This window comes from Anas acuta, chromosome 20 (genome assembly GCF_963932015.1).
Source record: "Anas acuta chromosome 20, bAnaAcu1.1, whole genome shotgun sequence".
NCBI classification, from domain to species: Eukaryota; Metazoa; Chordata; class Aves; order Anseriformes; family Anatidae; genus Anas; species Anas acuta.
This window is the reverse complement of record NC_088998.1, coordinates 8,847,101-8,968,996: the sequence shown is the minus strand read 5'-3', so window position 1 is coordinate 8,968,996 and position 121,896 is coordinate 8,847,101. Positions and strand designations below refer to the sequence as shown.

The following is a 121,896-nucleotide window of genomic DNA, read 5'->3' as shown; positions in this document are numbered from 1 at the left end:
TAGCCTTAAACCTCTCTATATGATGGAAATTACTGTTTTATGAATGAGGAAACGAGCTTTTGTTAAGTGATTTGCTGATGGCTGTATGGGGCAGGCTGGGGAAGAATCAGGAAAGAATCCAAGCATAATTCAATCTTGCATTTTTAGCTGCATGCATATTCATTTCCCACATTCTCCTTGGCTTTCTTTCGTGTGGCTTTCAGACTTCATTTTTCTCATTAGCAATCACACTCACACAGACATTATGTACCATAAAAAACACAGAAGACATCAATAGTTTAAGTGAGAAAAATAAAATATCTGTATTTCAACAAATACTCAAGGCTCATTTGATACAAAATTAACCTGCTGCTTATTCAGCAGTATTCAGTCAGCTGTCAAACAACACTGTCACAGCACTAAAACAACCATCTAATGGATCACACACTCTGAATACAGATAAACATTCACATAAATAGGGGCTAACACAAAAAGGAAATAAATAACCATCCTTGCTGGCTACCCCAGGTCTCCAGCAATCCCTCCCCACAGCATTTGTGGCAGGTGCTGAAAGAGAACAGAATCGCTCTGTGCCTCAAAGCCTTCCCTCCAGCATTTTGACTTCATTATTTGCAACTTGTCCAAACAAGAAGACATTGTTAGGCGATGAGGAAACCACTCCAGCAATTTTCCTCTCTTCCCCAGGTCTGTGTGGTCAGTTTGTTGGAAGCATTAAAAGTGAATAGTGCAAAGAGTATCTCCTACTGCCATGGAACAAGGCAGACCCCAGTCAAGTGACTCCTGTAACAGAGCACAAACAACTCCAGTTAGTCACAGGACTTTTTTTTTTTTTTTTAATAGGGAGTTTCTGAAACTTGTTCTAAAGGAGAAGGGAAAAAAAAAAGTCAATCTCAGCCAACAAGCAAGCAAATCAAACACCGTTCACACTCATTTGGTCCTCAACACATTAAAACATCACACACTTGTACCCTACAGGAGCTACTCCAGTATACACAGAGAAAATGGAACTGTATAGGAGGAGAAAGTTTTTCAGCTATGAAGCTTCAAAGATGAATTGCAATGATGAATCCACCAGTCTTAAGCCCTGGCTTCCCACCATCTTTTAATCCTATTCCTCACCTCCTCTTAAAGACTCACAAGCCAGGCAACAGAGAGCACCAAACTGTGCAAAAAGCTGAGGCTGCCTGCCCAGGACCTCCAGGACAGCCTCACAACACAGAGCAAGGACGTCCTGCTCCCAGCCTGCTGCAACCCGCAGCAATGATTTACTTTGGCTTCTACTTCGAGTATTTAGCGCTCCCACACACAAATCCACGCCATCAGCAGCAGCTGCCCAGGCTTTCCTGTCCCACAGGCTGTGACCCTTTATTCTTACACTGGCCTCACCTTAGCAGCCAAGTCTCTGGCCTCATCCGTACCTACTCACCAGGTATAATACTAATAGGCAGCAGCAAGGTCTAAAAGGCTGCCAAATGCTTAAACTTTACAGCATTTATATATAGTTTTATCATGCAGACATCACCTTTTCCCCATGAAAGTCACAGAATATATGTGACTTAATATGTCTTAATATATGATTGCAGAACTCTGTGCTAAGGGAAGGGAAGTCAAACCCATCCGCTCCTAGGGTCATGATTCATTGTCTGAGCTGTGCCACAGACGAAGGTATTTCAGGTTCTCCCTTCGAAGAGAAGAAAGGCAAGATTCACAGAACGATTACTAACCCGTTTCCTTCTCACGTCCTTCTCCTTTTCCTGAGGCGGGAACTCCTCCTGATTTGAGGAGCGCTGGCATCAGTCACATCCGTGTAGGAGCCCGAGACGGATTGTGCAATCTCTTCAGCTCCCATGCCCTGCAAGGTAAGCAGAACAGACTATGTGCACACTAACGCAAGACCCAGCATAATATTCAGCCCCTTCAACCCATCTTTTTATTTTAGGGAGCTCAGCAAGATTTCCAAAATATTCCCTTTACATTCAAAATTAAGCATGGAGCACACTGTTAGGTTACTGTGACCACAGGTGGCAGAAAACATCCAAATGCATGCATTTTTCAGAAAGATGACTGCTGCTTTTTAGGCCCCTTTGTCATCTTTCTGTATAAACAGCTAGTGACCTTGTTTGTTCATCTTCATTAGCATTTCTTTTGTCTGGTTTGGAGCCACAATTTATTGAAATACAAGTTTGAACTACACAGCTTCCTGGCATGTTCTGTAAGAAACAGTGTTGGGCATTAAGAGATTTAATTTAAAAAAAATATAAAATCAGAGTGATTTTTGGTTGGTATCATGGCTGAGATCAATCCATATACTCCAATAATCTTTAGTCACATCAAATAATTTGGGAGGAAAACATTAAACAGCAACAGGAACAAACACGCAAGTTCCCTTATGTTACAGGGGCTTGAAGAATGGAGACAATGAAAATCAAGGGCCTGATTTAAAAAGTACAGGAGCGAGGCCTTTATCTTTGTGAAGACCAAAGGCTCACAGCTGAACAAGAGAGCTGCTGTTACCAGGTGCAGAACTCTGCTTATTCAAGACAACCACATTTCTGCTACACTTAAGATCAGGGGGAGTTTCCCCCTAGATTCCAGTGGGAGCAATGCTCAGCTGGCAGTAACTTTCCACTTTCAGTACCTGGCACCTCTGTTTTACCTCATTCGGAAAATCGGCGTCTTCATCTCCTGGCTCCTCACCACCTGTCCCATCCGACTGCACGCCTGTTAATTCACTGCCAGAACTCTCTTCCTCTGACACTTCGTTCTCACTCTGCCACTCCTCTTCATCACTCTCGTCATCCTGCTTCCTGCTGCCTGACAGAGTTGTCACCACTTTTGGAGGAGACAGAGTGGCGAGCACAGCAGGGAGCGTGAAGGCCGCCAGGAATCTGGCTTTCAGAAGGAGAAAAGCAGGGTCATCGCCCAGTTTCTGATGCACCAGTTCCGTGATGGCACGCAAATCAACCCCAGCGCCCTCATCCCGACTACCATCAGAAGGCAGAAGACACGCTGCTTGCTTCTCCAGAGCCGCCTTCTGCAGAAGCAGTCTTGAGAGGGTTTTTAAGTTGCACAAGAAAGGTGGGAAATAAGGCAACCTGGTTTGCAGTGGCGGTACCTGGACACCCTGCTCCCCGCTCAGCCACTCTTTCACCACCTCCTCGTCCTCAAGGGAAATCAGGCTGAAATCGAGCTGAGTTTTTCCTGCGCTAGAAGTGGTTGGCTGGGGCGGACCCCCAGCAGGCTGCGTAGTGGGTGGTTTGGAGGCGATAGGTCTGGGTTTCAACACTCGGGCAGCAAAACCCTCTGAGTTCTTTGGGACGTCGTTAGGAGGAGCTGGGTCTCTCAGCTGGAGCACAGCCCCTTCTGTAACGATGGCTGGGTTGGAAGATGATGCGTTTGGTGTAGAGGAATCCTGGTTCTTCTCTGAGCTCACAGGACTTGCTGCACAGTGGGAATCAGACCCTGCAGTACTTGCAGGTAGCTGTGTTTGGGGCAGCAGCGCAGCACGCAGGGCTGGTGCATCAGCTGGAAGAGAATGCTGAGCTGCAGAGCAGTCAGAAGTCTTGGAGGAAGCATCAGCAGAAGCAACAGTGGGTGTGCTGCATGCAGGATTGGCTGAGGTGACAGGTAGGAGATTCACAGAATGGTTTACAAGGGTTGTCTTTCCCAGTGGTACCCCTTCAGCTAACTGGGAACTTGGTGCTTTTGTCTCTGCGCTGCTAGGGTGAGGTGTATTTGCTCCCACTGGTACAGGAGCCACTCCTAAAGCACTGCCATCAGACATCACGCTTGCCTGGCTTTGACTTTTCACAGCAGCAGCTGGCAGTCCTTGGGGAACACCCACAACAGCTTGCACAGAGGTGGGGAGCAAAGCCTGCGGCGTTACAACCCAGGTGAAAGGCAGCACGCTGCTGGGAACCAAACGGGAGCCAGCTTGTGGAGCTACAAGAGCAGGCAAGAAGTTGCCTGGCCTCTGCTGTGGTCCGTTACCGTTCGGGTCACAGGGAAGCGGTGCGGGAAGAGACAGTTTGCTGCTGCCAGACTCCACGCCAACAGGCACCACTGCAATTTGACGAGGCACAAAAGCTTGATTTTGCAGCACTACTGGAACTGAGCTACCAGCCAGGACCTGACCATTGCACCCTCCTTGATTTGAGGCCTGCTCTGCTCCAGGTGGATTCAGGCCTGGAAAACCACCTCCTTCAGGGCTACTTTGAGGAGCTTGCTCATTTAGTTCCTTATCGGATTGTACTTTTAGTCCTTCTGAGGAACCAGAGCTCTCCCCGGTTTTGGGTGCTGATGAGGAATGGTTTTCAACCACAGTGGTGGTAGAAGTGGAGCCTACAACAGAAGTAAAAGCTGGAAGCTGAGCTGGTGCAAACTGGACGTCGCTGTTTGCGCAACCAACTGCTCCAGGTGTGCTCCCTGCCTGTGCAGAGGGAACAATTTGCTGTGGTGGCTGCTGGATTATCAAAGGCCCTGGAACCAACACCTGTGGGGCAATAAATACTGTTCTCTGCATAGCTGCCTTGGCCTGGGATTCCCTTAGCCGCTTCTCTTTCAGCAGTTCTGAGACAGTTTTAGGCTTCTGCCTTTGTGCCTGGGCTGGAAGAGCTGCCTGCATGGCAAGAGCAGGAGCGCTGCTCTGAAGACCAGCAGCAGAAGTCTCCCTTGCTTTTAAGGCAACAGGTCTTCTGACAGCACTCCTTGGAACGCCCCTTTGGGAGTTCCTCTGAGTACATGGTTGTGATGAACTGCCTGTAGAGGAGTAAAGAAAGGGGGGGGGGAAACATTTCAGTGTCTTCAAAAAGGAAAAAGGCTTTAGAAGCCATTCCTTAGCTATTAAGCATCAAGTATCCAGCACAGGAAGTAGCAAAGTTTCTGCTTGTGAGAGCTCCCCCAACGCTGTAGTATTTATTTAACCAGCAGACGGGTTAGAAATGTACCTTAACACTGCACAGGAGGAACCGTGCTGGGCAGTGCAACACAAGCACTGCACATCAGCCAGGGTGACGACAATAAATGGGGCTTTTGGTTGGTGCCAGCATGTTTACTCCAGCCCACAGCCAGCATCTTGCTTGAGAAAAGTTTAGCAGTGATAATCTACAGACTGTCAGACAGGCACAAAGCCACTGGTCCCCTGGCCCTTCAGTATTTTTGCCATTCCTTACCAAAAGCAACACATTTAGCCAATAACTGAAATATCCAGGAACTACCAAAAATGAGTAAGACAATGTCGTTTTGTTCCAGAAGTTCCCCTTCAGTTAAATTAGTCATTAACACAGCATCGATGAATTAAGTGAAAGTTCCTGCATATCATAAAAATAAACATTCTGGTACGTACCTGAAGAAGTCTCCACATTTTGGGAAGCCTGCCAAAGAAAACATTAAATTATACTTGAGATACAGTAGCACTTGCCACAGCCATTGAAAAACATCTACTTTAGTCAAGACTCCGGTAGGAAAAGCTTTGAAATGTGATGCACAATACCTGCTGAGGCCCCGCTGCATTAGCCTTCAGCTCTGACTGCTTTAGTCTTCCCTCCCGAATAACTTTCATGCAACCATTGGTGTCAATCTGGAAGAGCTGCAAGACAAGAAATTCATAAAAGTTTGATTCAGAACAAAAATACTCTGGTAGAGCCAGTGCCAATCTAAGATAGATAGGGGAGGCTTTACGTGAAAGATTCTGGGCACATTTTCACAGTTATAGAAAAAATCCTGACAGTATTAGAATGGATGCAGAGTGTAGTACACATCATATGTAAGCCATGAGAGTAGATTAACCCAATAATCAGATGACTAATTTAAGGAGCAAAGATAAACCTTTTATTTAGGTATCAAATACAAAAAAAGATCACCACTGTTTAAAAGTAGATGCTATGAAGACAGTAAAACCTACCTGAATGAAAAGCGTGAACAGGGGAGTGCTCGAGAGACTGATTGACTTCATCTTCTCTTGAATAGCATAAGCTAGAAAAAGAGCCCAAGATGAAAATCAGCTGGGTGCTCACTTAGAAGGTATCAGAAACAAGGTTAGAGAGTAGGAGAGTGCTGTCCCTGATGGGTTACCACTACCTTTTGTCTGATGAAAAGCCATCTTCCCAGTCTGCAAGGTGCAAGGCAGCAGCACGTTGCCCACCCAAGGTGTCACAGCCATCAGAAGCTTTCTGTCAAGGTTTATTCTTTTCAAACGCTCTCTCTTTTGACGATAACTTTTCTTCAGCTGCAGCCCCTGAAGCTTCTGATCAGCAGATGTAGCAGCTCCAGACATTTTTGTTAAACCAGTGGAAAAAGGTTTTACCATCTTTGATTGCTGTGCATGAATAAACACATAATTACAATCCCAATTTGGTAGGTTCTAGCAAAGTTAGTCCCGTAACAAACTATTCACAAGGTAGTTATGAAAAAAAAGACCACAACCTTTTCCCTCTTGGGACTACAGTGAAGTAAGATCTGTGATTCTATGCTTATTTTCCACTAAATACAGCCTGGCAGTGCACACATCACAGGAGCAGACAAGACAGAAGAGGCACTTACAAGTTTCATTTGATAGCACGTGTTATTTCTTAATACTCTTCTCACATCTTCCAGGGTAACCTGTAGCACTTGCTTTCCACATCTGGAAGCCTTTAAAAAAAAAAGAGAGTACAAAAGAAAGAGTGTAATGGAAAGTATCCCACAGAAAATTATTTGTGCCGACGTTACACACAAAATGTACAAAAGTTTTCAACTTTTCTGCTACTGAAAATATTGTAGTATATTAGATCAGCCCCAAAGTGCAGATCTTTACCTTATCTTTTCGTCCTTGTGTGTTACCACAATACCAAATGTCTATTTTGTTTAAGGTTTAGCATGAAGTATCCACAAAAACCCACCCAAAATGTACTGGATTATTCTCTTTCTATTTTTTTGGCCTAACAGTACAAGGGAAGAAATAGGGAGAAGTTTGAAAAAAAGTCAGCAACTCTTCCCTAAATTTCTGGTCAAAAAAATCATGCCTTATCTGCAATCAAAATCAAAAGACTGATTACATCAGACAAGCATTTACAAACCACGCATACCATAACCACTTCTGTAACCAACAAACTTGTCATCAGTGCAATTGTCCCTGCAGCTGAGGGATGCACATGCTATTTAAGTTCACTTAAGCAAAAATATTTTCTCTTGTGTTGTATTTTTCTGCAAAATCGTGCAAGGAGGGTTTATACTGTTTCAGTGTCTGATCTGGGATGAAAACTAAACTCAGAATGAGACAGATGCACAGGTAACTGAGTGCTTACAAACTCTAAGTCTATGCACTCTAGTCTAGGTAGAGAGAGTAACCACAATTCACCGGCCAATTCTGTTTTATGAAAAATATGGAAAAAGTTTTGTTTCTCTAACATTATGGGTAGGAAAGAGCACAGTTGTTTTCTAGATAATACAGGGTCAGGGGAGAGCACTGCTAGAAGTTCCTTTAATCCCACAGCTCAATTTCCAATAGCACCCCCTGATGGTAAAACAAGAAACCAACTAACAGAGGTGCAAGAAAGATTTTATCATCTACTTATCATTCATTACTTGTTCTCTTTACTGCAGCGAAAGTACTTCCTGGCAATTTCTGATCTAAGCTGAAATTCCATCAAAACCAGACTGAGGATCCCAGGATTCACCTTGTTAATTACTTCTACTGGATTTGTCACGGTGATGTCTGTTGAATGTGGGCGTGCAATGCCCCTCAGGATGGTGTTCAGTTCTGCAGATTTATCAGCGACTCCGTCCTTGCCTCCATCACACAGTACACGTGGAACTTCACTGTTACTGGTCCTTGCATTAGTACTCATGGAAGAGAAAAGGGATGAAGTTTGGTATCTTCCTTTGTTCGACTCCTGTGTACTTGACTGCGTTGGAATCCACAGATCAATGCTGGGAAACGCACACTCCTCCTTCTTTGTTATCTCCTCTTCTGAACTGTCTGTTAAGTCCAGTTCTATGTCTTCGCTGCTGCTGTCTGAGCAGCTGGTACTCTCTTCTTCTACATGTCGCCGTTTTGCTGGCCTTGATCTTTTCTACTTAGTCAAAAAGAGCACAGACAAGTTTTAGCCAGTGTTCCTCCCTGACTTGCAAATCTCTCAAATCAGTAAGTTAAAAAGTTTTGTGGGGCAGTATCCTATCAGAAGCATGTGGCTTCCAAATGGAGTGTGCAGCAGCACCTGCTGGTGCTTTGACAATGGAAACATGACAGTGTTTTTAACATGGTCTTAAGCAACCACAATATTTCTAAGAGTGCTTTGTGCCAAACCTGGCAACTCATGATGTACCTATAAGAAAACGTAAGTTTATGCCATCCTTGTGGGAATTTCAAGGCAATAAAATTAATTAAATGATTGATAAAATTGATCATATGAAATCAAAGTCAATTTTGGTATTGATTTCACATACTTTCACTTTTAGTTTAAAGACTCTCAATTAAAAAGATAAATGGGACTGTGACATAACAGGATTTTGTACAGTACCTTAGACCCAATCATGAGTTTCCACTTGCTTAGGCACTGGGAGCCAGTCCGGTGAGGCAACTCAGAAGCAATTTTACTCCAGTGACCTAAAAAGGATGAAGAGCAGAGCACATGGAAGCTTGCAATCACCAGAATGAAGCAGAGCCTGCTTCTGTCAGCCACTTAAAATAAAAAAAGAAATTTAAATGGTCAATTACTAAATAATGCTTGCTTCTCTAAGCTTTTGAAGGTTAATCCACAGCCACACTTACCCAGGCCATGCTTTTGCACCAGATCAATTAGTTGTTCCTCTTCCTCTAAACTCCACCTGCCTTTTTTTACATCACAGTGCAATGCTTTTAAGTACCTTCAAAATAAAAACATTAAAGGAACATTCAACCTTGTTTGTACAGTTCTGATCATTACCGCATAATGTGAGGCTAAAAAACACAGCATCATTATGAGATTTTCTAAGGGGTCCCATTCCTACTCCTTTCATACAGCATGGCTACGATCTCTTTGTTCTCTAAACATCAAACCACACAATTAAAAATTAAAATGAGCAGGTGTAAAACATCGCTGAAATTATGACATGCTGCACTCTTAAGCCTCCTGCAGTTGGGTCCAATGCTGAAGATGGCTCAGCACCTCTTGCAATATTGGTGTCAGTTACAGGAAGTGACTGACTAGGTAATGTTCACAGCTACACAGACAATACATGAATGACCACCTTTCCTCCCTACATGCACTCACTCAGGTTTCAGGATAACTTTGGATTGTTCGGGACAAAAACATTCCCTACTTCTGCTTATCTCTGGATAATAAGCTTGAAAGAACAGTTGTTTCCTTTAGTGTACTTACCGATCTCTGCACTGAGCGTCGCTCCTGCCTGGTACTTCTGTCCGAATTTTGTACCAGTCACGTTCTCCATACTTCTTAACTGCAGCCAACAGCATCTATGTTAATCACACAGAGAATGAGTTGAAACTCTCATCAGTAATAGTCTTATTATCTATTGCAAGTCTCAGAAGTGTTTGGGAGCTCCTAAGCCCTCTGACTTGTAAAGTGCCCATCTTAATCCATTTCAAATTCCATGTGTGCCACTATTAAAGGTCAGGTGTATAAAAATTTCTAACATTCTAACCATTCCATTTTTGTACCCTGCAATTCTAGGAAATCAGAGAACAGAGCTTACAGCATCTTCCTCCGGTGTCCAGGGTCCTTTTTTCAAACTGGGGTCCACACTCTTGGTCCATCGGTAAATCAGCTGGGCAGAATCTCTTCCTTCCATGTAATAAGCAACTAGAAATGCAAAGAAAAGCTAAGCAACCCTAGCTCTCTTAACCACTCCTCATAAAATTTGTTCTCTAGACCCTCCACCATCTTTGTTGCCCTTCTTTGGGCACTCTGTACCTTATTTAGGTAACAGGCTACAAACGTAGGATAAAAACACAGAACTGTGACTATTGTGGAAATGTAAGCACTCATAGGAAATAAAACTTTACTAATTCTTCCAATCAGAGCAGGCTAGGTGCTCTAGCATGCAGAAGTATTAATACACACAAGCCTGGGAAAACAAAAACAACAAACAACAACTAACCCTCACACATGAATGGAAAACGTTTTATTTGTACATCACTTACTTTTCTTGTATGGGATATGACTTCCTACTCTCATCTCTTGAACAAGCTCTAAAAGCATCAGATCTTCTTCTCTGGTCCATTCTTTCCTTTTCAAGTCTTTGTTATAGGCTTGATACTTCTGCAAGCACTGGAAAGCTGTCCTGTTTGTCTTAATGCAATAAAAACAAAAGCTACTTAGAAAAATGGATATTTATGAGGACAAAAAGCAAGAAGAAAAAAAAGCAAGATTTTTCACCTCGTTTCCAGTATCACAGCCTTACCCCCAACTCCTGGGCTATAGTCTGCCAGTCCAAATAACCATGTTCAGCAGCTATCTTCTTCAGCCTCTCTGTTTCCTCCTCTGTCCATTCCTTTTTGTTGATGCTTGGATGCTCGTAGTTTTGCCAAAACTTCCTCAGTTCTTCTGAGCTACGTTGTCCATCAAACTAAGAGAGAGAGCAAAAATCTTCTCTGTTTTGTAGCTGGGACTGAAACAACTGGAAAGACACAAACACTGATACAAAGGATATATTTTCTAATCCTTACATATTTTATTGCTAATTCTTTTCAGAATTAACATATTAAATTTAACCAGTAACAACAAATGTCCAATGCTTCCATGCTTGCCACGTTGAAATCACACAACAGTCAACTTCTAGCAGTGCATAATGGAAACAGGGTGAAAACTACACCAGTTCAGGTGTAGTTTCTCTCAAGATAAGGGACGCATGTCAGAAGTAATAAAATAGCTGATCTCCCAACTTACATGGATGTTTGAAATTTTCTCCCAGTCATGCTCATCAAATCTGTCTCCTAACAAGTCACTTTCTGGAAGCTGGCTGAAGCAAAAGATACAAAGAGAAAGAAAGAGCCCTATTAAAAAGTTAACTGAACAGTCAGTTTCTCTGCCTGACCTTGCTTCATCTTATTCCTCTCACCTATTATCAACTTCCACAAAACCTGACTACCTCAAAGCATCAGGCTCTTTAACATCCATAACTTTTCCCCAAACCAGGTTTCCTTCTTACTGGGTTTACTAAAATAATTTTACTTAAGTATAAGGAATGCACTGTTGAAAAACAGCCCCCTACAAGATCATGTTAGTTTAGCAGGATAAACAGTTAAATGCTGTATCAAAATGAATTCCTCCGGATGCTTTAGAAAGCAAAAGCTCAGAATTATTAGAATTTGCAGAATTCTGTCTCCTTGTTGCTAAAACAAAAACTATTTCAAACTGTGCCTCTACACTGGCTGTACATATTACATTTGTAGATCAACACCCAAAACATGATTCTTAGTGAAGAGCTGTAGAGATGAGAGCTCTGCAGAGTTTGAACGGCATTTGATAGTTTTATTTGTGTTGGCTTATGTGAAGGTTTCTCCAAATGTCATAACCAGAAGTGCTCAAGGAAGGAGGGAACTTTAGGAATTAGCCTCCAAGAACATATTTGCATTTTCACCATGAACATATAAAGGTAACTTCTTACTTAATTGCCTCTATTTCTTGTTCCACTTCTTTGATTTGCTTTTCCAAGATTTGTTTCTCCATTTCAGTCTTGACTTTTTCCAGTTTCTGATTCCAGTAACTCAACCTGTTCAAAGACATTTTCAACATTACTTGAGACTAGATGTGAAGTAGGTCAATGGCATCAGAAGATACATAGCAAAGGTGGTTTCCCCACGAGTATCATTCTTTCCTTCAATTTATTTATGCAGTAAACAAAACTGTTCTTCTAAGTTTTCCCACATGGCAAACTCATCCTACTTTTACTGCTTCAATGCAAACGGTTGACCCAGAACAGGTCTCAGATTAATCATTTTGGTATTTACAGAGATAATCAGCGATGTGAGCAGCCAACAAACAAGACTGTACCAGCTCTAGGCACATAAATCTCTCACTGGACACACTGTTATGGCTCACTTGCAACATATCAAGTTCAGCTTCAAGCCCTGTAGACTATTTTAAGTTATACCACTGTGTCAACAGAAGAAATAGATGGCTATAAAATGCTACAGTATCTTCACAACAAATCCATTCCACCTGCCAGTTACCTGCAACACAGTCATCAACTGTTTACAGTCCAAGCTGAATGCTGTAACCTCTTGCTTATGGTCAGAACTTTACAGTCCAAGACCCTTCAATACCAGGTAACACACAGATAATATAGCTGGCAACAGAGAATGGAGGATGCTGCCATCTACAACAGCATCATCCTCTGCACTGGTGCCCTCAGGACATGGAGTTTGGGTATCACTGCTGCAATTCCCAGGCCCCAAAGTGGTAAAGAATCCCCAAGAATCCCCACTGTGCTTTGTAACCTTACTGAAATTGCAAAGAGTTAACACAGAACTTGCTGAAGGCAGCAGCATGTCCACATATTTTTTCTCCTTATGTCAGATGTTACATTGTCACGGGAAAGGATTTTTGCACAGTACTTACTTCAGTAGCTTTGGCTGAAGCAGGCGCTGCAAGCGATCACTTATGACTGATTTCTGCAATAGTACCTTCTCTCTGCTTTTCCCTTGACAAAATAAAGTAATCAAGCATTCAGTGATTAGTACAAAACCACTGCCAAAAAAGAGAGTGACGCATTGCTTTCAGCATCATTGTTAAAAGTATGCCTCAGGTCTTCAGTAAGAATTCATCCTTCATTTTGTTCAGCAAAGGAACTATCAGAAGCTAGGTAAATTAATTATATTCCCCACCTAAACCACTAACGTCAACGTCTGACCTCGGCAAATTGCAGCCTCTTACTCAGTTTTACTTCCAAGGAGGCATCAATGAAGATCACCAGGCAGGTGGATGTAAGCACCTAGAGCTTTAAGTGTCTCTTGAACTTCTCTCATCTAAACACTACCTTTGCATGGTCTCATTTGCTTTTGGAGTGTTCATGGGAGAGATGGAATGACACATCAAACCAAATGCAAGTGAAAGGAACGAAGTCATTAATAATTCAGCAAATCAATTCCTAAAGCATCCCATTTACTTTTAAGTACTCTTTCTGTGAATTCAAGTATGAAATACCCAAAGTGTTGGTGTTTAACTGCAGATGTGGGGGGAGCAAAGATACAAAGATAGACATTTGTTAGAGCAGAATGCTGAGCAGCACGTACGGTTCCTTACATTTTGTCGAAAGCAGTTGTTCAAAGGATTTTATGCCCTGAGCCGCCTTTTCCTTGGCATCTTCATTGGAAGGAGGGCCCTAGTAAACATTAGAAGGGTTAGATATGCTAGAAGAGTCGGATACACAGAAAATTTACCCATTCTTCTTAGAACTCTAGTATGAGCCACTGCAAAAAAAGAATGCTAACTCAGACTTGCACAGGCTGCCACATTAGAACTGCTTAGTCACCTTTACTAGTACTAGCTTGCAGATATGTCTGAAAACATAATATATAAGCAGACACTTAAGGAAGTTTGCCCACAGTTACACAGCACATTCTCAGCTCAACGCCAGGCCTGCTCACATCAGCTGACCGTTGGTTGAAGAAGCATTCTAAATTAGACTTAACACATGTTGGTACATTTGAAAAATACAACGTTCAATTGCCCCATGGCTGGAATGGCATCGTTCTGAACTCTCAGGTGGCACAACTAGCCATGAGTTGGACAAACATTTCCAAAGGACAGTAAGCAACAAGTGAGGGAAAAAGAGATTGCAAAGTCAGAAATGATACTGATAGTTACAGGTTACAATGTAACACTGTTACAACACAGATACAATTTAAATCTATCACTGCAACCTCGTTATATTTACTTACAATTCCTGTTGTTTTATCCTTAAAGTATGGCTTCATAAAATGGCCCAGAAATATATTTGCTGGTAAATTTCTACCATCTGCTGCTTTTGCTGTTTTTGTGCCATCGAGTTCACACATGATTTCTTTCTGCAATAAAAGAATTAAACCATGTCAGTACCTTTAAATTCCCTGATTTCAGAGAGCAGTGGCTGAGCTGTCACAAACATCCCAGGAAGGGTTCAAATAATTTGCAGCACCAGACTACAGATTAGTGCATGTGTTAACAGTGGGATTTGGAACTTCACGGGTTTATCTCCAGTACAATGGAGATAAAAAGACAAAAAGAAACATGTATATTCTGATTTAATAGCTAAAACATTCTCCAGTGGCAGCATTTCTGATAGTAAGAAGAGATGGAATCTTCAGTAAGCCACTCCAAAGGTCACCATTGAGGTGACACTGGTTTGAATTGCCATGCAGAAAATGAACCCAAGTCTCCTTGTCCCTGTCCACGCAGGCTGGTAACTACACCAGCACATAAACAAGGACCGTGACTGCTGATCCCACTGGTACCTGCGGTACATTAACGTAGTAGAAAGTTTTACTGGGAATGAGGCAGAGGAAGATGACAGCTAGCAACCTAAAAAAAGCACATTTTACTCCTGTTTGCTCACCTGCTGTTCTTTGTTTTGTGCAATCAGAAGCTCAACTTCCTCAATCTTTTCCTGGATAACTTCCTGGTACACGTGGTTCATCTGCAGACATGTTTCTGGATCTTCTGGCAGACTGTTTTCAGTATCATCATCACTAATGTCCTCTTCTTTTTCCACTTCCTTGAGGCATTTTAAAGAGTTAAAAAAGAAAGAGAGGGAAATGCTTGCTCTGAAGAGCAGAAGCAGGTATGCAGCACGATTATTATTCATGTAACTCAATACTTCTATTGTATCACAAAACTGATTCTCAAAAAGAATTGGAAGCACCTGTCTCTCCCTGATAGCTGCTTCAAATGCTCCCAGAGGCAGGGTTACCTGCCTTGCCCAGCTCCCTTTCTTTCTGTCCATTACTTCATCATGCTATCTGGTCCAAAGTTTGACTCTGAACCTTGCCAAGAACTGTTCTTTACCCAGAACAGCGCAAAATTTCCCCTTTCTTTCTATCCCCTTCAGTAGACAGATGGAAAGACATGCTTAAAGAGAAAATGGTTACCATTTCTTCCTGAGAATCTGGGTCATCATCTTCAGTATCTGTCAGACAACAAAAATACAAAAACGCCGACTGCAGTGAAAAACACAGCTTAGCTTCAAAACCAAAGATTTTTCAATTAAAGCACACAGAATAAGGTACTACATAGTGTCTCATGCATGAGCATTAGGGTTTTCAGGTATTGCCAACATCCTCAAGTGAAAGTGTTCAGTTATATGCTGCACATGCACTTTTTTTTTTTGGTGGTTCTGGAGTAGGAAAATTGGCAGCTTCTGCTGGCTACAGCAGCAATCAAGCTGCATCTTGGTCCCGTGCCTCATGGTAAAATAAAGGCCTCAGGACATGCAGACAAGTGAATGTTCCAACCCAACAAACCCCATATTCCATGACCACCTAGCAACCTTTCACCAGTGTTCAGCAGTACTGGTTTTGCCTTCAGTGTGGCTATGGAGTTCTGACATCTTTGGAGAAACATTATGAAAACTGAGGTGAAGGACTTGTGACAGCCACCAGAGGTACTGACACCAGAGCTTTTAATTTGCCCCCTTTATTGCTTTGAAAAAACGATTTTAGGAAGCACAGCCAGGCTGAGCAGTGGAATGATGCAGTGGGGTTCACGTGGTCCGTTCAGAGAGCGGGGAATCAGCCGGTTTAACCGTGCCAGCGGCTGGTGGGTGGCCGCATTTCACAAGGCAGCTCGTGCCCTGCCTGAACGCCTCCGGGAGGGGTCGGGGCCGTTCTCCGAGCCTCCCTCGAGCGTTTGCCGCGGGTTTCGTTACAGAAACGAGCGGAGCGGTGGTGCCCGCGGGCTGCCCTCCGCCGGGACAGCCTGAGGAGCCCGTGCGGGCGGCTCCTCGCACCGACGCCAGCGGGCAAGGCGGGCCCGGAGCGCCCGGAGGCCCGTACCGGAGCCGAGGCTGCAGTCCGACACGTCCAGCCCGGTGCCGGCGGGCTGCAGGCTGCGCTCCAGCTCCTCGATCTCCCTGCGGATCTTCTCCCGCTCCGCCTCCAGCTCCATGGCACCGGGAGGCGGCGCGGGGCGTCCGGACATGGCGGCGGCCGCAGCCCGAATGCACCGGGACCAGGCCGCGGCCGCTCCGAACCCGCCCCTCTCGCCCGTCAGCCAATCGGAGTCAGCGCCGCGGTCAGCTGAGCCCAGGCACGTGACAGCGGGCAGCCAATGGGACGCGAGGCGGGGCAGCCCGGAGCAGCGCTGGGTCCTAGCGCCCGCCCGCTGCGGGAGGGGGGTGAGGGCGGGGGGCAGGAGCCGGTCCCGGTGCCGGTCCCGTTCCCGGTCCCGGTGGGGCCGCAGTGCCGCAGCGAGGCCCCGTTCTCCCCCGGCAGTTTCACTGTCCGTCCTCGGGCACTTCGGAGATGCTGTCTATGGACTTGAGGAGATCGGCCACCAGCTGCAGGGACTCCGCTCCCGACACCAGCTGCCTGCAGCGCGAGATGGGAGAGGAGGGTAAGGCACCAGGGCGGGGGTTTCCGAGCATTTTGCAGAAAAAATTTAAAAAAATCAATCGCAGGTTAGCAAAAAGGACAGGGACTAACTCACTCACCTGGCACAATAACATGAGACCCCAAGAAACCAACCCAACCCCCTGCAGCAGGGGAGAACACCACGTTAGAGGGGGGAGGATAACGCACCCAGGTGGCGTTTTTTGTCATTTTTCAGAAAAAAAATAAAGCACAGGTAACAAAAACAGGGACTAACCAGCTCACCTGGCACACACAAGACCCCAAGCTTCAATCCTAAAACCCAACCCACCAATAAACCCAACCCCGTGAGGTTTCGTGGTGCTCCTGATGCCAGTTTGGGGGTGGGAGGTGTTAGGGGCCGGTTTTGAGCCTCACCTCACTGCAGACCGTGAGTTCGCGATGACCGTGAGAAGGTTCTGGAAGGCAGCCTCGGCGTTCTGCTTCACCGCAGCCAGGCTCGCCGACTGCCCCGACCTCAGCGCTTCGTTCTCTGCCTTGTAGTTCTTCAGCTGAACCTTGGGAGGGAAAAATTAAAAAATATATAAAAAAAAGAAACACTTGATGTGAAAATAACCACAGAACTCGGCTGTGAGCAGGGTGAAGCAAGTATTGAGCGGATTTTTAGCCAGACCGCCTAGAGAGAAAGTCCTCCCAGCTCTGAGAGCCCCTACACGGGACTGTAACCTCTCTCCAATTTCCCTCCCTTCTTCATAAGGCATTTTCCTACAGGTAAATATCTATTTGCCTTGTAGCACTCCAGGCCTTCACCAACCCCAAGTACCAAACTGCGTTTGAGTGTGATGTGAAACTTAAGAAGAACTTTAAGTTCCAAGACAGCACCACAAAACAAGCACCAGATGTCACAAAAATGACATTAACAGTCAGCACAGAGCTTAAGCATTCTAATCCAGTACGTTTTTTATAACATTTGACAGGAAAAATGAGGTGTAGTTAGGAATTCTCAGTTTCCCTTTTGTAGCCTCGATGTCAAGATGCTCCCAAGTCCCAGTACGCTGAGCACGGCCTTAACGATAAACTGCTTCGTACCTGCAGTAAGGCATTTTCCTGTTTCAGTTTTGCAGCACTGTTTTCTGCTTTAAGAGCCCGTTTCTGGAAGAGAATAAAGATGACTGAAACCACAGCAGGCCTTAGGACACAGCAAGCAGCCTGAGGAACATCGGAATTCGCAATTCCAGCACAGAAATTAAAGTAAGTTTGTGTTGCAGCACCTCTTTCTCTAAATGCTTTATGAGGTGGGGATGGTGCACCCGGTCACCTCCCTCCTCTCCTCCCAGTTTTTCCTTTCTCATTATTAAGTGCAGTCCGTTACTTCCAACCATTACTTTTTTTTTTTCTTTGGACTAGAGGAAAATGTACCCAGAATAAGAAAGAAGGAAAAACTGCTCTTAGTTCATAAAGGAGGCATTTGCAGAACTCAGCAAAAAAGCAGCTGAAGGTGCTTATGAATACGAAAAATGGTATTTCTGCAGAGATCTCCCTTACCCCAGGCAATGAAAGGAGTTCTAGACTGGGACCCAGGCTTGCTATAAGCAAAAAACACAGCCCCATGGCAGAGTTGTTTAGTGCTCACGTGGGTGAAGCAATCACTTCAGCTTCCCTTGCTCTCCTGGGAGAGGAAGGAACAGAAGTGGAACTGCAAATTTCCAAGTGTGAACAAGGTTCTGCTGCTACGGGAAACACCACCACTTACTGTCATCAGCTGGAGATTTTGTTCCACGTGCTGCACCATGGCTTCTAAGTCCTGCGTTTCTTTCTCTTCTTTAATTTTGTTTTCCTCAAGCTTTCTTTCGAGTTTCCTCATCCTTAAAAAAAGAGAACATTCAGTAAGCAGTTAGAACATCTAATACCCTTGTAAGAAAATTCTCAGGAAGGAACAAGAAACTCAATTCTTCCACGTTATAAGAAAAGTTAAGTCTTCCCACAGCAGTACAGCTTCAGGCTGTAGCTCAGGGGATTTCTGCATTCAGCATCCACCAGCAGTAATTTAAACTATCCAGCTGAAGGCACAATGGCCATACAGAAAGTTCATCTGGTCACAGTTGGTCTAGCTAAGGTAATTCCCCAACAAACAGCTACCCCATCACCGTGGGATGTAAGCGTGGCTTACGCACTTGTCTGCTTGAGTTTCGGAGAGAATCTGAAGCTTATTGATCCTGCTTCTCAAACTGGCGTTCTCTTCTTTTAGCTAAAAAATAAAAGCTCCTATTAGAAACGAGGGCAGTCGTAAATAGGGTTAGTACGCTGCTAACATTCCAAGGCCAGGACCAGATGAAATAATTCAACTTTCTTATCTTTAGTGCTAAAAAGTGGCATTCGAGGTTACTTTCACACCTAGTTTTTCCCTCTCGATGCCACTTAACTTCACCTAACCCCGTAGGGCACAGAAACGAGGAAGCAAACAACCCGTGTAATTAGCCAACCGCTGTTTGTGTGAAATTATGAACTTGTGCAGTGACGAGGCCGCTCTCACCTCCTCGTAGCCGGGCGGCGGGGGGGGGGCTCCGAGGGGACCCTCACTGAAGGGGCCGGCGGCGAGGTGGGCCCGCTCCACGGCGCAGGGCCGGTAGCTGCCGCCCCATTCTTCTTCCTCGTCCTCCTCCTGCTCCTCTTCGTCGCCGGGGGCCGGGAGCAGCCCCCCCCGGGCACCTCGGGCCTGGCTGCGCACGAATTCGTGAAAGGAGAAGGGGTTGGGGCCGGGGTCGGGGCCGGGCTCCGCCGCCATCGCCTCAGCCCCCCTCAGGCAGCGCCCGGAGAGGGGTGCGGCTTCACCTCAGCGCACGCCCCGCCCACTTCGGCGAGCGAGCCAATCACCAGCCGCTTTCCGAACGTCTCCACCAATCCCTATCGAGAGGGGCGAGGCGCCGGGCGGAAGGGAAGCGCGGAGGGGACGGCAAGATGGCGGCCGCCATGGCCTGGCTGAGGCGCGGAGCGTGGGGCCCGGCCCGGCGGTGAGCGCGGGGCTGTGAGGGGAGAGGGGGGAGAAAATGGCGGGAGGCGGCGCTGAGGGGCCTCGGCCGTCCCCTCACGGCGGCTGCCGCTGTCCCCGCAGGTGCGGCCGGAGTTACAGCGCGGGAGGCGTCTCCCCCGGCGTGCCGCTGAGCTGCCCCCTGCCCGGAGTGCCCAAGGCGGTGTTCGCCGCCACAGAGGGCCGGGAGCGCTTCGAGACGCGGGTGACGGCGCTGGAGAACGGGCTGAGGGTGGCCTCGCAGAGGAAATTCGGGCAGTTCTGCACCGTGGGGCGTGAGTGGGGGGCGGGGGAGGAGGAGGAGGAGGAGGAGGAGGAGGAGGAGGAGGAGGAGGAGGAGGTGGCGGTGAAGGAGGAGGAGGAGAGGGGGGGATGATGGAGGAGGTGGGGATGAAGGAGGAGGAGGAGGAGGTGGGGATGAAGGAGGAGGAGGAGGTGGTGGGGATGAAGGAGGAGGATGCTGTCCTGTTCCACACCAAGGCCCTGTGCTGCCCCTGTGGTGTTCCCGTAGCAGCTGCTGAGGTAAAAGCCCCGCTAACCCCTCGCCTTCTCCCCCGCCAGTGCTCATCAACTCGGGATCGAGGCACGAGGCCAAGTACCTGAGCGGCATCTCGCACTTCTTGGAAAAGCTGGCCTTCTCTGTGAGTACCATGCCTGGTGTGCGCGGGTCCCTGTGTGAAATACCAAAAGCTGCCGGCAGCGTGAGTGACAGGGCAAGGGGAGAAAGAGCAGCTTGTCCTCACCGCGGCAGCATGGGTTTAATTTGTTTAAATGGGTGCTGATGGTATTGAAAGTCTGTCATGCTCTCATCTCTAACGTTAGTGACTCGTTAGTGACTTAAAGAACGTAGGAGGCATCTGTGATGGAGCAGGAGATGTTTGTTCTGAGCTATACCGAAGGGCTGTTAGTTCTCAGTCTGCTAATCCGTAACACCGGTGTCTTCGTTCTTAGTCCACAGCTCAGTTTGGCAGCAAAGATGAAATTCTCCTCACCTTGGAAAAGCATGGGGGCATTTGTGACTGTCAGGCTTCAAGGTATGAGGCTTTTCCTGCATCCTCGGTTACCCTAATGGTTGTAACGCGGTGGTTTGGGGTGGCTGAACCCTTGCTTTTTCTGGTGTGTGAGCGTAGAAGTTGCTTTTTGGTACTCAGTATCAGAAATCTGTTTCTGACAACTGCTAAGAAGTCCCAAAAGTGAACCTGGCAGGGTAATGGAAGGCAGTGCTGTTGCCTTTTCAAAGCACTTGATGCGTCGTGGCCTCTTTATCAATGGTGTCCTGAATTACGTTTACTGAATGCTCTGGGATGTGACTCCCCGGTGCAGAGCCCCTCTTGCCTTGCAGGGACACCATCATGTACGCTGTTTCTGCTGATGCCAAAGGCCTGGACACGGTGGTCAACTTGCTGGCAGACGTGGCACTGCAGCCCCGGTTATCAGGTCTGAGAACACAACATCTGCCTCAAAACGGAGTCCCAGAGCAGGACTCTGAGCGGGCTTGAGAGTACATCAGCTCATGCTTGTCAAGAAACTTCAGAGTTCTCCTGTACCCAGTGAGTACTTTGTGTGGTGGTGGCGATCTCTTGCTTCCTCTCTTATTATAGATGAAGAAATTGAGATGACTCGGATGGCCATACGGTTTGAGCTGGAGGACTTGAATATGAGACCTGATCCAGAGCCTCTCCTCACAGAAATGATCCATGCGGTAAAACACTGAAAAGTCCACGTTTTTATGTTTAGTGTCCTCTGTGAGACATGCTGCATACTTTCTCAGCTTTTCCTTAACTGCAGGGTTTATTTCAGACTATTTAGAAAACAGAGTGCTTCTGTTATTTAGATTTCAGTGAGGGAGAAATTTTGCTTTCCCTCCACTTTGAAATCACACTTATATGCGTAAGATTGTAACATAAATTAAAGCTAACCATAGCTTACTATTGCTAACATGTTGATTTATGCAGACGTTAGTAAAATAACACTCAGCCCATCCTCTCTTACATGTCTCAAACAGGCATAATTCTAAAACAAAGGGAAGGTTTAGGTTGAGGGCCTGAAGCAATATTTGCTGCTTCAATTTATGTTTCCTTTTAGGCAGCCTACAGAGAAAACACAGTTGGGCTGAACAGGTTCTGCCCAGTGGAAAACACTAACAAAATCGACCGGCAAGTGCTGCACTCGTACCTGCGCAACTACTACACGCCCGACAGGATGGTGCTGGCCGGGGTGGGAATCGAGCACGAGCAGTTGGTGGAGTGTGCCAAGAAATACCTGCTGGGCGTGGAGCCGGTGTGGGGCAGCGCGCAGGCCAAGGATGTGGACAGATCGGTGGCTCAGTACACGGGAGGCATCGTCAAGGTAACGGAAGGTGGAGGTGGCCTTTTCCTTCCTGTTGGAGGTTCAGATTTGGATTTGAATTGACTTTTTGTAGGATTTGCTTTTTTAAAAGTATGTACTGGTCATGTAGAAGTAGTCTGTGAATATGCAGTCCAAACAGACCATGGTAGCCATTACCTGGGTGACAGGTTAATTAACATGAATTTATCACGCTGAATAAAACAAACATGAAAATGTCCTAATAATTTGTTTGCTTTTCACACAGGTTGAAAAAGACATGTCAGATGTGAGTCTCGGCCCTACTCCAATCCCGGAGCTTACCCACATTATGATTGGGTTAGAAAGCTGCTCATTTTTAGTAAGTACCTGCCTGAAATGCTCTGTTTCGGTTGCTCTACTTGCAGACTCCCAGGCTACGATCTCTCATTACATAAGTGTTGGCACTCTCGCTGCTGATGGTGCGTGTACAGGCAGCTTTTTCACTGTCAGTATGATAAAGGCACTGACCTTTACACTCTTCTTGTGCCATGTTTCTTTTGGACTCTTTCTCTCTTTACTCATCCCTCACCCTTGAGCCCTGCTTGATTTCTGCTATTGGGTGACTGAATTTCTTGTTGCAATTCAGGAGGAAGACTTCATTCCCTTTGCAGTATTAAATATGATGATGGGAGGTGGTGGCTCCTTTTCAGCTGGCGGGCCTGGCAAAGGCATGTTCACTCGGCTGTACCTCAATGTACTCAACAGGTTTGTTTGTCTTCTTGATTAATGAATAGCAGAAACTGTCTTCTCTAGCAGATTGACATGGAAGGCCTCCTCTTGGGAAAGACAGTTTTACAGTTTATTCTGCCTGAAACATGCAGGGTTGATTTTTTTAGAAGGTATTCTGACAAGGTGATATAAAGGGCAAAAGTGACTAGGAGTCCTATCTTCCTCTGTTAGCCCAACCCATCCTTTCAACCAGGGAATATTAAAAGAATTGGCTCTAGGTACCAGTAGTACTGCTGTATCCTTCACTTTTTGGTCTCAAGGATGCTGATGGCAAGAAGGAAGGAGATAGCACACACAGAGAAATTGTCAGAGAAAGGGACTGACTGTTCCTACTAGCACTGCTGAGAATCTTGAAAATGAGCTAGGAGGGGACTCACTGTCCATGTGTGTCTAACTTTGACATTTAAGTTCTGTTTTCTAAACTTAAAAATTTTGTTTGCATACTTGTAGGCACCACTGGATGTATAATGCAACTTCTTACCACCACAGTTACGAGGATACAGGTCTCCTGTGTATACATGCCAGTGCTGATCCAAAACAGGTATTCAAAACCAGGTATCCTTAGAAAGTGATCGCGTCGCTTATTACCAAACAGTGATGTGAGAACTTTTGTACTTAAACACTGCAAAACTATTGGAATGTAACATCATATTTTCCTGAAATTGAGCTAGATGTTGAGCATGTTACGCTATTTTAATAGAGTAATTAATCATTGTTCTAACCTGTTCAAATACCTGTTTTTCTTAGGTTCGAGAGATGGTGGAAATTATCACGAGAGAATTCATCCTGATGGCAGGAGCAGTCGGAGAGGTCAGCAGCCTGACTTACAGACTACATAGGCAGTCTTTGAGCTGAAATAGTGCATTGTGTTGGCTTTGGCTGGGATGATTTTTCTGTAGATCAGCTACTTCATGTATTACTTTAAAAGAACATAGAAAATTTAGCAGAACATTCACAAAAAATTCTGCAAGCACCTTCCTCCTAGGTGCTCTGTAGGTCTTCACAGCATTATTTTTTAGGGCAAGGGAAAGGCCTTTTGCTCATTCTTAATGCCAAGAGTCTGCCTGTTAAGCAGTCAGCTGCCTTCTGTTTTCCCTTTCCTGAGGCAGCTTGTCTAAGAAAAAGCCCAGCTCCTTCATGGACCAGAATGTGGCACTAACACAGCCATCCCCGTGTTTTTCAGAAACTGATGGTAGCTTGTGTTAGAGAACAGTGGCCAGTCTTCTTTGAACACATTTGTATTTGCTGCTCATTCACAGGTAGAACTTGAGCGAGCAAAGACGCAGCTGAAGTCCATGCTCATGATGAACCTTGAGTCTAGGCCTGTTATCTTTGAAGATGTGGGACGCCAAGTGTTGGCCACAAACACAAGGAAACTACCTCACGAGCTCTGTGCCCTGATCAGTGAGTAAACTGTTTTTCCTTGCCTGGATTGAATTGTAGGTACAATCTGGGGGTGGCAACTTAAAATACATTCCTGTAGCAGTGGTGAATCACCTGAGAAAACATGGGGGCGTAAAGACTGGATACATATTTCAAACCGATCTTCTCAGTTGCTTGCAAGCAATACCATATTTATTTTTTTTCTGTTAGAAGAAAGGAAAAAGCTAAGTATGATAGAGAAGGTCCAGAGCTAGTGATTTGGTCTTCTCAGCTAGGGGGCTGACCCAGCATCATAGTAAAGCTGCTTCGTGCTATTTAACATGTAGTCGTCACAGCTCTGGCTTTCTTTTTTTTCTGCAGGTCAGGTGAAATCTGCTGACATCAAAAGAGTGGTCACTAAGATGCTTCATAAAAAACCAGCTGTGGCTGCACTGGGTGACTTAACGGATCTGCCCACGTATGAACACATCCAAGCAGCACTTTCCAGTAAGGATGGGCGACTTCCTCGGATGTACCGGCTCTTTCGATAAAGCAGCGCATCCTGCATGTATCTGAGAGACTTGCTTTTTTTTTTTTTTAATTTTTTTTGATTTATAATACTGCTGTGACTCCACTCCTTCCCCAGTCTTTCCAGGCATACTGTGCAAACATGGAGCTATGCTACAGCTGAGCAAAGCTGCTTCAGAACACTGGTCTGTGAAGGGCTCGTTACATTGGGCTTCTCAGCCCATCCTGGCTTTGGATGAGCCAGAGGAAGGCTGCTGTTAAAAGGCTTGGCTCACATACCTGAATTCAGAGACAATTTACAGCTGTTACAGAGGGGAACAAGTATTTGGTCAAAGTGAGTTAGGAAAATAGTTGTTATCCATCTGAAATCAGGCAACAAGTTTCCCGCAGTCCAGGTTCTGTTACAAACATCATGGATCACTTCTGTGTAATTTACCCTCTGGAATACTCTAAGACATTGTATGTCTGGGAATAACTTAACTTTGCTAGAACTCAGAGGAAAGTAGACCTATAGCATAACTTCCTGGGGAGTCCATAGATGGAGGTACTATACATAATGCTACATGGACACTCACTCTAGCCTGAAAGTAATTTTCTTGTTACTTGAAAGTGAATTATGCAAAAGAGTAGAAGGTTTTTTATGCCTGAATTGTTATTCAAAGGAGTCGCTGCTGCTGCACCTTAAACTTGTACCCTACTTTTCTTCAAATTGTCATACGATTAACTTAAGGTCTTGCAGAAAGACAGATCTTTCAGTTTTAACAGCAGCAATGGAGCCCAGCTAGCTAGTAGTTAAGATCAACAATGTTGAGGAAGCTTGTGATACCAAAAGTGACTGCCATGGGACTGCCATCATGTTACATAAAGAGAGGACAAATATTTGCCACTTAATTTCAAACTGAAGTATGGAGACCCAGAAGAGAGAAGATAAAATGGTTTGTTTTACATAATCCCTTAATACAGGGGCTTAAAAATGTAGGCAGCTGCATTGCAGCATTTCACGGACTTGGTGTATCTTGTAAGGAACAATGAAATTGGGAGCAGAACACTATGAGGCAGCTATGGTCTGCTTTATCACCGTACCTTTCTTTATGCAATTGGAAGAAAAGGTGTTGCTTCTTACAGAACCCATGGTATGGAAGTCTCATTCAGTTGTTGTGTATGTTTTTAAAGAAAATAAAGAGCCCTTGAAGTCACTGGAGTAAGTAGCAAGAGTTCTGAAATTCATCAGTAAAGGGTGAGGTTTCTTGAACTGGCAGATAAAATGCCCTCTGTTGGTGCTTGGGTTGAGCAAAACCAACCCATCTCTTCCAGCTGAAGAAAAATGCCCTAAGGTCCCCCAAAGGGTTAGCATGCATCAGAGTCACAATGCCCTGCAATAAGACCTGGCTCTCATTGAAGGTACCATAGTAATTTATTTATATTCCTTTAAAAAAGAAAGGAAATCCAAATCTCTGATGGCTACAGACAAGTCAGTGCCATAAATGTTTGTACCGCAGAACAGAAGCTCTGTCTTGGACAGGTTGCATAGTTAGCAGCACTTCCTCCCAATTGTTTGCATGGTGTTATGTACCGAGGTGATTATGATCCAGCCAATCTGTACCTATAAAGACTTTAAGAATTAGCTGTACTTACATTTTACCAGTGCCACACTGGTCCATGGGGTATCTTTAGCCTTAAGACAACACTACTTGGAAAAGAGCAAGTTATTCACAGTTCACTGAATGGGGACAAATAAAGGAAATGTAACTCATCAGAGGTAACAAATTGCACTGATTTCACTTGCTGCAGTTTCTCTGCATCCATCCTTGGTACTCAGTTAACATCTCGAACCATTTTGGTGGAGCATTACGCAGTAGCTGTATTTAAACCCTTGTTTTTACCTCAAGCATCCTGCTGCTGAAGGCAGGTAGTGTTTTATCACCCCTGCAGAGGGGAAACTATTTAAAGACAGGATTGCCTCAAGCAATCTCAACAGCCAAAGATAGGGTGTAAGAGATTGATATTTACCCTCCCTCCCCAACAGAAGGCCTATGGAATAATTATTAAAAAAGGCAAATGTTTACACACCTTGAACGTACAGTGGTACATTCACACAGATCTTGCTGTAGAGGACCAAAAAGCCGAGCGCAGGAGCGCCATCCTGAGACAAACTGCCCAAGTCCCCTGACTGGTCCCCGTTACACATTGACAGAATACTGCACATTTGGCTACAGATAAGGAAAAAAAGAACAACCCCACAACCTGTGTGGGCTTACCAGATCAAATCAAACAGACAAAACAAAACGTTCGCCTTTCTGCGGGTTTTTCTTTGGTCCCCTGCCCCCAGTCATGCCAATTCCAAGAGCTGTACATCCTGCGTGGAGTTACCTTAGAACCAAGAGACTGCATCTGGTTGCTTCCAAAGACAGCATGGTTAAAAATAAATCAGTTGCATCTGTTGGAATGGATGTCCTAAATAACTGACTCCATTTTCTTCAGCAAAAGCACTTGAGCTATATGGATTAGCTCATGCAAATGAATCCAGGATGAGATTTAAGACTTTCTCCACAAGCCACAGCAACTGCCAGAGGTGCTTAGGCAGACAATTCCCTGCAGATTTTGCCATGGCCTGAAATCTTCTTTCCGGGTACCTCTAACACAAGCGTCGCAGTTTTCAGCTCAGGAAATGCTACATATGCTGCTGGATTTTTGGTCCTTTTGCACTCGTCGATTCTGAACGTCCCTTGTAATCCGCCTCTTGATTCCGATTAAGTAGAGTTCTCTGTCAAACTGCCCTGCAGCAAGTGGAATACTACAGTATTCCAGAACATAAACACAAGCAATTAGAAAAGGCACAAATACATCCCCGTTTGCCCAACACTGTTCAACTAGTTCATACAACAAAGTCCAGATTTTTTTTATTATTATTATTATTTTATTTTTACCTTTTTGAGGTATTCAGATATACGGATATTGCTGCTGTGGGAGAAAATAAATGAAACAAAGTTCTTCACTATAAATTTAATTGAAGAACATATTGGTCATAGAAGGCAAATGTACTTTCAACTTAAGCATGAAAATGCCTGCATTCATAAGAGATACAGATAGTGGGCATTGTTTATGTCTCTAAAACAAAAACAATACTTGGTCCAAAGCTAAACTAGCTTATTGTAAACCTGGTGCCCTCACTAGTATGGTTCCTGCAGAACAACAGCTCTGTTCTGCACAAGCCAGAAGGAAATCCTAGCAGCCCACCCTCTGCAATACTTCTATTTAACAGATATTTAATATCTGTAAACAAACAAACAAAAAGAAAATCCAATTCTAACTGCACTACTTATCAAGTGCTCTGAGAAGCCATGATTTTCTAGATACTCGGCTTTTGAAATTCTTAAGCATGCTACTCACAAAAAAGTGGCAAACTAAGTTTCAGTGACTTCACTAAATTTTCTAAGTTCTACTAGCACAGCAGCCAACAGTGGAACATGAATTAAAACGGAGGATCTCAAAATTCTCCACTGGCACATAGCTATGTTGAAATGCAACCACCACTGGGGAGTGCAAACAGCACTGACCCCAAAAAGGGAAAGAGGAATAGAAGAGGAGAGTTATCCGTGCTAATAGGAAAAGCAGAGAACTGCATCTCAGATAAAACGCAGAGTCACAGTCAATTGCAGTAGATTCCAATTATCTCCCTCAGGAGAATTAAGGGACCTGGCAGCAAGGATTTCTGATGTCAGGGCAAGGCTTAAGCACTATTACTGCTCTGAGCACTGACAGTCTGTGTTGGGTAAAAAACCCAAACATGCTACAGGGAGCTGCAGGGGATTAACTCTATTTCAGGAAGAACACCGAATCCCTGAAAGTCCCTGAGGGGACAAACTCTGAAGAGCAGCATGTCCTTGTCACTGCGGTCACGTGCAAAGAACAGCATAAGCAGGTACTTACTTGTCTCTGCCAGGCCTCACTTTCACACGGAACAACGCAAACACAGGCCGATGGTCCGAAGTTTTGATCACAGGACACGATGAGTACTTGACAGCATGGATGTCATCTCTGTACCGACTGCGGAACACTACTCGATCCTGGGGGACAGAAAAGAGAGAGGAAACTGATGGTAACTCCCTTTGCACATCTGTGCTGAAGAGAAGCACTTGTTCAAAAATGCCAGCATGGCTGCATGTCCTGCAGACCAACTGCTGCAGGGAGCATATCCAAGGCAGCTTTTTACTGCATGTGAGAATCCCCTCTGGAGGCAGGTAAGAGCCTGAGCAGCCCCTCCAAGCACACTGCTCCCAAATCATCTCTTACTGTGTAGGAAGGAGTCCGTTGTTTGGAGGTGGTGTCATAGCTGTCTTTTCCTATGTCAAACTTGTAGGAAGGACGGAAACGAATGTCAGCCTCTTGGAATCCTTTGAAAATAGATCCTGTAGGGGAAGGGGAGAACAGCATGAACAACAAAACTCCTTCCTACAACCTGGCACACTTTCTGCACTTCTTTGACACTGTTGAACTAATGCTGGCTGGCAACTGCAGGCATGTACATTCGTGACTATAGAAACCTGGGCCTGGGCTCTGGAAAGGTAGGAGGTTCCAAGTTCTTACACAGTGAGAATGAAGAGCTAGTCTGTTGCTATTTAAACAAACAACACTTGGTGTATGCACTTCCCCTTCCCCTGAAAGCTCCCAATGCTTTGCGTATGCTGCCTTTTCAAATCTAAACGCCCTAGGTGCTGTGAGAGAATGATGTCCAGCATCGGGATGAAACAAAGCAATAAATAGCCCAGGAGATTACACAAGGTACACAGCAAAATGCAGAATTCCCTTTAATAGACTGCCACTGGATTCGACAGCATTTGAGTTCTCTTTTTAGAGATCTTAACAAAAAGCAGTGAAGGTCTTTAGGAAATAGGAACCTGGCTGTAACTATTTCTGTGTGTAGGAATCTTTGTTCCTGGAGACTGGGGAGAAAAACAGTTGTTGCTCACCTCTACTCATTTCACTGGTAAGCTGGTCATATGCCAGGAGTTTGGACACGCCTGTTTCTGGGTTCTGGTTCAAGATGGAATCCACAGTTTCACGATCCTTATTTAGTCGGAAATTGAAGTCACCAAACCAGAACACTTCATCAAACCGAGTTGTGACATCACCTGCAAGTTCAAGGCAGAAGCATCAGCATAAAGGTGAACACTCTGAAAAGTTCCAAAACCAGAAAAAAACAAACACCATCCTCACACAAAAAGACGTGGTCTGTTTTATCTATTGCCTCAAAGAAGCAGTCCCATTCTCTCTTCCCTCGTGCACTCTTTCACTCTACACTAACTCTGTTCATTTGGGCTCATAACACCAGAATGTTTTCACACTTACTAGAGCTGGATCGATACGGATTTGTGTCCGGAACATTCTTGGGAAGTGTAAGTGCTTGAATGGTTTTATTGTAGTCCAGCTTCCTCTCATTCACCTTACTGTCTCCAGCTGAAAAACCAAAAGCCCACTACTGGCAACAATGCATCGTTTTCATTTAATTACCATATCTGATTACAACAGCAGCAACTTTCGATGGAGATCAGACATATTCCACATGTAAAATGGAACACTGACCCAGGGAGCACACAGACTTAAAAAATAACAGCAGAAAGTGTGGAAAAAGGAATACAAATTAACAGAGTTCATTTTTGTTTTTTCTAAATAGTTCCTTTTCAAGTTTGCTACCAAAAAATTCCCCCATCCCTTACTGTTTTCTCAGCAGCTCAGCAGCCCCAAGCTTTAACTTGGTCTGTCTGTTCCTGTATCCCCCTGCAGCTTTTTTACTTTTGTATATCAACCTCCCTCCACCCTCAGTCAGAACACTTCTACCAAGACTGTAAGCATCTCACATGTGAAGTGGGAGGTAATGAAGAGAAAGGAGGTCCCAAAAAACGTGAAGCAGATTCCCAGAGCTCCCTTGGTTTTGATCTGAGATACGATTCGAGTTGTCACCGTGGCATATTCCACTTCTGGAAGGAGAAAGAGAAGCTGCCGTTAGAGAGAAGCCTCCAAAGACAGTGAGCAGGAAAGTCAGGAGGGGGACAGCCCTGGAGAAAAGGCCAAGACACCTGATGGCAGCAGTCCTTTCACCTCCCTATTCTCCAGCTCACACTGGACCACACACCTGAGCAGAACCAGATCAGGTCCCTTCGAATGAAGACTGACATGTAGAGCACTCCGTGCGCAGCAGAGTAGAGCATGACATAGTGGGGGCCCAGTGTCTCTTGCAGGCGGATCTCCCACTCTCTTCTGCAGGAAAGAACAACAGCTGCATCACAAGGACAGCACGAGAGACAATAACCAGGAAAGAAAATCAGCATTTTGAGAACAATGTAATCCCTCTCATGAAAAAAGGCAAGCAAGCATAAGCAAAACCTCCCCTGCCAAAGCAACGCTGCTGGTCAGCCCGATTTGTAACCACGTATGCCATGTGGCAGGGTCTGCGTGTTGGTGAGTTGGCGCTTCCAAATCTGAGGAAAACCAAGTCCAACTGGAAAGATCCTAAAAAAGCAGGGTCTGACACGAAGCTTCAACCTGCTTTTGTAGGGTCTGTCCATCTCAGATGGTCTAGAAAATTTGGAGCAACATACTAGTATTTAGCACAAGGTTGCTAACACTTAAATTCAGCCAGTGAGCTGGGTTACAGCTGGCTCAGAAGCCCACTGAACAGGAGTTTTTCTATTTGCTGCCCTGGAAACAGGGCCAAGTTCTATATTCACAGATTTTGTGCCATTTTCCTCTAAAACCCATTTTCCCTGGTACTCATGCAATAAAGTTCACTGACATTAAATGGGTGGTTTATGGGTGGTTTTTCTAAAAAGAAAAAGGGATGGTTCATTACATTGTTTTTGCTACCTGTCTGGACAGCCTTCCTGAACTCCGATGACATACATGTCCTGGGCATAGTCAGGATCTGTTGGTAACAAGAAGTCATCCAGATTCACTGGAAGTTCCTGTTATTAAAAAAAATAATAATAAAAAGCAAAGATTTACTACAAAAGTAGAAGGAAAGCCCAGGCGAAGCTATAGATTCCACAGTATAAGCAAACAACTTGGGCTTCAAAAATGGATTAAGTGGTAATACTGAGAATATTCCTTCCCAGAGGCAGACTTCAACTGCTGCCAGTCCAGCAGTAACCAATACTCCACAGTTCAGCCATGTGGTCTGATACTGTGACATCTTTAATTTCCTGTAATGCGTTTTTTTTACCAAGTTCATAGGCTGTTTACCAAACACCACAAGGGGTTGCTTGTGTTCTTCCAAGCACAGCATCTCAATCAACGGGTTGAATCCATCCTGAATTCCTGCGCTACGTAAAGATGTAAGCAGGAGGCCACGCTCTTTTTCAGAGATGTTCTCTTTGTAAGTACTAAATAATCAGCCATTTTCACACGACCTTAATTGCAACGGAGCATAATGGAGCTGCCACAAAATGCCAGAGGAGCACTAGGAAGCTCGCTGTTTTCATACCCAATATCTGAGGAACCCTATTCCAATGACTCACCAAGGTGAACATGAGAGGGTAAAGACACTGAACTCTGGTTGATTAGGAACACAATCATGAACAGAAAAAAGTATCATACCAGCCCTTGTAATAAATACGGGGTAACTCTACCACTGCCAGAAGAACTCTAGAGGACTGATGTGCACATACCTTCTGACCTTGCATGTTCCAGGTAGCCACAAAAATTCCAATATTCCGATCAGGGAAATATCTGCTAAGCTCTTCTGCTCCCAGTAAGGCACCGTTTGCCAGAAGGCTGCCTTCCAAATAGCTTCTGCAAACAGAAGACCCATTAAAAAGCATCTCAGAAAATGGTGTGACAGTTGAAATAATGATTTGTAACGCTTGAATCTCAAGTATATACATTTAGCTCAAGAAAACAGAGTTTAGTCTTTATATACTGTTCTGTTTGCTTAAAGTTCATTAGAACATTTGCAGTTTTCAGAAACCCATAGTTTAGTGTAATTGACTTTGCAGGGAAATACAAGACAGCCCAAGCCCTGGTTATTCCCTTGGTAAGGTGTAAGACCAAAAGCAGATGCAACATGCCTCCAGGTTACCAGTGCAGAGGGCACTTCAGCCACGTGCCAAGCCTTATGCTCTGCTCACATCTCAGTACTCATCAACAAGAGACAACCCTTACAGGGAGCTCGTGGATCATGCACAAGAGAGCAAAATTGTCATAAACCAGCCAGGACACAAGCACGATGGTGAGACTGACGGTGCATGGGTTTTGTGATCAAAGACTTATGCTTCCCAACCCTTCTTCCCCCTTCGTATGTGATTTATTGAGTCTGAGGTCACGTTCCACACAGACAGCTCTGCCCCACGCTGCCTGCCTCTCCAGACACCACACTGTTCACAAAAGCAAGGGGTATTGGCAAAAGGAGAGCAAGTTAAATAAGCATTTTTAATCTTCCTTAAGCTCCATGAGTAACGATGACAGCATGGTGTTAGGCAGTGCTGCACAACCCACTGGCCTGCACAGCTCCTCACCTGATGCCGACAGCTTTTCAGAAGGAAGTGCAAGAAAACCCCGGACAAACACATAGCAATCTGAGTGGAATCTCATTTTTCCTCAAGAAATTCGTGGAAAACCTGGGGCAGAGGAGCTCCTGAGATACACCAAAATGGTTTACAGTGGATAATTTATTCTTGCTAGAAGCCAAATCTCAACACCTGCAGAGGACAGTCACCTTACAGGACGGTAGCAGGCACGTGTGGGCAACTACCACTGATAGTTTCAAACTAAAATATTTGTGTAGGGGGATTTCTTTTCCTGCCTAAATTAAAATTTATTTTCAGTTCAAACCCAAGGTATTTTTCGTAGATTACAAAATATATATACATATTCCCAAGTGTTGGTGTGCACAGCTACTGTTCCCTACCTTTCAAAACAGCTTAAATACTACATGGAAGTTGACAGCAAATCTTACTTTCGCTTATAAAAAACAATACACAACCCCAAGGAGAGAATATACAGTATCTGAACTCATCTTTTCATCTTCAAACTGTTGCCACTCACCAAAGCAAGTTAAAGAACCCAGAACTCTTGTGATTTACCCATCAGTCCGACGTTCCCTGCCCCTGAGCAGCAGGATTCTGTGCGGCAGCTGGCACCTACCCACAAACAGCAAGCTTTGCCACGAGAAGCTGGGCGACGTACCTGTTCCGGACATCCTTGGAACGAATGGGGGTGAGCAGGCTGAACGTGGATTTCATGGAGTCTGTGGAGCAATTATCGTAGACCATCCCATTGCCGTGTAGCCTGGTATCGCTCAAGCTGCTGCTCACCCTCCCAAACTTGTGCTGAGAATAATGGCGATAATCCATAAAATCTGAGTCAATCCTATTAGCTGTCCTCAGCGTGTGAGAGGCCACGTTGAGCTCCATGGGTGGCAGAGGTCGAGCCGGCATTATTTGGGACAGCCGGGGTTTGCTGCCTGCAAACGCTTTCCCGCGCAGAAGCCCACCAAAGGCACTGGAGATCTCGGAGGCTCGTTTCCCCAGGTCCGAAGTGCTTCCTCTGCTTTTCCCCATGGGACTGGCTTCTGAGGCATCTGGTGAACTGTGCAAGGAATTCGGCTCGCAACACTGACTGCAGGGGGTTGCTCTGCCCCTGACGGGAGGGCTGAGGGACGCTTCCTGCAGAGAACCATTTGAGGAGCTCGTCTCGTTGGGATCTGTCAGACTTTCCTGACTAGTTCTAAACCTCCTCCACCTCCTCCAGTTTTTCTCATCCAGAGACGCCGCACGCTCCAGTCGGGGTTTCCTAGGAGGCCTTGGGGTGATTGATTTAATTTTCATATTAGCTTTGAGTTCATCCGGTAGAAGCTTTATGGTTTCATTTAAAGAGGTGTCTTCACGTCGAGGATCTTCAAAGGTAAGCACGCCATTGCCACTGGCCTCCTTCTTCGCCGCTTTGCCAGCTTTTTTAGCCTGCAGGTCCTGTACTGCTCCACCTCCGGTGCTCTGAGTAACACATGCCCCTGAGTGCTGGGAAAATCCATTTAGAGCACTCATTCTCCTCCTGCGTGCCAGCTACGGACGCTGCTCCATAGGTAGGGTAACTCACAGCATGCCTCCCTTTCCTCTTGCTTAATCTGTAGGTTCACAGTGCTTTAACCAAGCCAGGAAGGCATGGGGTGTGAAGACAGTTCGGTCTTTAGCTGAGAACGAAGGGAAGGCGTACGTGCAGGCAGATGCATCGTCTGCAAAATGTCAAGAGGCGGAATACCTGAATTTTTCCAAGAGAAACAGGTAAGAATACAGATTTACTGAGCTGCAAACGGCGGTCCGTAATCATGAACCAAGCTCCCGACAGGACTCCATTCTAGAACGTTTCAATCCTTGTGACAACCTTGTTAGGAAACCAATGGTATTGTCGTTTCGACACGAGCAGAACAATGAACTAACTTCCCGGGTGACGCAGGCATCACGGCTACAAACACATTTCTTTAAGAAGAGGCTGTGTAAAGCGTTAGCGTGAAAGCAACTTAGAAATTCCCTTAAAACCCTGTGTTGCTGTTTTTACGCTCAGGACGGCCCCGCTGTGCAGTGAGTCAGGGCACAAGCAGCCTCCAGGCTGCCCCCAGCCAGGAAATTTCCAGCCTCCACCTCAGCCTCCGCACAGGGACACCGCTGCCACCTCCCCCGATTTCACCCCAAACCTTGCTGTTAACACCCTGAAGCTACCTCCCTGGCAGGGCAGCTCGAGGGCTGCAGCAGCAGGGTGGAAGGCAGACAGGCTCCTCAGCGTTATGCCCCCCCGAGCATCTCACCTGAGGAGCCCCACAACCCCCCCACCCCAAGGCGCGACCCCTCTGAAGCGCCCAGCGCGGTTCTCTTATATCACGTCAGGCTCCCAGCGCCTTGCAGGGACCTCGGGGGGGGGCTCTGCCGGCTCCTCTCCGCTCCCCCGGCACCCGAGCTCACCGCTGAGGGGTCCCCGCCGCCGCCGCCGCCTCACGGGGCCGGGCGCCCCCCGCCTGCCGCCGGCCCGGGCCCCGCCAGCTCCGCCCCGGCTGCTCCAGGCCCGGCCGCAGCAACCGCGGCTCCGGGAGCGCCCCCTGGAGGCCGGAGGAGCGCCCCGCCAGGGCCCGGCCCTGAGGCAAAAAGCGGCCCCGGGGGCTCGCTAACCTCAAGACCAAGCCTTTTTCGCTTAAAAATTAAAAATTAAAAGCTCCTCTTAGCCTACTTCTTCGGTTTGTAACATTTCAACGTTTATAAAGCGCAAACTGCTTCCCGTGCGGTCTCCGCAGCTCGCTTTAAGCAGGGCTTTTAGCCCTTTCCGCGCACTCAGGAGACACACGGAGCTTCCCTCGCCTTGCCCCAGCAATAAACCACAAGAAGTAGTAAAATGTGAAAGTGCTCCAGAGCGCAAAATATTTTATTTAAGAATTTACAGTGTCAAATCTTACACTTAGGAAAGACAGCCGCTCCCAGCTCAGAGGAAGCCTTCTTGAATTAAAGATGTTTGGCAGTCTCTACTGAAAGGAGAAAATAATCAGCGGCCTGGCTGAACTAGAGGAAGCCAAGTGTCTGACTAGGTTTCAGTCACAGAAGAGGAACCCCACGCTGCTGCTCACCGTGCCTGGAATTGAGTACGGACCATCGAGTACGGACCACTACGCCAAGGTTTCCGATTCCCCCAAACAGCATTATGCTTCAGCTACACACAACCCCTTTTAGAATAAAACGTAAGGCTATCGAGATCTCAGGAAGGTGACATTATTCAGGAAAAGAAAAACTACCAGGGACCAACACCAGCAATTTCACATTCACGTTATTTCTACTCATGAGCAGAAATTCAAGTAAAATCAAATAGTGTGGTGGCAAATTCTAAATAAAATATGGCCTAACAATTTAATAAATATTTAAAGTTTATTTCCCTCTTTGCAGATGATTCAGATTCTTCAGTCAATATGAACATTGCATATCATGGTTTTCAAGATTTCCTATATTAATCCTATAGATTTCAACGTCCATCGGTAGAGGTCTAATCCATCTACATTTAGTACGTTTGAAATTCAGCTGTTAGCTATTTAAGACCTTGGTTATTTTAGTAATGGAAATTCAAGAACAGTATTATGCTGATTCTGGCACTCGAGAGGAAAAGACAACTTTCAAGCTGTTACCACCTTAATTACACAGTGCCAGCAGTTCGAGAGAAAGCAAGTAACCGTATTGCACTTAAAAGAACACTCACTCATCAAATAGTACAGCATCGGCTATTATACAGAGAGCTTCTTTCAGACTATACAATTTGCTTTACAAGTAGTCTAAACCACAAACTACATACATACTAGATAAGATCCAAATCAAATTAGTATTAGATTACAGTCACAGTTTTCATTCGATATGGGTCAATTTATTTGGATGAGCTGTGGCCCCCTCCCCCCTTCAAAAAACAAACTAGCACGAGGCATTTCCCAGATGAACATCTTGAATTTCATACATTGACAAACCAAGTCCTGTTTTATAAGCATTACAATTGCGCATGGTCCTCTTAAGGCCACAGAGTGTTATGTTACAATGTGGACATGTTTTTCCCCCACAATGGGACGGGAGCATCCTTCAGAAATTAAGGAATCCCTGAAACTATGCCTTAAAGTCACACTAGTAGGTTTAAAATTATTTTAAGGAATAAATTGCCTATGCAATTTATGAATAATTTTTGTAACAGACAGCAACTATTTCCTCCCTTGTGTCTATTCTTTATCACAGCAAAGCTATTTCTAGCCAGTTCTTTAAAAGGAAAAGTTACATATATTTCATGTTTGGTAATGATTTATGTAGATGAAGTGCAAGTAGGGAGACCCATGAAAAAAATCACCCATCATTAAATTACTGTCCTGTCAACTGCAGCTAGTTCTGATACCATGTGCCATCAGATTGAATAGTTCTTCATATATTCAGAACACGAATGAGAATTCCAAGCAGAGCCACTGTATTCTACTTCAGCGTTGGATACTTCCTCTGTCCTATTCTTCCTGGCCTTGAACTTCCAGTGACTGCAGGAGACTGAAAAAGAGTAACAGGAATAAACAAAAAAATGTTCTGTAGAAGTGCCATCCTGGAGACAAAATACAAGAAGTTGTCAGTAAAGTCTTGATCCCAACACTGTTAGCTTAAAGGAGTTAGATTGGTCCACGTGCATGTTTAACACCCTGCATGCGATAGTCTGGATTAAACTAGTAAACCAAAATCAGAACATAAAAATGAAGAGGGTCCACATTCCATCAGACGGTTTTGAATATCAAAGCTAAATCACGTATCAAGAGGTCTGCTGAAGCACCAAATCTCACGATAGTACACTTTTATATAGTTCTCATCTGTATGGTTTCAACAAGGCAGGAGATACTCATCCTGCAGTGCTGAGAGCCTGGTTCCATGTACACACACCTCTCCATAAAGTTGCCTGGCCTACAGTGAGACTGCCTCTTTTGTTACAGTACTTTTTAACCCTTCATACTTGGTTTGAAAACAGATGAAAAAATACAGTGACATTCTAGAATGGGCAGCTACTCATTCCATTATTTTATCTTGCAAAATTCTTAAATGCTACAAAGGCAGAGAAAAGAGCAGAAGGACACGCCGTGACAGACTGGATTCTCTCACCATAAGGATCACCTGGGAATGGGGGAAGGAACACAACTACATGGTAAAAATATCTGGGAGGAAAAAAAAAGACAAAATTTGTACTGATATTTAAGGCCACACCGAGTTACTTATTAAAGGTAGACGTGGACTCAGCTCACTTAAAACAAGATTGTTCAGCATGACTGATTTACTCAAGCAACATTTAATTACTTGTTTGAACTCTCAGGGCTAACAAGTCTCTATCTTTTTGTTCAATAGTTTAGTTCAAAGTAACAATGAGGCCTTTACTCACTTGTGCAAATTGAGAAGGATTGTAGAACTGTACTGTTCCTGCTGAAGGTCCCCCCGAAGGTGGTACAGCGGCAGGCTAGAAAGTAGATTATACGAGAGTTACGGAACTGCAGAGCTTCACTGCCTCTCAGACTTGATTTGCTTAGTCATACAGAGAAAATATTCACAGTAATAATGCCAACAATATGGACAGAGCAGCATATTATAACAACTGCAAAAAGTGCTGGTACAGTTTGCATCCATTTCTTTAATATTATTTGCTTAATGTAGGAATTGGCAAAACAATGTCACATGCATAAACTGTAAATAGCTCTGAAAATCCAAAGCATGCAAAACCAAAACAAGACATTGGTGTGACTTCACTGCATTAGTACCTTCTGTTTTTGTTAGTAGACCTCAGGACTTGCCCAAAAATAAACATTCTATGTCAAGTTTTGCTTTACTAAAAACTACCAGAAAGAGTTTGTGTCACTCCTTTACGGTGACCCCAGAGTACTCCCAGAACAGCAGAGATGAAGCATTCCTTTAATTCCTACAGGGGCTTTTGCAGATGAAACAGGCAATGGTATTATTACCAACTTGAGATTGGCAGCAGCAGAATGACAAGGTTTAGTTTCATTGGGTCATTTGGGGAAGTGGTAGGTTGATTTTTCTTAGTTTGGAGGTTTTTTGTTTGCTGTTTTTTTTTTACATCAATTGACGAGTTTGGTAACCCAGGAAAGAGCTAATCAAAATTACTAAGTAAATCTCTTAGGAACATGAACATAAACAAAAAGCATGCCTGGATTACATGCATTCTCATAAACACAAAAGTCTGAAGACCCTGTTTGAGTGTTAAAAGGAACACTGCATCATTAGTCACTTTGAAGGTTATTTCTGTGAAATGAGAAGGGAAAATGACTAAAAGTAGCATTAGTATTTAAGCAAATGCAAAATAAAGAGTGGAAAAGTAAACACGTTAACATAAATGAGAATGGCCAGCCACATGTACCTGATTAAAATGCTGGCTTACTTCACGTGATAATGAACTCATTGAACTAGAGCGCGAAAGCTACAAAACAGCAAGAACACACAAATACAAAAAAACACAAATAAAAAAGTCGTCATGCATGTCACTGCCCCAAGCTTTCAGTTGTTTTATTTAATTATAAAAGTCTCACTCTGCCAAAGGTTAAACCAACTTCAAGTTAAAAAAAAATGTAAAGCCAGAAGTTAGTTTAAATCAAAAGGACTTCTTAAAGCACAAAATTATGTAGATACAGAAAACATTTAGTAGGAATAAAGGTAATGTTACTCTGCCTGGCACACAGCAATCTGTTCTCCTCTTTGTGTCTCACATTTAATATTAGTGAAATTATATGCATGCACAGAGGCAAGAAGAGATCCTTAAAGTGCTACTGACATTTTACTCTGAAAAGGCTTTTATAAGTTCACATATATTGAACAAGCAGATCACACCACAGAAAGTAGGACTCTGAACTTCTCATACGGACTTAGAGGTCTCTTCTGTACAGTTTTGGAAGAGTCATATGACACCATCTTGCCTGGTCACAAGCATCTGCATCCATCACAGAATTATAGAAAAACCCAGGTTGGGAGAGACCTCGAAAGATCATCTAGTCCCACCTTTGGTAGGAAAAGCGAGACCAGATGAGATTACCTAGCATCCTGTCCAACTGCATCTTGAATCAGTTACTTGCCATTTAGATGGCCCATGTTAAGAGCACTACAAAATAATGGTTAAAATATGCTTCACGAGTCATTAGCTAAGCACTTTGAACCAAGTCTGAAGTCTTACCTCTCCTGATTGGAAGCCATCAGGGTTGGAAGCAGGGAGCCCAGATCCAGGTGGAAGGATTGGAGGGTTTAAATACTAAGGAAAAACAATGCACTCTTTTTTAAATCTTTATTACTGTAACTCACTACAGTGTTATTTCACCTTTCTGCTATATTAATCCCATTGTAGCAAACAACATTGCAATACATGAAGTCAGATGAAAACACACCACGTATGGCTACCTCCTATGTTCTTGGTCCATTTTCTAACACATACTGCACACACAAAATGTGCAGTCCTGCCAAGTTGGGAAGTACAACTTTTCATGGGCTTCCTACTTCCATTTTCACTTGTATTTCCATTCTCCAGTTCTTAAACTAAAACATAGGGATTATGTTTGTGTAATAACAACAATTTTTGTACATCCTGCAGCTATGATGCTACTGTTGAGAATCTTAAATCATTTTTATGAGAAGTTTGAACAATATATACAAGACATTCTTCTTAACATACCTCTGGATCAGCAGCTGCAGCAGGTTCTGTGTTGGTTTGGTTTGCAGCTGGAGTGTGCTCTGCTGCACCACTCCCTTCCATTGGCTGGGGTTCCCCTGGAACTACAAAGGAAATGGGATTTAGTCAGACACACCAGATCAGGGGGGTTTGACTTCAAAGAATAAGAAGCAGGGTCATAAGCAGAACTGAATTTGTACAATACCAGTCTTCTTCCAGGGAATGAAAAAAAAGACAATTTAAAGAGTGCTGTATCGGTATCTACAGGTGTCTCAGTATTGTTTGCAAGTTTGCAATCAGGAGATGCATACAGTTTATACAGATCAATTTGGTGCAGGGCAACATGTTGTAAAAATGTATCAATTTTTAAGAAATCAGCCCCCCAAAATCAAAAAAAAGACAAAATAAATCAAAACAAAACAAGCAAAGCAAAACCCCAATCTCCTTTGTTTGCAGAGTGCAGAGCTGGGCTTTATTAATTTATTTTACTGCAGTTCCTAGACTGATTCCTCTTTAGAAGGGATTGGAGTTAGTGAGGTTGAATGCCGTGAAATGTTCATTGAAGGCTACATAATGCACACACTGGCAAAAGTGACTTTAAGGTAACCATATAACCTCTTTACAAGTTTAACCACGCACAACACACCTGAGTTTGGAACAAAGACATTTGCAGGAACTGGCATCGGTGCCAACGGGGCAAATAAATCTGCCGGTGCAGGAACAGCACCACTCGACTTGGTTCCACCTGGATTCAGAACATCGACATAACGGGCTCTGCTTCCTGCTAAAATAGAGAAATCCGGAAATAACAGAGAAATAACAGTCTCGTGTTATTCATCTCCATGTCTATTTTCAACAGTCTGCTGGTTAAACTGCCTTTCAGAATCAGAAAGTAATGCTGCAGGGATACAAACAATAATACCCAAGTCACAATGTTATGGTGAGAGCAATCACAATGCAGAAGTTAGGCACAAAGCCAAAAATAGACACAGATCCATGACATCACTGAGATGCCAACTGCTCCTAAGCACCCCTAGAAAAGCCAAGAGTTTTGTCTCCATATTTTATGCAATAGAAAATGTGAAGTCTTCCATGTCTGTTACCTGCTCTTCTGGAGAACATGTTGACAGGGGCACTAGGTGGGCCTCCAGGTCCAGATGGAGCAGTCTGGGGAACTTTAGGAAATCCTGTTGGAGGTGGTGGTGGAGGTTTACTCTGCCGGGAGAACAAAAAAGAAAAAAAAAAATCATCAACTAAGAGTGTCTGTCTGACTTCCTCCTTTTCCTTACCTACTCCAGAACACAAAACATTGCAAGATGCATGTCAGTATACCCAATGTGGATCAATATTCCTTATCTTACTCCATATAACTCCTTATCTAACGTCAAGATGTTTCTACACATCTTGACACCCCATCTACATTCACTCTAAAAGGAAAAATTTACAACCATGGTTCTCATCATTTGCTTATGCTTTGAAATAGCTCTTGACAAATAAGGATGGACAGGGTGGGTGATTTTCCTTGCTTTACAATGCATTACATTTTCAGAGCTAAGAACTCTTCTTTACTTCCCCTCTCCCACTCACCCCCCTCGCCTGTTTTCAGCAAATCAATTAACAAGCTATTTTCCAGGTGGCATCCACTTGTATGAAGGGATACATTGAACTAAGTTTAGAATAAATTCCTTTGTAAACTCAGTCACAACAACTGGATCTACACCAGCATGTGAAGATATAAATGGTTTCATAAATATGTGGACTATACAAATATGTTACTTGTTGCTGAGATTCAAAATGTTGCACATTTTAATCCAAATTCAGTAAAAGTCAGTAAAATTGTAAGCCAGTACAGATTTTAGTTTGAAGAAGTAGAAGGTCCTCAGTATTTTTTACCTCTTCTTCTGGTTCATCCAAATTAACCCAGCGCTGTTTCTGTTCATCCCAAACAATCTACAAGGAAACCAGAGCCAAAAATTAGCAGTTCAAACAAAGCTGGAATAAACACAATTTTTAAGTTTTACACAGATTTGTTTACTTGTTAAAACAAGGTTCATCTGTCATCCAGGAAGCCTCTCTGAACCACTTAAGATGTACAAAGGTTTTTGTGATTTAGTGGACTTACGGATTTGTTTTTGTCATCTGGAAGGTGAGCTTCATTCTTTCCTTTCCCCATCAGCCAGCGAAACCAGTTTGCACCAGTCTAAAATATAAATATATCTATTTAGTTGATTTTCTCAACACTGTCTTTACAGGCAAATCAAAAGAATTTCATGCAATAATTAGTTTTCTGTTAGAGACTTCAACTGTAATATAAAAAACACCAGGAAAGATGCCCTCAGCTAAACTAAATGGTATCGTTCTGAGAGATGGAGGAAAGAATTCAGAGGTAATATGCCACAAATGAAAGCTAGTCCTTATAAATGGCAGCCTGAGAAAACAGGGGAAAAGGTGCCAATGCACAGAAGTGGTGTAAGGAGAGGAAAATAAACAAACAAGTAGGGGTAAACCCACTGTGGTGAAAGGGAGTTGGATGAAAAAGAAGGTGTTTGTTTTTAATGTGAAGGGAAATTGCTCTGAATTCATTCCCAGGGAAAACAAGCTGCCGGAGGAACAATGCTTAAGTGCATGTAGAGGCAGCTAGTGGTAGCACAAACTTCAGTATGGGTGTATAAAAATGTCTAGATGTTGTAAAAGCCAAGACAATGTTACCACACATCCCGCAAATCTCTACCTACGACTACCTCACTTAGCAAGTTTACCTTTCTAGATGCTGTCTCTTTTTTTACTTCCTTTTTAGTCTCTTTCCCTACAGGAACAGGTGGAGAAGGAGAAGGCTGTTTTGCTGCAGAGTTGGATCTTTCTCGTCCCACAGAATGAGCAGAGGACTCTGAAGTTGTCCGTGACCTTCGCCCATAGCCCTGTATCACGAATACATGGGAAAGCACAAAGCTGTCACTGCTGGAGCGAACTGATTACACTCCATCTTGCTAAGCAAATTCTTTCTTTGAAAAGTTAGTAATAGGAAGAAATCCAAATACACCAGTAAAAAGTAAATGTAAATAAGAACAAAGACTTAGTGGAAGAAGCAGCCTGCTCGTGGCATACCATATATGCTGAAGACTGAGATGCAGATCTGGATCTTCGTCCTGGTGCCTGGTTAGATATAAAGCCAGGACATGCTTAATAAGCAAGCAGCTAAATATCTGACACAACATTCACTATTACAAATTCCCATATTATTCAAGACATTCAAGCTGGTTATTTGGGTACTTCTATGTCCTCTGACGTGTAGGAGGGACCAAAAAAAAGAGCTGATGTCTGGCCAAGTAATTACACGGTCATATAACTAATCCAATACAAAGTTAAATCAGGTCACTGCTGTGCAGACCAATCAGCCCACAAGGGGAAAGATATAAAAAAGCTGCACCAGACAGCACTTGCTGCAATTCCACCCTCCCCCTCTAGATTAGGCCAGCTGTTCTTCTAATGTTCATACAGCAACTCTAACATTAAAAAAAAAAAAAACATTAATCACCGTTTCTTTTGTTAGCATAGTTAAGAATTAATTATTCCAATGAAGGGAAGGAGAATGGGGAAGACAACTTAAGCTTCAAACCTAGATGAAGAGCAAGACAGACCCCCAATACACTTTGTGATTGTAAAGACATGCAACACAGCTGACATGCCAAAGAGATGTATAAAACAAAGATACCATGCTGGCCATTCTGTTGTAGAAATCCTCCTCTCTCTGTTCGGGGAAAGAGTTTCGTGAAGGAGACTCCGGAGGAATTCTCTGCATTCCTTAAAAAGCAAAATTACACTATGTTAGTGGGGAAAAAAAACACAAAACTAAATGCTTTTAAAGTAAAGTTTTTCACTAGTTATGAGTTTTGTGCTATTAAGAGCCTGATCTTTTACAGAACATGAAATGCAGTTGGTGTGATTTTTTTGTTTCTACTGCACAGGTATTGTTTGTTCCAGATATAGGTTAGAGCAGGGTGAGCAATGCAACCATCAGAATGGAGACAATACCGGGTTCTTCATATCTCTAACACAACTGTCAACACATCTATCCTTGCCTTCACGTGTCACGTTCTGCGGTCACAGGATTAAAAATTAACAGGGTGCTAGAAGCTACTGCCCAGAGATAGAAATCCCTGATGCTCCAATCACAGACCCTCAAGACAGAGCAAGTGGCAATTGCAGTGCATTCACCAATTCCATGGTACAGAAAATTGCCTGGTTTATGTCTAAATCATGACTTGCTGATTCTGACCTCTCTTTTAAACTAAGCCAATACTAAATGAATACTAAAGCTTTCCACAGATGTTTCTGTAACTTAATATTGTCTTATTAAACATAATTACCCAAGACTTGTCTCACTATTTTATAAATTGAGATGTTTTATATTAACCCCCAAAATACTTAATTCTCCTAAGATTTCAGACCTGTTTCCAGATTTGTCTGCTCTTCTTCCCGTGATTCAGTTTCTTGCGGTGGCCCTCCTGGTGGTAGCGTTGACCCCATATACAGCGGTGATGGTTCAGCTCCATACTGATTTGAAAACCCTGGAGGTGCAAAGCCAGGGCCTGGACCAACAGGCTGAGAAGCCACTGGGTAGAAGGGGACACTTCGGACAGCTTCCTGGTCACCAGGAGGAATCACAGCAGCTGACCCATCAAGTATAGCCTGAGGTGCTAAGGCACAAAATAAAGTTAAGAGCTGTAACTAAACAGAACCTTTCATTCTGTGAATAAGATGAAATAATGCTGAAATTAAATTTCACTCTTAAATGATTTCTTATATTAGAAACCCAAAACATTTACTTTCTTTCTCATGAAGAAACATAGGAAATGTCATAAAGAAGGCTATGGGACACTAACCTGAAGGCATCAGCTGCACACTTTGCATCTGTTGAGACATATTGGGTAATAAGGATGCTAACAATGCATTTTCAGTGCCTGGGCCCATGTCATGGCCAACTCCTCCTCCATCATATTGACTGGTATGGTCTAATTCAGAGCTTGGTGTGCTACACGGATACTGTTGTGGTGTGGATCTGTCTGTGTTATAAGCTATTGCACCCCCCTGCACAAAAAAAAAAAATATACTAACTCTACCAGATGTTAAGTTCATAACTAAAGAAATATATAGAAAATTAAATCTTAGGGTGATAACACTGTAATTTTTGTTGCTGCTGTTTTATTGAACTGTTAGGTCAGTTTTTGCATTTCTAATGGATCTCTTTCAATAACTATTTCTCCCTTTCCATTCTGTTACAATTTAGCTATACTAATTCACACAGCATTTTTGCTTTTTCTCCCTCCTCCCTTTTTACTGGCAAGCAGATTGCTTGCTTATAAGAGGAGTTGCTGCATTAGCTCCTTAATGAGCCTTGTGATTCTCCTCACATTATTACAGTACTAAGAAAAATCTGTTATGTAACATACACTACCCTTTAAACTACTCAGTACTGTATCTTAAGGCACTAAAGTGTGATAAATGCACTTATCTTGAATTATGATACCTGTATTTTATGGCATGGCTATATCATGAGGTAATCACTTTATACGTTTCTGTAATTAGTAATATGAATAAAGCCATTCAAAAACTGGATTTACACTAACCCTAAAAAGGGAATAGTTCATGTTGGAAAGTACATTCTTTACCTTGATCTGTCCATCCACATGGCGAAGCCTTACCAACCAGGAAGGTTCAACAAGAGATTCTTGTTCTGGTTTCTCTTTTATCTGTGGATCAAACAGGCGCAGTTGCGATGACATCTAGAAAAAGAAGTCATTGTAAAATTTCAGTTAACCAGCAACCAAAAAAGGCAACATTAGCCACAGCTTATCACCTACAGCATAAAGCCACAAACACTTAATTCTTCCGTATGTTACCTGGATTAGCTGGCCAATGAGTACAGGTGAATAGTAGTGTGGATCTTTGAGGACAGTTTTTGAAATCACTTCACAATAATGGAAGGCCTGAGCAGCAAGTCCCATTTCAGCAAGTCGGCAAGCATAGATGAATTTGAAAACCTATGGAACGCAAGCAGGTGAAATAAATCAAGCAGTGAGAACATTCTTGGGAACATCCAATGGAAATTATTATTTGCCTACAAGAAGCATCAACAAATCCTGCTAGATTTTTCTTTTGCAATATATGATAACAGAATTTAAAATTCCAAAGTTCAGAATGCACAGATAAAAAATGTTTAAAAAAAGACAGATTAAGTGACAAAACAGGGAAAAAGCTATCTTGCACTATGCTACCCATAAATATTTCCAGCTACCATGGATAAAATATCTTCTATGCTGAATAAAGCACATATGAGAGATGAACACCTCGCATAAAAGCTGCAAAAATGTATGAAATATCTCTTCACCTGGAAATTGGGCAAGCAGCCAGGTTGAGTTCCTAGTGACTGTGCGTATTCATAGGCTTCTGTTCTTTGAATGGCTTCATTGGTGGCAAACTTAAAAAATGGCAAGCTATAGGGGAATAGAAGAAAAATACTACTTGACATTCAGATCATATATAATAAATACAGATCTGTCAGAAATAAAGTCAGAAAGGTAGCTTTTAAACAGACAGTATGAGTAACTTCAACTCCTCGAACAAGGTCATGGCATCAGACATCAAAAAGGGATATTAAAAAAAAAAAAGGAAAGCCAAACCTATGATTTGATCCAATTAGGACAAGTTTTGTCGTCTTCCTTGTGTAAACTCCAAAACCAACTTGGGCCATAAGGTAACAGAAGTGAGCAGCATCAAGCAATCCTTTAGAAGCTGTAGAAAAATAAGTGATGTAACTCAGAATATTTTGTCTTGATAACACACCATATAATTCAGTGGTCCACACTGTTTTGGCTTTGTACTTAAATACCCTCATAGCACAGAGGAGCTTGAATAGAACTGTTCAGCTTTACATTTTACACAGCAATTGCTGTGTAAGTGCTGAGTAATTATTTTTTTTTTTCAGAAAGCTTTTCCTTCAATCATCACCAGTTCATCCCCCAGGAGTTACCAAGAGTGTCTCCCATGGTTGCAATAGTCCTGGATTCCAAGTCCACATTGTTTGCCAAGTTGGATAACACCATTGCTAGATGAGGCCTCCAGTCTCCCCATTTCTCATCTCCACAGCACTAAAATTAGAAGAATTCATTAGTCAAATCAGTGACCGAAGCTCTGCATGGTTAAGTGTTTAAACCCAAAAAAGGACAAAACTTATTTGTCTAGGAAGAGCACGTGGAAAGATTACTGTTATGAACTACGCTACTCACTGCAGTACCCCGTTAAGACTCAACTGCAGCTCACACTGCAATCTTACCGTGGATGCAGCTGGCATCCTTCCAGACATGAGCTGGTAAACAGTCTGCAGAGGGTCATTAATCGGGAGACTGTTGGCAAATCTACAGAGACATTATACAGAAAACCAAACAACAAACATTGGGTAAGCAGTTAAAATGTATTTGAACACTCAGCCACAGTTAATCTTGCTTACTTTAAGACAAGGAAGCGCTGCTTGAAAATATTACATCGAATAAGCAACTGCCCCCACTGGGTAATATCCAAAAGCAAAGCATTATTAATTACCTGCATCTGCCACTTTGACTTATACCAATCCAAGCTAGGAAAAACCTCATGATTCTCCCCATGCCAGATGACTAGACTTAGTACCTGATTTCACAAGCTCAGGAGGCAGAAAGTTTATCTGTCTATAGACAAAGCATGCATGAACACATCAACAGAAGTTGACAGTTGTTTTTTTGTGCCATCCCGTTTTCTCCCTCCACACAAAGCCTGACTAACAGCGCCTGTCAAACTAGCCCATGGATTACTGTGGTTAAAATATCCTTTAAATGGAAGGAGTGCATAGAATAACTTCTCAAGTTTAACCTTATGGCCTGGAGACCTCAGAATAAAAAGCAATGGCTTACATGAATCAACTGAACACAGACGTAAAATTAAAGTGTAATTACTGCATGAGCTATTAAAGATACCATGATTTTGACATTAAGATGTCTGAAGCACCAGACTACTCTTTAGCAGAACAGGCAGACCATTTCATATTAATCAATAACAAGCAAAATTGTACCTGGTCATAACTCTTGCATGCGTTCTGCTGTCCATCTTGCTGGCAAGTAGCAGAGCATGACCCCATAAGCCATGCTTCATGGCCGATTCCAAAGCATCCTAAATTAGTACAGAAATTAGTTTCCTCTGTTAGCTTAACATACTAGTCAGTAAGAGCGACTTTTTACAGTAGCATTTTGACTTAAAGTGTTTCGGTCATGTGCTAACACAAGAAATATAATTGCTTTATTTTATAAACTGTAGGACACAGCATTTCTCCATCAGTGCAGCACAGTTTTATGAAATATACACACTGCAAATAGCAAGAATGATTTTCACTGATGCTTAGAGCTTTCAGATATTTGAAAAATAAGTAAATAAAGTAAATAAGACAGTATTTGAATATAAGCATTCACCTTCTTACGGCCATAAAGCAGCAACTCTCTGAACCTCTCTGTCTCTTTCTCAAGAGTGTCAATCGTGGTTATAAGACTATCAGTAAGAAACGAGAGCTGAGCTTCACCAGATTCCTCTTCTACTTGTTCCAAAGCCTCATTAGTGAAATCGATCAAATTTGCTTCATTAGGGGACTTTCCAGGAAGCCATACTGTTTTATGATCTCGGAGCAAAAGTTCAGCCAAGTCTGTTCCCACAACAGTCTATAATATGCAGTAGGGAAAAAAAAAAAACTGTTATTTCAACATTGCCTTCACGTTGTTTTCAACAAGATTTAACTATCAGCACCTCTGAGCACAAGTGACCAGATTACCTGCTCCATCAACCTATTAACTGTTCACTACAGGTAAGTCACTATACACATATTACTTCTACAGAGATACCAGTTTCTGTATAAAAGATTTTAGGAAGGACAAAAGGTCAAGCAGTGAAACATACCCCATTCTGCCTGCACAACAGAACAATGAAGTCCCAAAGCAGACTTGCAGATTCTTTGTCAATTAAATTTTCATTCTTGAAGCACTGTGTAGATTTATTTTGTGCAAAATTAATAACGTCCACTTTATGGGTGTCATCCCTGGAAGAAGAAAAAAGCATTTAATGAGGCAAATATAAAATATTCAGATCATTATTGTGACTAGCATGAGGAACAAATTTAAAGCTCACCCTACCATTTATACAAGTAAAAAACAACAAATATTTTAGTTTAAATTCTGTAATCTACAATTGCAGGACAATAAAAACTTTGATGAAGAAATGAAATACAAAAGTGTGATTTTTCAAAAAAATCAGTTAGAACATACTTAGCAAGAGGACCAGGAAATGCTCTCATCTCTTCTTGCTCTGGAGAGTGCTGCATCATAGTCTAAAGACACAAACATAAACCATCAGAATTTTTTATAACTACAATTTTTTTGGTTTTAAGAATAAAAAACCAAACCCGAACATATCTATATTATAATCACAGCTATTGCTCTTGAAATATATATGGTGGCTTGCAACCTGCATGAGGATAATAAATTACAAGACCTGCTTCTTGACTGGGGGGGGGGACAATCTGTAGCAAAATACAAAAATATTCCTCGTATCTCCTCAATAATTTTCTTGCTGCCATTCTAGTGTTTGCATGCAATTCTACTTCCTTCTACTGATATTTTACCAATGAATCCTACTCTCATCACGTAAATCAGTCCTTACACACATTTTACATCACTGGAGTGCTGCAGTTCTTTGTAGAGGCATAGGAAGAATAAAAATATGCACACGATATTTAATCCCCAGTCAATCAAGATAACAAGCTGTTCTTTGTCCTTGTACATTCTCTGCAGGGCTATGATCTCTCTAGGAACAGTATTACATTAGTAACAAACAAAAAACTCCAGCACTTCTAGAAAGTAAGGATTTTACCCAAACATAATTATAAGGAGCTGGATGATCTAACCATGCCTATGTCATCTCTCATTGAAAAGGAATTGCTAAGTTACCACTTCACTTACAGCTACAGAGCAAACCACAATAGATAAATATACAAAGATTACATACACTGATGTATTAAAGAAACACAGGAAGCTACAGACCTAAGTCCCCTACTCCCCTTCCGAAAGAAAGGCCTGTACTCCTCCACCCTCCTTTTTGCTTATGAACTTTACCTCCATACTGTGTATTTCAACCAGAGCTGGCTGTCCTTCTGAAGGCAGGTTTGGCAGCACTTTTATTAAGAATCCCCCAGGACCAAACCTAGCACACAGATGAGGCACTGAAAATTTCTCAGGCGTTGAGGGCCTTAAAGGTGCTGAAGTAGGGAGAAAAGAAAATAAGATAAAGTGACCTGACTTGCAACAAAATAGACATGCTGATGTATTTATTTAATTCAACAATCCTGCAGTACTAGTGGAGAAAAAAAAGAAATACAATTTGGCTAAACTTCGTAAGCAACAACTAATCAGTTCCATTAAATTCTCAGAGATCTTCTGAAGATTTGCCACAAAGAACAAAATTAGACTAAAGAACTCTAAAATCCACTTATTGCTTTAATACAGAGGATTTACTTGTTTGTCTTAGACGTCTCAATATAAACATACGACATCTTCAAAGAGCTAATGACTTCAAGAAACTCTAGAAAACCTTTTCCAGATGAACCATGTTTTCTCATGGAAAAGGTAAAAAAATGTGGATAAATCTGAAGTTTAAGTTAAGTTTTAATCATTCCCCCAGAAGCATACACAATGCAATTCAAAAATGTATCTAAAAAAGTGTTTACAAATGCAAGTAGGCAATATTTAATGGCAATCACCATCTGGCTACTGCCGTTCTGTGAAATACCCATGTTTCAGCAAGCAAGAAGCTATCCTTTTGCTGAACAGGGAAGAACTTTGTTCATGTATACATACTGTAAATAGGAGTGCTTTCCTATTAACGGGCTTAACAAATACACAAAAGTGATCTCATGCACTACAAAACATTAACAGAATTACCACCAATAAACAACCTCACAAGCACAGTCCCTTCCCTTCTCCTTCCCCGATGGTGCCAATACCTTGTTCTACAGTTGACCATCCAGTTTCAGTCGGGTAGCCATAATCTGTAAAAGGCTGTTGTCCACCAAAGTTAGGAGCATATCCACCATACGTATAATCTGCATGCAGCGACACTGCCTGTGCAGTACTTTCATAGGCATTAGCCGTTAGATCATGGTTACTTCTATACAGCTGGCTCTAAATAGATCATATTAGTAGTCGTCAGCAGAGAGCGTGAAGTTACACAAAGCAAGCAATACTGCAGGCATGACAAGACAGCAAGCACCCCCCCCACCATCAGCTGTTTCAGTTCTTCCAATGGTTCTTAAACCAGGTTTACTAAACTTGAAAACGCTGCCCTGCAAATCACCTGGTACAATAGCCTGCAGAAGATGATCTCTCAGTGGTCTCCCCTCAATGCTTTTACTACTATTTGATTTGTTCACACCCATGTTCAGTTCTCTCACCACCACAACAATCACCTGAATATTACTCGTGTTTTTCAGATATTTGTAATTATGGCATAAATAGGTAAGTAATCAGCTAGGTTGGTTTTTTGCTTGTAAAGTCAAGATGCCATCATACAAACACTGAGTTAGTCTTTTAACAGATCCCATGCTTGTGATCAGAAAAATGACAACGCCGAAAGCCAGACATCAACTCCAGCCAAGCACAGTAAAGGCAAAGTTCTCACAACCATCTGGATTCAGTATTTTTTTCATTTCTGCATGTGTGGCAACTGACACAGCTGAGTGCTGATTTTGGTTAAAGTTCTACTGATAACTGTGATAAATGCTAAATTTGAAACTACATTACAGAACAGCCTTAACTTACAGAATACAGGTTTTCAAAACACATTTTTCCCAAGCTAAAAACTGAAATATTTGCCTATTTCTAACTTTTCATCCATGCCTAAGAGAAAGGCCCAGCTTAACTGTATGAGAATACTTGATGTGACCATTTGAAGCTTACTTGCTGAGAGCGAGAGCTAAAACTGCTCCGGTGACTGTGAACACTGTGGGAGCTACGGAGACTATGAGCAGAATGCTCACTGTGAACGCTGCGTCTGTCAAATTCATCACCATAAGGATCTCTGTGAGGCTCTGCTTCATCATCAAAGCTTCCAGTAAAACGAGGATCATATCTCCAATGATCTTCGTATCGGTCATGTCTGAAGAACAAAAGCACACCAAACAAAAATAAACAGTCAACTGTATCTAAAGGAAAGCGACTCCACTGCCTGCCTCTTCGGAAGGGAACTGTACCTAACTTCAGAAGGGCTTCTAGATCGTTAACTAGATTTCGTTTTTTATTACAGTAAACAAACTGGTACTTCAAGAACTTCATCCAGAATATTCAAGATGAAGATTAACATCATGCCCCAAGGTTGTTTAGAACAAAAAAACAAAACCTAAACAACGTTAATCTGAAAACGTGTCATATTTGCCTTGAATCCTTTTCTTAAGAGTTACATGGAAGTAAATCTGTTGTTCCTCATTTCCCTGTGTTCAAGCAAAAGAACAAACTAGCAAATGTACCTATTAAAAGTGTAATACTGCATTTTAATAGTCTGTCACAGGATGCAACTGTGTTCCTGCAGTACAGTATTGAGAGGATTTTGTTTATGAAACTGCATGATGCCCCACAATTCTGATGCCCATACAACTATCACAACAGTGCACAAATTTTTAAGGCTTTGGGGCAGATCTTTAACAAATAAAGCAGTATTTCCATTTCCTTGCCTTAGCACTTACTGCCATTATCTAGTTTCCTGATGACACATTTGAATATGAGGGCCTTAGTCCAGCAGAAAGCAATGCCAGACTGCCTGCCTTCATTCACAGTGGTTCTCTGGACACAGCACCTAAGTCCCACCCTGCCCTAGATATGGAAAGAGCAAGGACTGAATGGACAAACCTGCTGCCATATGGATATGCGTCTCTCTTCTGGTAAGGGTTGTGTTCAGCATCATACCAATACCTCTGATCATAACTTCTAGGATCTCTGTATCTGGGGTCATATGCTGACGAGTAACGTTCCCAACGACTTGGATCTTTGGAAAATAAAAATAATGGTTTAGATACTGGAAGTTATTACCTATAACTTTTCTCTCCTTTCTCTTTAATTGCCTGATGATTTGGTCAGCAGCCCAGAAAAATAAAAACATGACTATAGTTAGCTAGATACTGTTCAGAAGACCAAGATCAGATAGACCTTTCTAACAACTTTCAAACTTAATCGTAGCATGAAAATAATTCAATAGTAGCACAATCTTTGCCATCAGTTTTCAGAACTCCATGCTACATGCTTCAGGATACAGACAGATTTGCTTAAAATCCTGCTGGGCACTATCTAAGCAATTGCCTTTAGACTACTAACACCATTATGTCTCTGTGAGCATTCAGATAATTACAGACAACAACACATTCTAGTCATTAGCCAATTTCTGTTTACACCCCACCTAAATTTTACTTTAGAACTCCACCTGCAGGTTACACACCAAGGATACAAGCCAGCAAGTGACAGGTTTACAAAACACCAAAGAAAACCATTCTGTGGACATACCATGGTACATTTTTATACATTAAATGGCAAAGAGAAGTCTGGGAGTGAGCAAAGACTTTTATTTATTTTCTATTTACTACTTCTGCTGAATAAAAGAAATATATGAAGGATAGCATGGTATTAAGAACTACTAAAGTAGGTCCAAAGATCAATTTCTAGCAAGTGTAACTTTATTCTCACTGGTTGTAGGAAGGATATATATACACACATATATTTAATTACAGGAAAAACACAGTAATTCTCCAATTTTAAAATTGGAGCAAAATTTATGGGGAAAAGGAGATCTGCAATTTGCTACAGAAAAATTCAGAGAATACTTTGACACCTTACCTCCATAGTCATATGCATTTGGGTAATAGCCTGAATAATAATCAGTCCATCCAGTTTTTGCATAATAATCTTCAGGATACCCCTGCCTGGAAGTACACAGACACAAGAAGTTACTGTCCCTCCTTCAATCTCTCCAAAAGTCAGCAAGAGATATGAAGAACTACATGCCACAATTGGTTAGTAGAGTTTCATATTTAAACTAATGCATTTACAGGAAACCAAATAATCATAATTGTATAATTAGATGTTTACAAAGCTATATATTACTAAGCTGTTCTGTGCCATAACAAACTGACACTACAATACCTCAGTGGCTTTTGTGAGCTGCTCTGGTCATGAGATCAGTTACTTATGGGCAATTAATCACAAAAACTACTGCTATAATTAGAATGAACTGTCTCAACAGAGAGATCTGCAACCTAAATAATGAAATAACTGCTCCCTCAACTTTAGAAGTGTTTTCTTATACATCTTATGGAGACAAAAAGAGGACTACGGTCTGGAGACAAAGTCACAAAAACAAGTCAGGACGTGCACTAGTGCTCTTGTAGGTAATTCCAACCAGAAGGCTTCCAAACTGAAGTCTCTGGGGCTGCCATTGCAGCATCTGTCACCAGCATAACACACAAGTCAGAAGAGAAACAAAACCAAAATGCACTATGCTATTGTTTGGCTGCCTGGCCATCAAAGAACTCAATACTATCATTTTCTTGTTCTACTTGGAGCTCTGTTATATGCCATTCTGGGGACACTACCCAAAATTGATGAAACAAAGCTAGAAGAATATTAGATAAGAACATAAAATTGTAGTGTGTGTACATGTATGCACGTACACTTATATACATACTTATCTACACATTCATATGTTGATGTCTGTATATAAAACCATACGTGTAGGTATAAACACTCGTGTGCATGCATTCACAAACACTCCTATGTATACCTACACACACATGCACAGAAGGGAAAGCATTTTATCAATGGTGTGGAGTGATGGGAACTCCACGCTCCTCCCCAAAGCACTATTCATAGAAGTGATAGTGCAAACCCTGCAGTGGCCAAGCCAGTCAGGTGACACGGCACTGGAAAAACGTGTGGGAGCCTTGCTAACACAGCACTTAGCTCTGCAGGAGGAGTTTTGATCTTATCGGATCAAGTTTATCCACCTAACCAACCTTCTCGGTCCCCCTCAGAAAGATGGTATTCCCTCCCCCTCCCCAAACAGAATTTAAGAATTCTTGTCATCAATTATTTACAGAAATCAGTGCATCACTGGTACATTGTGAGAATGTTTCAGGAGCACTACCTTTGGGTGCCTTGCCACTCAGTCTGTGCTGCCCTGCAGTACCGTACTACAGCCTGCATCCAACTGCAGTCACATCACACATCAACACTGACAGAGCAACCCACAACAGGCTTTGATCTGCCCAAAGCCCTCGTAGGAATTTTAAGCTCTTCCAAACACTATGTAAAAAAGAGCATGCATCAGAAGGAGTGCTTTCTTAGAGCTACTAGACGTTATCTCCTTAGCAGATCTCACAAAGCACTCAGAGTCACTTAAGACGACAGAAGTTATCACAAACGGATATGCTTATCGTTTTGTACTCCTCAATGCCAAAGCTTCCTATAATCTTATAAAGGCAGTAAGCAGAATTTTGTTTTTAAGTTGAAGACTACTCCATGAGTGAAACTCCTGTCCTGGCTTGACCTGTCAGATAAATTAACCTGACACAACCCCAGCAGTTTTCACTGGATTCATCTGCTCTTTTCCAAAAAAATGAAATGCTGTACATCAGTGAGCCACACAGGCTGCTATGCTTGCAAAGCAAATCCCCACACCAAGGTGCAAAAGTGCCGTTTATTAACAGAACTAGGGGGCTGCTGTGTAAGTGCTACCAAGAAAATAAGCAATTGATTAACAAACCCATGGCCTACACGGTACTTCCACGGCACGCATGCAAAAGAGCATCAAGTCTGTTGCAGTGCCTTTCTGCCACGCAGAGAAGCTAACAGCCACCTACAGAGCTGAATGAAAGGCAAAACGAGCTGTAGCAGCAGAGCAGACTGCTGGAACCGTGTCGGTATCCTTTTCAGGCACGGCATTTGATACCGTACGTTCCTATGGCAGCACACAATGAGTTTTTGAACTTCCTCACTGCAGCTTATGCTGTAAAACTTGAACAGGTGTAACTGCACTCACTGCTCTTGGATGTACCAGATCGTCACTCAGTTTAGGAGCTGCATACCTAGAAGAAGGCCTGTCAGAGCAGTGGCTGGCTCTGGAACTGGGACGTTCGGGCTCAGGGTAACGATAGCTCCCGGGCTCCATATAAGCAGCGCTGCTGCTATCGTAGTGTCTGTACCGTGGGTCGTACTGCCCATAGCTGTCCTCCTAGAAAAGAGGTTGACACGTAAGGTATGAGGCTGCCCAAGTTCAAGAACAAATATTTAAAACAAACAAACCACCACAAACACCACAACCGTGATACCTGAAGAAATTAAAATCAACAGTCTATAGGACATTTTTTGGTACACCTTGTGGCAAGGCCTATTAATATTACTTCTAGAAACTACTTCTAGACTACTTCAACCACTACGATGGCCATTCTGCTAAACTGCCAATCAGTCAGGCAGCAGGTGAAAACAGAAATGCCAACTTTTCCCAAACAAATAAATAGTTATCAGCTGACATCTGTGCCAACTGGAATTAGTATTAACTATTTTAAGATTTTTAGATCTCTATTATGTAAATTTTATTACTGCAATTTAGATTTTCCCTGTAGTTAAATCCTTAATATGAACGCCATACTGAATGTTGATCGTAACACAACTATTAAAAGTTGTAATTCAAAAATGAAAACTATTGATACATGCTGAGTGTGGAAGGAAGGGGAAAACAAAAACGTATCCTACCATGTAATAAAGATGAGATGCTGCTCTGGGATCCGCAGGAGGGTACGGTGGGGGATATGGAGGCTGGTAAGCATCATAAGGATGTCTGTAGTAGTAGTAGGGGTTCTGTGGTGGACCAAAGGCATCCTGAGGAGTCTGAGGCGGGGGCGGACGCTGTGGGTCTTGCTGTGCACTTGGCACGACCGGCTGGCCAGTGCTGGTAGGAGGAGCTGTGGAAGTCTGTGCACCCGACAGCTGCCCAGGCACAGGCTGCTTCTCAGGGCTCGCCTGGTCGTACCTCGCCAGCTGCGATGAACTGGTCTCTTGGTTCCCCAGCTCCTGGTTCTCGCACTGCTGAGCTGCCTGCGTGGCGCCAGTCCCTGCAGCAGCCAGGTAGTTGGAAGGAGCCGAGGAGTGCCCGGAAGATGCCGGTTGCTGCATCTGAGCTGCCTGCATTTGGGGCAACGCTCCCTGCCCAGCTCTGTCTGGCACAGCCTGAGGCTGTACATCTTTTGTTACCTGTTGATAGAAATGTTGGTTGTCATGCACCTCAGGACCCACCTGGCCAGCACCGACTGACTGCGGAGGATACGTGGGACCAGAAAGCGACTGACTGTGCGCTTGCACAGCGTTACTCGCACTGCTTTTCTCCAATGTCCGTGGCACTGTAAAGTCAAGCACTCCAGCAGCTTCTTCTTTGTTATTTGAGCGATTTGCAGAACTATTAGCTTGTACTACGGAATTAACAGGTGGCAGCAGCACACTTCCACTGGGAAGATTAATCCCAGGTGAGATGGATGAATTAGCTCCCGGTTTGCTAGCAAATTCAGGAACAAAACCTTCAAAATTAACATTCTTTTGCCCTTCAGGAGCTAAATTAAGCGGTGTTTTCATGAGCAAGTTTGCAGGCTGATTAGAGGCAGTATCAGAGGAATTAACAGGGCTTTGCAATAAATTATGTTTTAACAGATTAGTATTTGGAGGTGCATTAACTAACAGAGATCCAACTTGCATCACAGGCAGCGGTGCATTTTCCCCCGAGATGATCCCACCAGTATGTGAAGTCTGGGGGCCCATCGAAGGCTTGTCCCCAACCCCGGCATCCTTCATTGGCTGATTTTCATTGCTGCTTAGCTGATTAGATAGAGAAATAGAAAAATTAATTGGCTGAGCCAAGTTATAGCTTTGATTAGGCTGAGCAATCAGGATAGGCTGATTTTGCAAAGACTCCGTAGGTGGAGAAGACAACAAACTTGCATAACCAGAACTTGCCTGAGACTGAAGTGCCTCCTCTTCTCCCATTTTGGGAGGATTCTCAAGATTTTCAGAAGATATATTTCCATCTTGGGAAGGCTGCACAGCAATATTCCCTGGTTTATTTGGCTGTTGATTAGGCAGGCCTTCTTCTGGTGGCTGAATGACTTCCACAGTTTGTTTGGCAGGTACATACACCGCAGGAGCAGCAGGAGCTAGAAGAACATTTCCCCCAAAATTAGGTAATTCATTATGAGCCCACAGAGTTGTTGCTGGGCTGTCACACTTCTTAATTGCTCCCTGAGCTCTCGTTGAAGACCTTCGCTCAGACAACGACTGCATGTTTTCTGTAACAGCTCCAGAGTGCAACATGTTTCCAGCTTCACCAGTAACTGCGAGAGGCAGCGGGTATACCTGAGGCATAAAAATAGTTTCCAGATTATCTGGTGGCTGTTCGAGATTGCCTGGTGACGCAGCTGGCACAGCTGTATTCTTCTTGGTGTTCTTTTGGTTTGAGTGGTTCTCTCTTAACTCGACCACCATCTTTGCCTGGTCAATTTCTGCAGGTTTTATGCCAACTCCATGGGACCTCACAGGTTCAAAAGAACTGTTTGCGCTCGTCTGAAACACTCCTGTAGGCTTGGGAGGGCTTGGAGTTGGAGGCTGGGAGAGGTTACTATGGTAGCTCTTGCTCAGGTTTACCTCGCCTGAATCACCTCCCAGAGGAGAAGAGTCGATCTGTTTGAAGAAGCGAGCAGAGGATTCTTCATCAGGCTTCCCACTTTCTTGCTGAATAAACGTACCGACTTGCTCGGGAGGTCTCGCTGAGCTCGAAGCACTCCTATGGCTAATGTTGCTATAGTTTGAAGATACGCTATCGGGCCGGACGGGATGAGGTAATGAATCAGGTGCCTCCAAATTTGGTCCTCCTTCAGCATGGCTCACAACAGCGTTCTTTGGAAGCATCTGCCCCGGCAGGGCTCCGTATCTGTACAGATCAGGGTGAGCAGGAGGGGATGAAGCGTTCACGTTGTGCGGCTCGCTTGGCAGCACTTCCTGATTCTGAATGCACTCCAGGTTCTCCACGTTTTCGTACTGTGACCCACCGTTACCGGCTGCATCACCTGCGCACGCTTTGTCATCACCGATAAACATCGCGTGCTTGGCAGCCTGTGCCTCCTGCTGGCTGATAATTTTAGGGAAATACTGCACATCCATTCCTTTTTGTACCACCTCGTTGGCCGAACCTGCACCGACCTGCGCCAGAACATTCGTTGCAGCCCACTGAGGCTGCATGGGCTGGTGATACAGGGGCGACGAATTTGGCTGAGAAGCAAACTCGGTTTTCTCAACCATGTAATTTTTTTCAGATGAAAGTATTTCTTCATTCTCTGCCTCATCCCCTTTGAAAAACATGGAGATGGTTCCCGAATCTCGGTCTGTGGGAACGGGCCTATTTGATGTTTCAGCCACACCCGGAGATTGTTTTTTGGGGTTGTTTTCCTGAGCTGTGGGAATGACAAAATTGGAGTCTTGCAAGGGTGGCTGTGGGTAAAACTGGTCCTGGTAAGTTTGATTTAACCAAGCATTAGTCATTTCTGCGTTCTGCCGAAACACATTGCCAGGCTGGATGCTGTTCATGTGATGACCATGGTTTGCAGAGAAATTTTTCCCATTCTTTTCACCACCAACGGATAAAGGCGCTTGCATGGGATTTTGTGGAACACCTTGATGTACAGGAGCATGCTGCAAATTCGTCTGTGGGGGAGGATGAGGAGGGCTGACCGAAGACTGAGAAATGTTGTGAATGTCAGGCTGAGAAGACGGCTCAGGATGGGGCACAAAATTTCGAACTGGAGACTGCAGGTTACCTTGGCCAGGTCTCCACTGAGACACGGGCTGCTGAGGAGGTGGAGGGAAGACTGCTGCTGCAGCGGGTCCCGAAGGAACATCGCTCGGATCTCTGCTAGCATCTTGCCTGCCTCCAGGTCTGTTTGACATAGACACCATTCCAGGATGCACACCGAAAGAATTTTCAAGTGCTGTTCCTGTATTATAATGCAAAGGTACCGCAGAGCCGTGGAGTCCCAGCTCTGCATTGGGATGCATTTCTGTAGTGCTATTTATAACGTATCCTGGGGACGGTGAAGGAACTGGAACGTTAGAAAAGGTACTGGTGTTTATTCCTGGTTGGGGAACAGGAGCTGACAAAGACGTGTGCAGTCCATGAGGATTGTCCCCTGCGTGTGAGGGTGAAGGATGCAGAACAGCTGGCTGGGGAAACGCCGCTGGGGAAGAACTTGGCATAACCAACGCATTGCCCTTGGATGGATTATCTAAGGGGGAACCCTGGGGAGTTTGTCTGCCAAAGGCAAAAGGGTCTGTCACAGGCTGCACCGGGGCAGCTGCTGCATTTGCTCGTTTACTCAGCGAGGTGTTTCTCCAGTAAACGTTCCGGGCAAGGCCTGCAGGAGGTGGAGCTGCTGCTCCCGCTGGAACAGTCTGTGGAGGCTGCTGCATGATGGCCTTCCAGCAGGGTCAGATGCCAGATGAAAAGCTAGCACTGGATGCCTCAACAGATTCCTTCTTCCACCCTGTTAAGGCAAAAAGACGATGAGTCAGTTTGTTTTCTTGCAACACATGTAGCAAGCACTTTTGCAACTGTTATTTTAGAAACAAAATTACCCAAAAAACTTGGAATAAAAGATGTTCTCCAGAACCTAGGAGAAATTCACGCTTAACATTGTATTTCTGAATGCAAGCACAGTGTTAATGAAGCTTAAGGCTGAGGGGTAACAGTGCACATCCTTTAACAAATAGCTCCAAGAGGGACTGAAACACAGTTTGGGCCTGTACAAAATTTAAAGTCTCAGAGTCTCATAACAGCACCAGTGGGATTCTCCTGTTACATTTCCCCAAATCTGTTTGAAGCAGAAGTACACATCATAGAGGCAAACACAGCAACAGCTGCTCTCCAACAGCATCTGCAATCGCTTTGGCAAGCTCAGTTTAGTTAAGAAACATTGAGAAAATGTTGTTAGAGACAATACTTCTGCAGCTCTGTCACTTAATGTGAACGGACCATTCTACAGGTAAAGTGAGAAGCACTCCAAGTACTCATCGGATGTTATTGCCCTGAACAGAATGCACTTGGGTAAGAAAATATCGTTCAGGGCAGGAGTGTTATTTATTCTGAGACTGCTCTGCCACCAAGAACTCCAAACAGCACCGGTCGGGAATTCAGTGCCCATGAAGTTCAGTAACTAGAAACGTGTATTTTTCATCATCCCTTACCAATCTGAGGAGGAGGGCACCTGACAAAATGAGTTCTTCGCTACTTGTCCAGCTCAGCAAGGCTTTAGTAACACGCGGTTTCTAATTGTATGTAACGAACTTGGTCTGCATCACACAGGCTGCCCATCACAGCTATTTCATGCCAGGTACAATTCTGTTTACAGGAGACAGGCAAAAGCTGTGCAATTCTTGTGTTTATTTTCTTATTTCAAAGATTCAGCAACTTGCCACTAACAGTAATAAATCACTTTTCCTAGTCAAGCCAAAATTTTCATAGCTACAGAGCAGTTTAAATGCAAGAAACTTCTGGTTTCAGGTTTAAGAAAAAGACTGAGTAAACACTGCATAACTGTGTGCATTCCATGAAGATTTACAAAGAAAAAACTCCTGTAAAAGCATTCTGGCCAGTACACTCAGCTCAGTCTATGTAGATTTTTTCCAAATCAGTACTGCTTAACCTCTTCTGCTCATCACTGAGAGCCCAGCAGCCTGATGTGTTATTGAGGCCCCTCTTTCAGGGCACCAGAAAGATCAGTCAGCAGGGATTGGGTCTCTCAATTTCTCCTCCGTGTTTATATATTTCATAGCCTTGATTGACTGCATCAATTCTTAAGCTTAGACTTCATAAACTCATTAAACCTTTTTTATTTATTAAAATGGGAAATGGGACCAGAAGCAGATTTCAACAGAAAAGCACTGAACAGGAAGCTTTTTTTCATGCATTACTTACATTTGTATTTATTTTTTTTAAACCACAGCTGCCTGTTGAATTCATCTCAAGGAATACTTACAGAGGAGTTTTAGTGCTGTGCAATCATTTCTCCTGTACTGACACCAAGGCGAAGTTTTTCCAGCTGTGCACGATTACTGCCAACCACGATGACACCAAGAAACCCTGCAGTCACCTCCCTCAGTTTCCACACGCTTAGGAAACCCCAGGGACATCTCTAAAGCTGTGCTGGACACCCCCATTTATTGTTCGTCATGTTCTGTGTGTCAGCTTAACTGAAAAACTCCTCTCCCCTCCCTCTAAATAAACTAGCGCCTTTATACAACATGTTGCAAATTGGGAAGAAAAATAAAAGGTAATAAAATCACCTGCAGAGATGGTTCCCTCCTGGAAAGCACTAACCTCGCTGAACAGAAGGTCAATATTTACCAAACAGTTCGGTTATTAATACAAGAATTATGTGAAGCCATTGAGCACAAAGGCCAGCTGTTTTGTAACTTAAATACCCACTTCCACATTTGATGTTGGCCCCACTCTCATAATAGCCTGGGCTAGTAATTAGCTAATTAGAGTCAGCGTGAAGTTCTGTGTTTGAGTGCTGCCTTGCAACTCCTATAACGAGACCTCTAACATCACGTTACAGAGGTTCAATACGAGGGCATCAGACTCCTTACAGAAGTTAATATTAACAGGTTGCACACTGTACTAGAAGTATGCAGGATTTGAAGAATTTAGTCCAAATAAAATGAACGTGCCCATGTCAGGTAGTTGAAACAGGAGATATCAGCTCCTAGACACTGACCCTCCCTGCCTCCAGTATTAGCAGAAAGGCTAATTTGTGTAAATGAGTAATAATTACATAACTGAAGAACAATCCAACTCTTTGCCTTATCTGGTTTGGAAATTCTTAACTTCCCAAAGGTTTATTAACGGGTAATACAGAGCAGCCTGCCAGACATCAGTCACTACAAACAATGACTGCAGACGGTACTTCCAACCACGTCAAGAAAATTTTGGCCAAAAAGGAAAAAAACAAGGAGAGCTGCCCTCGGGACAGGGCCAGCAATAAGCCCCACCTGACAGGCTCTGTGGTCACGATGGGCTTTAACTCCTCTGTGAGAACTTACCTACATGAAGGAATAATTGGGGGAAATTTGTTTAATACCATCTCCATGTATTTACACCAAATAAGTTACTTTTAAACAAGAAGAAGTATGCAGGTTAGAGTGCTAACATTAATTCTTAAGTTTGTCTATACATGTTTGTATGTGTACACATGATCGTATACAAATGATTGTGCACACAAGTGTCTATACCAAACAACAAATACACTCAGATATCCCTAACAAAAAGAAAGGAATAAACAGAACAAAGCACTGCAGTGCCACAGACACGGACAGCTGGGATACGCAGCTTGTACAAAACCAGCATTTGGGCCATGGGTTTATTTTTCCCACCGCAGGCAGCCGCACACAGCAGGCAGGTGGAGGGGCTGGGGGTGTTTTGTACCTTCAGCAGTGCTGCCTGCTCCCTGCCAGCTTTCCGATAAGCGGGCCCTACAGGTGATAACGCAGTGCTGCGAGAAGAGCCAAAAAACACCGAAAACACGACTTGAAGCCGGCAGAAACCCACAAAGCCAGCACCTCCCCGAGCCCCTCGCTCCTACCCCAGCCTTTTAGGGCCCGGGCCACCGAGTCAGCGCCAGCCGCCGCCCCGGGAGCGCTCAGCCCTCGGCAATTGGGCTGTAGGGAAACTAAAACCCGCCTCAGCCTGACGAGAAGCGCCTCGCCACAGACCGGCACCCGGTAACGACCGCCTCCAGCGGGACCCGGGCGGGCACAAACCCCTCTCCCGGCCCCGTGCTCCTTTTAAACCCCCCCTCAGCGGCCTCCCCGTGTACCTGCCGCCAACCGCCTCCGCCACCGGAGCCCCCTCAGCGCCGGGCGCCTCCGCCCCCCCTCAGCGCGGCCGCGGCCCCCCCGGCCGCCATCTTGGCACATCCGGCCCCCCGCTTCCGCCGCCGGTGCTGACGTGTCCCGCCGCGCACGCGCGGTGACGCCGAAGCGGTTGGCACGGGGCGGGGCGGGGCGCGCACGCGCCGGGTGATGAGGGCGGGAGCGGCTCCGCTAAGCCCCGCCCCGCCCCGCCCCGCCCCTCCCCGCCGCGCCGTGGCTCGGCGCAAGCGCAACGCGGCTGCGGGCCGGGAGGTCGCGGGTTCGAATCCCGGCTCCGGCGGCTCGCAGCGCGGCCGGGCGGTGCGAAGGGTTTTTGTCGCCCTCAAGCCCCGTTCCGCCCGGTTTTGGCCGCGGGGGTCTCCTCCCTTCTCCCTCGTGAAGTCCGAGCTGAGCCCGGCCCCTGTGGGCTGGGATTTGCTGTGATCCCCCCTCAGGAGGTGCGGTGCTGAAGGCGGCCGCCAGGGCGGGATAAAGGGCTGCGGTCGGGCCTCCTCTTGTGGCCTTCTTCCCTCCTGGCTTCCCTTTTTCCCTTCCTCCTGGCCCTCCTCCTTCCCTCCCTCCTTCCCCACACAGCTCCGGCTCTGCACAGGGTTTCCTCACGCTGCCCCCCGCCCCGCGGCCTGCTGAAGCACCCGAAGCTGTTTTGGGGGAGAAAGAGGCAATTCAAGAAAACGCCTCCCTCCTTCACCTCCTCGAGGTCCCGGCTTCACGGATAAAGTGGATTTAATCTGTGAAGGCTGCTTAATTATGCAGAGGGATGTTAATTGTGTGGGTGCATGGGTGGACAAGCGTCCAAACTCGGTGGTGTCACAGATCCCAAAGTCCAGCCCTGTGCACGTAGCCACCTCTGTGCTGCATTAAATAAAAGACTTAAAAAAGCACTTTTCTAAAGCATATTCAGTGTTCTTTTATTTCAGATAAGACGGGAGCATAATATCAAACGGCTATGTGCAAGCCTAGAGATTTTACTCGACTCTCCTTTGTGTTGCGGTGCGGCTCTGAGGGCCTGTTCCATGGGAACACAAAGCGTTTTTGGGGTGGCATTGTTCACGTGTGAGACCGGCCTCTCATTTAGCAGAGTTTGTACACAAGCAGTGGTCGCTCTGCCCATATTGTCGCACTCCACGCCGAACAACAGGCCCTGGAGGGGAAAATACAAATGACCTAAACAAACATCTTAATCAAGGGTCATTATCAGTGCAGGAGCTGTTTCTGCACGCTTGATCATTAAAGCAGGGTAATATCCTCAAAGCTCAGTCCAGGCAGGGGAAGCAGCACTTTGATGCTGGTGTGGGAACCAGAGGCAGCGCTGTGATTTTTAAAGTGCCTTTCATCTCCCTCTTTTGTAGGAACATTCTTATAAACCAGCTTGTCAAATACAATTTCCCTACACAGGCATGAATTGCAGATAAAGCCCTGGTGTCCCCTTGATATCTCCCCCAACAGGTGTCATCTGAAGGACCACAATTTTAATTAGCCTGATTGACTTTTTAAATATATACGTATTCTGTAAATACCATCATCAGCTTACACCTGTATCTATAGCTAGATATTTACATTATATATCTAATGTAACCCTATCTAACCCTCTTACAGACACACAATTCAGTACTAATGACGGACTTTGCTGTTCTCCTGTTAAATATGTGACTGTGAAGAATTGTCACATGAAGGCATTTAATCCCTTTTTACCACAAAGAGGTAAAAACTAACTTATTTGCTTCAGCAAATGCAGCCAGCTCTGGACTTGAGTGACATGCTGCAAATAAAAAGGTATGTTGAAGGGAAGAGGGCAGTATACACCTTTCTGTCCCCCTTCGTCATCTTCCTTGGGGTACAGCAGAAGCGAGACCGACCTTTTGCCATGAAGTTCTGATAATTCGGCCTTCGGCTTGCAGGCAACCGTAAACACAGCACCACCCCAGGGAGCTTCCTATTAAAATGATTTTTCTGAGTTTAGAAACAGGAACAATGTCTAAAGGAGAGTTTCTGTTATGAGTATTGGTAATCTGTATCAGGTTAGCCAACTCGGACAAGCTGAGTTTTATTTACTTACTGGTTTAGTTGCTGTGCTTATTCAGGCTACCCCAACCACATTAACCGATGTGTAATTCGAGAGGCTACACCTTAGATGAATTTGGCTCCTTTTGTGCATTCTTCAGGGGGTGATTTGAGCTGCAGTAACAATTCAGCAATCAGGGTTCGAGCAGCTGTTAGCAACTGTCTGAGCAAACACCAATAGCCTGGAGGTAAAAGCAATACAGAGTAGCAATTTCTAAATGTCCCATCTAATTGAGCAGGAATAATGAAAACAAAGATTTTTTTTTTTTTTTTAAAAAAAAAAAGCCCTCCAGCATGTAAATAAATAGTTCAGATGCACCCTCATAGCAACAACATGCGTACCATTGGAATAGCTCGGTTCTAATCTTGTTTTATGCAAACACTTCTGAACTCTTCCCTTGGCATGGGATATAATTTTAGTGCTTCTCAGCCTTTTTCACCTGGAATCCTAAAACAACCATGCACACCACAACCCACTCATCTCTCGGCATCTTCTGTTGACGTGAGGGCTTGGGATTCAGCTCCTGGCATCTTTACCGACACAAGGGCTTGAGATTGTGGTCGGACAGCACGAGTTGGTTGGAGGGGGCTGGAGAAATGCAAAGCCTCCTGGATAAAGAGTTTGTGGGAAAGCCCTAAGTGTGTGGGGAGAAAAACTTTCACTGTGGAAGCCTTCTCTGACTTCTAGTTTGAATTATTTTGTGGCCAATTTATTAGTATATATTCACGTGCCAATGCAGACCATTTCTTTTGGCCCCTTTCAGCAAAATTTGCTGCATTCAGCCTTCTCTTCCCTTGTGCCATCCCATCCCCCTGACGGACCCTCACGGATTCCACAGGCTGTGCAGTGACCTCACTTCTTTAAACGAGCCACGTTTTCAGCTGCCTCTCGCAGTGCCACTTTTTGCATATCTTCATAGCCCTTTTTCATGCCTGTTCCAGGCCAAATTCCTGTCTTGACCACGAGAGACCCAAGCATTACATGCAGACAGGAGCAGGGGCAGGAGAAAGTCTCACTAATGCCTCATGGGCCCCGGTCTCGCTGCCAACCCCAAGGCCTGCCATGCTTGCTGATGGCTAAGGACACGAACTCTGGGATGTGTATCCCAGATCACGCCCCTTAAATCCAAAATTCACTGGTGCTGGATGGTGTGTAAAATGCTGTGGGGTGCCCGGGACTGGCAAAGAAACCCACGCTCACTGAAGCCTGCATTGATGCTGGGGGCACGAGCAGTTGCTGCAGCAGCTGGTGTAGCTTCTGCAGTCTGGCAGGGGACATTAGGGCAAAAAGGGGTCTGCTGGGACTTCTGACCTGTTGTACAGCAAATGTCTGAAGGCCCTGAATCCATCTGGGGCTGGGCATTCGGTACATGTACACACATGCCCGCTTCCTCCCCGGCTGCTGAGTGGAAAATACCAGCAGCATTCCAGGGGTACCGGGCTTATCTGCCTTGGGAGGAGGGCTGCGGCTCGGCTATTTATGTCCGGGTATTTGGGGATGTTGCAGTTGCATTTGGAATACAGACTCCATGTAGGAAAGAGAAAGGATTGAAATTAATTGCCTTAAAGATCTGAGTGCAGGAAGCTCAGCGTTACTGCGTGACGGGCTTTGTGCACTGAGCACAGGACTCGTGTTCTGGTGCTGCTTCCCCTCAGCCGAGTCTTCAGATGCCTCCAGTCTGTGTCTGTGCAAGCAACCACATTTGAGAGCTCAGCCACATGCTCAGCTGTGTGTGAAGTAGGAAGCACGATACATAATTCTTATCACCACTCCTAGAGGGATGTGTTTCTAGAGACCCCAAATAATTAAAGGCATGTGGCCGTGCTTTACCCTTCTCCCATCAGCTGCAGAGTTATCCTGAAAATCTGCTGCTAGCCATCAGGAGACAATGATTTTAAGTGACAGAGAGTGCTTGGCACGCACGTGAAGATACATGAAACATTTTCAGTGTTAGCCCTTTGGGATCCTGACCTAATGGCAGAGGCGGCAGCAGCACCACGAAGGACCAAGCGCCTCGCAGAGCCCCTCCTGCCCTGCTCACACCACAATTCACACATCCACCAGAGTCTGGCACGAGATAAGGAGAAAGCTTCATTGACCAAAGGCCCTCTCTGAGCTGTAACTTGGAGAACAACATCAGGAAAGTGCCGGTTCTTTGTGCCGAGACAGCCCTGCAGTACTGAAGGACAGCGGGTATCAAGCCCAGATTTCAGTCGATTCGTAACAAAAACACTAAGTTCCAGTTTTAGTAAAATCTAGATGCTGAGAAGCACCATTTATTGCAAATCAGTTAACCAGAAAAAAATACATCATTTTTGCAAACTACAACTTTGCATGTAGATAACTTTATTACAGAAGATATCTTTTCTTAAACTACACTCTAGTTTATAAAACATAGGAAGATTCAACACCACGTGATGTTTTTATCACTCATTTTAGGGATGTCACAATAACAGTGGTCTGAAATGTTACTAAGATGAGTGCTCAACAAAGCTTTGTGCCTTGAGAAATATCCGTTTTATTTGGCGTTCTAATAAAAAGGAAGGAGGAAAAGGAACCCATTTCTTAGGTTTTCTGGATTAACTGCACTCTATTTGCCTGTCCCATACACGTGTCTAGTCGGAGGGTGTCTGCTTGCCTTCGCACCCGAGCGAGTGATATTCCAACACCTCTATAAGGTGATATATTTAGGATATATTTAAGACTTGCTCATTTAGATTTTTGAAACAAAATCCACCTTTTCTTTAAAAAAAAAACATATTTACAAACATTAAATCTGCCACAGGCTTATACTATATTTTACATGATACACAGACCGAGTGCACATCAGTATCAAAAAAGATGCATCACTCCAGACTAACAAGAACAAAATGTTAACGTTTCAGAGCACAGGCTCAGCTGTGCTGTCCTCGCCCCCTGCTTTGACAGCCCGGCGTCCCGCGACACCCGGCCGTGCCCCTCGCCCAAAACCCAGCCAGGGAGCTGGGGGCACGGGCGAGCACGGGGTGGTGGCAGCGCTGTAATGCTTGGGAGTCTCGCTCAGGTTGTCTGCATTAATCGACACGCCTTCTTTAAAACAGGCAGGCCATCCTTAAAATAAGGATGCGGTTTACAAGTTTATATTGGCATTTATTTCTTAAACAGTTCCTCAAATGCAAACACAACAACATCAACAAGAAAAAAAAAAAACACAGTAAAGATATTCAAAGTAAAATTAAGTCTCCTTTGTGTATAAACTCCACAGCTATGGGTTTGGTATACACTCCATAGTTATGGGTTTGCTGTCTTAGAAAGTTTGGCAGATACTCTTCTTTTTGGTGGGGAACAGTGTTCGTGTTATGGAAGGTTGTTTGTTTGTTTTGTTTTTAAGCCTAGATCCTGTTCTTACAGGTCCATAATCCTGATTATTTTATTTTTTTTTTTAGATCATAAAAATCATTTAAATATATTTTTATATATATATATAAAAAGAGAGAGAACAAAAATTTCTATTACCAAGGCAAATATACAACTATATAATACTGAAATTTAAACAAAGATTCATGACTGGTACCATAAAATGTCCTCTCAGATATAACAGCAAAGGAAACATTTTAAAGTACATTTTAAAAATCTGTCCGTGCTTAAATTTTCTTCCCCAAAAGGAGTGGTATTTTTAGTCAATTCTTTTCTTTTTTACATCTCTTTCTGACTTGAAAGAGAAAAAAAAAAATAAATTAATGGCATTTCAGAATCCCGAATGGTTGCTTATAGCTTTACATAAACATTTTCTCTCAAAACAGCACAATGAACCCCCCAATCAAAAGAGAATGTCCTATAAAAACCTAATTTCTTGATTTCTTGAAACACAACTGGTGTCTCACATTGAGTTCTTAACAATAGAACATATAAATAAAAAGGCAGTGTTTTCATGTAAAATAAAAAGTACATAAATAAATACTAAAAAAAAAAAAAAGAATTAATTTGTCTTTTTATTCTCGTATAAAAACATATTTAAAAAGGATCCTTTAATAAAAGCATCCAACGTCCTGTTAAGAAAAAAAAAAGATTTCTCTCCAGCTCCCCCCGCGCCGCAGCGTCTCTGAAAGCCGGCGTCTCACTTGAAGGCTTCGGGGATGTGTCCCAGCTGCGACTGCATGCTGGTCGGGGGGCTGGAGATGCCCTCGGACCAGTCGGACACGTTGGAGTGAGGAGAGGAGCTCGACCACTGGTCCGGAGACTCCGGAGAGGGCGTTAGGAAGGGGTGGTCGGGCACCTGGAGCTGGTGGCTGGGGGTGTTGTCCAAGGGGGAGGAATAACTGTGCTGGGAGGGCGGCGTGAGGAACTGCGTGGTGGTCATGGGCTGCGCGAGGGAGGACGGCAGGGAGGTGGGCAGCAGCTGGGAATCCTGCGGCAGGATGGTGTGCACCGCCATGGTGCTGCCGCTCACCGGCTGCAGCTCGGGCTGGCTCAGCTCGGTACCGAGGAAATTTTGGCCCATGTGGCCGCTGGCGGTGGAGCCGGCGCCGTGATGCTGCTGCGGCTGCTGCTGCGGCGGCGGCGGCGGCTGCGCGGGTTGCTGCGGGGGCTGCTGCGGCTGCATGCCGGGCTGCTGCAGCTGCTGCTGCTGGAGCTGCTGCAGCTGCTGGCTCTGCATCAGGTGAGGCTGGGAGGCCAGCCGGGTGTTGGGCATGGCCTGGTAGCTCATCATCTGCGACAAGCTGGTGGTGGGCAAGCCGTTGTGCAGGGAGGTCATCATGCCGTGCTGCAGGTTCTGCGTCTGCTGGTGCGTCCCCGGCTGCATGTTGCCCCGCAGGGGGTTGTACTGGTTCTGCACCATGCCCGTCTGCAGCCTGCTCAGCCAGTCGCACTGCCCGTTCAGGCCGGCGGCTCCGCCGACGGAGAAATTCATCGGGGCGTTGCTCATGGCTGTGCTGGGGCTGGAGACGGGGAGGTGCGAGAGGCGCGGCGGCACTGAGTCGAAGGCCATCCTGCTGGAGTTTCCCATGGCCATATCCTGCTTCCCCGCCATGTTGAGGTGGTTGATGCTCATGTGGGCGTCGGGCATGCCTGGCAGGTGGTTCAGAGGCATGGAGGGGGACTGCTGAAACGGAGAGGTCATCAGCGGAGGAGAGGCGACATCTGACAGGTACCCGTGGGGTGACTCCAGGGAGTCCACGGGGGACAGCACGCTGGAGTTGTCGAGCAGGCAGCCTTTTCCATCTTGCGATTTTTTCCTCCGGGCTTTCAGGTCTTTGGCATCCTTGCCGTTGCAGCTCAGGCCCTTGGTACTCGGCTTCCTGGCCTTCTTGCCCTGGACGGCGGGTTTCAGGTTGCCGATGTAGCTGTTGGGGGAGCAGAGCGGCGGGGACAGGGTGGGTGCCCCCAGGGGGCCGTTGTGCAGCGGCGGGCTCCGCACCAGGTTGTACTCATCCAGCAGCCTGACGATGTCGTGGTGCATGCGCTCCTGCGCGATGTCCCGCGGCAGCCGGTCCATGTGGTCCGTGATGTCGCGGTTCGCAAAATGGTCCAGGAGGACTTTGGCCGTTTCGTAGCTCCCCTCTCTGGCCGCGAGGAACAGCGGGGTCTCCTCCTAGGAACCCAGCAGAGACGATTAGGTTTGCGTTCAGATTCTCCTGGCTAACGCTTCCCTGAGCTCCATGTGGCTGGGTGCAGAGGCTGTAACTGCCCCTCCTCTGCTGAGGCTTTGCTGCTGCCCGTTTTTATCCTGCTGAGCCACAGCCTTGTACTGATACCAGACCAGGAGCCCCACGATTGTCCCAGAACATGCAGGGAGATGGCCACACTAACACTACATCAAACCCCTTACCAAGCACTGCACATCAGCATCACCCAACACCAAATCCCGCACTGCTTCCTCGAGCCGAATGCCACTCCTTGAGTCACAGCAGAACACAGTGAGCCCCCTACCTTATTGTTCTGCATGTCCTTGTTGGCTCCGTTCTTCAGAAGGACGACTGCAGCCTCAATGTTATTCACGGCCGCTGCCCAGTGCAGAGCTGATTTGCCTGCAGAGGAAGGCCAGGAAACACACCGAGCGTTAGCGAGAGGGAAGGGGACCAGAAAACAGCCCTTTTTCTTCGAGACTGTGTTTCGTTTGCCTGCAGTACCTAGATCATCCACGGCGTTGACGTCTGCGTGGCAGTTGATGAGATCCTCCAGCATGCCCTCCACAGCCAGGCGAGCAGCCAGGATCAGAGGGGTGGTCCCATCGTGCATGCGGGCGTCCAGATCGGTTGCCCTGTTCCTAATGAGGATCTGCCGGGACCAGGATCGAAGCACGGGAAGCACAAACGTCAGGCGGGACAGACAGCAGAGACACCCACGGCTCAGAACCCAAAAAACCCCCTTTTCCCATGGGCAGGTCCCTCCCATCCCCTCCCCACCCTGGCTGCACATCAGGAGGGCAGCCCCGGATCGCTGTCTCATGGGATTAGGATGGCTCTGGTTATCCAGACTTCCACCACCTTGCTGGGGCAAACTGGTGACACTGGGATAAGATCTTGGCATGACTGACCCAATGTGCAGCACGAGTACTTTCAGCAGAAACCCGCTGGTGGAGGTGAAGGGTGAGGGTACCTGGAAGACTCCTTGGGCATCGGCGGAGACGGCTGCATGGAGAGGCGTCCTGCCCATGTTGTCCTGGATGTTTGCATCAGCGCTGGCTTCCAGCAGGCGCTTGGCAGCGTCGGAGCGGGAGTAGCGGGCGGCCAGGTGCAGGGCGGTCTCGCCCGTGCGGTCGGTCTGATTGTGCAGGCTGGCACCTTGGTAAATGAAGTCGGAGATGACGGCGGGGGCATCGTCCTCCTCTTCGCTGTTGCCAGTCTCCAGCCCGCCTCCGCTGCACGAGGCGATCATGAGGGGGGTGAAGCCATCTGGAAAGCACAGGGGGGAAAAAAGGATTTATTTTTTGTACCTTTCCGTAATGCGGGCGGCTCAGCGAGACGTTCTGCCTGCAATAGATGCTTATTCTCATGGGTGCGTAAAGACCGAGTTCCTGACTGGCTCTGCACATCAAACATGAATATCCTTCCTCTGATATGGATGTGAAATTCCTTAGTGGTTATCTCACCGCTCGCTGGTTTTCCTGTTTCATCTGCTAGCCTGCACACTGCAACATGCAAGGTGCAATTTCTACGGGAGGTTGCTCAAAGCAAACTTTAGCGCCCTGCAGCGCAGCCTTAAATATTTTCAGTATTTGAGAAGACAGTTTCACAGAGGCGAGGAAGACCAAATGTTTGAAATCGTTTAAAAGTCTAGTAACTATTAACAGAGTTAAAAACCTGAAAAGAAAACTGTTAAATGTGCAGTTTGGTGGGAGGAGAGGAATCTCGGAGTGGCAGGGAGGGAAGCTGGAGGATTTAATAGGCACTTTTCCTCTATCCTCTAGTTTCCCTCTCTGTGATCGAATAAAGAGATCGTACGGAAAGCAAAATTTGTCAGGGTGTCTCTCATGCAGAACAGCAATCGTGCGATACAGAGCGGTGAGCAGTGACTGTGACACGGGGCTGAGAGGGCAGGGACAGGAGCATTAGGAACAGGGCTGGGCAGCTCTGTCTGGGACTGCCCATCTGCAGGCAGTCGGTGAGGATTTTGGATTAGCCGAGGCGAGGAATCCGCCTTACCGGGACCTCTCACGTTGACGTCCATGCAGTCCGCATCGATTTCACCCTGCGGTGGAGTAGGTGCCATGGAGGATATGCGGAGGTCGGCGGCGTCCAGGTGCTGTTGGGTCCACTGCCTGTGGTCCGTCTGATCGTCTGAATCAGGCAGCATCGCCTGCTCCTCGAACTGAGGGAGGACAAAAGGGGATGAGCACCACGAGAAACACACAAAAAACACACGAGGGGGGAGCTGAGCTGCAACAGAAAATTCTGCAAGCCACAAAGGGTGGGTTTGCCATCCAAGCAGGTTTGGAAAGCAGCTTTTGGAAGAGGTGAGCAGCACAGACAGGGCCCTGAAGGGGAATCTGTTCTGCTGCTTCTCCAGCGTTCTGCCCCTCTGTGCCACAGCCGAGCGAGTGACTGCTTGCAGCACAGCAAGGAAATCCTGCACAGGTAGCTTACCCTGAACTTCTTGGTGTCCAAGGTCTCCTCATCACCCCACTCATTTTGGTTGTCATCCATCAGTGTGCCATCTGAAGCATTTTTGAGGGGTCTTGAAAAATAAAACCATGCACAAACTCAGCTCCTGATACATGATGGGCTGTGCTTATTTATACACATGCACAGAAGGATCAACAGGAAGATTTTCAGCAAGTTCCCCTCAAGGCGCCTTTCATATTTTACCAAGCGCAAACGGATCAAGAATAATTTAAAAACCTCCTCCGCACTAGAACGTGGTTTTCCCCATGCAGAACAACACGAAACCCGATTTTTCTCCTCCCAACTAGGATGCACTAGAGAACAAAACTCTGATGGGATCCCTCAGAAGAGCCCCCAGACAGCCCCACTCCGCTGTGTTTCAGAGGCTAACACGCAAATTACTCACTTCAGTCCAACAGAATCCTCCCCAAGCGGCTCTCGTCGCTTCTTCTTGCTCGACTCTGTCACTTTGAAGCCCTCTGGGAACCAAAGCTGCCCATGCTCCCTGCGCCGCTTACGAGATACCAGTACTCCCACTCCAATGAAAGCAAGCAAGACCAGCACAGCTACCACCACGTACATAGGATAGAGCTGGGAGTTCCTCGTGGGCTCGGCCGTTTCACCTGAAAAACAGTGGGGCACAAGGAGACGCTGAGACATTAAGCTGCATAGCAAACCAGTGACAGAGTGGAAATGAAGCAAAATTAGTTAATAAAGGTACCTAAGGCTGATCTAAATCAGCCCCCCCAAAATAAGGTCATTTTATACGCTATTAATCAGAATTGCAAACTATCGGCAAATTCTCCGCTGCACAAGCCAGCCTGCATCAGGAGACAGCTTTACTTTTTTCTCCTTTAAGGAAAAGGATTAGCAAACTTCAAATCATTGCGCTCGCATTGAGCTGTTAAGACAAAAGGATTTAGGGGGGATTTTCAAGATACAAACTTCAACTCCTTGCATGTCACTGATTGATTGGAGCTGGTTGGGCTGTGCTTTTTTTAAAACTTTTATAGTGATAATGATTTTGAAATAAACCAGGAATAAGCAAAAATAAACAGGTTTTTTTGTGCATCCTTTTTTGAAACGGACTTAAAAACAAGGTGCAAGGTTTCAAAACCAGGCTGTGCTCAGCTGTGGCATCTGAGCCAGCCGACAGAGAACGAAACAGGGGTGAGACTGGGAGGTTTCAGCGCTCTCTCCCCCAGCCGCCCAGCCCTGCTTACTTTTAACGGCTTCTATTTTGTAGGGTATGTTCAGGTTGCCAAGGGAGGCCAAGGCACCCAGGAACGCCGCCACGTCGGTTGCACTCTGGAAGCACTGGGAAGACGACTGGATGCACTGACGGTTATCAATTTCCAAGTAGACGATGGATCTGCGAGAAGGGTCAATGAGAAATGAGGTGCGATGATGACACCGAAAGGCAGGCAAGACCCGTCTCCCTCCCCTCCTTAACCCCCCGTCAGTGGGAATTAGGAGGTGGGAACCCATTTCCTCGCTTCTCCGTGGCTTCCCTGAGCTCACACTGGTGGTCTATTGGATTTATCTCAATGAACACGACAAAGCCTGGCTCCTTATCCACGGGAATGCAGGGGAGTCTCTGCCTCGCAATGCTTTAAGAGTACCCAGACACCAGAGTGTCTTAAATCACGCTGTTTGGGAGCCTTAAAACCTTTCAGATCAGTTTCGCTGCTCGAACTCCTTTGCTTTTGGTGACTTTTGATTGAGCCCACAGAGAGGGAGAAGGTTAGATCTATATGTTTACACCAGAGGTCTCCAAACACAGTTTGCAGCGATTGAGCTTTACAACAAAGCTCGAGGAAGCATTTCCCAGGGAGAAACTGAGGCTTAGCTTAATGACTTCCTGCAGTCAGACAGACAGTCAGGCCAGCCTCGGCTTCCAGGTCCCACCCAGCCCAGCCCGGCTCCCAACAATGCACAAGACTCCTTCAACCGTGAGAGTCGGCGCAGCATTGTATCAGCGATTCCTGAGCGATCGCTTGCTTTTCCCACACCAGAGCAAAATCCGGTTTCTATTCACACAGAAAGCAACGTCTAAATACAATTATCTGCCCTACATCCTCTTCTTTATGGCGTGTTACTATTATCGACGCACAGAACAAATGCTGCTCGGCGAAAAGGAACCCGCTTGGTGCCCCTTACCCTCTGATGTCCATCTGGTCGAGCTCTCTCTTCTGCCTCCTGCCAGCCCGGGAGTAGAGGCTGGTCTTTACTTTGTTGATGACAGCACTGGACATATCGGACCAGTCCTCTGTTGACCTCTTGATGTAATGCTTCTTCAGCTCCTCCTCGTTGCCGTAGTAGGGGAAGATCATGTACTCCCCCTTGGAGTTCTTCTTGAAGACCACGTTGGTGTGCAGCACGCGGCTCAGCTCCCGCAGGAAATTGAAGGAGTTGTTCTTTAGGTTCTCGGGGGTGATCAGCACCACCACCACCAGGGTGCCGTCCGCAAGCTTCTCCGGCATATTGTTTGCACAGTCCAGACCGTCCCATTCGCACTCAAAATTATTGCAGCCCTGGTCGCAGTGACCGTCTGAGAAGTGGTCCTTGCAGTACTGGTCATACAGGGGGCTGGGCAGGAGAAAAAGGAAGGCAGAAGAATGAATTAGGCTAAGTATTGTGCATAGTACCTGCCTGCTAAGAAAATAATCTGTGCTTCACAAAGACCTCTGCTTTGGGTCAATACTTTTTATCCTAACGAACATGAAAGCGATTTACACAGAAGGGATCTGTTCCATGCAGGACTGCAAAGCATTCACATCTGGGGTGAAAGGCAGCAGCTGTGAAATTGTTAAGTCACGATTTAGATGCCAGAAAATGGGGACAAATTGCAGTGACTCAGAGAAGACACGGGGACATGGAATAGTTACTTAGACCAGAATTTGTCCAGAAACCTGGGATTAAGTTCCTGCTGTTGCCAAAGACAACATTTGGTAAATGCCTGGACGTTCATACCATGTTTTGTGGTTGGTCTTCCATCCGAGCTCTTACTACACTGAAACTCAGTGTCACTACTGCGAGCTGCAAAATGCACTTTTGTGGCACGATACAGACCAGGGCAGGGAAGCCAAACACAGAAAGCTTCAAAGGATACACAAAACACTGTAAGACCACGGGGAAACGTGATCACTTGAGATGCAGCCCCACGTGCAGGAGAAGAGAATGAAGAGAGCCAACAACAGGTCTGCACCGAGGAGCTCAAGCAGATACAACCCAAAGAAGACAGAGATCGGGGCTTTAAATCAAGAGGATCAACGAGCAGGAGGGGCACTTACTTGCACTGCCCTTCGTACTTCTGGCAGTCGAACCCATCGTACAGGCAGCCCGCGTTATTGCACTGGGAGTCGCACTTGCCGTCGTTGAAGTACTTCCAGCACTGCAGCGACTGCGAGCAGTTCTTCCAGGGGTCGTTGAAGTTGAGGGAGCAGTCGCCCCCGTCCCAGCCGCAGGCGTGGTTGTTGCACTTGCCATCGCAGATCTTGTTGCCGGCGTAGCCGGCGCAAACGGCGATCTCGCACTTCTCCTCGATTTTGGGTGGGATGATGTCCTGCCCAAAGCCACCTTGGAAATCGAAGTCGAGGATGTGGCAGTTGAGGCCGTTGAAGTTGGCGGGGCAGTTGCAGTGGTAATAGGGGGGAGCGTCGCTGAGGAACTCGCAGGTGCCCCCGTTGTAGCAGGGGTTGGAGGTGCAGGGGCTGCTGGCCGGGTACTGGCACTCGGGCCCCGTGAAGGCCGGCGCGCACATGCACTTGGAGCTCTTGTGGATGGAGATGCAGGTGCCGCCGTTCAGGCAGTGCAAATTCCCGCAGGTACGGGAGTCGTTCTCGCAGGTGGCACCCACGAAGCCCTGGGGAGACGAAGGCACAGAGGGAGTGAGAATAAAGTGATGCTGCCCCGTGTCCTGCACCACGTGTGTGTGTTGGGAAACTGAGCACAAACCCAGGGGTGATCAGATAGACCCAGCCAGGGCACGGCGCTGGTGCTTCCCCTGAAATTCGTGATGGACAAGGATAATCTAGGGTGTGAACCCCGTTAGAGCATCCTCCTGAAAATGAAGGGAGCTCTTCTCCATAGCTGCCTGCTCCACCTTTACGTGGTGCAAATCATCGTCCACCAACGAGATGGCAAAGAGCCCGTCCTACAGAGCTGGGCGTCACAGGGTGAGCCCCCTCCTCCTCCCTGACAGGCACCACATCCCCTTGGGGATGAGGAAGGTATGGATACATGGATATTCCCCTTCTCTGCGACCTGTAGGGCCCATACAACGTGCTCGGAGCTGGGGAGCAGCAGGCACCTACCGGGGGGCACTTGCAGATGAAGCCACGGCCGGTGTTGCTGGCCACGGCGCACGTCCCCCCGTTCCTGCAGGGCTTCCCCTTGCAGCCGTCCACCACGGTGTCGCAGCGACGCCCTGCAGAGGGAGAGAGGAGGGTGTAAAGGGGGCGCAGGGAGGCGTGCGAGGTGCTCGGGGTGGCCAGGCGCCGCAGGGAGCGGCAAGGAGGCGGCGCTCACCTGCGTAGCCAGGCCGGCACTCGCATTTGTAGTCATTGACCCGCTGCACGCAGTTCTGGGTGCCGCGCGCGTCGCAGGGGTTGGACAGGCACTCGTTGACGTCTCCCTCGCAGCGCTCCCCTACAAAGCCAGGGGGGCAGATGCAGCTGTAGCCACCTACCCGATCCGTGCACTTGCCATTGTTAAAGCACTTGGGCCCCAGGGTGACAGGATCAAAGAAAGGGCTGCAGTCATCCACATTGATCTCACAGTGCACCCCTAGAGAAATGGGGGAACAACCCACACAGCTCATCAAACACTATCGGGGTGCCCGGTGGTCCCTTGTGCGAACCTTCCCTGCACAGGGGCTGAGCCTGACCAACTCAATGGCAGTCTGAGCCACCGCTCTGGCGGGAAGCACGCAGCACCGTGCAGCTCGTGTCCAAGGTTGCGTGGCCTTGATGGCTAAGCTCGCGAGCAAACACAATCCTCTATCGTTGCGTTTGCTTCTGCTAGCCTGAGCAGCTAATGAGCAGATAGCGAGGATATCTGCATTCAACCCGCTAATGCCCCAGCCTGGGGAATTAATTTACCTTGGGTTCCTCTGGGGCAGGAGCATTTGTAGGTATTGATGAGATCGATGCAGGTTCCTCCGTTCTGGCACGGGTGGGACAAGCACTCATTGATCTCCTCCGAGCAGTTAACTCCATGATAACCAGCCACGCACTACGAGGAGGGAAGAGGGGAGCTGTCAGAGATGTTCACCCCATTGCCACACAGATACACAAACAGCTGCTCTACTCCTGCCCCTGGAGCTACCACAACCCCCAGAAAGGGCCCAACGCAGCCCTCATTGCCCTCATCCTGCCCCACAGCACTGCGTGAGGACAGCACCCACCTCACAGGAGTAACCTCCCAGGTAATCCGTGCAGGTGGCTCCGTTCTGGCAGGGGTTTGGGGAGCACTCGTCCACCTGCTCCTCGCAGTAGCTGCCGGTGTAGCCGGCCTGGCAGCGGCAGAAGTGAGTGTTGCCGGTGTCCACGCAGAGCCCCGAGTTCCTGCAGAGGTGTGCGACGTCGATACCTGCCGGGGAGAGCACCGAGAGACACGGGGACCTCAGTGACACCCAGGGCCAAGTCCTGGCCACCCTTTGCACTGTGTCCCACAAGGAAATGCAGCCCCAGTGTGGTGGGTGCACAGGACAGCAAACCCTGAGATCGCTCTGTGCTGTGCAAAGGTCCCCACCGAGAGACCTCTCCTGGAGCCCAGCACGGGAGATCTGGGGGACCCTCCAATGCTGTGAGACCCTACACGGCTGGGACAGGGACGCACCTTGCTGCTTTGCAGCCACCTCACAGGAGACGCTGGGGACATCGCAGTAGAGCCCGGTCCAGCCGCTGTTGCACTCGCAGCGGTACAGGTTGTTGGTCTGCCAGCACTTCCCCCCGTTCTTGCAGGGCGAGGAGTCGCACCAGCGCACCAGGTTCTGGAAGGGGAGAGCAAGGGATGGAGTCAGGACCCTGCAGGGCTTCTACGGGACACAGACCCAGCCCTGCACCCAGGGCAGTGACCCTCGAAATCCCCCCGGTTGGCATGGACTGACAGAACCATGGGCAGTGCCCACAACCACCCAAGCCTCCTCTACCTGGCAGTTGAGCCCGGTGTATCCCTGGGGACACGTGCACTTGTACGTCCCGTAGCTGTCCTGGCAGGTGCCCCCGTTGAGGCAGGGCTTGGAGTCGCACTCGTTGATGTTGTGCTCGCAGTAGCTGCCCGTGAAGCCGGCCGGGCAGAGGCAGGTGAACGTGTTGATGCCATCCACGCAGGTCCCACCGTTGAAGCAGGAGCTGGGAACACAAACACCGCATCCACGTGAACCAGCGCCGCTTGGTGACGTGACCCCAGCCCCAAAGCCCCCCATGGACCCACAGGGCTCGTAAGAGACCCTAGGACAGCGCGGGACCCCCTCGCACGAGGCAGTACCTCTCGGTGCAGTCGGGAGTGTTGTTCTCGCAGTGGATGCCGCTGAAGCCGGAGGGGCAGGTGCAGGTGTAGCTGTTGACGCAGTCGGTGCAGTTGGCACCGTTCTTGCAGGGGTTGCTGGCGCACTCGTTGATGTCCTCCTCGCACTTGGGGCCGCGGAAGCCGGCCAGGCACTCGCAGAAGAAGGTGCCCACGCTGTCTGAGCAGGAGCCACCGTTGTGGCACGGATCTGGATGGCAGAGGACATGCACGTTACCACGCAGTGGGTCCAGCCCCGGTGTTACCCACACACACACCGAGGGATGGGACAGAGGCCAGCCCAGCCCCAGCTGGGGACTGGGAACACGGAGGGCACGTGGGACACGTTTGCTCACTGCCTGCACGTCACCGTCCCCCCCAGCCTCCTTCCTGCCAGCTACCACCTGGCCCGGATTGACGCAGCTCCATCGGGACGGGATGGAGACGTTCCCAAAGGAACGGGGCTGACCCCAACCCCAGGAGTACGGGGAAAGCCTGGGGCTAAAACCATGACGCCGGGGGGCTCCCCTTGTTCTTACTGGGCTGGCAGTCGTCGATGTCGGTGTCGCAGTTGCGGCCGGCGAAGCCCGCCCTGCAGAGGCAGCGGTAGCTGCCGTTGGTGTTCTGGCACGTGGCCCCGTTGCGGCAGGGGCTCTTCACGCACTCATTGATGTCGATCTCGCACGTCTGACCTGCGGACACAGCGGGTCGGGTACCCTGAGCTGGAGGTGCTGCTGGACATCCCCAGGGATGGATGCCTTGCCCCGAGCACCCGCCGCAGCCCGCAGCAGGGCAGCGCCCTCGCAGCAGCGCCCACCTTGCCAGCCGGGCGGGCAGCTGCAGGAGAAGCTCTCGTAGTCCTCCGACTCCCGGCACTCGCCGCCGTTCTTGCAGGGGCCGCCGGCGCAGGGGGCCAGCACGTCCTCGCAGGTGGCTCCTGTGCAGGCACAAGTGGCTTCTGATTGCCCCCTCCTAAATAACGGGTAGCCCAAGTCCCCACGGTCCCCGTTCACCCCCCCCCGGGGATGCTGCCAGCCCTGGGTGCCCCCATCCTCTCCAGGGCTGCCTCCTCCGTCCTCAAGCCCTTTGTGACCCCTGGCCCCCCAGGAGCCCTTTAAACACTTGAAATCTGGGCTTCGTTAAAGGGCCACTCGTTTCCTTTGGAAGGGAAGCGCCGCTTGGGGTGGCTTTCCCCCTTACGCTCCCCCCCCCTTTTCAGCTGCTTTTCCTGTTTACGTCCAGCCAAGGGACACGTTCCCTCCGAACCCTTATCTTCCCTGTCAGCCACTATCTCCCGAACTGGCCTTTGCTATTTTCCAGAGCCTTCCACTCCCCGCCTGCCCCGTTCCCCCCACCCCCCCCGGGGGTTTCTATGGCCACTGCCGAAGGCAGGAAACGGCTCAGAGCTTCCTGCAATTGTGCTCCGGCGGCCGCTCTGCGCGAGCGGAAGCGGGAGGACGGCAAACAGGAATCGGCTCAGCAGAACCCCCCCGGCCCCCGGCCTCGCCTCGCTTTTTCCAGCGGGGGCACCAGGGCGAGCGAGCAAACGGGGCCCCCCCTGGCAGCGGGGAGGGTTCCCGGTGGTGATGCCCGGGGTGAGGGTTGAGGCCGAGCCCCTGCCACCACCTCAGTGCCTAAAAGGAGGAGGAGGAGGAAGGAGGAAGCTCTGCCCGGCTGCTTCCCGAAGCTCCTCGGTGTTTCCTCCAGCCGTGCCGTGGCACGGGGAGGTGGAGATGTGAGCAGGGGGGCGCGGGGTGCTGCCCCCTCACCTGTGTAGGGCAGGAGGCAGTTGCAGGTGTAGCCGGCCACGTCGTCGATGCAGGTGCCCTGATTCAGGCAGGGGTTGGAAGCGCACTCGTTGATATTGGTCTGGCAGTTGGGTCCTAGGGAGAAAAACAGAAATGCAGGTGCAAAACTGGCCCTGATGGAGGCGTGCTCGTGGGAGGAGGGGAGCCTCCTGCTGTCGGCTCAAGCTGGGGGAGCCCAGTGACATCTCCCAGGGCTCCCACCCCTGTCCCAAACACGTCCTTACCGCTGAACCCTTCCCTGCAGGTGCAGATGTAGCCGCTGGTCATGTCCTTGCAGGTGCCACCGTTCATGCAGGGGTTGGATTCGCACTCGTTGTTGTTAATGTCGCAGTTTGTCCCGCTCCAGCCCGGGTCACAATCGCACCGGTAACTTCGGGGAAGAATTAAGAGTGTAAAGCTGGGGATCTGGCCTGACCCAAGCAGCTGGTCCCAGCAGCCCCCGTGCCCCCAGCCTACCCGTTCAGCCCATCGTGGCATCGCCCGTGGATGCAGGGGTTGCTGTTGCACTCGTTCACTTCAGACAGGCACTTGGGGTCGTGGAAACCCTCGGGGCAGAGGCAAGTGAAGCCGTTGATGCCGTCCTTGCAGGTGCCCCCGTTGTGGCAGGGGTTGCTGGCGCACTCGTCGATGTTGATGTTGCACATGCGCCCTGGGAAGGGGCAGCGAAGCGTTACCTCGTGCCAGGAGCCTCCAGGGGGCACGGAGCACGCGGCTCCCCCCCGGCCACACCAAAAGCAACCATCAGAGCTCGGATCTCCGGGCACACGTGTGCCAGCCAGGTACGAGCAGGCCTGCCCCTGGTGTAGGGTGATTTCACGCCGCTGCATCGCCCTCCTGGCTTAATTAAATGCAGCTGGGAGGGGGCCGTGCCATGGGCTCTTTTGGTCCAGGAGGGAATAAGGAAAGGAGGCAGTTTCAGCCCGTAACCCTACCTGCCGGGGCTGACAAAGGAAGGCTTTATTGAGGGCTCCTGGCGAGCAGGAGCACAAAGAACCGTGCGGCCCTCGCTGCCGCGAGCGGGGAGCCGGCGGGGTCTGCTGCTATCAAAGCCGCTGGCTTTTTCCAGCGGTGATCAAACAAACCAGTCAGACAAGGCAGCAACCCGATACCCATGGGAGTGGATGCACCGGGAGTCGAATTCCCGGCACTGGGACCCCTTTGATTTTTGGCTTGAGCTGGGATCGCCCATTTGGACACGCAGGGGGTCCGGGCTGGGGTGGGAGTGCACGGGCACGGCCCCCCTGGGACCTCGGTCACCCTGGCTGCTCCCCACCATAGGAATCCCCCACTGGAGGACAGCAGTGCCATAGCTCCTCGCCCCATCCCTGTGTCACCCAGCGTGTCCCCATTAGGGCCAGGCTGCAAGCAGCCACCTCCGTGCCTTCCCTCACCTGTGTAGCCCGGCTCGCAGGTGCACTCGTAGCCATTGATCTTGTCGATGCACTTGCCGTAGTCGCAGGGGTTGCTGGCGCAGTCATCCAAGTTGATCTCGCAGTTGGGCCCTAGAGGAGGAAAGCAGGGGCGTGAGGAGCTTGTGGGGCCCCGGCGCTGCTGACGAGGCAAAACAAAACCCCAAAACCCGCGGGCAGGCCCCGCCGCGCTGCTCCCCGCTCCACAACAAAGAGCCTCCCCCGCAGGCAGCTTCCAGGCTCCCGGCTGGGGCGCGGGTGTTAAACCGGGAAAACTCGTCCTGGCCGAGGACACCCCTGCCCGGGGCCGTCCCCAAAATCGGGGTGGCTGCTGGCGGTGGCCCAGGGCCTCCTGGAGCATCACATGAACCTGTCCGGGGATGGGACCAGGCACCTCGCTGGCACGGCTGCCCCGGCCGCTCCCCTTGCTCACCTGTGGTCCCCTTGAGGCACAGGCAGTTGTAGGCGTTGTTCCTGTCCTGGCAGGTCCCCCCGTTTTTGCAGGGCTGGCTCTGGCACTCGTTGATGTTGATGTCGCAGCGGTGGCCCGTGTAGCCGGGCTGGCAGAGGCAGGTGAAGGAGGCGATGCTGTCCTTGCAGGTCCCGTAGTGGCACGGGTCGGGGTCGCACTCGTCGATGTCGATCTCGCAGTGAGCGCCCGAGAAACCTGGGGGCAGACAGGGGGACGTGGGGTGAGGATGGAGAGGTTGTGGGGTGAGGATGGAGAGGTTGTGGGGTGAGGATGGAGGATGCAGGGTGAGCACGAAGGGATGGAGGATGTGGGATCGGGACATGGGATGCTCCTGCCCACCCAAGGCGGGTGCTGGGCAGCACCCAACCTCTCCACCAGCGCAGCAGGAACCCCCTGGGGATGGGGTGCAAGGGGTTGGACCCCCCCTGGCTGTGGGGCCTTTCAGAGCCCGGCTCGCGGGCTTTGTCCCGGGGAGCACAATGCCCTGCATTAAGCCAGCTCGGCTCAGGAGCGGGGCCCTGCGTCTCGTCCCGGAGCGTGCGGGGGGGCCGGCCGCATGCACCCCCGAATAATCACCCCCCCACACACACCCCCGACAGATCCTATTCTCCTGGCCGGCTCCCTCCGCGACGGGCTGGGGGTGGAGAGCCGAGGACAAAGTACAGCTTTGACTAGACCCCGCCAAGCCCCACATAGCAGCTTTTCATCGGGGCTTGGCATTAGCAAGACACTAATTAGAGGCCATTCAGCTGGAAGATTTCTGGCGGGAGCTGCTCCACAAAAGAGCCACTGTTTGCCACCAGGGCTCGAGCCATCGTTCTGTGCAAGGGCTCCTTGGGTTTCGGTCCGCGAGCCCCCTGCACCTTGCGTCCCCATAGAGGCAGCTTTATTCCTTCCTTCCTTCCTTCCCCCTCGCCTGCCGCAGCAGGACGGGTGCTGCGGGGCCGCACCTCATTAGCGCCGCGCTCGTTACGCCCCGCACGGGGCTGGCTGGAAGCAGGGATTTGGGCACTTTCCTCGTGAATAGCTCATGGCTGTGGTTTTACGGCACTTTATGGGGCAGAAGGGGGGCTGCTCCTCGCGTGGAGGGGACGTGGGGACCCCTCACCTTCGGTGCACTCGCAGCTGTAGGTGTTGGGGCCGTCCACGCACTTGGCCCCGTTCTTGCAGGGGGTGCTGGCGCACTCGTCGATGTCGAACTGGCACAGGTGCCCGTTGAAGCCTGAAATGGAGGCAGAAAGTTGTGTCCCCGTGCTATGGACGGCCAGACCTGCCGGGGGGGCTGCCCGACGCCCCCTCCCTGTGCCGGGGCAGGTCCCGTGTGTGCGGGGGGCCCCCCACATCCCAGCCGGGTCTCCATGGGGACGGCTGCGCGGGGCCCTGAATGCGGGGCTGCGACCCGCCATTGAGAGCATCTTATTTACATCTCTAGAGGAGCAAAGTCTCTGAACTTCAAAACCTCCTTTCACAGATTAACCGTCTCCCCATTCTCTGCTCCACCCCGTGACTTTGACACCGCATTCAAAGCGGCTGGCGAGGCCCCCCCCCCTCTCCCCAACCTCCCCCCCTCCCCGGCCCTCTCCTTCCCAAAGAGGGGCCTTTTCAAGTGCAAAGCCGAGGGGTTTAATCCTCCTTCCCCTCTCCCATGGCTTGGTGGAGCATCGCCTGCGTGGCGCTCATGGAATGGGATAAACCTCCCCAAAAGCTCCTGTCCGCGTGCGGGGCGATGCTGCTCGCCCTGAGGTTTCTCCACCAGCATCCCACATCGCTGCAGAGCCAGGCGGCTCCGCGGGGAGCACAGCCCCTTTTTCCCAAACTTTTGGCACCGTCAGGCACAGGACACACGATGGCTCGGTTCCCAGGCCGCTGGCTGCCACGTACCGGTGGGGCACTCGCAGTGGAACTCGTTGATCTTATCCAGGCAGTTGCCGTTGTGCAGGCAGGGGCTGCTGGCGCACTCGTCCGTGTTGATCTCGCAGTAGACGCCCTCGTACCCTGAGGACAGACCCATCAGCCCTATCAGTTCGGTGGCACGGGGCACAGCAGGACTGGTGCCCCCTCCGCATGCAGGTTCCACCAGGAGGCACTGGGGTTTTATACAGACAGCCCAGGAGCTGTGCTCCAGCTGGTGGGAGCCCGTCCAGCCTTACGCACAAGTTTCTGGGTGGCCGTCCATCAGGGATTGCCCTACCTAAGCCCGAATGATTGGCAAGAGGACGGGTGTGGAGGGCTGGTGGTGCCCAGCTCCCCGCTCCGCTGTCCCCATTGCTATGGGATGCTGCGCCGAGCACAGCACGTTTCTTTTCAGTGCTCCCACCCCAGGCTCTGAGTGCAAATTGATGCTGAGCTGCTGCTCACGGGCACCCGGAGCCTTCCCCTGCCTGCACCCAGCACCCAGGGGTGCCACACACACCGGGTCCACGGGGCCGCCTGCCCACCTACCGGGCATGCAGATGCACTGAAACTCCCCAATCTGATCCAGGCAGGTGGCATCGTTCTGGCAGGGGTTGGAGAGGCACTCGTTGACATCTATTTCGCAGCGAGGGCCTGAGTAGCCCTGCAGACACTGGCACTGGAAGGAGCCCTGGGTGTTGATGCATTTCCCCGCGTGCTCGCATGGGTTGGCTCCTGCAAAACCCAAGAGTTGCTTCCAGGACGTGCTCCCAGCTGCAGCGAGCTCCCTCCTCTGCTGCACGAGGGGCTGGCACAGGGCACTCACCCAGCGAGCACTCGTCCACGTCCTGGTTGCAGGCTGGCCCCATGTACCCCGAGGGACACGTGCAGATGGCTTTGCCGTTGACGGGGTTGGTGTCGCAGTTGGAGCCCTCGTTGCAGGGGTTGCTGATGCAGGCGTCATCCAGGTGGCACAGCAAACCTGGGGAGCAAAAAGCACACGCACGTCAAGGTGCTGGGCACACCAGCTGCCACGCACCGAGACCTCTGCCAGGGGACGCTCGGGGAGCTGCCACCCCGCACCCCGAGCACCGGGGGCGCCTCTCACCTGTGCGGCCGTGGGGACACTCGCAGTAGAAGGAGGCCACCCGGTCGTGGCAGGTGGCCCCCTGGAAGCAGGCGGCCATGGCGCAGTCGTCGATGTTCTCGCTGCAGTCCTCGCCCGTCCAGCCGTTGACGCAGACGCAGTTGTAGCCGCCGTGGTTGTTGTGGCAGGTGCCCCCGTTCTGGCAGGCGTTGGGCATCAGCTGGCACTCGTCCACGTCCTCGGTGCAGTACTGGCCTGCGAGGGACAGGGACACGGGGGTGAGGTTGGCATGGACGTGCTCCCACTGGCTTGGTGCTTGCTGCTGTGCTCAGCGGAGTGGGACACCTCTCCCCAGCCACCCCCCCAGCCCCCAGGACAGCCCTGCCACCCTCGCTGCTACCTGTCCACTCGGGTGGGCACTGGCAGTTGTAGGTGTTGACGCCGTCCACGCAGGTGCCCCCATTCCTGCAGTTGTTCCCCGGACAGTCGTCGATGTTCTCCTCGCAGTTCTGACCCGCGAATCCTGCATGAAGGAGACAGCCGAGGTGTCACCAACCTCCAGCCCTCATCCCGTGCCCCCGCCCTAAAAGGGGGACAGCCTCGAAGCCCCGCAGGGCTCCCTGCACCGAGGCTGGGGCTCGGGAGCTGCCCTCCCGCCGCCCTCCCCGCTGCAGCCGGTTGCTCATTAGCAGGCAGACAGCCCGCCAGGCGCTCTCCACCCTGCCTCCTTTGAAGCCAGCCGCCCGGTTTCATCTCCAGCTCCAGCCCGCCTCCTCCGGGGCTGCTTTCCGACACGCACATTACCCCGCAAGGGAGCACTCGCCCGGGCCTGGCAAGCGGCTGCATCCCCTGCGCGGGGCAGACGGGCGTCCCCGGCGCCCCCGGCTCCGAGGATGCTCTCCCCGAGCAGCGGGGGCTCCGCTGGGGATGCCGGCCCCGCCGACTCCACAACGAGCTGGGATGAACCGGGGCTGCTCCCACCACCGCTCGCGGCAGCCAGCGCTGAATCAGCCTGTTTTAATTTCGTATTTAAAGAGCCTCACAAGCAGTGCTTCCCCCAGAGGGGAATTCTTCGCTTCCAAAAGTCTCTGGCAGCGCGACCCACGGCCCTGCACGCTGCACTGCTCCCACCCAGCTCTCCTCGCTGCAGCCCGGCCACTCAGGTTTGTGTTATCGCCTCCATCTGATAGCACACAGCCCCTGACCTCTCCCCATGTGCAGCAGGAACGAAACGGCCGGGAACTTATCAGGAGATCTGCCGAGCCACCCTGTCCCCCTTGGACTATCGCTCATCCTTGCTCCAGGGTTAGAACAATCGCAGGCCCTTGCTCCGGGGACCCACAGCTTCAGCCCCGCTAGAGGAGCAGCAGCAGCAGTGATTTATGATCGCTGATAGGAGCCCAAAGCAGGCAGCACTGCTCTGCCCCCTGTTTTTAAGCAGCTGGGCTGAGACCGAACAGCAACCACCGGCAGTGTCCTGGCTACCAGCATTAACTCATTTCGAGCCACCTGAATGAGTAATTAGTACTGCAATTACTTTAAACTCCGGGTTACATTCTGCAGCGATGGCACGATAAAACCAGACGAGATTAGTTTAACTTGAAGAAACCCGGTAGGGCCAGGCCTCCCTGGCAATGAAAAGGGGACATTGTTCCGCACCGGGCGCGCTGCATACCAGCGTATCAATCACCCTCTTATCATGAGCAACCGGCCCCCGGTTCCTCGTGCCTCTGCCCAAAGCCTCTCGCAGCTAGCAGAGGTGCCGAGGGACCTCCAAATCTCTCCCCGTTGGAGCCCCCCTGCCTTTCCGAGGGGCCGTGCCACCCCGCGGGAGGCGAACCGGCTCGTGCAGCATGCAAATCTCCCCGCAGCCGCCCGTGAAGCCGCAGCTGGGTGTGAACGTGCTGGTCCCCCCCCACCTCCCTCCAAGGCAGGGATGCTCCCCGGGGCGATTCCTCACCCCGCCGTGCCCGACGCCCAGGCTGCTGGGGAGAAAAGTGCCTCGTCAGCGGTACGGCAGGGCAGCGCCGCTCCTGCTGCCACCCGGCACCTGCCCGGCCCTGCGGCAGCGCCGCGCCGCCCTGCCCGCGCTGGGAGCTGCTCCCGTGGGAGCTGCTGGCTCGTGGCTCGTCCTGGAAGGAAAGGTTTCCTTCCCCAGGTCAGCCCCAGCACCTCGCTGCCTGTGAGGACGGGAGCGTTGCTCCAGCCTGGGCAAGCAGGCGTGGAGGGGAAGGAGAAAATCCGACAGGGCCATGGGTGTCTTTAACAGTTAAAACAGCCAGAAGCTTGGGAAGGGCATTGAGCCTCTGGGTTCTGAGTCTGTGGAAGACCAAGATGAGATTCCCTCGTGCTACCTTGCTCTCTTGCATCTCTCCCCAGCAGCAGCCCACACTGCTGGCAGGAGGCAGGGACAGGGACGTGGGGACATCTCTGCCAGCTGGGACACCCCGTCCCCACCCCGTGCAGAGCTCCCCATGGATGCTCCATGGTGGTGGGGCAGGAGGGAGGATGGGGCTCCCCTGGGAATGCTGAGCACCGTCTGGGGTGCAGACCAGAGGAGCTGCTCACCCCTCATCCTGCCCCTGCTGGGCTATGGGATAAAACAACCCCATGAGAACCTTCCCAGGCAGCTCACCGCTGCTCAGGGCATCTCTCCCCAGGAGAGGACACAGCTGGTGGGGCTGGCTCGGGTGACAAATGGCTCTGTCCTCCTGGCAAGCAAAGCTCAGGCTGAGCTCAGGCTGCACCGCACTGCCCTGCGTGCACCGAGCTTGCCAGAGGGAGCAGCAATGAGCACGGGCAGGGTCTCCCTTCCCCAAGCCCGCCTGCACTCAGAAACTTTCCAAAAGAGCTATTCCGGGACAATTATTCCATTCTGGAAGTGGATTAAGCTAAAACGGAAAAAGGCACTCTTATTCTGGAATATGAGCATCCGCAGAGGGGCCTCTGCTGAAGCAGTTGTTTGGGAAGAGCTATTTTAGTGAATCACCAAGTATAAAAAGCCCCCGGCTGACCTCTGTGCTAGAGGCACGGCTGCCCAGCATCTCCCCAAACGCACCCGGGGCGGCTCTGCTCCGGCCGCTTGGTTTTGTCACTCCCCAGAGCTGTGACGTGAGCAAAGAGCTGGGCCACTACGTCCTCGAGGAAGCAAACCGGGTGGAAAAAAAGCTACAAAAAGGGTCCCCGGCCCCCTGCATCCCCAGCACCTCTTTATGGGAGCAGCCAGCGGGCGCCTACCTGGCAGACACGTGCAGTCGTAGGTGGTGTCCCCGGTCTGGCGGCACGTCCCCCCGTTCTGGCAGGGCGAGGGGTTGCAGGGCACGTAGAGGTGCTCGCAGTTCTGGCCGGTGTAGGCGGGCTTGCAGGAGCACTGGTAGGTGCCCACCTCGTTGGTGCAGCTGCCGCCGTTCTTGCAGACGGGGGGCGAGATGTTGCACTCGTTCACGTCCTGCTTGCAGTTGGCGCCGTGGAAGCCGGCCGTGCAGCGGCAGACGTAGTGGGCTTCGAAGGGGACGCACTGGCCCCCGTTGGCACAGGGGTTGGAGGCGCAGGGGTCGGCCTGCTGGCAGCTTTTACCTGGGGAGGGAGGGAGAAGGAGGAAGAGGAGGGTGAGGATGCAAACCACAGCTCTTGGCGCACAACCACGCTGTGTTCATCGGGCGTGCAATTAACTCCCCCCACCTTTACCCTTTTAAAACCCCCACCAGTGTGGGATTTTTGCAGCTCACCGGCCACCTCCACGCCCAGCACTGCCAACCCTCTCCTCTCCCAAAGCTGCAGCACCGGTGAAAGCATCAACCAGCACCGGGGCAGCTTTCCAGGAGCAACCCCCAGCGAGGTTACATCCATCCCCGCTCCCCACGGCGGCCTCACCTGACCACCCCGGTGGGCAGCGGCACTTGTACTCGCTGAGGGTCAGCAGCTCGCAGGTTCCCCCGTTGCGGCAGGGGTTGTTGAGGCAGGCGTTCTCGCGGGGCGTGAGGCAGAGCTCGTCGGTGTAGCCCAGGCGGCAGGCGCAGGTGTAGTCCGCGGTGCCGCCGCGCACCACCGGGGTGCAGGTGCCGGAGTTTTTGCAGGGGGAGCTCTGGCAGGGGTTGGGCAGCTGGCACCGCTCGCCCACGTGGGTGCTCCTGCACCTGGGGAAAAAAAAAATAAAAAGATGTCATCGATTTGACCCAACCCCAGGGGGATCAGGGTGCCTTGGTTGGGTACCGGCACCGGTTTCGGGAGCGCGTGTGTGCGCCACGCGGGCACGCTGCCCGTGCCCGGCCCCGCGTTGCAGCACGGCTGCTTTGGGAGCTTGCAGGCTCTGCCCTGCCAGCTCCGGGCCGAGCTGCACCTTGAGAGAAGAGGAAGATGAAAGAGGCGCCTGGAACAAAGGCTTCCCCCATCAAGGGGCCTGCGCAGACTTGCAAAACCACAGTCTCCAGGGCCGACATCCTGCTTTTCAGCGCTGAGTGCTTTTTTCGCTCCCCCCCCCCTCGCCCAAGAGGAAACCAGGGCCCAAGGGGGGACGCGGCGGCTCACCCCACGCTTGCGGCTGGAGCACGGCAGAACCGGGAGCACCGCACCCACCCCTGTCCCCCCCTCCATGCAGACACCCCCAGATCTGTCCCAGGGGGAAGCCCTGGGGCCGAGCGGTGCAGGACGGCATCGCCTCCTGTCTCTGCAAGGGGGGGTCCCTGCAGTTTTACCCTCCCTGAGTCCCGAGAAATCAGCCAAATTCAACAACCAAACAACCGCGGGCTCGCCGTCGGCTGCTAACAGGTGGGGCATGGCCCAGCTCGGCACAGCTGAGGTCTTCCCCCAAGTTAAACCCTCACCAAGCTCCTGGCGGCCCCGCGTCTCCGCATGGGGGCCCTGAGAAAAGGCCCCTCGCCACGGCCACCGGCTCAGCCATCTGTCACCAGCAGCCACGAGGCAGGGACGGGGACGCGGGGCACGAGGGCAAACCCTGCAGCGGTGGCTCCACGCCGCCTGGAGAGGCTGGGCAGGACGTGGGGCCGGGAGGGGATCACACAGGGGGGGACCTGGCTCTGGGCAGGGGAGGACGGAGCCGAATATTGAACGGAGAGCCCAGGAATGAGCCCCTTTGGCACCTCCCTGGCACAAAACCTCTTGGGTTTGCAACGCGAGCTGCCACTCGTTTCGTTTCTCCCCTGAGCAGCTCTGCTGGTGGCACACCGCTTCCCGAAACTGCGCTGGTGCAGGGAGGGCAGGGCAGGAGCCAGGCGATGCCGCAGCCCTGTCCTGCACCAGGGTGCCACGCTCAGCCCCACGCCGGGCTGCTGTGCTCGTGCTGCCATCAGGGACCTCATGAGCAGAAATAAACGAAGGCTAACAAATAATAAGACAGCTGATGCCTGGGGAAGGCGCTGCTCTGGCAGGGTTTTGGCAGGACGGGGCTTGGGCACCTGCTGCGTGCTTGCACCCTTGGCCACAGAGCTGGTGGCACCTTGTGTCCACAAGGCACAACGCACCCAGGGGCGCATTGGGGTCAGACGGCCCCAGAGACCATCCTGGATAAAACCACAGCCCGAGGACCCCAAAGCCAGGACCCCAAAACCCTCACCCGCCAGCCAGCCCCAGCCCCGGAGCTGCCGCGCTGTGCCACAGGCAGGACCACGTCCCTGCCCTGCTCCCCCTCTCCTCTCCTACTTTTTTTTTTCACTTTTTTTTTTTTTAACCCAATTCTGATTTCATTGTTGGGGATTGTGTGAGAATTTGTCCGGATTCGGAGACATTTTGAGTTAATGAGACGGCATTATCCGGGCCAAATGAAAAAGAAAATGCGGACAATAATAAATCAGGGCATCTGCTCGGCACACAAAGGGCGGCGGGGAGCAGGTGTGCATCCTAATGAGGCAGAGCAGCTGCCGGCGCCCGCGGACGGACGGACGGACGGACGGTGCCCGGCTCGCCGGCGGCTCCGAGCCCGGGGCACCGCGGCCGTGGGGCGACGCCGGCGCTTCTGGGTGGCTGCGCCGCGGCCCCGCGCGGGGGAATGCGAAGGGGCCGGGGGCTGCAGCCGCCTGAGAGGGGCCCATTGTGCGGGGCCAGGCGAAGGCACGCCGCCGGCACAGCGCTCAAGTGTGCAGTCATCTGTTAACCCCCCCCCAACCACCACCACCCCGCGGGCCCCCCCCCGCCTCCCTGCACCACACACGCTTTTTTTCTTAAAACAATCCTGCGGGCGCTCTCGCGGCCGGCTGGCGGCCGGGGAGGCAGCGTCACGAGGTTCTCCGATGGGTAAAAAAAATAAAAAAATAAATAAAAAAACGAGGGAAAAGAAAAGTGATGCCGGACAAAGAGCCCCGGGGACAGCGCGGGAAGCGATGCTCTGCCCGGGGCTGGGTGCGCGGCGCGGCGCGGTGCGGTGCAGAGGGGGAAGCCCTCCCACCCCATTAGGTTTTGGATCTTTTCCAATTCCAAACGCTGGCAAGAGGCGTTGGGAGCTCGCCGCCGGGAAGCCGGAGCAGGGCAGATCCCAAGCGGAGCTGCAGGATGGTGATTAGCAGGGAGGTTAATTAGCGATCGCAAGGAACTCACCTGGGGAGGCAGCCGCCCCCTGCCTGGAGGCAGGAGGGAGCTTTGGGGCCTTTTGCAGCGCTGCCTCGCTGCACTGAGATGCTCACACACGTCTGTGTGACTTTTTTTAGGGCCCTCCTGACAGCAGCACCAGCTCCCACCAAGCCAGAGGCGTCAAAACTTCCAGCCAGGCATGAGAAACCAGGATGGGCAGACCGGGATACCGAGCATCAGCTTTCCCTTCCATGCAAGGGAAGTATTTCCAGGCACTGGGAGGCACTGGTACAGCAGCCCTAAAGAAATAATACAACGCAGGCACCCTCAAAAGCCACCTCTGTCCCCGTCACACCCCACGGAGGTCACACAGACGTCGTGCTGCTCCAGCACGTCTGGTACGAGGTGTGGTGCGAGGCCGGGCAGAGCACTGCTGGGGATGGATTTCAGTGCCCACAGCGCTTTAAAGAGTCCTGGCTGCAGATTGAAGCCAGGATCCAGGCGGTGCATGCAAAGCACGAGATCAAACCCTGGGAGATGCAGGCAGCGAGCACCCAGCGGCTGCTTTTCAGCTCTCCCAGGTTTGGGGAGCCCGGAGTCAGCAGCGCCGGGTCCAGCTCCCGGCCTCGCTCGGGCACGCAGCCTGGCTGCAAACCTCATCGCACCTCCACCTACTTCAGGGGCTGAAAACCTCTCCTGAAGTCCTGCCCAGGGAGCAAAGCTTCGCTTTCTGCAAAAAAAAAAATAAAAATCTCCTCGCTGCCGGTGCACGCTCGGGCGCTGGGTGCCGCCGGCCCCACGGGCTGAGCGCTCACCCCGTGGTTTTTCCTTTGGCATTTCCCAAGCAAGGGCTACGCAGTCCAAACCCCAAGCAGCTTCTGGAAATTAGCATAAGAGACATGAAAGCTAGGCTTTAATTAGAGATTTCAGTGTTGGCAGAGGACGGGGCGGGTGCTTCGGCATCAAAACATCTCCGAAGGGCCACCAGAAACTGGCTGCAACCTGGCCAAGCTCCGTGGGGGCTCGGGAGCCTCCTGGATGTCCGTGATCCATCCCCATCCCCAGGGATGCTGAGTGAGCTCCTTGCAGGCGCGAGCACACCGATTTACACCCCCCGAGTGCCTGCAGCTCCTGCCCAGCACCAGGACTTTGTGCTTTGGGGTCGAGGCAGAGGATTCCCACCAGGCTGGGCTGCTCCACGCCATCCCCGAGCACAGATTGCTGCGTGGAGGCAGCACAGCTCCCGACCCAGACATCTCCAGCACGATCCGCAGGCGATGCAGAAGGCCTCGGCCAAGGGCAGACAGCAACCCCCCCTGGGACGGCCTGGGAATGGGAACAAGCGGCCCCAAACTCCCAACCCGCTCCCAGCGCCGAGCCCAGGCCAAATCGGGATCTGCTCGGCGCGGGCACGTGCGTTTGTTGTGTCTGCTGGACATCCTCCGCGAGCCACGAACCACGGCAAAACGCTGCGGCGATCCAGCAGGGCTCCAAAAAAAAAAAACCACCAGGCTGCTCCCCGCGGTGCGAGCAGCACGCCGAGCTCCCAGAGCAGGGCTGGGGGGGCGGGATAAATTGGGGACACCCCTCCTGGCTCCAACCTCGTGCATCTCATCCTGCTGCCACCCCCTTTGTCCGCAGCGCGCGGGCTTTTCGCCGGCCCGCCAGCAACAGGTCCCGTCCCCGGCGCGCTCCCTCCGCAGCAATGCGGGCACTGAAAGCATCCCGAGGCAGATGTTCCTGCGACCTTTAACCCCCGCCTAATTCACGGGGTTTTGCTGTTTTCCTTTCCGCGCTAAGCTGCCATCTGCCACCCCCGGCGCAGATGACACTCGGGCGCTGCCGCAGCGCTCCCCGCGGCTTTGTTCAAATTCGGGACGCGCCGGCCCCACGCGGAGCTGCCCTGAGCCTTGAGGGGGGGGTTAAAGGTGCTGGGTGCTCATCACCCCCAAGGACGGGGACCAGGCTGGAGGTAAAACCCACCTCAGGCTTAAAATGCACAAAAGAAAGCAGAGCACGGCCCCTGGACACACACAGGGGCTGTCCACGCGTCCCCATCCCGTCCCAGCAGGGAGGGGACGGAGGGGCCCCGCGTCCAGGCGGCCCCTTATCTGCGCTGCCATCGCGTAACCTCGTCCTCACCCTCATCTGCTGGAAGCATAAACGGCTGCGGTTGTTTTCCCCAAGGTGAAAGCACCGTGGGAAAGCCGAGGAGGGACGGCTCGGGTCTTTGCTCGAGCCCCGTTTTGGGGCGATTGGGCTCAGGGGGCCGGGCGAGCCCCCGCTGGGGCTGAGCAGGATGGAAACACCTCCAGGGAAGGGTCAGCAGAGCCCAGAAGTGCTTCAGCGAGCACCCAAGGGTGGCCTTGTGGGGGAAGGGGGCCAGAAACCAGCACCAGGACCTCGCGTGGTGCCGAGGGTCCCCATCGAGGGACCGTGAAGCACGGCCGCCTGCTGCTGAGCGTTCCCATATGCAAACGGAGCAAACCCGGCGGGCACAGGCCCTGTGTGCTAAGCCTCTTCTGCCCCGCCAGCCACAGAGGAGCCACTTTTCCAGTTGTGCCAGTGTTTTCTCACCCGGCGCAGCCTGGAAGCAGCTCCCCGACTGCTCCCCAAGTCACAGCCCTCGCCCCGAGAGCTGCTGCCAGCACCGGGGACCCTCATCCCCAAAAGCTCCCAGCCGAGCTGCTGCTCGAGGGGACAGGTCACCGTGCCACAGAGGGACGGGATGCGTTTCCACCTTTCTCCCCATTTTATTTTCATGCTACTGGCTGGAGGAGAAAATCCTCCTCCTTCCCTAGCAGCCCCTCTGGCACAGAGCATCACCAGGGGCCGTGCGGGCATGCAACCGGCCACAGGACCAGCTCCCCAGAAACCTCACCCTCAGGAACACCCCGCCGAGCTCCCCGCAGGGCGAGGAGAAGGAAAACCTCTCCCGCTGGCAAAGCAGAGCTCCACAATCCTCGTCAGCTCCCACCTCACCCTCAGCTGCTCCCCTGGCACTGCTGCGTGGCTGGGGGACCTGTGGCACCGCGCGGCTGGCAGGAGATGGGCGCAGGGAGATGGGGAACAGCACGGCTGCTGCACCGAGCTCTCGGCAGCGTGGAGGAGGCTCCTTTTTTGCCACCCTCTCCTGCAGCTCGCCCTGTGGTTCCTGGCACAGGCACCCGGGAGGGAAGCAAAGGCTGCGCCGTGCTCCCAGGAGAGCCAGGGCAGAGCTGCCCGGCTCCTCCTCGCCCGCCGCGGCACCGAAAAGCAGCGCTGGGCTGAACCGGCGGTTTCTTTCCAAAGTCCCGTCCAGGTCTTGCTTTATTAAACACGCCGGGACACCAGCCTGGGAAAAAAACACCGAGTTTCACATCGGGAGGGTGGTTGGCAAAGCAGCGGGTTCCTTCGAGTGACACCAGGTTAATAAAGCAAGAGCCGATCTACGGTCTCGTTTAATTAAAAAAAAGCACGCTGCAATCCAAACTCTTTGATGTGTGTTCTTTTTTTTTTTTTTTTTTTTGTTCCAGTTCATTTTTGACCTAGCCCAAGCCATCTAATTGGGATTTTAAGACCCAGACTTTCATCTGGAGAGAAACTCAAGGAATTCCCAAAGCTGGATGCGCTCACGGACAGGAGCGGGGAGAGACGTGCTCCAGCCGCTCTTCCTCCTACCAGCACGGAGGGAAGAAAAAAAAAAAAATCATATGGCTTTGTTTCTTCAGCAGACATTAGTCAGGACAGTTTGGGAATCCAAGTTCCCATTGTAATGAAAAACAATATAATCCCATTACTAAGCAAAGTGGCCGGGCTATTCACCCCGAGCGGTGAGCTACCTGGGAAGGAGCTTTTCAATGGAGCTTCATTCACAATGCACATGAAAGATGGCCAAGGAAGAGACCAAGACAAAACTCGCTTCATTCCCACCCTCAACAATGGGTACTAGGAACGTTGTTGTGGTTTTTTTTTCCCCAGCTGATGCTTTTTATATCCTCTGAAGCCGCACAGCCCTATTGTTTGTGGGGCTGCACCGCAGCAACCTGCTCGCCTCGGTCCGTGCTGGTGGCAACGTGCAGCTCCTGGACATCGTGGAGCTGCTTCACCAGGGTGATCCGGGAGGAAACGCTCCCACAGCCGGTGCTGGAGGCACCCCGGGGAAACACAGCCCTATAGAAAACGCTTTATCCTTTAACCCAGCAGAGAGAAAAGGCTGAACTGGGGGATTTGGGATCCCCACATCTCTGGGGCATCCCCGAGCCCTAGGCCACCCTACATCCCCTGTCCCTTGGGGAGCTGAAAGCCCTGGCACACACACGTGGCAGTGCCGGTGTCACCACCGTGCTCAGCAATGATGAACAAACTCTTTTCCTTTTTTTTTTTTTCTTTTTTGTTTCCCCTCCCCAGCCAAGTTTTGGCTAAACACTGAGCTGCCCGATCCCCGTATATGGAGAACTCCCCCAGGAACACACGCGAGCCCTCCGTCCCGCTCCTCTGATCCTGGAAATAAAAACCTGCGATTAGGATCTGAACAGCTACCGCCAGTTTAAACAACCTATATTTAGCTCTGATATTTATAAATAGGGGGAGAGGAGGGGGTTTTACAGAGCCCAGCAGTGCCCCTACAGCCCAAAACCCCGCCGAAAGCCAAAGCCATGGTGCTGGAGCTGCTTTGGTGAGGTGGAGCAGACAGACAGACAGGAGGCAAAGAGGAGGATGGCCGGACAGTGATGGGTCCAGCCCGTCTCCAAACTCACACTGCTTTCTCTCTGCGAGCAAGACTCCCTAAAACACTCAGCAAAACTCCCTAAAACACTCAGCAAAACTCCCTAAAACACTCAGCAAAACTCCCTAAAACACTCAGCAGCAGCAAACCCCTTGCCCCTTGAAGGGACACTGCAGAGGCTTGAAGCCCGCCCGAGCAGACGGGCATTCCCCCAGCCCGGCATCGCTGCCACTGCCGAGTTGAACCAAGGAAACAGCAGGGAGGGAGGGAAGGAGCTGCCTCCGACACCTTTTGCCGGCAGAAATCCCTGTGTCAACATGAAGCCCCATTGAGCCCGGGGGACAATAGGGGCGGCGCTGCCCTCCGGCCGGCGCCCGCATTCCTGCCCAGCGTCCCCTAGAAACCCCCTTTCATGAGGAGCAGCAGGCCCTGTGAAAGGGCCGTCTGTCGCCCTGCCTTTTGACTCCCAGGCCTGTGTCTAACATTTTAATAGGGGCTGGGGGCCGGGGAAAGGCCCCCCTGCTCGCGGGCCGTCCCCCCGCAGGGTCACTCTCCCAGCCCGCCCCGGTGCGCGGGGCTCTCGGTGCCGAGGGGCGCGAGCCGGCAGTGCTGGGCATGCCTCTGTTGGCAGCCACGTTCCTCCACTGGCCCAGTTCAGCACTTTAGCTGCCCACAAATATCTTCAGGAGGGGCTTTTTTGGGGTTTCTCCATGAAGGATGCACCAGCCAGGCAGGAGTGATGCAGCAGAGCGGACTCACACAGCCGCCAGCTGGTGATTCCCACCTTGACATCAATCACCTCCAGGAACTCCCAACTCATGCACAGCAATGCCAGCGGGGAACATAAACTCCAGGAGGTCCCCATCGCCCTGCCAGCATCTCCTGGCAAGGGACAGAGCGGTCGGGGAAGCACCGAGCCCCCCTGCCCTCCTGTTTCTCCCTCAGGAACAGCCACAGGTGGTTATGGAGCACCACGGCGCACCAGGCACCAAGGAGCTGGCAAGGCTCAGCCCTGCAGCTCCAGCCCAGGCAACAGCTTGGGCCTGATCCTACACAGCCCCGGTGGCCCAAAAGGAGCCTGGCACCGCTGCCCGTGGCCACAGTGACTTTTTACCAAGCCCAAAGCCGGAGGCTCTGCAGCCCCGCGCTCCTCCCGGCTCCCAGCCCACCGCCACCTGGCCGCTCGCCCGCAGCAAGCCCCGTCTATTAAGTAAGGGCGACGTTATAGCGTCATTAAAACTTAATAAATCCATTTCCCATATAAATACCATTAAATTCAGATTTTGGGGAAGGGAATTAGGGCGAAAACTTGTTAAAAGAAAATGACTTGGGCGCAAATAAATTTTTGCAACTTGACTGAGCGTGAAAGTTTCCCATTAAAATGCAACTCCGCTCCCTTCGCTCGAAATGTGCAAGAGCCTAATAACCACGGCCTAAACATTAACTGTTTAACCGACTTTTCCAATATTAACTCCAGGCTGCTGTGGGGGAAGGGGAGGACGTGACGGGTGAGAGCTTGAAGTAGGTGCTGGTGCTGTGCGACCCGGCCCTGAGCCGCCGCGATGCTCCCAGCAGCGGTGCCCAGACACACGAGTGTGCCGGGGGGGCTGTGAGCACTGCACGAACCCGTGCAGGATGCTGTGGGGTCATGGGGAGCCCCCCCGAGCCCCAGGCAGGGGTTTTGGTCGTGGTTGTGATCCTGCATCACTCCTGCTGAGCACCTCGGGTGCCCAATTCACCTCTGCTACCTGCTGGGATGCGTTGTGCACAGAGATGGGTCTTGCTGCTCAGATAGGCAGGAGCAAATGGGGGAAACTGAGGCACGCAGCAGCACTCACTTGAGAGGAAATCCTACAGGGTGAGCCCAGCTGCTGGACACGTCCTGGAGCTGTCAATGGAGACCCTGCCATGGGTCCAGCTGCTGCCGTGCACCTTTACAGGAGAGCAGAGCCCAGGCGAGGTGTGCACATGTAAATGGGCACCAGGAGCAGCACTGCAGCCACCTACACCCCATGCTGCTTGCCAGCACCTTTGGCCAGTGCAAACTGCAGCAGCCCTGCCCCAGGACAGAGATGAGCTCAGTCCTGGTGAGGACCCAACACAGTGCCCACGGCTGGGGGGCCTTGGGAATGGGGTAACACAGACCCACTGCTGCCAATACCCACTGGGATCTAACCCCGATCCCAGCACACCCCAAACTGCACCTGCGGCACCAAGAGGAGCAGCCAAACCCCAGCAAAGGCTGCGAGGGGGCTGGTTGGCCCCTGCTGGAGGCAGGACGCAACCGAGACCCCTCTGCAGGTCTCCTGGGACTTCTAAGGCACATCCTAAGCTCTTCTGCTCCATACCCACATGCTCTGAAACCCCGGTGTTTGGAGACACGTTAACCACAGAGAGCTCTCCATCCAGATCCAGAGCTCACCAGCTGGTGGTAACTGCACCCCGAGGCTAAACCCTCGTTAAAAACCCTGATGCTCTATAAATTTCACATTCCCCTCATGTACACACGCAGTTACCACTCAGGACACCAAGAAACATGAGGAAAACGAGGGTCACCCCACCTCCGGGCCTGGAAAGAGCAAGTTAATTTCCAAACAATGTTATTTTAAAACTTGCTAACTGCCTCCTGATTATGTTATCCAAGCCCTTAATTGGTGAGTAGCTTGGTCCTTCAGTCACTTCTACGTGTCACCTGCATGCTACATACAACAACCCGTAACAGCCCTGGAGGTGAGGCCAGGGCGTGTAGCACCAGCTGGAACAAATTTGTGGTTTGTGACCACAAGGGGACCACGCCGGTGTGAAGATCTCATCCCATCTGGATCCTGGGGAGCCCCTGAGCATCTTCATCTCAGGCACTGCTGGGGGCCCTACCAAGACATCTCCTCTGGCGCACGACCCCTGCCCAAATGCAAGGCAACCCCTCTGGCCCAGAAAAATCCATCACAGGTATCCAAGCCACGAGAAAAAATAAGAAAACACTCAGTCCAGACGGTAAAGTCCCAAGGCGAGTTATCAGCAGGCAGCGAGACCACCTGAGTCAACCGATAACCACGGCGGCGAGGAGGGAGGGAACGAGATTCTTCTGGAAAAGAGCCGCACAATGTCCCTGCTGGCCCAGTGACCTCACCAGCTGAGCTGCTCGGCTCAGTTTCTCTTCCACTGGAATCTGCAACAGGTGACGCTTTTGTGTTTTTAATCTCCCCTCTTACCCATTTCCACCTTGTTCTTTTCCGAGCATGAGATCAGACTTGAAACAGCCATCGAGAGTGCTCAACATGGCTGAATCACCGCTCGGCTACTTCTTTAAGAGCTTCCTCTGCTCGATTGTTCAACACTCCACCCTCTTCCTCTCCAGCACGGAGACTGCATTTTTGCTTTGTTATTATTTCATGGAAATAACGTTGGGGTAAAGCACATGAGAAAAAAAAAAAAAAATCAAACCAGAAGGAAACTTCCGCCCTTTACAACGAGATAACAATGACTGAGCAGTTGAATAACTTGAAGGGCACAGAGAGCCGCAGGACTCAGATCACTCCTCTGCCTTCCTGGTTGTCTCCAGAAAGAGTTTTGAGCTAAAATAATCACTTCTGGCTGCTGTGGGCCCTCTCTGAAAGCTTCTTCCAAGCGCAACCAGCCCTGGTCCAACGGCCCTGGAAGCTGGGGGTGCAGTGGGCACGGCTCAGGACCCATCTCCCCGACTGCACTACAGCTCTACGCTGATTCATAAACAGAGGAAGTACTTTAGCAAACTGACTTTTCCCCCTTTTCAGTGCAAACCTAGTGATTAATTTAACTTATTCTTTTCCGTTGCAGACTATTTTGCTTCTCCGGGCGAGAGCATGACAACCCAGACGCAGCTCCTCCGACTTTAACAGGGAAAGGCTGGTGGAGCAGGGTTTGAAATTCAGCCCCCTTCCATGCCATCTGCTTTTAACTAGTGGAGCAAGGGAGGTCCTGGGAATAAAAGTCACATGGCACAGCAATCTAAAACGAGCCCTGCTCATTTGCAGGGATGCCAGTCAAAAACACAGTTCTCCAGCAGTCTAATTAGGAGCTACCACTAGGAGTCGGAACGATTTTTTTTTTTGGAAAACCTTCTCATTTCGCCTGGGAAAATGCCTCAGTCGAAGGCGAGCGCCTTTTTGGAAAGCCACAGCTCGCCAGCACCGCGAAACCACACTTCAAACACCGCAGCCGCCAGCCACAATCCCTGGCCCCGGCTGGCCCTAAGGCAGACCTTGAAGAGCTACAGGTCTGTGCCAGTGCCACGCGTGGGACACGAAGCTTTGCCACCGCTCTTACAGCCTTGGCAGAGCCCGCTGCCCCTGCCAAGGTGGAAAGCAACTCCAAAGGCGGCTTCATTAGACCGCGAGCCCTCCAGCCGATCAAATGCTCGGTCCTCCGCGTTCAATTAAAGCTCTGTGTGCCCCTGACTGCCTGGCAAGGGGACAAGCAAGATAAGGCACCTGGGGCTTTACAAACTACCACTGTAAAATAATAAAGGCTGAGAAAGCTCCTCGTTTCACACCGGTGACTTCCTTTCCGCCGCAGAGCTGATAACCGAGGTTTGGAGTTATCAGAGTCGTCTTCAAGTAACCCGGCCAGCTCTCCGCCGCGACAAGCGCCGGGGCGCTCGTCCACTCGAGGAGCGTCTCCCTCGTCCGCTATTTATTTCACTCCACTTTTTCTAATTGGATTTGTGGGGACAGCACAATGGGGCTTTATGGCCAAACTTTGTTAAGTGCCAGGCCGAGCGGAGATGTGGCCAGCAGCCAAAATGGTGCATTTCACGCAGGCGCCAAAGGGCAGTGCCAGCTTTTCTGCGTCTGGTATCTGTGCTCTTGGCTCCGCTTTGTTTAAGAAGCTTGGAAGCAGAACTCCTCGTAAAGAGAGATTCAGGCAAGTGAAAAGCGGGATTTTGCAAGCTGCTATCAGACACCTTGGAAAGTTGCATCTGGTCCGGTCTGCCAGCACCTCTCAAGCTGCCTCCGTCGCCCACGAGTTGCCACGGCATGGCATGAGGGCTGCACCACGCCGAGAGCACACCCTCAGCTTCCTGCAGGAATAACTCGCACCTACTCGCGAAGCCATCCTGGTGTCTGCAGCCGAGGGAGAGGCGGTTGTTCACAGCTAGCAATGAAGTTCTGTAAACTTAACTTTTTCTCTTAAAAAGAAACCCAAAAGAAAAAAAAAAAGCCACACCAGCAACCCAAGCCTACTTTGGAGGCTTCTCCTCCAAATAGAGCTTGCACACATCAGATCTAATTAGATTCCATCACCATCTGCACATGAAATGTAAATCAGGAGTTGCAGAGACTTAAGAAAAAAAGGAAAGAATGACCACAAGGAAAAGGAGGGGTGTAAGGTTGGGGAGGGGGTGGAGGGTTGGGCATTCTGGGAAGCCATACATGATTAGTCACACAGCATTAATCTGCCTCCCTTAACAATAGCTGCCGAATTTCGACCGAATCCCAGCTGTCGCTCTTTGAATGAAAGAAAACAAGATTTAGAGCGTCAAGCGTTGGTAAGGGCTTCTGTGCAAAAAAAAGTGGCGTGCATTCATTAGTGGCTCACAAAAGGACCCAGCCTTTGTCCATTAAATTGCTCATGTGCCTGATTGATTTGCTGATTTATTTTCACCAAAGGGTTGGGGGGCTCAGCTTGGAGAAGGGGGCGGGAGGTGCCCGGCTACTGGGCAGAGTAACGGCACCCGGGCAGATTTGCAAAAAAGCAACACACATTGTCAAGGAACACTGCCATTCAACAGGTCGGGATTGGAAATGCCTTCGGGTTCCTCCGCCGAGAGCTTCCTATTGGGAAATTTGGGGTGGGTGGGAACGTCTCCCTGCCCGCTCTCAGCTCAGCCCGTGTTTAACAGGCAGAGGGGAAATCTGGCCGGAAAACAGAGCCTTGCCCATTCAGATTTCTTTTATGGAATACTTTTAAAAAGGGAGCTGCAGCCTTATTCATTTCTCTTGCTTATTGTTCCCTGGGAGCCTGGAGTGAATCGGCCATCGCTGCGGTGGGTCGGTTGGTCCTTCAAAGAGTCCCAACGCTTCTCACATCCGTTTCCCCACAATCAGTTTGGAGAAGGTTCCTGCCCGCGTGCCAGGACCCGTGGGGTAATGCCGGGCTGGACGGTGCCACGACACCGTGGGGCCGCAGGAGAACACGGCCCCGCTCTGGCACCTGCCCCACAGACACACGGACATCCGTGGGGCAGCCCGAGCCATGCAACATCAACTTCTCTTCAACATTTTTGGAGATGTACTGGAAACCACGGCTACCAGGGTGCCGGGGAATGAAGGGCAAGGTTTTGGGGACCGGGGGCAGTAGCTGGGAGGCAGGCAGCCTCCCTCCCCTCCTGCCAGGCCCGCGAGCGCCGCGGGCTGGCCCTACCTCCTGCTCCATCAGCAGGGCAGCCCGCATAGGTTCACACCAGCCAAACATGGCCCTTTGCCCATGTTTTTCCACCCAGCTAGGAACAAAGACCGATCCTGCCAAACTCGCGGCGACTCCTACACAAGCAGGTTATTCTTGCCACTCCAGGAAAGACAACGCATGCGGCCCTATTAAATCCAGGGCCTTCAAAGCAAAGTCAACACGCGTGGCAGCGCTTCGGTCGAGGGAGATGGAAAATCCTCGGGCTCCTCCAATACTTACTGGCACACCTCCGTCCCATTGAGCAAAGTCTCGCACTTGCCCCCGTTGAGGCAGGACTCGGCCGGCTGCGTGCATCGCACACCTGCGGACAGAAGCACAGCGTTAGGCACAGCGCAGGCCCCGGCACCCCCCCTGGGGGTTTATATCCACACCAAGGGGTGACGGAGGGTCCGTGTGGTCCCAATATGGGAAAAGTTGGCCTAAAAACATCCTCGGGGGGTGCTGGCGGGGAGGCGCTGCCCTCAAAGCAGCGTTTCGGGCCCTGAGCAACCAACGCCATTTGGGAAAAACCATCCCGCCCGAGGGCCCGCGAGTTACCAGCAGCTCGGTCGCGAAATGAGTGGCTCCTCGCAACCCCGCTCTGAGTCAAGGTTTCATTGTCTGGCCCTCGGAGGCCGAGTTCTGCGCAGTTACCACAGCAACTCGCTGAGAAGTACCAGAATCGCTTCCGATTTCCACCCCGGGCTCGCTCTTCCCCTTCTCTGTCCCCGCCAGCTCCTCACGGGCCCCGACCCCACACGCTCCTGTGCAGCCCTCGCAGTTTCACCCCGAGCAAGCACAGCCTCGCAGCGAACCCAAATTCTCCTTGAGTGGCCCCAAACCTGAGGCGCTGCCAGCTCGGGGCCACCCCACACCCTGGGGGCTCCCTCCCCGGTGTCCCCCCCCCCCCGGGCCCTGCTTTAGGGACGCAGCAGGGAGCTGGGGGTGCACCCCGTGCCCCTACAAACTTCACCCCGGAGGGGGGCAGGCACTGGGATGGGGTCTCCAGCGGGACCCCCGTCGGGGTGTCCCCACTGATTGCGTTCCCCCAAAAGCTCCCGGCTCCCCCCCCCCCCCCCCCCCAGCTCCGGTGGGGTTTTGTGCTGCTCCCCAGGGGCTCTGTAGGGCCCCCCCAAGCCGTGTAGGGACGGGACAGGACGGGCTGTGCCCCCCCCCGTCCCACCCTGCTTCCACCCCGCGGGGCCAGCCGCCCCCCGACGGTCGCTCTGCACTTTTTTTCTTTTTTTTTTTTTTTTGCGGCCAAACACCCGGAGCCGACGCCGAGGGGAGGGGAAGGGAGAAAAAGGGGGGAGGGTGGGGGAGGCCCTGAGGGGCACCCGGCTGACTTTCAAGAAACAGGAAACCGAGAGAAAGAAAAAAAAAAAATTGCAAAACGGTCAAAAAACTCTCGCGGAACAAACAGGCTGAGCGCACCTCTGCGGAGCCCAGCCCCGTCCCGAGCTCTTGGTTCCCCCCCCCACCCCCCCCGGGCAGCACCGAGCTCCGGCTCCCCCCGACGGTCCCGAGCCCCGCTGCCCCCCGACCCCGAGCTCCGGCTCCCCCCGACGGCTCCGGGCTCCGAGCTCCGAGCTCCGGCTCCCCCCGGCCCCGAGCTCCGTCCCCGTCCCCCCCCCAGCTCCGCCGAGCTCCGGCTCCCCCCGACGGCCCCGCTCCTCGCGGTGCCCCCTGCCCCGAGCTCCGCTCCCCCCCCCCCCGACGGCCCCGAGCTCCGCTCCCTCCTCCGGGACCCCCCCCCCCCCAGCACGGTTCCGTTCACCCCCGCTTCCCCCGACGGCTCTGAGCCTCGCTGCCCCCCTCGGATGCCCTCACCCCGGAGGGGGGGGTTTCATGGGGCGACCTTCCTCCCCCCGGCCCTCACCTCGCGTCGGGGCGGGCAGCAGGGCCAGCAGGAGCCCGGTGGCCAGGAGCCGCTTCATCCCTCTCCGCTCCCACCGCTCACAGCCGCATAGATCCGACGGGGTGGGGGGGTTGTGGGGGGGGGGTCTGAGGGACACCGACCGGGCTGAACCGGGCCGAAACGAGCCGAACCGAGCCGGGCCGGTTCCTCCAAGGAGCCTCAGACACACAGCGCGCCCCAGCGCCCAGCAAAACCTCTCCGAGCTCCGGCGCCTCCCGCGGCTGCTCAGCCCCCGGCGGGCCGGGCCGGGCCGGGCGGAGGGCGGAGAAGGAGGGGGGGGGGGGGCGGGACGGGACGGTGTGGGGCGGGCCGGGCTCGGCACGGCTCGGCTCGGCCGCCTGGGGATGGTGGGGGGGGACGGTAAGGGCCGCCCCTCCCTGCCCGGCCCCTCGAGGGGTGTGGGGGGCACGGAGCTGGGAGGGGGCTGCGCGGAGATTGGGGTGCCGGAGGGGGGGGGGTTTGGGGTTGGTTGGGGTATCCCTGTGCTGCCCCCACACCTCGTGGAGCGCCCCCCCGGGCAGCCTCTCTGTGTGCCCCCCTTCTATGCAGCCCCCTCCCGGGTCTTTAAACAACCTCCGGGCACCCCTGTGCAGCCCCCCAGCCATGCAACTCCTCTCAGGCCCCATGCAGCCCCCTCCCAGCACTAGTGCAGCCCCCCCACAGGCCCTTAAACAACCCCTGGACACCCCTATGCAGCCCCCATCCCAATGCAGCCCCTCACCCCCATTCAGCCCTCCTCATGCAGCCCCCCCACAGGCCCTTAAACAACCTCTGGACCCCCCCGCTCACCCCCAGTTGCAGCCCCCCCAGCCCCCCAGGGCTCGCAGCCCCCGCCCAGAGCCCACAGGAGGCCCCAGGCTGTGCCCCCCCGCCTGCACGGGGCTTGGGCTGAGTGTCCCCCGGGGGTCTCAGGCCCAGGGGAGCAGGGTGAGGGGGGCATCCCTGCTCCGACCCTACACAGGTGGGTGCAGGTCCAAGGGGACGTTTCCCACCCGTGCCCCCCTGACCTGCACACAGCTACCCATGGACTGGGGCAATTTTGTTGATTAGGCCACCAATTAATGAACTGGCAGCCCCATGTGCCACACCAACAAATAAATTAGGGGCGGCAGAGAAGCCAAACCTGCGAGACAGCCCCACAAATCCCCCACGTGTGCAGGCTTCCTGCGCCCTCAACCCAGTGCCCCCCCCCGTCCCCCCTATTGCTCCGCTGGGCTTGAGCCCTGCATGCGGAGCTGCCCCATGGGGTGGGAGCATGGGGATGTCCCAACCAAAACCCAGCCACGTCCTGGGCTTGGGGACAGCAGCGGGTGCTGCCACCACCCCCACGGGGTGGCTGCAGGGCCTGCTCCCCCCCCCGCGGGGTCACCCCCTGCAGCGCACGCGGTTCCCACCGCGCCCCGGCACTTCCAGCAAATTGAAACCAGGCCGCGAGCTCGGCAACCCAAACGCAGGCCCCAGCACTTAAATCTCCCATTTTCATGTGTCGTCCTGCGGGGGAGGCCGGGGGGGGGGGGCTCAGCGCTTGCACCCACCTCCAGGAACAGCCTGTGGGGGGGGGTGCCAACGTGTGCCGTGTCCTTGTGGGGTTTGGGGTCCCCCTCTCCACAGCACCACTCCCCACACTGTGGCATTCACTGGGTGGGTAAACACTGGGAGCAGAAATATTTTGGGAGTATTAAATCCCACGGGGATCCAGGTGCCTAAATCCCTGTTCTGGCCCTGCTCTCCTCGGCCTCATACCCGAGCTGTGGCTGTGGGAGGCCATGGGGCGGCTCTTTTACAGCCCTAAAAGCTGCGGGGCCGTGCGGGGCTGCCTGCCCTGAGGCTCCAGGCATGGGAAAGAGGAAGAAGCGCGAGGGTCGGCAGCGGGTTAATGAGGGGGGGGGACACCCTCAGCTGTGCCTCTCCTCGTGGGGCAGCGCTCCGCCAGCCCCCGGGCTCATCCCGTCCCATGCCAGGCCTGGTGTTATCCCACCGCTTCCTGTTGTAAATTATTTCCAGAGCAAGTGTGAAACAATTAAACAAACCGAAGGGCAGAGTCTGCTCATTAGATCAAAGCCGCGAGCCCTGCAGCGTTCCTCGCGCTGCTCTTTCCCCTCCTTTCCCTGCCTTTTGCTTGAGATCGGGCTGGGCGCTGCTGGGCCCTGCTCCGGGCAGGGGGAGCACGGGGCCACCTGGGGTTTTGGGTGACACCGGGAGCTCGAGCCACCGTGTGAAATGTGAAATCACCCCCAGGACCATGCCCCGTGCTTCATTCCACTGCTGCAGCAACACGGGCAAGGCCAGGCCGTTGTGGTGTCCCAAGAGCAAACAGCAAAACGATGTGAGGAGGTTGGCTTCGTGCCCATCTTTATGGTCCTTCTCTACCCCTGGTAGGGCTGCGGGTGTCCCCCCATCTCATCCTATCTCCAGGCACGAGCAGGATGGCATTGCCTGGCTCAGGATGCATCCTGCACCCTGACCAAGCGACGTCCCTGTGTCACCAGGAACGTGCCACCGCCTCCAGCCCCACACGGCCGAAAGGCAGCTTGAGGTTGCCACCACCCGGGCTTCTTTGGTGTTGGATATCTCCGTCCCGTTCCCCTCCATCTCACCCCTTTCTGTCTCCCTGCTCGGGATCCGGGAGCATCTCTGCTCTGGAAATCGTGGCTGCACCTTGCCCGGGCTTGTTCCCCGCGTGCACAAAGCACCACGCGCTCGGCTTGGCTGCGCTCGGGTGCTTCCTTCCCAAAATTCACCCCCCCCCCCCGGCTCTGCTGGGCCATTGTGGCCGTGTCTGGGAACATGGGGCCACCGAGGTCCCCGCTGTGTCCCTCTCTGGGACAGCGGGGTGGTGACACCGCAGTGTGGTGGGGACACCCATCCAGGCACCAGCCAGCTCCAGAGCAGGGCAAGATTTATCCCGGACAACCACAAACTTGTGGCCAAACCCCATCCCCTGCTTCCTCCTGCGGTGGGGAGGGTCTGCTGGGGGCCAGGCTGCGAGGAAATGCGAATATCCCCGTGCGTGCAGCCACACGGCCAGGCTGCTTGGCTCCCTGAATGCAAAAGGTCAAATATATATTATTTACTGCCTTCACCCCGAGTGCCGGGGCAGACTTTGCCCTGGAGGAGACCAAGATTCCTCTGCGGCTTCTCCATGGATGGGGACACAAGTGCTGACACCTCCCGGTGCCCCGCTGCCACCCAGCACAGCCCCGCTGCATGTCCCAGTCCTCCTCGAGCTCCCTCCTTCCACTCACATCTTCCACGGGCTCCTACCAGCAAAAGAAAAACCAAAGAGGAAGGCGAAAGCCAGCCTAGGCATAAATCTTTTTGCAGTAAGAGGTGACTGTGACATAAATCCAAGGAAAGTTTTTTTTTACTTTGAGTGGTCTTTAGGGGTTAAATGCAGTGGGATTTTAGGTACTTTTAAAAATAGTGTTCATAAAAGGCTTGAAAAGAAACCTTGGCACGCGGCCATGTGATTAGTGATTTAAAAACATAAAACCTCCACACATGTTTAAAAGTTTTAATAAGTCAAAATTAAATGAGTGAAACTCTGGGAATATTTTTTTGTTACTGCAAGCTAAGAAAATTATGTCCGTTAAGCAAAACTTAATACAAATATAAACAGGTAATGCACATCTGTAAATTATTTTCATGTCTCCAGGGGCTGGAAAAAAAACTAAGTGAGACCAGCATTCTTATATATATTTTGCCTTGACAGCTCAGGAAAAAATTTGCCAAAAACCAGAGTTAGAGCACTGGGCTGGCGTGGGAAAGTTGGTTTAGTGAGAAATTTGCCCTAGGCTATTTAAATAAAAACAGGCGTTTTTTAATGGCAAATGCCTGTTAAATACAAGCAACACGCTTCCAATCGCCCGAGTAGCTGGTGTGCCTATTCCTTCATGACACTTTCATCTCTTTATCATCGCAATCAATATTTTGCTCTTATGCACGCAGCGCAATAAAAAGAAGACCGATAAGGCAGACAGCAGACTGGATCTTGCCTGCCCTCCCCGGCGTGCTTAGCTTGGCACTCCTCTGCCAGCTGAGCTGGGGAACGGCAGGCAGCACGGAGGGCTAGCCCTCCTCGTGATGCTACACGCACACGCACACTTGCTCACGCTCAAAAAAAAAAAAAAAAGGCAATTTTAGTAATTAAGCATGAATCAAAGTGGGTAGATCATCCTGGAAAGCCTAAGCAGATAAAAATACCACCGGTGGTGGAGCCTGTGATGTAAAACGGAGCCAAAGCTGCCCCGTAATGGGATTACGCTGCGATTCCCAGGGGCTCCAGAGAAATGAGGATGGATTTGCAAGAATGGGATAAATCCCAACTCTTTTTTTTTTTTTTTTCTCCTTAAATAGCCCAGTGGAGGACTTTGAATGGGCAGCGTTCCTCCAGCCTGTGCTGCTGGCGGCGGTGCCGGCACAGCCCGCGGCAGCACGTGCCCGCCGAGGACAACGTTCAGGGCTATCGGTCCCGCCGGCCCCGGAGCCCCGCGGTGGCACGTGGCACACGGGGTGGCAGGGGACGGGAGGGGACAGCGGGGACAGCGAGCTCGTCCTGCTACGGCCCTGCCCTGGCACAGCGGGTGCACCCGGGCTTGGTCCCCGTGGGGGTTTCCTCCTCGCGGGCTGCTGAAACTGGTTTGATTTGCAGGGTTGCTCCTGGCCATTATTTCTTGGTGTGTAAAGCGAGCTTAGGAACAATCACCTGCGGGATTAGCGACGGGCGGCGGGGCGTCCCAGGGGAGCAGATTTCCCTGCACGGCTTGTACCTGGGTGAAAGGTGCTGCCGCGCTATTGCGCTATAAAATCCGTGTCAGGTTCAAAACGAAATGCCTTTATGGGCCAGGAGGGGAGAGCAGGTGTTATGCAGGCGCCTCTCAGCCCATACCTGGCCTCTCTGTCCCCTGCTCTGCTCTTATCCGCCTCCATAAAACAACTGAAACATTCTCTGTTGTGTAAACAGAGGTGGATCGGGAGAGGGTTTATGGAGCTGCGGGTGACGGAGTGTGCCCGGCGCGGCCGTGCGGGTGCCGCGGTGCGGGCGCTCCTCCATCCCTCTGACTTTTGCTTTTCGTCTTGGCAAAGGAATCGCTCGTGTGCGTAAAGGGGCCAGGATCGGGCCTCCTGCGATATTTACATTTAATAATTGAAAACCATTGCTCGCAGCAGTGAAAACCCAAGCGTGATTCTCCGCACAAGCCCAGGCATGAACCTGACGCTGTGTTTCTGGACCGCCGAGCGGTGCCAGGCACCTCTGAGTTACGCTGGCATCACCGCAGTTTCGCTCGGCTCCACGGGGCTGCAACTCACACGCCTCCTCTCCTGGGGCAAGGGCTCAAGGAAGATGTCATGCTGTGTGGACACTTGCTCCCTGTGGGTTTTTGGGTATATTTTTTGGGAGACATTGCTCCCAGAGACCCAGCCATGGGGGTGGCTTGTGGGGTCCCGGGATGGCACTGATGTTACAGGTAGTTTCAGGGGCAGCTCGGTGCCAGCTCTGTTCTCACAGCAAAGGCATTTGAGAATCGGGAGCTTGTGTAATGTGCTGAAGCCAGCGAAAATTCTTAAGTGATTAAAAAAAAGGAGGGTAAAAAATTGTAGTGCCCTTCCCGCTTGCTCCATTACCTAGCGCTCCCACCACCTCCTCTGTCCTTCCACGTGGAAAAGGAGCATTTTGAGATGTTTCACTTGGCAGAGCGGCTGTAACACAGGTTTTCACCCCCAAAAAAAAACACACCTGGAAAAGACTGTGCCTCTCCTGTGCTGCTGTGGGGTCGGTGAGGCTGCCTCCTGCTACGGGCACCCAGCACGGCTGCGTGCTCCGTGGCCGGGCGCATGTGCTGGGCTGCCGTCGCGCAACGCTTCCCACCCAGCTCTGACCTTGGTGCCTCCGAGCAAAAACACCTCCTGGAGAGGGGCCAAGCACAATAGCCGGTTCCTTCTACTCCCTTCCTTCCCAGGCAGCCACATTATCACAGGGCTCGGCTGCGAATCAAAGCCAGGCACACGGGGATGGGAACCGTGAGGAATCAGCCCAAAGTTGCCGTTTCCTCTCCGAGGGGCTGGGTGGCAGCAGGGGGGGGCTCTTGGGAGCCTCCTGCTTTATCGCAGGGTGCCCATCACACAGCGCCCCGTGCCCTGCAGGGAGGGAGAGACCCCCAAACCCCACTTGGGTGCACCCAGGAGCCCCAGGAAAACCCCCTTGTGCCCATCACACCCAAGCCTGGTGTCCCCTGTGCCCCCTGTGCCCCCCTGATCCACGTTCCCGGTTCCACAGCAGCTCCCAGCTCCCTGTGCTCAGAGGCTCTGCCATGCTGTAAGGTTTTGTGGTGCTGCGGCCGGAGCCAAAGGGTTTGGAGCAGTCCCAGAGCCCATTCCCTGACCTCTGTCCATGGGCAGCAGTAGATAAGCGATGTATTTCCTGGAAAATCATTGTGGGTTTGCTATAGAATTCGGCCGAAAAAAATAAATAAACCAGGAAAAATCCCTGGGGTGCCTCAACCCTTTGGGGGGACCCCTCTCTGGGATGGATCCTCGCGTGGCCCTGGCTGGGTGTGGGCAGCATCCCAGTGCCTCCCACTGCCAACCCCCCCTCTCCCAAGCTTTTTTGGGGCCATTTTGCTCACTCAGCAGCCCAGGGGTGACTGCGGCTTTGGGGTGGATGGAGTCATCTCCTTCTCGTGCCCGCAGAGGAAAGCACCCCAGACACTGCTGTTTGCCCTCGCTGCTTCCTTGTGCACCTCCCTGCTGCCCGCTGCCACCACCCCGTGCTCTCTGCGGACCAGGGGCTCATGTCCCCACATCCAGGGATGGTCCCCACTGCGCTGGGTGCGGGGCAGGTGGCACGGGTCCCACCGTGTGCTGCAGCTCCCCAGCGGATGCAGGTCCCCAGCACCGCGTTCCCGGCACGGGCCGGCACAGGCAGCGGTGGGAACCACTGGCACCGAGGTGTGAAACCTCCCCTGCGCTCGTGAGCTGCCACTTCAAAGCCCGGGTGACCTTTCAGATGCAGCTGCTCTTCCCGGGGCAGTGACTCAGGGCCGGCAGGAAACGCCTGCAGGGGACGGGGACCTTGGTGGGGCGCTGCTGCCGGGTGCCCCACGGCTGCGGTGTCCTCAGCAGCACAAAGCCAGGCTGGGATCCTCGCTGTGCCTGGACTTTGGAGCACATGAGCCGTGCCCACGTGCTGCCCAAAGGAGCAGGGTGCTGGCTCTCCACTTGTGCCGAGCTGTGCGCACGTGTGCCCGGCTGGCAGCGGCACCGTGGTCCCCCCGAGCTCCCCTACACGAAGGGAAATGCCGTGGGTGGCTTGGTTGGGAGCACGGGCGCACGGGGGAAAGTGTCCCTGCCTTCCTGCTCCGAGAAAATGCCTCCTCTCCCATGAACGTCCAGCAGCAAAACTCTACATCAAAGCCCGCCTGATGGCAACGAGTAAACAGGAAGGGAGAGAAAGACAAACACGGCGACTTGCAACTGTTGGGGGAGAAAAACAACTCGCTCTCCAGGCGGGAGAAGGTTTGCTGCAACCCCAGGGGGAAACGTGGCAAATGAGCCAAATGAGCCAAATGAGCCAAATGAGCCAAAAGGGCTGGGGAGTGCCTGCTCCAAATGCTGCTGCGGGGAGGCTGAGCCCCACCGCCGGGGTTGGAGGGGTCAGGGATGCTGCTGTGGCTCCTGCTGCCCAGATGTGCTGGCACATTGTGCCCAGCAAAGTGGTTTTAGGAAACCTGGAGGAGACAGGGCCACGCAGGATGGAGGCTGGGCTTGGTTTTTGCTGCAGCAGCGGAGCACATCACGGCCGTGCCCTCGCCTGCCTCCACCCCAGTGCCTTGCAGGAGGCCAATTCCCAAGGCAGGGGTGCACCAGGGTCTGGTTAATAGGATTAGGGGCCTCCTCGCCTGGTCATCCCATCCTAATCCCGCTGGGAGGAGAAAAGTCAGGCTGGGACAAAAGGCAGCAGCCAGCCGTGTCTGGCCGTGGCCCGCTGACCCCTGCGCAGGCAGCGGGGACAGGGCAGCGGCCACAGACCCTCGCTGCCACCACGCGGGTGGTCACAGCCACCACCGGGTCCCTTCGTGTGCTGCAGCATCGGGGCCCCCAGCCTGCAGGACGCCGGGCACGGGAGCGAGTCGCTGGCACGGCTCCGCTGGGCGTCAGCGGGACGAGCCGATTCAGAGCCTCGGAGCAGCTGCTGTCCGGCAAAGTTCCTGTTTTTCAGTGAAATCTCCAGCTCCGTGCCTGGAAAAAAAAAAAAAAAAAAAAAAAACAACAACAAGCGAGAGTGGAGCAGGTGCCTGGCCCTGTGCGGGGTGGCTGCGAGGGCTTGGCCTTGGTTCGCTGTCGAAAACACGAACACCGGAGCTGGGCCAGTCCGTACGCACAGCCCGACAAAAGCTCCAAAAACTGCTCCCCCCCACTAAAACAAAGCGAAAGAAAACAAAGCGAAAACTGAAATTAAGGGGTTGGGAGGGAGTCAAAACCTCCTGCCTTAGAGCACGAGCCAAACGCAAAAGCTGGGAAAATTAAAACGCAGCTTTCCCTGGGCAGGGATTATCCCCCGTCTGCTCGCTGCCCCCCCAGAAGCTGCCCCTCGCCCCAGCTCCTGCACCCCTCCTGGGGTCCCAGCACACCACGCCGTCCCCATCCCCCAAAATTACAGCTGGATGGCTCTGGGCTGTCCCCGCAGAAGTGTTTTCAGCACCGAGGGGGGGTTATGAACACGTCTTTTTGCACGGGGCATGGTGCAGGAGCAAAGCCTGGTGCCTGGGGAAGGGGCGCACGGTCAGCCAGCACTGGAAACCCTGGGGGCACCTCCTAAAAAATGGGTTTCAGCAACACGAACGCGGAGGAACAGGACTGTGGGGGGGAGCAGCAGGATCGTGCCCCTCGCCTGGGGGGGCCAGGCGCTGGGGGAGCGGCGCCCGAACCACAAGGGCTTGGCTCGAACTTGGCGCGGCTTCGGTTTGCTGAGCGGGATGTTTTCGAATCTGCACCGAAGGGAGGAGGTTTGCCAACGGAAATATGTAACTGACTGTAAATAATGGCTTTTATCTGCGGAGGTGCCCGTGAAATGAAGAAGCGCCCAGGCAGCGGTGGGGCAGACGGAGCGGAGCGGCGCAGGTGACAGCGCAGGGGTTGGGTTACCGGCTCCCCCCCCGTCACCGCCGGAGCCCCCTGATGGCTTGTGACAGGTTCATAAGCTGAGAAATGCGATGCCCTGCAAGGTTCAGTAAATATTAGGGCTACTCCTCCCTCTTTCTGGTGCAGGTTTAATTGCTGGGATAATTCAAAAGAGCACAAGGGGAAAAAAAAGAAGAAAAGAAAAAAAAACATCTGGGAAAATAGGACCTGTTAAATAGAATCCATTAATAACGAAATAATTGTTCCTCTGCATGTGATTCAGACAGCTGCCTAATTGTTAATTACCTCGATATGAGAAGAACAGGTAATTACGAGGCTGCAGCATGAGGAGCTTTTTTGCTGCCTGGTTTTCTTTCAGCGGGTGCCGGCGCTGCAGCGTGCCCCAGCAGGTCACCCCGGGACTCGGGGGAGAGCCGTGCCCCGGGGGGATCCTGCGGTGGGTGCAGGGGGGGCTCCGGGTCCCAGCCCCATCACGGAGCTCTCGCTGCTCCTGGATCCAGAGCCCAGAGCCCAGCGGTGTCCCCGGTGCCTTTGGGGCCAGGAATCGCTGCTGGGTTCCCTTCCCTGGAAGAGGGAGGGTGGAAACGCAGACAGGCACCGCTGGAGGTGAGATAACATCTGTGCAGCTCGTGCCACCGCTGCTAATGATTTGCCATGGCCAATTTTGTGCAACCATCTCCAATTTTGTGCAACCATCACCTCTGGCTTCCTCCAAAGATCAGCTCCGGTGGCGAGATGGCCAAGCGAGGGAGCGGGGATGGAGAGAGCTGCCCGAGAGAGGTGGCCCCAGGGCCTGAATCCAGTGGATCCGTGGATTCGGATCCTTCAGTGCAGTGCCTTGCACGGAGGATGTGCACAATTCGGGGGCCCGATCCGGAGGCAGTAGAGCCGATGCTGCTTCCCACGTGCTCAGGGTCATCTGTCAGCAGAGATCTCCGCAGGATGCAGGGCTGATATCAGCCCCGGGGAAGGCGACACGTTTTCCCTTAAGCAGCGTGGTCAGCGAGTGCTGGAGAACACGAGCTGTGTTCTGGGGGCTCTGGGCTTGTCCCCGGCTCTGCTGTAGACCCTAAGCACAGATGGGGAGAAGTCTTTTTGGGGAGGACTTCACACCTTCATGCCTTGCTTTAGATAAGGCCGTGCTCGAGGCATGTCCCCTGTGCGCCGATGCTCCTACCCACGGCCCTTCCCATCACCCTGAGACAGCTCCGCTCCCCTGCTTGCATTTCCTCGCAGCAGCAGCAATGTGCAAGCAAAAAGCTCAGAGCCAGGGGCAGGACGTGCCCGGCCTCGAGGCGCTGGCCCTGGGCACGTCCTGCTGCCAGCAAAGCACTGGGAGGGAGGGAGGGAGGGATGCTCTCCTCATCCCCAGCTTCCTGCGGGCAAAAATAGCAGCGTAGGAAGCCCTGCGCTGCGGCCCCGGGTTCCTGTGCATCTGGTGTATTTATATCCTGAACGGCCCCGCAACGCTCTGCCCTTCTGGCTCTCACCTGGGCTTGGGGGAGGAAATCTCACCTCCCTCCCATGCCTTCAGCTCACGTCTGGCACACCTCGGGCTTCCCGCGGGCTCTGAGTCAGGGAGGTCCCAGGGGGGAGCCCTACGTGACCGCGTCCCCCCTGCACGGCCGCAGCCAGGTCCCCAGCACCCCGATGACGCAGCAAGGTGTGGATGCAACCAGGGCGAATTCTCCAGGACAGAGATGAGCAAGGACCTCGCCAGGATCAAAACCAGCACCCCCAGGCTGTTCTCCGAGCCCCCCAGGGCCACGGTGGCCGTCCCCGTGGCCGGGTGATGCCCGGCAGCTCCGCTCCGCTGCCCACGAGCCGCGCGGTGCTGGCGAGGGCAGGGCTGGCACAAATCACCTCCCACAGCGGTGACAGGAGTTTATTTTTCTAAGCAAGCAGCCAAAGAGGCTAAATATATATTTTCCATTCAGATCCCTAAAGCAGTGATAGCCCGGAGCCTAAAAATAAATCCCTTTCGATTGTGCCTGCTCCAGATTTAGATGGCTGCTGGACCGAGCCCTCGTTCGGCTCCGTCCCACATGGGGACCTCTCTTTGTGCTCCCAGCCTTGCCGGGATAAGTGGGACAAGCTGGCCCCATATCCCCTGCACCATTCCCAGCCCCAAAGTGCAGTGAGGAGTGGGAGAAAGGCCACGTGTGATCATCCCCCGTTGTGAGCCTTGTTTGTTGGAGGAGCTCACATTTTCCGTGCCTTTCCCTAGCCCAGGGCACTGCTGCCGCAGCTCCAGAAACTCCCAGCCCTGCTCTTGGCCCCCAGGGTCCGGCCCTGAGGGTTTTGGCCATGCCCACCCTGGTCCGAACGCTGCTGCTGCTCCTCCTGATGGGTTCCCAGCTCGGGGCCAAGCTGTGGTGCCCGGGCTGGGAGCCCTGCAGCAGCCCCAGCCAAACCTCATCCCTCCCGCTGCTGCTGAAGCCGTAACCGCCGTTACGTCCCAGCGAAATAACTCATCCGAAAGAAACAGGGAAAAAAAAAAAACACCCGAAACCCTGTAAAACTGAGATCGTAGTCCTCCCGGGATGCAACATCTGAAATATTCCCACAACCTTTGCATAATGCATTGCTCATGTCAGACCTCGGGAGACAGAAATTAATAGCTAACAGCAAGCAGGCATGGCACACACGTGGGTTTCCTGCGCTCCGCGCTCCCAGGGGCCGCGCTCTCCGGGGATCCTTTTCCTTTACATTCAGCTCCAATCCTTCTCCTTTAAAAACACGAGAAGAAAAAGCCCGTGGAGAAGTAACAGAGCGTTTGTGCCAAACAGGAAATATTCAATAAATGTTTATGCTCCGGCACAATGGTGGGGTTTCGAAAGTTTTCTATGTATAGGTTTTAAGGTTGCAGGCACGGCGGGGGCAGCTTCCCCCCCACCACCAGCCCTTGGACGAGCGGGAGCTGAGCTCGGGCTCTGCCTGCAGCAGCTCCCAGCTGATGGGGATGGGATCTGATGGTGCCACCTCCCCGTTGGCACCCACAGGGCGAGGGACAGGAGCTGCAAACTGTGCCATCAGCAGGGACAGTGCCCGCGCCGGGCTCCGCGGGGCTGCCCCGTGCCTCAGTTTCCCCACTGAGCTCCACCACTGGGGTCACCCTGCAGAAACGGGGCTGTGCTGAGCAGCCCCCCTCGCAGATCCGCTCTTTTCCCGGTCCCGTCAGCTTTTCCCAACCCTTCCCCCATGAAAATGTGCAAAAAAAAAAGTATAATAATAATAATAATAAAAAAAATAGCTCCATCTGGATGCTGTTTCCACCCAGGCGCAGGCCCCGGGGCCGGGAGCCAAGAGCGCAGCGCCTGTGAACGCAGACGTGGGAGCCGGGGAGGATGTGACGGGGAAGCTGTGAGAAAAGCCTGAGGTCGGCAAACCTTCGGCCTCGCCGTGGGATCCTGCTCTGCCTCACGGGACACGGCTCAGCACCCGCAGGCGCGGGGCGACGCCAGCCCCCAGCCCGCGGGACGGCGGCACTCAGGGCTCGGGGACAGCAAGGAGAGGGACAGGGGGATGCAAGGAGAAGGGACGGATCCTGGCCGTCGGCTCCGTGCTGAGCAAGGAGAGATTTCCCTCCCGGGGAGCATCTCACGGGGCCGTGGCTTTGGGGACGCCGCGCGGCTCCTCCGGCAAAACCACGGCGTGCTCCCCAGAGCCGGCCGCGGGAGGGGACGGGCTGGCTTCCTGCTTCCCAGACTTCCCATGCCAGCACGTGTTATTTATGACCCTCAGGTTTTCAAATTAAACATAAATTATGGGAGGCCGGGGGCGAGCGGGGTCCTGCCGCGCGCTCAGGCACCGCTGGCTGCAGGGGCTGGGACGGGCGAGCCCGGCGCGGGAGGAGTTAAAGCTGCCTGGCGTGGGGAAGCCACCTCCATCCTCCAAAATACAATCGACCAGGAAATAAACAGGAGCTTGTGTTTGTTTCAGTTCACAAGTGAAAAATAAAAGGATTTCCTCCGGGTCCGGAGAGCCCGGGGTCCCGCAGCCCGGCCGCCGAGCCGCCCGCCGCCCCGCGCCCATTGTTCGCCCCGGCTTTGTGCCTCGGGGGGGACATTGTTCCCCCCATGTCCCCTCTGATAAAGGGGCTGGAAACGGCTCCTTGGCCGTGGGGACAGCAAGATGGGGCTGCCCATGGGTTTGAACCACAGACCCAAAGGCGGTGAGGGGGTCGTGTCCTGCCCTGTGCCCCAGGACCTGAGTGGGGCTGCGCCCATGGGGACGGGGCGAGCGAAGGTGGCACATCAGGGCTTCGAACTCCCTCTCAAGCACGTTTCTTCCTTCCCTTTTTTATCAGCTGGATCTCACTGCAGCACTAAAACCTCACGTTTCCCACTGGTTCGTGGTGTTTGATGACTGCAGTGTCACAGCAACCGGACCGGATGAGTGGAAGGAAAATAAAGGCTGGGAAAACAACCCGCTGGGGGGACTGGTTGGGAGTCCCGAGCGCTGAGAGCTGCGTGGCTCCTGCCTGGCACAGACCCCTTCGTGCTGAGCTCCTGGAAAGCCACGGGAGTCGAGGGGAAACCTGAAGGTGCCGGCCAGCCCTTGGTCCGACCTCCTCTGAGCCTTGTACAAGTCCCTCGGGACTGGCACAAGAGGTTTGGGGTCACCGTGCCGCGGGGGCGCAGCTCTGCATGGCTCCTGAGCGAAAACCCCATCTGCTCCGCACAACGGGGCACTGCTGGCAGCTGGACCGGCCCAGACCCACTGCTTCTCCTCCTGTTTTTGTGTCGGGGTGTTAAATCAGCACCAAAACCCCAACCCGGTGCTGGGGGAGCTCCCACAGGACAGGGCAGGAGCGCTGCGGCCCCGTGCCCCATGGGGCTCGGCGCACCGACAGCGGCGCGCAGAAGCGAGGGCAGTGAAGTGTCTCAGGCAGAGTAAATATAGTTCATAACTTTTTTTTTTTTTTTTTTTTTTCTCAGGCCTGTTTGTACTCTTGCCTTTGTTTTGCTTTTTTTTTTTTTTTTTTTGGGCCGTGTTTTTTTAAGCAGCGCTCGATGGCAACCTCCCAGCCACACGTTGGGGCTGCTGAAAGCGCCTCGCTCTGCTGCGGCCGGGGCAGCGGCTTCCATTGAT

At 50.6% G+C, this 121,896-nt stretch overlaps 6 protein-coding genes across 15 annotated transcripts; 1 reads left to right on the top strand and 5 right to left on the bottom strand.

The window, feature by feature from the left end:
• Nucleotides 1-277: 277 nt before the first annotated feature.
• SNAPC4 (small nuclear RNA activating complex polypeptide 4) lies at nucleotides 278-16,094 on the bottom strand. Its single transcript, XM_068656902.1, has 23 exons — nucleotides 15,950-16,094; nucleotides 15,047-15,084; nucleotides 14,515-14,673; nucleotides 13,862-13,987; nucleotides 13,224-13,302; nucleotides 12,540-12,621; nucleotides 11,587-11,691; nucleotides 10,866-10,938; nucleotides 10,381-10,545; nucleotides 10,121-10,268; nucleotides 9,673-9,779; nucleotides 9,339-9,433; nucleotides 8,750-8,844; nucleotides 8,499-8,584; nucleotides 7,656-8,051; nucleotides 6,541-6,630; nucleotides 6,079-6,316; nucleotides 5,903-5,973; nucleotides 5,492-5,587; nucleotides 5,345-5,372; nucleotides 2,657-4,758; nucleotides 1,725-1,852; nucleotides 278-780 (listed from the first exon to the last, which is right to left on the bottom strand). Exons 1-22 carry the CDS (start codon nucleotides 16,092-16,094, stop codon nucleotides 1,736-1,738), a joined length of 4,641 nt encoding a protein of 1,546 aa, XP_068513003.1. The 3' UTR covers nucleotides 278-780; nucleotides 1,725-1,735.
• A 37-nt stretch (nucleotides 16,095-16,131) lies between these two features.
• Nucleotides 16,132-19,327, bottom strand: ENTR1 (endosome associated trafficking regulator 1). Its single transcript, XM_068656922.1, has 6 exons — nucleotides 19,017-19,327; nucleotides 18,658-18,731; nucleotides 18,237-18,348; nucleotides 17,573-17,635; nucleotides 16,901-17,040; nucleotides 16,132-16,483 (listed from the first exon to the last, which is right to left on the bottom strand). Exons 1-6 carry the CDS (start codon nucleotides 19,266-19,268, stop codon nucleotides 16,390-16,392), a joined length of 735 nt encoding a protein of 244 aa, XP_068513023.1. The 5' UTR covers nucleotides 19,269-19,327; the 3' UTR covers nucleotides 16,132-16,389.
• Nucleotides 19,328-19,371: 44 nt separating this feature from the next.
• On the top strand, nucleotides 19,372-25,698 carry PMPCA (peptidase, mitochondrial processing subunit alpha). Its single transcript, XM_068656920.1, has 13 exons — nucleotides 19,372-19,494; nucleotides 19,596-19,786; nucleotides 20,073-20,152; nucleotides 20,463-20,545; nucleotides 20,854-20,948; nucleotides 21,113-21,213; nucleotides 21,597-21,860; nucleotides 22,105-22,197; nucleotides 22,465-22,583; nucleotides 23,058-23,148; nucleotides 23,355-23,417; nucleotides 23,867-24,011; nucleotides 24,351-25,698. Exons 1-13 carry the CDS (start codon nucleotides 19,442-19,444, stop codon nucleotides 24,518-24,520), a joined length of 1,548 nt encoding a protein of 515 aa, XP_068513021.1. The 5' UTR covers nucleotides 19,372-19,441; the 3' UTR covers nucleotides 24,521-25,698.
• Nucleotides 25,699-25,892: 194 nt separating this feature from the next.
• Nucleotides 25,893-35,563, bottom strand: INPP5E (inositol polyphosphate-5-phosphatase E). Of its 2 annotated transcripts, none has more exons than XM_068656910.1 (11): nucleotides 35,447-35,563; nucleotides 33,678-34,748; nucleotides 32,162-32,285; nucleotides 31,362-31,459; nucleotides 30,631-30,755; nucleotides 30,356-30,475; nucleotides 29,847-29,954; nucleotides 29,468-29,629; nucleotides 28,791-28,906; nucleotides 28,428-28,564; nucleotides 25,893-27,291 (listed from the first exon to the last, which is right to left on the bottom strand). In XM_068656910.1, exons 2-11 carry the CDS (start codon nucleotides 34,532-34,534, stop codon nucleotides 27,159-27,161), a joined length of 1,980 nt encoding a protein of 659 aa, XP_068513011.1. In that variant the 5' UTR covers nucleotides 34,535-34,748; nucleotides 35,447-35,563; the 3' UTR covers nucleotides 25,893-27,158. The 2 variants fall into 2 exon arrangements, with proteins under 2 accessions (XP_068513011.1, XP_068513012.1); XM_068656911.1 differs by having other exon boundaries at nucleotides 33,678-34,722; nucleotides 35,447-35,549.
• A 310-nt stretch (nucleotides 35,564-35,873) lies between these two features.
• Nucleotides 35,874-64,865, bottom strand: SEC16A (SEC16 homolog A, endoplasmic reticulum export factor). Of its 8 annotated transcripts, none has more exons than XM_068656610.1 (33): nucleotides 64,708-64,865; nucleotides 58,802-61,377; nucleotides 57,551-58,663; nucleotides 56,884-57,029; nucleotides 54,638-54,723; nucleotides 53,660-53,795; nucleotides 52,715-52,913; nucleotides 51,763-51,940; nucleotides 50,876-51,018; nucleotides 50,030-50,091; nucleotides 49,665-49,803; nucleotides 49,187-49,429; nucleotides 48,793-48,890; nucleotides 48,025-48,106; nucleotides 47,722-47,839; nucleotides 47,372-47,483; nucleotides 47,080-47,185; nucleotides 46,592-46,732; nucleotides 46,361-46,474; nucleotides 45,575-45,779; nucleotides 45,140-45,388; nucleotides 44,404-44,492; nucleotides 43,797-43,844; nucleotides 43,451-43,609; nucleotides 42,814-42,891; nucleotides 42,585-42,641; nucleotides 41,795-41,906; nucleotides 41,338-41,475; nucleotides 40,695-40,795; nucleotides 40,203-40,277; nucleotides 39,396-39,455; nucleotides 38,406-38,480; nucleotides 35,874-37,534 (listed from the first exon to the last, which is right to left on the bottom strand). In XM_068656610.1, the coding sequence occupies exons 2-33, from the start codon at nucleotides 61,301-61,303 to the stop codon at nucleotides 37,466-37,468; spliced, it is 7,233 nt and encodes a 2,410-aa protein (XP_068512711.1). In that variant the 5' UTR covers nucleotides 61,304-61,377; nucleotides 64,708-64,865; the 3' UTR covers nucleotides 35,874-37,465. The 8 variants fall into 8 exon arrangements, with proteins under 8 accessions (XP_068512711.1, XP_068512712.1, XP_068512706.1 ...); XM_068656611.1 differs by having other exon boundaries at nucleotides 57,551-58,048; XM_068656605.1 differs by adding an exon at nucleotides 62,078-62,231 and having other exon boundaries at nucleotides 57,551-61,377; nucleotides 64,708-64,841.
• Nucleotides 64,866-69,067: 4,202 nt separating this feature from the next.
• NOTCH1 (notch receptor 1) lies at nucleotides 69,068-107,910 on the bottom strand. Of its 2 annotated transcripts, none has more exons than XM_068656666.1 (34): nucleotides 107,623-107,910; nucleotides 105,984-106,065; nucleotides 91,961-92,223; nucleotides 91,325-91,663; nucleotides 88,488-88,610; nucleotides 88,109-88,342; nucleotides 87,827-87,982; nucleotides 87,550-87,735; nucleotides 86,989-87,102; nucleotides 86,216-86,329; nucleotides 85,069-85,302; nucleotides 84,618-84,728; nucleotides 83,683-83,875; nucleotides 83,451-83,596; nucleotides 83,188-83,301; nucleotides 82,236-82,355; nucleotides 81,958-82,110; nucleotides 81,401-81,629; nucleotides 81,063-81,264; nucleotides 80,750-80,903; nucleotides 80,316-80,500; nucleotides 80,011-80,143; nucleotides 79,439-79,696; nucleotides 79,225-79,337; nucleotides 78,202-78,773; nucleotides 77,069-77,497; nucleotides 76,132-76,280; nucleotides 75,315-75,531; nucleotides 74,891-74,981; nucleotides 74,450-74,615; nucleotides 73,404-73,699; nucleotides 72,935-73,082; nucleotides 72,735-72,832; nucleotides 69,068-72,396 (listed from the first exon to the last, which is right to left on the bottom strand). In XM_068656666.1, exons 1-34 carry the CDS (start codon nucleotides 107,678-107,680, stop codon nucleotides 70,921-70,923), a joined length of 7,656 nt encoding a protein of 2,551 aa, XP_068512767.1. In that variant the 5' UTR covers nucleotides 107,681-107,910; the 3' UTR covers nucleotides 69,068-70,920. The 2 variants fall into 2 exon arrangements, with proteins under 2 accessions (XP_068512767.1, XP_068512768.1); XM_068656667.1 differs by having other exon boundaries at nucleotides 79,439-79,558.
• Between the last annotated feature and the right edge of the window lie 13,986 nt (nucleotides 107,911-121,896).

Coding starts and splice junctions, on each gene's coding strand:
- SNAPC4 (XM_068656902.1), bottom strand. CDS start 16,094: ATGTCCGGACGCCCCGCGCCGCCTCCCGGTGCCATGGAGCTGGAGGCG. Junction 9,780..10,120: donor TCATATCCCATACAAGAAAA/GTAAGTGATGTA, acceptor TTGCATTTCTAG/TTGCTTATTACATGGAAGGA. Junction 5,588..5,902: donor TGTTCACGCTTTTCATTCAG/GTAGGTTTTACT, acceptor CTTGTCTTGCAG/CTCTTCCAGATTGACACCAA.
- ENTR1 (XM_068656922.1), bottom strand. CDS start 19,268: ATGGCGGCGGAGCCCGGCCCCGACCCCGGCCCCAACCCCTTCTCCTTT. Junction 18,349..18,657: donor TCCGAAACTCAAGCAGACAA/GTGCGTAAGCCA, acceptor TCTTTTTTTAAG/GATGAGGAAACTCGAAAGAA. Junction 17,041..17,572: donor AGGAAAATGCCTTACTGCAG/GTACGAAGCAGT, acceptor TTCCCTCCCAAG/GTTCAGCTGAAGAACTACAA.
- PMPCA (XM_068656920.1), top strand. CDS start 19,442: ATGGCGGCCGCCATGGCCTGGCTGAGGCGCGGAGCGTGGGGCCCGGCC. Junction 19,495..19,595: donor GCGTGGGGCCCGGCCCGGCG/GTGAGCGCGGGG, acceptor CTGTCCCCGCAG/GTGCGGCCGGAGTTACAGCG. Junction 20,949..21,112: donor ACTGCAGCCCCGGTTATCAG/GTCTGAGAACAC, acceptor CTCTTATTATAG/ATGAAGAAATTGAGATGACT.
- INPP5E (XM_068656910.1), bottom strand. CDS start 34,534: ATGAGTGCTCTAAATGGATTTTCCCAGCACTCAGGGGCATGTGTTACT. Junction 29,630..29,846: donor TCCGTATCGATCCAGCTCTA/GTAAGTGTGAAA, acceptor TTGAACTTGCAG/GTGATGTCACAACTCGGTTT. Junction 28,565..28,790: donor AACGGACTCCTTCCTACACA/GTAAGAGATGAT, acceptor TCTGTCCCCCAG/GATCGAGTAGTGTTCCGCAG.
- SEC16A (XM_068656603.1), bottom strand. CDS start 61,303: ATGCAGCAGCCTCCACAGACTGTTCCAGCGGGAGCAGCAGCTCCACCT. Junction 57,030..57,550: donor CATCTCATCTTTATTACATG/GTAGGATACGTT, acceptor CCTCTTTTCTAG/GAGGACAGCTATGGGCAGTA. Junction 43,610..43,796: donor CTCAGTCTTCAGCATATATG/GTATGCCACGAG, acceptor TTCGTGATACAG/GGCTATGGGCGAAGGTCACG.
- NOTCH1 (XM_068656666.1), bottom strand. CDS start 107,680: ATGAAGCGGCTCCTGGCCACCGGGCTCCTGCTGGCCCTGCTGCCCGCC. Junction 80,904..81,062: donor ACACCGGGCTCAACTGCCAG/GTAGAGGAGGCT, acceptor CTCCCCTTCCAG/AACCTGGTGCGCTGGTGCGA. Junction 76,281..77,068: donor GACCAGATGGACATCAGAGG/GTAAGGGGCACC, acceptor CCCTTCTCGCAG/ATCCATCGTCTACTTGGAAA.